Source organism: Astatotilapia calliptera, chromosome 13, assembly GCF_964374335.1.
Source record: "Astatotilapia calliptera chromosome 13, fAstCal68.1, whole genome shotgun sequence".
NCBI classification, from domain to species: domain Eukaryota; kingdom Metazoa; phylum Chordata; class Actinopteri; order Cichliformes; family Cichlidae; genus Astatotilapia; species Astatotilapia calliptera.
The window spans coordinates 6,366,622-6,496,573 of NC_137434.1; the positions used below are offsets into that span (position 1 = coordinate 6,366,622).

Sequence of the window (129,952 nt, forward strand, 5' to 3'; positions counted from 1 at the left end):
AATGAGTACTGCTAGTGACAAGCAGAGATAGGCAGTAAAGCGTTACTATAATCTTTCACGGGAACGTGAAATTCACAGAGAAAACCCCGTATCCCCCCACTGACATGACCGCTGTGGCACCGCGCCTCCAACAGCCTCACTCCTGCTACACAGGTGAAAAAAGACTTAGTGGGAAAGGACTTAGTGCAGAGAAAACCAGCAAGACTCTGCCACAAAATAATCCACTTGTGTATCATCAGCACAAGGCTAACTTGACTGATTAAATTCTCTTCTCTATTGAATTCATACAAAAACAGACACATATGGCGTTATAAACGACTATTTCTTGGTAGAAATTCTCTTTTGTACGAAAACTTCGGCAACGGAGTAGCAAAATAAGGTGTCTTAATTAATAAGCTTTAGAAATGCTGAAAAGATGATTTTGTAACCTTGGTACATGTGCAGGTTAGGTGTTTTTTATCTGCATGTGAGGAGAAAGCTAAGACTTCTTTTCTCTTTGCTAATTTCAGCTTTGGCTGAGCTGAATCTCAGTCAGTTACAATAAAATAGAGTCACATTTAAACCTCTGAGTATAATGTTCTTACAGTGAGAATATGTTTTTTCTCAAGGCTTAAATTTAGGACATTTATTAAACTAAAATGTAGAGTACTGGAATGTCTGATAAAGACACTCTTTAAACTAAAATGAGTGTACGCATTTACAGTTATTTTATGCTTCACTGTATGCTTCTGTAAGAATCAAATAAACTGACAGCCTGACATGGGAAAACAAAAGAACTCTGGTAGATGCTGTGTAGAAGAGACTAAATCAGCATCGACTGGTTATACTGTATAGGTGAGATTCTGAGAAAAGGCAATAACAGAACTGTAGTGAAGCTACTTAACTACAGTCAAGACTAAGCCACACTATCAGCCACTGTTTTCAGGCTCCGTTCTCAAATTCATCTACCCATTTATTTTCTTAATCACTCATCCAGTTTAGGGTTGTAGGGGTGCTGGAGCTTATCCCAGCTTTCACAGGGAGAAAGGCAGACTATACCCTGGACAGTTCACCAGTCTACTGCAGGGCCATCACATAGTGAAAGACAATCATTCACAATTTAAAATGACCAATTAAGCTAATATTCACGCCTTTGGACCGTGAGAGGCAGCCACAGCACCTGGAGTGAACAGCCGTTACATTTGATCCAGGACCTTTTCTTGTTATGATGTAACAATATTAGCCACTACACCACCCAATCTCACATTAATATGCAGGTTCTGTATGCCATTGCAAAGACGAGGCAAAGACATTAATGATACTTTGGTAGTTTGCAACTGCTGCAAAAAATAAACTAAAGCTAGATGTAGCACAGTAAAACCTGTAACACCCACCTGCACACTTCGGGTACCTCTGCTAGAAACAGCGGATCATTCTTTCAAACTTCTAAATTTATTTTATTTCCGTGGTCCCACAGGTACAGACATCAATCATAAAGAGGATAAATCACTGGAAGGTATCAACTCCCCAAGCACTAAAAGCTTTTATTTTTTGTTTGCTGTGAAGTAACATTTTTATTTTATAGAGTTGGGCACTACCATGAGTAGTAAAATCACTACTGAGACCAAAAATGTCTAAGTAAGTGACGGATCAACAATCTTTTTCTTAAATAAAGAAGCTTCAGTTAAGGATATCCAGATTATCACATGACAATCAAGTTGGGAAGGCCATAAAGAACGCAGTTGAAGGCAGATGGTGGGAGAGCCATTTCATGCTGATCATCACCTTCCTTTCTGTCTTGTGAGACAGCGAGGAGCTCTTGATCTACAGAGAAAGCAGTTAGCTGTAAGTTTTATTGAATTTTGCTCCTTTTGTGCAGTATTACCAGTTCTATATTTAGTTATGTAACAATTCTGCTCAATATAGATCAAACAGAATTTATAGACAGTGATTTTTTGTACTCAAAGAGAAACATAAGCATGCAAATTGAATGCATTAATAATAAATAGAATGCAAAAGTGAAGCTACATATATATATATATATATATTTATAGTACCATTTGATCCTTTGACCTTGTGAATACCTTGTGGTATCTCTGAACTGTCCCCTTTTCTGAGGGCATGTACGGCCTGGCCAGAGGTTTGTTGAATCCTTAGTATATCTGCAAGTGGTGACACACACACACACACACACACACACACACACACACACACACACACACACACACACACACACACACACACACACAGTGCTAATGTAACGTCTAATAATACCCACAGGTGCAAAGTAAATATTTACACATACTAATTTACAATCTCAGCTTGCAGTAATGTAACGTTTTAAATACACGCCCAGAACCTACTGTCTAAAATAGCGGTCACATTATGTGTGTTCTGTTGAAAGCTGCTGTGCCACTGATTCAGGACTATACAGCCAGCACCACTCAAACTGAGCAGCAGAGCAGTCTCCACGGGATTCTGCAGGGCAAACGTTCCTGCACTGGAGAGAAGCAAAGTAAAGACACAAAGGGAGTAAATGTTGTCTACAAACCTTTACCAAGCAAACAGTCAAAAATACTGCCAAGAAAACAAAAACTTGGAAAATGCTTTAGGAAGGCAAAACAGAAATGGAAAATTTAGTTAGTATTTCATTCATTCTAACTTCTTTGATACCTCCTTTGCCTGCCAAGTTTGGACTGACGGAGAACACTGGCCTTGTTGTGAACCTGGTCAAAGAGCAGAGCCATGTGGCACTCTAAGGAAAAAAACATTATTGCCATCATTAGTTGGCAACAGAACATTCAATACTTTGGGTAATTTTAAGAAAAGTCTCTTGCTAAACAAAAGGATAAGATATATGCTAAATGCATGGCATCTTTTTACTTTTATTTTAATTACGCTGTTAAGCACAATGAATGACCAAGGTTGTGCTTAAAATGTTTACATTTTTGAAATAAAGTTGAGGGGTGTATGATGTATTTGAGAGATAACTGATTAAAGCTGCTGTGAATAACAGAGGGACAGTGCGTGTTAATTAACTAAAACATGACATTTTAGCCTCGGACCCACATCTGACCAACTCTCAATCTGATTTACAAAAACAGAAACATGAGATGAAATATGGAAAAGTTATGACAGAAGGTTAGTTTAAGAGCCAAAGAGGCTTTTAGCAGGATTCTCCTGCACATGCTTGTTGGACACTCCATTTACGTAGAAGCACACAGGCACTCGACCTGTGGCTGTGAAAAACTGGTGCTTTTGTCTGCTACATTTACTCCAGCTGACAGAGACAGTAATGTTGGTTTCCAAACCCTTTGGCTTTGTAGCTGTTTCATTTTTAGTATGGCAGTAAATGCATTCAACTCTGAGGTTGTTGTCAAAGCAACATTAAAGTAGTTTTGTTCTTTAAAGAGTCTTATTTTGTATGAAGTACTGTTTTGTCAGGATGACTGCAGTCCAGGACATGTTGTTTCCGTGTGGAGTAAATTATATTTTGCCATATGAGCACACCTCCCTGACCTTTTCATAGGTAAAAATGGAAAGCCAAAGGTGGTGAGAGCAGAAGCAACCCTCATACAAAGGGTACACCCTCATAGATTTTATGGCAGCTTCTCAAGGCTGGCTCATTTAAGTTGGACATTCAAAATTGACAATTCTTTCTGAAAACCACGGATACAGTCACCACTGTATCAGCCTGTATCTGGTTTTAATCAGCATACAGTTCAAATGTCAGCATCCACATGCACACGGCACCTCCGCGAGGACCCCTCTTGATGCTCAGTTTTATGTAAAGCTACTGGAACAGCACACTGGGACTTCTAGAGAATGCCTTTTATAGAGAAGACCTTGCTTATTTAGATAGTAAATATTACAACAGCATAGCTCCGTGATTGCCAGTGATACCCCTCAGCCAGTGTTGGGAAGGTTACTTTTAAAATGTATTCCACTACAGATTACAGAATACATGCCCCAAAATGTATTTTGTAACGTATTCCGTTACGTTACTCAATGAGAGTAACGTATTCTGAATACTTTGGATTACTTAATATATTATCATGCTTTTTACAACTACATGAATGTACTATTGCTGTGTGATTTATTACTATTACTGAAGTTTATTCGACATAGCAATACCAACTAGATTTTTAAATCTTAATATAAAATGAGTAACAGTAGGGTGGACATTAGGTAAGGCAGCACTGTTTGCAACGATCTCGTATAGAAAACTATCCTGCGTGTATATAAAAAAGGTCTGCTGCTCTGAACCGTAGCAAAGGGACCTCTGGTTAATATGTCGGGTTCGTGTCGGGCTCGTAGCTGAAAACTAGCTTTACTTTGTGTCTGGGTGAACTTTGCTAGCGAGAGACAGAGAGAGGCGTTGAAAGGCTGCTCCAACGGAACTTATTGTTTCGGAGGAAAACATGAACACAGTGTACAGTCGAGTCTTAATAGCTTACTTACAACTGGGCTACACTGCCCATGAGGCTACATTCCTTAGGGCTATGCCTGTAACACTCTGCCTATTGCCCTCATATTAAATAATTTTTTGAACAACAATTTAAAAAAATATTTCGTCACATCATTATGCGCAAGTAGAGGTGAAATGGGCCACGAGATTGAGACCCAGAAATTAGAGCCTCTTAATGCGTTTTGTTTGGGTTTCCACCAGCGTGGAATGACCAAAAATAGAGAGGGGACAGCCTAACATACGAAACAGGAAAAGACCGCTGTGTAATCCATTTATTTTAACAAAGTAACTGTATTCTGAATACCACCTTTTTAAATGGTAACTGTAACGGAATGACCACACACACACACCGCCCGATAGAGTGATGAGAATACCCCGTCAGCCTTTTACAGCTGAGGGATAAAAACACACAAGCAGCAGATGGTGCTACATGTCCTCAATGACACCACTTTCCCCGAAAAACATAAATTGAACAAAACCTAATCACATCATGTTGGCCAGTTAAGCAGTAACAATCGACTGTGTTGTGAAGTAACAGCTGCAATTCAGACCACTGTGTCATTCACACTATAGTTAGCAGCACTAATGTCGGTCTAGTGGGTGCCACATATGTCTGGCCTGGGGCAGGACATATGAGGCACACTGCCAATCACATCTCAGATTACCTTTGCTTGCTGGTGAAGGAAATGAAAGGGGACGTGAAGGTGAAGCACAGTTGTTTTTAAGAAAATATCTTTTGAAAGTGTAAAAAGCATTTTTAGTGCCAGTTATCATTTATTTAAAAACTGCTGAAAGGGAGGAGTGAAGAAACTTTCTATAATCACTCAGAATGTCTCCTCACAGTAAACAGATTACGACAGGCAAAAGTTCCTGGGATTAGACTACCCTTCTTCTACAGTTTCAACTTCTGAAGAAGAAAGTGTAAATGACCCTTGTTAAATGTATTTTTACAAAACATTATTTCCATACAGTCAATTAACAGCAGCCTTCCCAGTGAGCATGACCCAGTATTAAAGTCAAAATCATTAATCCTCATTATGTTTTTGATATTACTTTATTTATTACAGGCACTCAGTGAAGTTGAGGAAATGTTATTCCAAGTATTAGCTAGTAAAACCTCATTGATTTCTCACTGCAGTGCAAGGATGTTTATATTTATACTCACTCAGGGAATGAAACATTGACAGAGTTAAGGAGATTAAGCCCACTGCTCCATTTACTGTTTACATAATCTACAAAGCTGCTTCAAATTTTAATCATTCATTCATTCGTTTGTTCATTCATTCCAGTATTTTGCCTGTTGTTTTCACCCCAGTCTAGCACCTAAAACACGTCAGGAAACTCAAAGCTTTGTGTGATTTCATGAACTGATACATATAAGAGAACAAATGACTGTTGTTTTCTGCCGTGTCTTTGTTGTTGGTATTCTCTTATTGCTCTCGAATCTCTTCCTCTTCCATGTGTCAGCTTCACTCCTCTGTTCCTTCTCGTTTCCCAAACCCGTCATTGGTGCCTTATTAACACAGTATTACCTTATCAAACATCTTCCAAGTATGCCAACCATGTCACAAATTATTTAGGTTATCATTTCATGTATATAATTAAAATACCATTTTTCTTTGCTTTGTCTGTACTAAGAACAACCTTATGAAGTTCATGTCAGTGTGACAATGACATTGGCTGGTTCTGTGTCATTCCACTCATTACAGTCTTCGTATTTTTTAATGCTCACATGCAGTAGTAGCCATAACAAAGTGATGAATGTACTGTGAGTTATTAAATTATGAGATGGAAGCAGTAAATGCATTGTCTTTACATTCCTTTATAAATACTACAATCACAGACGGGAAAATGAGTGTAAACGTACCAGACAAATTGAGGGATGCTAGTTTGTCAGGTGGCATGTTTTCCATGAAGTGTTCCACCCCCAGGTAAATAAAGCCACTGCATCTGCACAACATTTGCTCCATTTCTGACAGGCTTAACAAATATGAAGATATGTTAGCAAAGCAGAAGTGACTGGTCGTGTGTTGAATATAACAGATACAGTTGGCTGTTGCTGTGCTCAAAGAGCCAAGAGGGAAAAAATGGTGTATAACTTTGATTTGCTGCACTCTAAGACTCACCTGGGTGTCTGTTTGCTGCCCATGAAGCCCTCCCACAGATGAGTTACATGCTGGGTTTCCAAAATCTCCTTCATCTTCATGCTCAAACTGGTCCCTTCTGTGTGATATAATGTATATTATTCTAGACATCTTAAACACTTTATCTAACCTACAATGACCAGTTGCATGTCTTTGAATATATCCATCCATCCATCCATCCATCCATCCATCCATCCATCCATCCATCCATTCTCTTCCACTAATATTAACAAATTACTTACCAAAGTGGCCATCATTGTAAGGATCAACGAGATCTTTAAAAGGCATGTTAAGAAGTATAACGGACCTGAATTAAATGAACTGAATTAAATACCCAATCTTATATGTGAAATTACATATTTCTGTTTAACAAAAGTAATTCTGAAAACAAAAGATACATTTGAAGTTACGCATGTCCACTGGAAAGGTGTTAGAAGGCAGCACATGACTGGCAGGTACCTGGGTAAACAAATTTTAGTTTTTACAGCTCAAAGCAGCTAAAAATGTAAACAAAGTGGAAATAAATAAATGACATATCACATAAATGTGCAAACATGCAAATATTATTTTGTACACACTTATATGTGCCAACTAATGTATATCACGACTGAGAAAACAGAAGCAGAAAAGAGGGTTTGATGAAAAAACAGAAGTGATGCACAACAGGGGATAAATACCCAGAAGCTTGAACTAGGATCTTTATGAAAACATTATGTAATTGATTGAAAACCACACTTAAAAGAGACGCGGGGAGCAACTTAAATAATTGCCAGTGCTGACAGGAGGTAAAAGGAATATTGCTTTCTGTATCTGGCAGGCCCAGATTAATTTACTGAACTCACCGCTTTGATGACTTGGCTTTGATCTCCCCTCGTTTTAGTTCCCTTGCCACCTTTGGTCTCCTTTTTGTTGTCACTTTCAACTGCCACAAACAGGAAGCAGAATTAATACATACACTTGTCTGCAGGGCAGACTACACAGCTTTTGGACTGGTAAATAATTTTTATTTTTTTAAAACAACTTTCTCAGAGACAGCAAAGTCATTGGCACTTATTGGTGACAGAAGAACCAAAGGTTTCCTCCTGGCTGCAACGCCTTTGCAAAGGAAAACACTTGCTATTAGCATGTGTTATCATTTTCAGTGCATTACTCAAAACTGATGCTTTATACGTTATAAATAAGGTAGAAAACATTAAGTTTATTTTTATTATTCTGTTGTTCCATTTTTAGTGTCAGGCCATTAGCAGGCTGTAGAAGAAGGCTCCATCTGTTGGCTGACCAGTCCAACACTATTCCAAAGTGAAATCTGTTCAAATGTTGCAATGCAACAATTCAACTAATTTGGCATATCCCAAACTTCCATTTTATCTTTTAGGAAAAAACAATTTTAAGTAAAATAACAAAGAGAATAAAAAATAAAACCGTAACATCTCTTAAAACGAAAGTAGTTAAACTACCTATGAACATCCATTCTGATATACGCATTTTAATAACCCAACCGCCTTGATAACAAATGTCCTACTATAGCATGTACTCAAACATGTCATTAAAGTCAGATCTTTGCATAATGCACATCTCAGAAAAACGCAAAGTTACTTTTCATTTTTTTTAACGATTATAAACATGCATCCTCATCAGGTTACGCCCTTTAACCCGAACATCATTTACTAAAACTTATTTATTTAATCTATTCATAAATATCCAAAACTAGTTCATGCATTATAGTCCTTACAATCCTTTATTATCAGGCTAAGGCTCCATGAAGAGCCATCAGCTGAACCGAAAAGCCAAAATAAGAGTATTAAGAGAGACTAACAGAGAGACATATTTCTCCCATATCAGCTTGTCTCCAATCCTGAATGTAGAATTCTTCTTTTTACATACAATGTCCTGAATAATCAGGCTCTGTCGTCTCTTAAAGAACTCTTAATAGCTCATAATAATCATTCCGATAAGCTCTTGTGTCATTTATGGTCCCTTGAGTTTCCAAAAGTAGACAGTATTGGTTCCCCCTCATGTGGAACATGGACAGGATCTGCCGTTTAAAAGTTTGCTTCAAACTTTTCTTTTTGATAAACCTTGTACAGTGGTCCCTCGTTTATTGTGGGTGTTACATTCCAAAAATAACCCACGATAGGTGAAATCCACGAAGTAGCCAACTTTATTTTTTACAATTAATATAGATGTTTTAAGGCTGTAAACCCTTAACTTACACACTTTATACACTTTTCTCAGACAGGCATCAACATTTTCACACGTTTCTCTCTTGTTTAAACACTCTCAAAGTTCAAACCTTCGTGGAAAAATAAGTCCAGTATTATAGAACGAACCAAAGATCAAACCCTGTTTTCAGGTCCAGAACATGGGAATAGAGCAGCTGCCAGAGAATCAATGGTACAGACGTAGAGGAAGCAAGAAGAATGAGTAGAGTAAAGTTTGACTAATCTGACTGTTTGGTTTCACCTTCTAATCCTTTGACATTGACACTGTTATGCTTGTTGTCTTCTGCTAGCGAAGATCTATGTAGATTTGACAAGCTGAACGCATTCTGTACTGTACAGGAGGCACGACACGAGATTGATTGAAAATGGTCTACAGCTGATCAGGATGCAAACCACAATGTAAAAAAAACCAAACAAAAAAACCATGCAAAACTGCACCCCCCCCCCCCCCCCCCCAAAATATCCGCAAAATAGCGAGGCTGTGAAAAGTGAACCGTGATATAGTGAGGGACCACTGTAGTTAGGAATGAATAACATGATCCTGAACCTTAGTTATACTGTTGTGGGCTCTGGCGTGTTGGTCATTATGCACTGGAGAATTTTTAAGCACTCACTCTTTTCACTTTTGTATTTACAATCTATTGCATGTCATTACATTTTCTTTTCTCTTTCTATGGTTCATCGTTTCTTGGCCTTGTTGTTTGTTGTTGCCTCTCCTCTTTTCTCCCATTTCTTTATTCTCACCCTCCCAAGGATTGAAAGTAGATGTAGTAGCACTTTATCAACCCCACAATAGTAGTAGTAGCTGTCTCTCCCTGACCCTGGTTCTGCCCCAGGTCTTGTCCTGTTAGAAGGAAGTCCTTCCTTCCTAACATCACCAAGTACCTGCACATAGGAGACCATTGCCTTAACACAACTGCACCTCATCTTATAATTACTTCAGTATGATTGAATAAAAATGCCTTTACTCTGTTTCAAATGTTATGTTAATATTTTGACTGCATACCTTTCATATCAGGATGTTTTTAAAGATCACACAGCATCACTGACTACATGCTATCAGTATGTTCTACCTTAATCTAGACCACCCACCGCAGTTTGCTGTGACTCCCATAGTTAATTATAAATCTTTCTGGCAATAAAAAATAATTCTAATATAGAAAACTGCTTAGCACCATGGTTTTTTTCCTAAGTGAAAATTAAATGTAAAATCTGACTGTACAGTTAAAATCACACAACCTGATCACTCAGTAACACACACACAGTAAAATCTGAAGAAGCAGTAAGAACAGACACGCGTGCAAAAGCATGTGTTTACCCCCCTGAGGGCAATCTTTTTATAGTTTGTGCTAATTTGTCCTGTGTGTACTTCATGCAAAGCAGTGCACAGAATAACAAATAGCCCTTTCAAAAGTGGTTTCAGGCGCTACATCTTCTTGACACAATGGTAAACTGTAGATGTCAAAATTATGGTAATCATGGTCTGGGGGAAAAAAAGCAAACACTAATTTTTTCTGTGGTCTGATCGTCACCCGTGTGTTTGATCCAGACATCAAAAGATGTATTAAGAAAAGCTTGTTGTAATATTTTCCCATCTGTGGCATACAAGTCTCAAGGGATACACAGACACACACATACATAAATAGTAGTTTAACAGTAACCTTTGAACAGTGACTCAAACGATGCAAATGATTCAACCTTTAAAAAGGTACAGATGTCTGCAGGATCCCATTCAGTGCTCTTTTTACCTCCTTTCTATTCACCTATTCCTTTCCAAAATAGTAAAGCACTGAAACACCATCAACCCCCCAAAAAAGAGAAAGGAAACAACTGGACCGGGCACGATATGTGTAATAAAGTTGATTAAAATGATGCTCATTTGTTTCTGTTTTTACTGTATCAAAAATAAAAACACAATGTGAATACTGTCCTAGGCTTCATTTATTTGCCTTATAGCTTTGCAGCCATGTTGGTTGATTTATCTGAAACAAAAACCTATCCTTAATAAATGTGGATACAATTTCGAAGGGCGAAAGAGAAAAAAACGACAGTGTGTCAGTTTCGGTTAAGGTTCTTTCTTTTTTCTGCCTCTAAACCCTGCAATCAGTTCATCTTCTGGCACGCTGAGCAAGTCAAGACAGTAAGTGTGCAACAGTTTACGAAAAACTTGACGTGGTGCCTTTTTGCGGACCATTGTGGACCATTGACTGTGTCTGCTGATTACAAGCAGGAGACACAGTTAATGGACATCTATTTAAAAAAAGAAAAAAAAAAAGGTTGTAGTGTTCACTTCACAGACGTCTTCATGAAATTCTGCATGACAGCAAGATGTGAAATGACCTTTCTCTCCTGAACAGATTTCTATGGATGGCTGCTTGCAGTCTACATCCTGATGTCAAGATACCTCTGCAAATGTAAGCTATTTTTCACTCAGATAACGAGGAATTATGTGATGTGAGGCAAAGGTCCGATCGTACACCTATGTATGGGTGGGTTTAGGCAACCCAGAAAGGGCTTCCTTCATTTATAGACCTCCGCTTCAAATATATATGAATGTGTGTGTGCGTGAGTGTGTTTGAGTGTGTGTGTGGGGTGTTTGTGTCCTCGACTATAACAAAGTCAAACTTAGGACCTTTTTAATAGTCCATTAATTTAAATTAAGGTCCATGGTTTAGCAATGCCTCACAGTCACATTGAATGGCTGGAGTATTGCAAATATTTAGCTGTAGTCTATAAATGTCAGATATAAATTCTTTATTGGGCTACATATAAATACAATCAATTTTCACATGGCTACTGGTCTTAAAGTTGCAGGTCCCTTGGAAAGGGTAAGAGATTTAGTTCGTGCTTACAAATATTTTAGAGTATATACATGTGTGAATGTATTACCTTTTTCTTCTCTCTTTAGGCGACTGTAAAAAAGCTGAAGGGAAAAGTCCCGAGTCACAGAACTCAGGCTATCTTCTTTCAGGATAGACATGGATTCCAGAGGCAGCTCCAGCAACCTCTTGTCTGCCAGTACCACCACATACTCCCCTGGTTCAGTTGGCATTTTAACTGTATATATCATATACATAAAAGTACAAGTTTCACATGCATCACATATTTTGTGACAGTGTAAATGTCATAGAGCAATATACTCCCAACTGTACAGACATTATAAGGCATCAACTTGTACAGTTTTTAACCATATGTGCAGAACTAAAAGTATTTAAAAAGAAAACTGTAGATGGCTTGATAATTCCAACAATGTGCAGTAGAAAAATCCCACCAAATTTTGGAATAATGGTTCATATGATACAGAGGAATCATGCCTTCAACAAACAGCACAGTTTGCAGGCTGGCTAGTAAGGCTGCATTCCTCTTTCTTTCCTAATCATCGGGATTCCCATGAGTGTACTGCAACCTAGCCACATTAATAGCCTTAAACAATATGGATCTTTATGCTTTTAAAAAAGGCATAGGCTTCAGTCACTTTGCATACTCTGAATGTGCAGAGGAGGTAAAATTGGTGTCATGCTCTGAATATTCTTCCTATGACATGACTAAAGGTAATTACAACCCATTCAATCTGGATTTATGACAATTTAATGCTTTTTAAGATCCTTATTCGATGCAAAAATAACCATAACAACCTTAGGCTGTCAGAGACACAGGCAAGCGTATGTTCAACAGCTCACTGCTCCTTTACCTGAGCTCTCTTTCTCTTCTTTATCTTTGGTTTTGGCCATTTCAGGGGTTGGCAGAGATGCAGCATCTGGCCTGAAGATAAGACCAGGTGAGGATCAGCAAAACTACACTTATGTAGAGGCATTTAAAGTATAAACCATTCATATTATCAGAATTGGTCAGACATTTGTTCCATAACTAAAACCCTGTGTACATAAACCATGGCATAAACAATACAAAAGATTCACATACACTTGAATTGTACACCATTCAAACACTCCATTCAATAGCTCCTTTTATAATTGAGTTCAGATTTCTGAGCATTAAAAAAGTGTTAAAGCCTCCTTCCCTGGGTTAAAAAAAAACATGTAGGGAATATGTAGTTGTTAGGAATTAAAGTGTCTGACATATTCACCTTAAGCAAGAGAAGTCAAACTGTTTGAGGAGTGGATTTAAATATTCTTCCATGTCTTTTACAAGTTCTCTGAAACGACATGCTAACTCTCCTGATAGTTTCTGTATAGAGAAACAAGAGAGAAAGCAGGGTGAGGGGTTTTAGACCACTGATCAGTTTCACACGTACATTTCTTTCAGTTAGATGTTGCTTGGGAATAAAAGTTTTCCCAGTAAGTAAGAAATAGACATGACGTAAAATTAAGTGCAGCGTAGTGAGTGCATTCGTCGAGTAATAGAGTGAAAGGCAAGTCGTGGCTTTAACAGGACAGACATGGAGAAAAACCTGATACTCCTCAGAGGCCTCCAGCCTGTCCTCAACGCTGCGCAAAGAGTCTTTATTGAGGAGGGCATGTCTTGTCTCCTGGCAAAAAGCCCGAGTCTGTTCCCTCAGTGCCAGTAGAGCCTGCGGGCAGACTGAAACCTTGGCCATCCCAGAGCACGTCAAGCTACCTGGAACCACAGAATGACACACAATCAGACATGCATACTCACAGACGCTGAGTACTTACTGGCTTTGTAATTGGTCCCCGTGAGCATCTCCCACACCCTCCTCTTCTTGATCTTTTCATCTATCCTTTTCTTTTCCTCACTGCTTGTTGTTTAATGAATTTTCTCACATTCTCAGGCAGTGCATCCAGCCCTTTGCACCACTCTTACCACTTCTTATGTCAATCAAATCCCAGAAAAGGTCATGAGTAAAGTAAGTAAAGCTATATGCTAATATCATGACTTATGAACTTATTATGACTTATGAAAGCTGGTGTTTCATGCCCCCCCCACCACCACCACCACACACACACACACACACACACACACACACACACACACACACACACACACACACACACACACACACACACACTCTTCTTGATTTTATCCCCTCTTTTTGTTCTCATTAAATCTGAACTTTTCATTTGCCTTTCAGACAAATGTTACGTGGGAATATTAAATTCGCCTTGTTATGTATAAATGCAGACAACAATGATGCATGTGTGAGATAAAGACCACATTCCTCAGATGCAGATGCAAATCAGATGCAGTGTAAAGATACAGAGAAAAAGAAAGTACACATTCTTTCAATTCTAAGTTTTTATATATTAGGGTGTAATAAAATATCATCTGTTTCCCATAGCAGCTCATAAAATTTGGTTAATGCAACCTTAGGCCAACAACAACATATGAAATGTCACAAAAAAGTAAAGCAAAATGCAGAAGCAATGTGTGAAAAACTAAATACACCATTCTAGCTTCTAGAACCATGTAATTGCTTTCTGTATAATTATCATGCTCTCACATTATTGTGGAGAAAGTCTGAGGCTCTTCTTTGTGACATTCCTTCAGTTCATTGATGTTTGTGGGGATTCCTTTATGCACAACTGCCTTAAGGTCCCGCTACATCATTTTAGCCATGTCAAAATCTGAATTTGACAGAACCATTACAACACACTGGTTCTTTTCTTTTTCAGCCATCCTGTTGTAGATTTGCTGCTGTACTTGGGATCATGTCCTGTTGCTTGACCCAATGTGGGTCAAGCTCTGGTTCTCGAATAGATTGCCTCATATTTGACTCTAGAATCAACAGCATTTGATTAGCAGTACCTAGCTGTTACTTACCGTCTAAATTCATATGGAAGCAGTGAATGTATTTAAATTTGTTTTTTATACACTGCTTCTGCATTTTGGCTTAGTTTTTTGGCTTAGACACAGTGCCCACCTAAAGATCTATCTCAACAGTATTAGTTTAAAAATATGTATCACACCTGTAACTTGTGGTGTCCTTCCCTTCTGAGCTTTAGTTGCCTCATAGAAACCACCATAGAGTTGTGACCTAAAAAAAACAACACAAAAAGGAAAATAATTTCTACTCTTTAACTATAAACCCTTAAAATATGTGGTGCATCACCTTTACTTAGAACATACTTAATTGAAAAGAACATAGAATTCTCTAGTCACGTTAAATGCTACTCTCAACATGAATCATTGGGCTCATTCAGCTCCTCCAAACAGGACTACAACTAGTGTGACTTGTGACCTGTGATTATTCACTCAGTTGCTTTAATACTATTGAGATAGGGGACAAAAGTTACACAAAAGAGACAACAAAGATATAAAATGGAAAATGAAAAAACATAAAGTACCCATCTTCAGAGTGCTGAAGCAGCAAGATCTTAAGAGTGGGGGGGAGTTCTCCCAGAATGCTCGGGTGGTTGGGGATGATTGTCAGGTGGCTGAAGGTCTGCAAATCAGATAGTAAAGATCACAAATGTATATATAGTCATAGCAACTGCTTTTTGTTTCTCTCTCTCAAATGAAAGATCTTACTGAGCAAAATTCTCATTTGAATTCCACAACCCCAATCCCAAAAAAGTTGGAACACTGTAACATTTAAATATCAAAATGTCCAAACTGAGACATTTTAAGATTGTGTTAAAAATCATAGTTCATTTTGAATGTGATGACAGCAATACATCTGACAACTCGGGAGAGGGGCAACAAAAAGCTGCAAAAGTGAATGACACAAAAAAGAAACAGCTGGAGGCACATTTTATAAATAATTAGGTTAGAATTCTGAGATTAAAGTCAGAATTCTGAGAAAAAAATAATTCTGATGAAAAAGTCAGAATTCTGAGAAAAAAGTCAGAATTGTGACTTTAATCACAGAATTCTGACGTTTTTCTCAGAATTGTGACTTTAATCACAGAATTCTGACGTTTTTCTCAGAATTGTGACTTTATCTCAGAATTCCGACTTTAATCTCAGAATTTTGAAAAAGAAGAAAAAAAAAGACGTGCCCACTTTTTTTCCCCCAGTGGCCCTAATCCTCTTCCATACATTTAAAATGGATTAAGCTGTTTAAGCCTTTTTTGGAAAACATGAACGCCATGTGCTCTGGACTAAAGAATTGAGAACTTGTTTTCAGGTCTCTGTTTAAAAGCCTGCGTCTCTGATGGTATGGATGTACATCAGTGCCTTCCTTGGAATGGCAATGGTTGGGGAAGATGTAATAAAATGATAAAATACAAATAGAAATGCACAATGTATTGCCAACTGCTGCACCTGTAAGAAAAACAAACTTACAACACTGGGAACATAAACATTCGAAAATGCACAGGTACATAAATCAATCTTCTTGTGGTTTGAGTGTGAGAGAGAGAATGAGAGAGACCGTTGGGGCGCACATGGTCATCTGGGACTCTATTGGGTGGGAGTCCCAGATGACCAGGGGCGATGGGCAGCCAACCCCACTAGAGGCTGGTGCGAGCCGGGATCAGCATCCCAGGGCTCCAGGGACCCAAGAATAACCCAGTACCTGGGAGAGCCTTAATATCAAAATTGAGGGGCAGATAGCAGTGAAGGGGTGAATGGGGCCAATACAGCAGCCCCACTCACCAACTGCTGGTTAGCCCACCTGTCCCCCAAAGCCCTATGTGTTTGATGATGTTGTGAACCTTAATGACTATAGTGTAGAGGGGCAGGTCGCTGCGCAGTACAGCGAGCAGAGCCAGATGAATGGCTCTACCCGCTGTGACCTACAAGACCCACAACCCTCCATCAAGACTCTACCCTAGAGGCTACCCCTGGAAGGATACAGCCGGGAAACAACTGGTTCAGTAGGCAAATTGGTATGTTCTGAAAACAACATCTTTCTCTGACATTACAAATGACAGAAATTACAAATTCTCTCATTCCTATTACCGTTTCCTAAATATTCTTCTCGTCCATAAATGCTGATTTAAATATTCTCCTTTAATATTCTCCTTTATTCTCCTTTGTGTCAATGCCTGTCTATCATCAGTTTTTCAATGCATATGTTTAGGAGGTCTCAGCAGCAGTTTTCTAAAGCTATAAACAGCTGTTTAACTCTTTCATTTCATTTTATAGCCAATATCAAAACATTGAACTGTTTCTGATAAAATTTGTTGGCTGCCCAGAATGCTCACAGGGCTGCAAATACTACAAAGACGTCAGACACTGGACTTGCTGCTTTGACATAAAACCCTTTAAAGCCCCAAAAAATGTTTCCAGCTCCACTGCTCTGTGTGACTTTGGAACCCTACAGTGCAATTGAAGCAAAGGGCATAACAGCACCACTATTATGCTCCCCATCAAGGGAATTTACTGAGCTGGGTATGACAGAATCCATAAATCATGAGCATGGGTGTTTGGTGACCTGCTACCTTGGAGAGGCTGCTAAGGGAGTCCTCCACTTCCCTTATCATGCTGCTGGGTCTCTCCCCGAGAGAAAGAAGCAGATTCCTGCGGATGCTGAGCAGAGCTGAGAGCTGGGATGCACTGGTGTCGGCACAAGCAGAATTTAGGACCTCAGCCATCACAGCAACAGTGCGGCAGCTCTGGGAATAAAGGAGACGGGTGGACGAAAGAGCGGTTAATCTTAAGAAATTACCATAAGTGTTCTTAAAGAACATCATAAGCAAGCAAAGACAAAATCTGAGCACACACACATCATCTTTGCAAAACACAATAGGAATGTGTTTTGCATGTACCTGAAGCAGGGCAAGATATTGACCTGCCACTGCAGGGTCAGACTGGCCATGACACTCCAACATGTTCAGAGATGCACCGGCCAAGATGGAGGAGGATAAATTGTGTTGGAGACATAGGCTGATGGACTCAGCCAGTGCTTTGCTGGCTTGTGCCAACAGTTGCTGAGCTTTCTGGCTTTTCTGTAGCAGAATAAAGAAACATAAGAAGCACACATGTACACATCATGGTCATGCAGTTGTAAATATATGTTTACATGCGTGTTAAAATAGGACTTCTGGAGCCAAAGTAACAAAAATGTATACTTCTCTTTAATGAAAGTTACCCCTGCATATGGCTTAAAATCAAATTCTACAACTGTGATTGTATACATATGCAAATTAGTCTCTGCCTCACCCCTCTGTTGCTTGTCTACATAGCATCCCTGTAGTTGCTCTGTATCAGTGAACCCCATACACTCACAGTTAAGTTCTTGCTATATGGTGTGAGTGTTTTAGACGAGATATGAAAATCCAGTGAGTAATATGTAAATCTAAAGGTCCTGTCACACAGAGAAGGAGGCTGTTCCAGCACGTCAAGGGAGCGATAAAGTCACAGAAACAATGAAAAAATACACTGTGTCCAGAGCACACTGGAACATACCTATGTGCTAATAGTTAAAACTAAACACAACTGTCAAAGCTTTTTTGCACATGCAGTATTTAAGTTAGAGTAACTTAACATGTTGTTGTCAACTAAGGTAATGCAATCTTCACTGTACCTCACTTGTGTCTGCTCAAGTTCGCTTCATGTGTGTCTGTTTTCACCGTGAAAAACACACAACAGAGAACAGGAGGAGAACGAGGAGACGCACACACACCTGATGTTTTCAGCCAGCTAAAAATGATACACCAAGTTGCCAGCTCTGACAGCCTCACCCCACGTTACAAGTTTCTTGCCTTTGGAAACTTTTTTTGGCTTCACAGACAATATATGTTTTATGTAAAAAGGTATTTTCCTAGGGTTATAATGCTATATCACAGGTGTGTAGAAATGTGTAACTACATTGGCAACAGTGTAAGTGTGATTTGTTAAAGCGAGCACTTTTTCCAAAACAGTGGTTGTGGAGCAAAACGAGCTCAAGGCTTTTTACGTCAAGGGTTCGACCGCTTTTTTCCTTAGAACACAGACAGTGGAATGCAATTTGTCAGAAATTTCAAATCATAGTTTTTCCTGTCAGCATGTGGAGCATAATCCATTTGAATATGATGTGCAGGTATTTCTGTATTTATACTACATTGGAGGTGACGTTTATCAGGTAAACAGTTATCTAGATGCCAAAAATACTGTTGACATCTAAAGTAAAAAGCAAATCATTGCAGAGAATAAAGAGTTCAACATTTTTACAATAAGTGTAAACAGATTTGGTGTTAAATGTATTTTCTGCCCCCCAAGAACTCAGCAATATTAAGGGTTTAATTATGAATAATAATATTTAAGGATGCGCTTTAAAATCTGGTCTATAAAATAGTTTGCAAGTGGTTTCTCCGATGGCTCATTTTAAAGATATTATGTAAATAATAAATACTTTCTACATGCTTACATGCTCTTACATGTTCCAGTTTCACTGTACAAAGCATACGTACAGCAACAATAACAGCATCTTGATCTATCTTTACATAGGGTGTGGAGCATGTAGACCACGATGATCACTTCTGTGAACACTACTTATTTCATAAGGTTTCAGTTAATAGATAACAGTCCTAAATGGTGCTTTAATTCCTCATATTTCTTTAACTACAAGTGTTATTAAGTAAACTTAAGCAAGTCAAAAGAAGGAACAACAACAACAACAACAAAAAACCTCATCTTACCCCACCATGCTCTCTAACAGAGAATTAGCTTAACAGGCAAAGCACAGTCCCCAACCTCCCCAAATAAAACTGCATAATAGAGAAACTGGTTAAAGCTGTCTGTGCAGGTGATTATCTCATTTTGATAAAATTCAAATGGCGCCGGGATTTTAGGAATAATACATTTCGTGACAATATCATTAATCTCAAAGCAGACAGGCACGTCAAAACCGAATCTTACTTAACATTCCAAAATGTTGCCACATAAATAATACACTTCCTCCCTTTTTTCTTCTGCAAGTTTGATGTTTACAGGAGATCTTTCTGTGCTCACTTTCAATATGAGAACTATGCAGGATGCCTGGAAAGTTCCCTCCGAGGGATTTGAGAAGTGGGGAAAACCTTAATATAAAACCACAGATTAGAGATGAGTCTAGGGTGCAGGGATCACTTGTCAGAGGGTATGTACCTGCAGCTCAGAACTTTTGGCAGGGGTCGTTCGCAGCTTTTTTCTGCTCGATCCTCTGTCTTTCTGTGAATCCCCTTCCTCTGTGGAAACGGCTTTAGAACCGGCCCAGGCTTCCTTCTGCACAAAGTTGTTTCAAGATCATGATTAGTATAAAATCGCATCATGATCACAAACCTTGAAGTTCTAAGCTTCTCTGTCTTAAATTATGTAAAAGAATATCCATCTCTCTAATCACTATAAGCTTGTAACCCCGTGTTAGGTCATCTGTGCACCGGTGCATGCATGTGTGTATCTGGGCCTGCATCCAAAAAGGCCTGATTGTTCTCCAAGATTTCTGACTTCCACAGATAAAGAGAAATTATATGAATGATAAAGTTTCTACAGTTTTCCTTTCTATGGCCCATAGGGCTGCAGACATATACATTACCTGTAAAGCTATAGCTGAACTTTTGGGTTATGCACCTGCTTATGTGTGTCCCACAGAGAACACAGATAAATGGGATCCTCCTGCACAGCCAGCAGTCTCATGTACTTTCCCAATAGGCTCATGCAGTGAGCTCTGGTCTCCATACTGTCCAGGGACTGAGAGCTGACTGCAGCCAGCTGGCCTAGAGCAATCTGCCCCAAGGTTGTTCCCACACTCATCCATTCCTGGACAAGACACAACAAAATTAAGGTCAGATGAGGAGATGGATCACAAACAAAGTGCTTACTTGCACTGACAAACAACTAGCTGAATTCACAGACTCTAAATTTGATTGGATACATTCATTCATTGATGTTTGGGAGTTGGCTGTAGAGAAATTTGCTTTGGAAGCAAATGCAAGCCCAGGTTTGATCTGTTTTTAGCTGATCAAATTTGAGTTGATCTGCTTTTCTCTTGTAATGGGAAAAGATTTTATGAAAGCCGCTAAGAAGAGGCAGAATCGGCCTGTGTGGAGGCAACATGAAGTACTCTAGCTACAAAATGTGTGTATTTCTCAAAAAATAATTTCCTATATGTGGAGAAAGTGATGAAGAGAAAAGCAAAAGAAGATAAGACAGAAAGATCGGAAACAAAGAACTGGGATTTTACAAAAATAACACACACTGTCTGATAGAAGGGCAAAGGTTGATAGTATTTGTCATGCTAGTAGAACTGCGAGCTCTCAGACTCATAATTTAAATGATCGATATTAAATTAATAATTTCCACTTCAGACTTCTGGATGATGCAGTTGCTAACGTCTTATTGGACTTTCCAAGCATGCATCAACTGTCAGACAGGACACTGAGAATGGATACAACTCTAAAGTAGTTGTCAACAGAGTTGAGGCTAAGAGCAGCCTTTGTAAATGTGGATCTTAACAGAAGAAATACATGCTAGTACTGAGTGCAATATGAGGCTCTCTCTCACCTGAGGAGCATTCTACAGCAGAGAGGAGTAAGTGCATACCAGCCCATGAACGCTGGCAGCTATTCAAACATCTCTTGCACATTGCATTACTAGAAATCCCACAGACGACTCTCATAACAGTGCACACACGATGGCTCCTAGTACTTTGCATGTTAGCACCCCCAAGTGGCAGCTAACCTGCACACACCTCTGAACTACATTTTAAGGAAACATTAGGAAAAAATGGATCTTGGACATAATCAACTGTCTTAAAAACTGTACATAGGAAACATGACAAATGAACTAAGGGTTTATAGGAGGATGGGGTGTTTTTCATTTATTTAATAGCTGGTTTATTTTCTATCCTTAAAATATGTTTTAGATTGTAAGAGTATTTTCTTAGAAAAGATCATTTCAGCTAAACTGCAGTATGGTGGCAAAGTTTTAAGTCAAGCCTTGTTTTGTTGTGCTTTGTTACAGATACATGCAAACATACATGGAAATCCTGTAATGAGCTTGTGAATATTTGGTATGACCACCTTCATTTTTAAACTTAGCCTGAAATCTCTTTGGCAGCGTTCCTGTCATTTCTTTAAATAGTCTTAAGCAATAGTTCTCCAGGCTTCCTGAAGGACATTCAAAGCTCTTCTTTGGATGTTGTCTGCTTCTTGTTCTGTTCTCTGTCGAGATAATCCCACACTGCTTCAAAAATAATTTTGAAGTCTGGGCTCTGGGGAGGCCAATCAACTGACTGATAATGTTCCACTGGGCATGGAAAGTATTTGTGCCCAAATACTTTTAGATTAAATAACATTGAAAGAATACACATTGAAATAAATAAAAATCTACAGGAAATGTTTCCAGTTGTTATCTTTGTTAGTTTGTAAAAAAAAGTTTTAACATAACCATCCTGTAAAGGTTTATTATTATAACTGAGGCTAAGATTCCTACATGACTGTGAGTCTACTGTTTTGTATTATTATATTGTAAAAAAAAAAAAAAAAGAAGGAATAAAATAAAGCTATAATAATAATTCAAATGTGTAGAATGCAGAACGCCGGTGTATAGCAGAATCTAAAAATGTATCATATCAACTCATGTCAAATGAGGGGTCTGTGTTGTGCTAGGCATGATCGACTACATCTGAATCCAACAAAAAGATCTCACATTTGTACCACGATGTCAAAGTGTTTGCAGTCTAACCTCTTCTTTGGAGTTAGGCTCAGGTGTGCAGCGTGAATATTCCTCCAGTGCTATTTCAGCTAAGGTCATCTTCTCGCAGGCCAAAGCCTGCAGCGTCTCCTCGGCACAGCGCTCCTCTAGCATGGACAGGCAGAATTCAACCAGGGCCAGCCGCAGGCCAAGCAGCCTCCGCGCGGCTGCCAGTGACAGTCCATGTCTCTGGCAGGGATGAAAACAGCACCAGTGTAAATACACATGATACAAATACAAGAAGCAGATTATAACAGAACTCTAACATACACAAACATATTCTTTATATGTTGTTGTGTATGAGGCAGAACTCAAGAAATGTTATACTTCAAGAAAGTGTTATAGTAAGCGTAAGTGGGCAGTCTATGGTTTTTAAGATAAAACTCCAAACAACCTAGTGACATCACATGCTGTGTTCACACAAGAACACTAACTTCTTAAATCCAGCTTGACAGACAGTGTTAAATAGATGACAGCTTTTTAGAGAAGGGCTCCATGATGTAAATTAGCCTTAATGCAATTAGTGTTTCATTTCCACGTATCAGCTGACAAATATTCTCTCTGGTCTGTTTGGGTATACGAGTGGGCTGTGCTGATGAGTTCAGAGAAGATCCTAGATACAAAGTTGGATCAGATATTCTGAGATGTGGATATCAAGAAACTCGGGCAGCAGTTTGAAGGTGAAAACCCAGATTTAAATAGCACAGAATTAAAAAACGGGTGTACCCAGATTATAAATATGAATAAATGAGCATGACTTCAGAGGTTACAACTATTTTCAATGTAGGGTGGCAAAACTCATCCAGTATTGGGCAGCAGCACCACCTACTGAAAGCACAGTGCTACGGCATAGCTTTCAGCCTCCAACAGCTAAGTCAAACATCCATAGCAGATTTAATCAAAAAACGAATTGAACAAGGATTTGTGGCAGGTGTGGGAACTGTTGGATCGATCTCTCTTTTGTGATTCTATCAGAGCTGCATCCATCGTTATGCCAGTTCATCTCTGCCCCTGAAGCCCTCATATAACTTCATCTGTATGAGAGTGTGAGGGCTACACTGAGGCCCAGTAGCAGGTTAAAAAATGATTATGTTTAACTGTGAACTACTTAAGAAGATTTACATGAATGAATATGGAGGTATATAAAGAAAACATAGATACACTAATAATTAGCTATCATACAACAAGGAAGCCCAGAATATGACAGTGACACAGTAATACAAGCTTTATTGTGATTCGGTCAAGCAAAGAGCACAAACAAAGCCTGTTACTTAGATGTTCCAGAGTAAATTCCCTTCCTCATTCCAAATAAGCTCAAAACTTCTCTAAATAAAAACAAAAATTGAAAGAACTTCACCATCTGCACAACAATCTCAGCCAGAGTGCTTGGCTGTTAAACTCTGACTGTTATAACCAAACAAATGTACTATCACAGCTGCTCAAAGTCCTTTTTCAGCCTTATTTTCTGCTGCTTCAAACATGAGCAGACTTTCTATGACTGGCTGAAAGCACAGATAGGAAAAGAAGTTTCTAAGAACATGTAAGAGATTAAAAAGCTCACAATGTTTTTTGCAGAAAACATCATGACAATGACAGATGACAGATTTACCTCTTCCTGTGGGGGGAGCAGACTCTCAGCATTCTGTACTACATGTTCCTGCACCGTGACAGCAAGCTGCAGCTGAGAGAGCCCATTCATCAGGAAGCTCTGTTTCGACTCTCTTTCAGTAGTATGATTGGCTAGGATTCTGTAATAGTTGTAATAGGATAAAAAACGAATGATAGTAGAAGATAAAAAGCACACCAAGACAGAAAAAAAAGGTGTAATTCCAATCTGTCCCCTACATCCTCCCACTCGGTAATGAGTCTAACTCTGTGTGGGATCACACTTGCAGCTCCTGAAGGGCTTCTTAAATAAAACAAATTCGGGTGTATGCTTTTTTCAACATAAACTTTAACTACCAATCAGCAGCTGCAGCATTGTACACTCTAATGGATGGAAAATGCACCTACAGTTAGAGCATTTCATTTGTTGAATAAAGACAGTTTTTGTTTAGCCTCTGTTTGTTGGTTTGTATTTAATACTTGGATGAAAATACTTGGATGAAGTCAGTGACTGAAGTCTAGAACCCACAAGCATTACTTGAATTAAAGCTGAAAGTCCCCATTTCAATCACATCTTTGTAGTTTGATTTAAAATACACTGCAGCAGTGTACAGAGGCAAAACTACAAAAAATGGTCCAACAATAATGGGCCTCACGTGATTCCATTTTATGATACACTTCTTATGATTATTTTCTTCTTTATTGTTTGTTATTCTTATAACCTTCAAAACTATAAATATTTTTTATCAAAAATTTAAAACATTAAAGTCCATCCATCCACTTATCAGGGTCGTGGAGGGGGGGAGCTGGAGCCTATCCCAGTTATTACAGGGCAAGAGGTAAGGTACACCCTGGACAAGTCACCAGTCTGTCATAGGGCTGAAATTCACATAGGCAATTTTGAATCATCACTTAACCACATGTCTTTGGACATGTAGGAAGAAGCTAGAGTACCCAGAGAAAACATGCAAACTCCAAATCAGACCTGATGATGGAGCTGAACTCAGAACCTTCTTGATTGTTAGTCACAGTGCTAACGATTACACCACTGTACTGCATTGTCACCACCAAATTCTTTTCTTTTGTTTTGGATTTTTAGAAAGACAAAGTTTTGAACAGTACCCAAGTAGAAAACTATTTGAGTGTGCGCAGGGAGAGAGTGTACCAGCTGGATTTGGGCAAAAGTTTGTCTGTGTGAGAAAACAAGACTGAATGAAAACAAGCACGGGGAAACAGAGTTACACTTTAATTTGCTGTAGTGAAAACTGCACTTCCATACTGCACATAGCATGGTTTAAAACTGTTCCAATTTTAAATACTGTTCAATTTAGGCCTGGTGTAACTGTTGACTAACCTCAAACCATGCGCACATTCTCCATGTGCCTCTGCTGCCTGTTGTCTATAGCCGAGTTTAGTAAAGCCACTGGCGCTCTCTCTGAGTGTATCACAGGCAGTCATTAGCCTCTGGAAAGCCTCAGTGTGGAGTGTCTCCATAGGTTCCCCACTACCAATGGCACGTATACATTCCAAGGCTCCTCTGAAAAGCAACACATCACACTGAGTTAGATAAAGATTACATCAAATACATAATTGATGTAGACATTGCTACATAATCAGTGTTGTCAGTTTCTTTAAACATTTATAACATAATTTGAAACAGATGTTCAAATGAATTACACTGAATGCACATCATGTAAAGCAACTAGAATAGTTTCCAACATGCAAAGTAGATCTTATTTCTTAAAGTTTAAGCCAAAGTCTGTAGTGAAGGCACATTGCGACATTCTGTAAATGGCTTAAACAGTACTTAAAAATACAATATATATTATACAGCTAAATAAACCTTAGACTTAAAACAATACAATAGTTGTTTGGGACAAAGCATCAGTGTGTTCCAGATATATCTGCAAATGGTAGATAAATGGTAAATAAACTGTTAATTATATAGTGCTTTTCTACTCTGAGTACTCAAATCACTTCTTTAATGCTTAGCACTATTCAAAGCTGTATAAGATATTTATAAAAATATTCAACTGTGGTTAAATATAAAATTGATCTAAAATATTCATTGAGTGTGAGTGTTTCATTTTCACTTAAGATCAAAAGTAAAGTTCAGAAATGAAAACAAATCTTAAGAAAACAACAAACATTTATAATATAGTCAGCTTAACTAAGAAAAACCAAACACTATTAACATCTAAGTAGAAAGCTTCATGTTTACCTCATCTCTAATGAGGTGATCAAGAATGTGAGCGCTGGGGCTTGGTTTACCCGCTGCTCAAGTACTAGCTTCAGAGCTCTACAGCCTTGTTTTATAGTCTGATCAACCTATAAAAGAAAAAAAAAAGCCTTGAGGGAAAATTTCTACAAACACAACACTGTGCAAAGACTTATCAGAAGGTTGTAATTCGATACCTTTGTTTGAAAATCGTTGTCTCTCTGGCCTACCACAGCTGTGACTTTGGTAAGGGTAAGCTGGTACCAGAAGTCCTCATCCCCACCCAGGGTTTGGGCTTTGTCCAGCAGAGTCAGAGCCTGGGCATAGTTCTGCTCTTTACAAGCCAAACTGGCCAGATAGATCAAACTTCTTGATATAACACTTTGGTCTCCAAGCACCTCAACAGAAACAGTTTGAATCAGAAATTAAATCAATTATAGAAGAGTCAAAGCAACCAAATGCAATTTGGCTCTGAAGTAATTCTAGTCTAGACATCATCATAATTTTTGTAATTCAGTTTGTATAGTGTTAAAGACCACATATCATTTCCAAACTGTAATCAGAATACATCTTTCTGCAGCAAATTTCAGTAATCTTATTACGTGTTACACAATTAAGATGATACTTGAATTGCAACATAGCACAGGCTCCAGTGGCGCAATCGGTTAGCGCGCGGTACTTATATGACAGTACGCTGTAGAGCAATGCCGAGGTTGTGAGTTCGAGCCTCACCTGGAGCACCCTTTTAAATTCCTGTTGTCAACCATACAAAGCAACAGAGGGTGAAGTAGAGAGATGATAGCACCGGAAAAAAGAAGAAGTGAAAGATCCTAAGCCTTTAGTTAACATGCAGCGACCAGGCAAGGCGGAATTAGAAGATGATGGAGCCACCAGGGAAGAGGAAGGACGACATGCTGAGGGTTAGTGTGACAGACAAAGATGCCAGGGATAGGGTGAGATTGAGTCCACTGTAGTGACTCCTAAATTGAGCAACTCAAAGAAGTAGAACATTCACGTTGCCATCAGCTGCCTTCAGTTTCTGAGGCAAGAGGGGAAAAACAGTGAAGCAGTCTATAACTATAACTATGAGGGGACAAATATCTAATGATAAAGTTAGAAGCCCACTGCTTCTAACAAGGGATCGACTCTTTCAAAGACTAGAGGCAGCAGTGAAGAATCCCGGTCGATGTGATATTAGAGATAAATGTCAGGCAGCCAAAGGTAATGTACAACAGGCCATAACCAGGTGTTACAGTGGGATTTAGAAGGTTGGGGAAACCTAATGTCCAAACCTAAAATCACTTTGAAATAAAACTTGTGAAAATATGTATCGTGAGCTCCAGTAAATTTGTCTTCTTTGAGTTATCAGTTGATCTTTACTGCTGCTGCTCTAAACATTAGAGATGCAGCAGTTTTTTAACTGAATTTAACAAAATAAAAGGAGACAGAGCTGTTTAAACTGATGACTGCTACTCTTGATGTAACCCAACACTGACCATGAACACCACAGTCTGCCCTGCACTAGTCCAGCATAGTGCATTACTGTGAACTTCATCAGAAGATTGAAAACTATCCAGTTTAGCCTGCACTCATCTGCCAAGCATTCTTATGCAACCTCTAACTAATACAAACTATTATACTTTAATTGGGTTTTCAAGTCTTTCACAATGAGAAAAAACATAATCTGAAGATGAAAATCTGTGATCAGCGAATTTTTTAAACTTATATATAACTTATTATTAAAAGCTATTATTAAATGCTTCAGCATTGTTCCAGATTGCTGTGGCCCATGCTAACCCCTGGCAGTACAGCAGAATTGCTGCGTCAATATCATTTTTCTGTGAAGTGTTATTTAGCCTGGTTTCCAAAAACACTGCTATCAACTTCAATACTAAAAGAAAATCCTCTCTATGTCCTCCTTAGTAGTTTATGGATTTGTGCCAGCATGTTAGCATGTAGCCTGTAGTTTTATTGTTGTGCCAGTGCATATTAGGCTATGCTGCAGGGTAATGGGTAGTGAAATACTTTACTTAGAATATCCTGGATGTAAAGTAACTTCATAGCTTGAATACTGTGTCTCGTGTTAGTTGAGGGTATTTTCTTGTCATAGTTGAGTCTATTAGAATAAATGTTCTTTCTGATAGTGGCGACAAAGAGTAGATCAGCAATATGTTTGTTAGAATGATAAATAAAGCTTAGGGTAATATTTTCAAATATTTCCTTCCTAACCTTACCATAGACACCATGTGGGCCTCAGCCAGGAGTTGTCTGGCTGACTCATAGAGTCCCACACTGAGGCAAACCTCAGCTTTGTCCAGCCAAATGTCCGGCGCACTCTCACCCATCTCTCCTTTCTGCCAAAGTATTCACCAAAGTATAAGACGATAACGTTTTTTTAAATAAACTGAATCAAACTCTTTCTCAAGCTTTCAGTTGACAACATGTTGCATACACATGAGATATCAAGAAGAAAATTACACATTACACATAGCACATCAAGTGTATGTGTAATATTTAATGTGGATGTAACATTACGTAACTAAATGTATGTAACATGTAAAAATCATTACATGTCCTGCTGGGATCAGAGTCTTATAGTGTTTATCAGCTGTGATTACATAATCAACATTATTAACAAGCTGAGATTATAGAGAATAACAGAGTTGGAAGAATGGGAAAAAAGTGATAACTATTTATAATTCTAGCCACAAAAATCATCATCTTAAACATCCAATATTAATCTGCCATAACTCTGTGCTATATTATAAAAGTACTAATTTAAATACCACAACTACTGGGGCTGTTGTCAATCATCCTCTGAGAAGCAATACAATGAATGCTAATTAAAGTATAATTTCTTTAACATGTAAACCATAAGCACAGATGCATCTGTTTTGTGAGAAGAAGCTGACCTGGTTGCGAGCTTTGCGGAGGCTGCTCCTCTCCTGCGAAAGCACTACGGCTCTGCGGCACCTGCAGTCATGAATATGATATCATAGGTTATTAAAGATGCACAAACATTAAATCTTTATAGCCCAGTTCACGTACCCCATTTGTTCTCGTTCTGGGACTGCACTCAGAGGCAGAAGCTTCTTCTGATATGGTGAGTGTGCCTCCAAACCCAGCTCAACACAGGTTCTGGCAATTCTAATAAGGTGAAAACAGGAAGAGGAACATGACATTCAATGATGGAGTAACTTATGGGACCGCAGGCTGACGCTCCTCAGTCAGTCAGTTAAGTCAAGTAATTATTTTACTCTGGGACACAATTTAAATGAGATGAAACGTGTGCTGGAAACAGCCACACTTACTGTATACAAAACTGACATAATATTTATTAATATTTGGAAACAGTAAGTATTCACTGATTGAGCCACACACAATTTTATCACTGCGTATCTTCAAGCTATGATCCAAAAGTTTTGGGAACAAGCCTAATAGGTAAAATGAAAACGCTCACCGGATTTAAATTTATCCAGTTTTTCATTCAAGATCTCTCAGTAGAAGTCTGTCGTGAGTGAAGAAAAGTGGGGAAAGTGGAAAACTTGGCAAGCAGGAAATGAACAAAAAACTGTGTGTATTTGCTTTTTAAGAAGATGATAAAATTTATAAGAGAAACTGATATTTATTATATTGAATTTCTTTCTCACTGGAGAAACTGCTCCACAGTGATAGTGGTCAGAATGGGCCTTTTGAGAAGTCATCTGAAAACAAAAACTGCACTGGAAGCCTTTTCAACAAATCTCATCAGATTTTAGCAGGAGATTTATTGACCAGTTCCCTGAACTTTTCAATCACACCTTGTACCTTAACAGTGATACAAGTGGTTAGAGAAGGTGGCGTGCAGCGCTTTTAAACATAGATCAGGATAAAGTAAGCTCCCCTGTAGCTGAGTCCATCCTACATGTTCTGACCCAATCAATTCTGTTTCATGAGCCCTGAGACATCACACAGCGCCTCCTTTAGCCATAAAGCTTTATACAACTTTTTAAAAATATATAGCATTACCTGAATACCTGTAAACTGACAGAATGTTGAAAAATTGATAGGCACACTAAACATGATGTAAATCGTAGCTTTATAGATAAAGTCAAAGGTTTATTTATTCAAATATTTAATTATTAGGAAAAAATGCTTGGTGTAAACTTGCTCTATACCAATAAAGTAAATCTGATGTAACCCGATTCCAGTAAACTATCAATTTAATTTGAACAAATGAAATTTGATGTTTTACATTGCACTCATGTAGCAAAAATTCCACAGAAAATTTACATGTTATCCAGTGATTTAAAGTCAGCAATTTGGGCGTAAATATTTTTTGAGTGCAGCTTTTTTTTTTTTTTACCAAGAGAATATTATCTTGTATTTAGTGAATAAAGTTCATCACTGAGCAAGTTATCTGATTTTTGTACCACCCTCTGAACCTCAAACGCTTTAAACAACATTCTTCTCATATACAGTAGGACTACCTAAGACCTGAGTGTGAGGTGTAGGTCACCCTGGTTTTTACCTAAGCCTGTAGAGGTCAGAGAGGCTTGTCATATCCAAAAGCTCATGAGCAATGGTCTCAGCTAGATGCACTGCAGGAAGGGTCAGGTGGCCGAGTGACAGTGAGTTCAGTTCTCTTTCCAGCAGGTTGAGATAAAACAGGCTTTGTTTCTACAGCCAAACACAAAGAGAAACATAAAGGTTTAAAGACTTTCACTAACAAGTATACATCAAGACCTTTCAGTGTTTTATCAGAATAGAAAATGGCTCTTTGCTCCTTTTTCTAACCAATTAGATGAAGTCTTGTTACATATTGCCATCCCACTGAGGCTGTAGATCCATGAATGGATCACAGTACATGTTTCATTTAGAATACCAGGGCTTTATCGTCTTCTGACAGCTTAACTTGATCCCCAAAGATCAATAAGTGTGCTTTCTTGTCAACAAAACTTTGCAGCAACACTGACTTTAAGTTACCGCTTCGCTTTTATATAGCCAAGTCTTTGATTCTATATAGCTGGGAGATACAACCTCTGCTAAATAAAAAGTGAAGTCTGAGACAATACCACAGATGGTACACCTTATAATGCAGAGAGAAATGTATGAGAGAAGTTTGTAGTCTTGCCTGCTTTGTAATGCTGTGAGTGTTGATACAGTGGGGGTTGCTGCTGGTTCTGAATATCTGCCTGGCCTGGTCGGGACAGACAAAGGAGGCCCAGTCCCTCGTGGTGGAAGGAGGTGTCTGATCCAAGACAACAGCTTTAGGTCTTTCATCAGCAGATGTAGGCTGGTCAAACAGATGAGACACAGTACTGACTTTTGTTAGGTTTTGTATTGTTGATTGTCATTTATGCTTAGAAATATTTAACCATATATGCTTAGAGGTGTATAATCAATTGTGTAGTGATAGGATGTGTGATCTTTAGCAGGCTGCAAAGGCCTGCTAAAGATCAGGGCCCAAATCCCCCACTTCCCATCCTGGGAGCATGGGAAGTGGTCGTACCTTGTCTTATTGTCTTATGGTAGGATAAACGTATCTATATCTGTTTTAGGCTAAGTGCCTTTTGTTTAGATGAACTGTTGGACTTCCAGACCAGCAGGTTTAGGGAAGTCATTTATGGGGTCACACTCTGACCCCACACACACACACACACACACACACACACACACACACACACACACACACACACACACACACACACACACACACACACACACACACACACACACACACACACACACACACTCAGTATTCTTTGTTCACATGTATACCTATGTAAGATGTTATGTGTTAATGACCCTATGCATATTCATGTAACCACAATAAAAGGAGTGCTATGGGGAACCTGGCTGAGAGTCTGACGGAGGTCAAGTGGTGGAACGACACTTGACTCCAGGCAGGTCTCCCTTATGCATGAGTAACACGAAGAACTTTGCCTACTTGGTGTTCAATGCTTTTGCTGTGTAATTATATTGTCTTCAACGTTCCAGCGAATAGGTTCAAGCTACAAACCTATCAACTTTTTGTTTTTAACACCGGTGTGCAGTCAACACGTAACTTGTGAAACGTGAAATCAAACAGGCAGAGTGGATGAACATAACTGGCATAACTTTACATTAAGTCAAGTAACTGAGTTAAATTTCAAAGCAAGCAAAGGCACAAATATGAGAAACTTACCTGTTTGGCTTTTTTGTCTTTGCCCTTGTCTTTGCCTTTTTTGGATTCAGCAGAGGCAGGAGGTTGGAGTGCCTCACTCTTTGCCGTCTCCCTGGAAATCTCACACACTGCTGCCATAGAAACCTGTAGTGAAATACGGTGCACACGTCATGGCACATACTGCACTCAGCTTGAGCCCAATTTGCATCTGAAGCCGCTGTCAAAGTTGTCAAGAGCAGTGGAGTTGAAGATGCACTACCTGCCATATCTGGAGCACAAAAGTGTATGCTCTGAGCAGGTTAAGTTGGTGCTCAGGCGAAGTCTTGTCCTCCATGATGGCAAGCAGAGTGTGTGCTTGTATCAAGTAGTCCAGACGACGCACTTCCTTTAGACCGGACACATTTTGTGTAAATGACAACCCCTGGACTCCGAGCACGTACTCACTTTTCACAGGGCCCAAATCCCTCTCTACAGATTCATCCTCTGGAGAAAAAAGAGACATAAAAGATGTTAAATGAGAAACATATCTAGGATAATCTATCAGAATGACTGAAACACAGTTACAACTTAAGAGAATAATAAAGAGGTTTTATTGAAGAGGGCAGTTTATCTCTGAGGGAATATTAATGGTACTTGCAGCAGGAGGCTATAAAGACTTCTTACAACTCTCTTTAAAGCGGTGCTATCTTATTCTCAGTGGGTACCCACGTGGGATCTTGACAAATCTGTTTCCTCGAGTGGTCAGTTTGTTTTCCTCTGATCCAGTCTGGGGTTTTTTTTGTTTTGTTTGCACAGGGGAACACATGACTTTAATGTTGAAGCAATTACACATAAGCAGTGGCAATGCTCATTTTAGGATCAGACTGATCAGATGTTAACCTAACACAGCGTAAAACATCAGGGATGGTTAAAAAAAAAAGCATGCAGACACATGTGCTAATGTGTAATCGCACACATGCAGACTTAATCCAAGTGGAAAAGCACTCCTGAGATGTGAACCTCAGGGGAATTCTCAGAATGTGTTACCTTCCCCCCCAGAGATTTTCAGAGTGCACAGTAGCAGAACTGGCAAAACTAGTCAGTGACACTTGTTTGACATAATACAATGAGCGAGACGAGACAGGGAGTCCTACCTACTCCATCTGCCTTCCCAGGTTCCATGTGTAGAAGGATATCTATTACCCATTGAACCTGAAGTTTGGCATCCTCTTTGGGGAAGTTGTGATTGTACAGCCACTGTCCAAAACTTAACAGAATGCTGACTTTCTGCCATTTAGTCTCTGCGCTCTGTTCAGAGATGACATTAAAAACACAAAAGTTAAAAAAAAAATCATAAACATGAAAAATTCAAGCCCGATCATATGGAACTCTTCACACCATATAAAAAGGTATTTGAAGTGGGTTGTAATGGCACGTCAGCACCACATGATGGTACTAAAACCATTGCTACAAATATTGCACTACCTCCATGCACAGTCAAAACACAGGGACAGTTTTTTTTAATATGAAAAGTTTATAAATCATCCGCATGCATTATGTTTTCCATTTCGAGGTATATTACTGTGAGAGAGACGATGGCTTTCTGGTGGCAAGTCAGTTGTTTGGCTACCGTGTCAGCACACAGTGCCACCTGATGCCACATGAACGAATGGCACTGCTCCCCTTCATCTTCTAATTTCTGCATGTCTGGCAGTATGTTCTCTCCCAGCCGTGCTTTCACCAGCACACCATATTTGAGCAGAGACCTGGGTTAACACAACAAAGAGTCAAATGTCTATGTTTTTAAGCTCCTCTCATCTCTTCATGTTCATGATTTCACTCACAACCGGTGTCTACTGCGAGGCATGTCTCTCATAGCTTTGGCCAGCAGCTGCAGGGCGCTTTCAAAGTCTTCCTCATCGATGTAGATTTGGAGCAACAAACGGTAAATAGCTGCTCTCAGGGTTAGGACCTCTTCATCTTTCAAAGACGCAAATATACAGACACAGAAACATATAGAGTTTAAATGTTCGCCTCTAATGGAAAAGCAAACAAGTGTGTGTTCACCATTTTGTTATCAATTTGTTATCGGTAGCCAGCAAAAGCCACTAATGCTAACATAGCATGCATGTATTTAGACTGTGGGAGGAAAGCAAAGCATCCAGAAAAAAACACAGCCAAGCACAGGAAAACAGAGGTTTGAACCCAGAGCCAAACCATACCACCAATATACAAAACAGATACAGAATAAAACTCATTGCAGTTTTGGGAGAAAGTTCTATATGTGTTTCATTTAAATACATGGAGTGGACTGGTATTTATCTATTTATTAACACTGGATCTCAAAGCACTGTAAACTCAGCTGGACAGTAGGAAGAAGCCAAAGTACGGATGTACAGGGAGAAGATGCAAACTTCACACAGAAAGGCTCCAGCCAGGGTATGAACCTGAATCTGTGAGGCGAGACAGTAAACCACTGCACTACTGTGCATCACCGTCATGAGGACAACCAAGAGTAATTATGATTTATGATTTTATGACTTTCACTGCTTGGGAATTCACAGGTATGTTATTGTCCATCAAAAAGGAGCACATAGCTATACTGAGGTCAAATAATTAGCTGTAGGGTACATTTGTGTAGATTGTATCAAAGTATGTATTATATTTTGAGGCTCTTTTTGGTGCTTACTTGTTGCTCTGTGTTTTGATCTCCTTAGAGGCTGTGCTGCCAAGGTCAGCGGCCTTTTCACTTTGCTCTGCTGCTGAAATACAACAGGAAAAGGATTAATGCTTTATTTTAACTCTCTTGGGAAATCGAGCATTTGCCGTAGGTAGTCGGTCATAGTTAGAGCTCACTGATAACACATAGGAGCAAAGGCTGTGTGACCTTTCCTTATATATATCCCTGTCTCAATATCTGTAAATTCTCTTCCAGACTCACTGGTTAGCAATTTGGGAATACTATACAAAAAAAGTCCATCATCTGTATATAAGCTAGATCATGTTTACCCCCACTTACAACATGTTGATTAAGAACAGTGTTGAGAAGAGAAGAGCACGACAGATAAACATCATTCTGAATTCTCACATAAGTGCTCTTTAATTATAGATTTTGCAGTTGAACTGCTGTTTATCCCCGTGGCTGGATTGCTGTTCACAGGCAGAGATGGGCAGATGTTTTGCACAATTGCCACACCCACAAGCTTTTCCCCTTTAGGACCAAAAGAAAAAAAAAACTGCACTGATTTTCAGAGGATGTTAAGACACCTTAGTCACCTTGATAGCAACAAAAATCAAGCGTTCAAAAAGATATAATTAAAAAATGGCATGAAAGAAATAGAGATTTTTTTTATTTTTAATGCTTTGCTCATTAGTGGCTCTTTTTGTTGTTGACTTTTTAGGCTGACGTTTTGTCTTTTCGGCTGTTGATATAGCAGAAAATGTTATAAATGATCCGGGAGAGGCTGTCTGTCTGTGTCTAAACCATTTCCCATAACATGGAGGCTCAGTGTCTGTTTTCGTTACTGCTGAGCTCTGTGTTAGTGCTGTACCACTACATTGTTAAACATCACAGAAATCTAGCATTGTAGTTGTGGAAAAAAAGTCTTCCCACATATGTATTTTGGCCAGGTGCAGACAAAGAACAGTAGGGAATACCTGCAGTCTGGAGATTGTCTACATATGGGAAATACTTCTATGTTAAGATATTTAATTTATATGTGCAATGTATCTATTTCTACTAAAGCTGGATAACGAATTATTTTGATTTACGTAGATATGGAGGGTCATCTATGTAAAATTCTTGCTCTGAATCGTTGGATAAATTGATATGGATGAATATGAGAATAGCTCATTAAATAACAAACGATTTATACATTTTCTTGTTTAGTGGTATGAACCAGGGCATTCAGGATCATCTTTAGGTTCTCCCGGAGCTGCTGCCTTTCCTCAGTGCTCCCTGTCAGAGGTAGACAAGTATTCCAGTAATGCCCGGCAGCAGTGACACACAATGTTGGACTGACAGCTTTCTCTGCGAAACTATGGACGAGAGAAAGGAGAACTCTGATTTAAGGGCAGAAATTTAAAATGCCTGAAAGTGCAGACTTAGAGACTAAAAAAAAACAAAAACATTTTCAGCCTAAAGCATTAATCAATAAATCAGTTTACTCTAAACAGTACCTGACACTTGACAGGAGCACTTCCATTGCCTCCCTATAAGAGTGTAGATCTCCCCTGGACTCATGGACTAAGCTCAAACCTCTCAGGCAGGTTGCGATGCTCAGCATTTCATTCACTGCAGTTGGGCCATACCTACACATGTGAGATCATCTATCAGGCATTATCAATCAACAAACCAAACTGTAAAAGTGAAATATGTTAGCAACCTATGGGCTGAACATGTTTGCTAGGTTAATTGGTAATTCTAAATTGGCTGTCGGTGTTGAGTGTGAATGGTTGTCTGTCTTTAAGTGTTATTCCTGCGAGAGGTTGGAGACCTGTCAAGGGTGTGAAGTAGCTGTTAGGTGGACAGCATTTACCCGCTATTTGTGTGAATGTACCTGATCAGAAAGTGGCTGCACACAGTAAGCAGATTTGGTGTTGTAGCTTTAACGCTAGTGAATGCACTCACATAGACAGCCAAACAAGAACGCCTGGGTGAGTGAAGAGCACTGGAAAACTAAACTGACAAACATATCTCACAGTCTGTTAAACCTAATAACTTAGAGGAGAAATAAGAGAACATTTTGCAGTATCTGTCAGTCCTGAAGGCCTGAATTTCTATTGAAAAAAACAAAAATAAAACAAACAAACCCCAAGACATGTTTTTTTGACTTTTTATAACTTGCTATATTTGTGTATAGTTTTGATTCAAAAACGAACTAAATGCTGTGCAAAAAGACTTTTTTAGACTAATTTGTGTAACTGTAACTTTAAGATCTTCACAGTACAGAACTGCATCTCTACATGTAACAGATATTAGACATTTAAAAACCGTACTGTCTATTTGAATAACGAATCATTAAGGGTGGCAATCATAAGTGGTGCGCCCTCTGTTGGAATCAAACACTCATTTAAGTTAGTCACCTTAAGATTCATTAATACAGTTTTCTTTTTTTTTCAGAGGCAGGATTCACATGGTTCACAGGCTGGTTCTGGCCCTCAGGCCATACTCTGCCCATGTAAGCTCTAGGTGAAATACTGGTAACACAGAACAAAAATATATGAGAATATCTCAATCAAACGAGATCAAACTTGGCACCGGACTTACTCGGGACGAAAGCAATACATCTGCCAAATCTGAAGCGGACTGGCTGCATAGTTGTCAAAGCCAAACAGAGCAGGCAAATAGACAGGTAGCTTAATACGCATCGATTTCTTGAATTATCAGTGGGTTATGGACAAGATGTCAACTGAGCCTCAAAGTCTTAACTACTTTGCCTGAAATGCTTTCTATAAGGAATCCCCATTTTTAAAAATGACCCTGGTACTTATTTTACAGTTGAAATAAACCAACCACACTTACAAAACACACGGCATGGTGTTGAGACTTTTTGTGGCTGCTTCCTCCAGCAGCAGAGCCCTCTTGGTGCAGCTGCACACTAAGCTGTAGTCCTTGACATCGTGGCAGAAGGCAGCCAGCTGGCACCACACCTGCAACTCCACCACGGCGTCGGACCATCTGCATTCCGACGCCATGCTCACCAGCTTTAGGTGAAGAGTGAAGAGAGGGGAGGGAATGAAAATGATGGTGGTGGCAGTGGTGGTCAGGGAAGAGGAAATGATGAGAGGGTTGTGGGAATACAAGGAAGGAGGACTGGAATTTGGAAGGGAACAAAATTAAGGGAAGGTAGGGGCAGACAGGGGAGGGTTGGGGCAGGGCCAGAAAAGTGATTGAATGGAGGCAGAAAAAGAAAGGTGAGAAATAAGGAAAGGAGTGGTGAGTGAAAAGGCAAGAGGAGAAAGTGAATGCATGGGTGTAAAGGATGAAGCAGGAGGAAGAAAAAGAAGGACAAGGACCGAAAAGAATGAATGGACATATGCAGACAAGAAAAAAATGGCAGAAAAAGCAGGAGCGGGATCGTAAAAAGTGAATGGAAAAAGCAGAAACATTGAGGATCTGTCTTTACTGATAAAAGAATAAGAGGAAGAGTGAAAGCAGATAGAGGGGTGGAATAAAGCCAAACTGTCTAAATGAGCAATTTTCAACAGGAAACTAAAATAAAATAAATGCACACGTGCTAATCATATCAGAGGAGTGACAACCATAATCCTAGTAAAGCTGGATGATCAAGGTTGGCACAGTACTTTTTTCATTTACTGACACTACTGACAAATGATGAGATGCAGACAGGCTGCAAGGGCTCAATGGGTCATGTTGACATCTGTTGTTGCAATCTGGGCATCAGCTACTGTAGGAAAACAGAGAAATACATACTGTGGAGAGACTGGGAACAGAGAACTCCATATGCCTCGGGTTCCTATTGCACTGGAGCATCTCCACTCCAACCAGCACACACGCCATCACAGACATGTCCTCATTCTCACTCTGCAAACACAGTGGAAAACAACTCATACTCAGCTGAAATCTACTCAATATATACATACAGTTTAATTAACTGAAACTCATATACATATACATTTGTGTATAAATTACACATAAAGATGTAGTATAATTAAGATATCACATGTGTTCCAAATGCTGCGGAGATGCTCTTGTTGATAATGTATGACTTCCCATTGTGTGGAAAATGAGTCGATGAATGATTTATTGATTGCAATTAGAGATGAGCCGCTGTTATATTAACAGTGCAATTCCTAATTTGCATGACAAGAAGCGAACCTCATCTAGCTGTGAGTCAAAAACACATCAGGCCAAAGGAACTAATGTAGGGCAGGAGATTCTCGGCTGAGGAGATTACAGTGACTAATTGAACGGTCTGCTCGAATGACAAATCACACTTGTGTTTTCCCCGTGTTTTTGTCCCCCTCTGAAGCCGCACAATCATACGACACCTGGAGACAAACAAATACACTAGCAGATACAAAGCTTGAATATGAAAAGGGCGGATGCAACACCTACAGCATCACAGAGCATGTCAGCAGTCATCACAGTATCATAAGCACATTAATACTTTATAATAATGACATTATTATGTTATGACACTGAGCCACACAGATGACTCAGCAACAATCCATCCTATGTTACATTTGACGTATTTTGTCATGTAACAAGAGGCTTCCAAAATGACTGTTTTAGGCTTATCATAAACTATAGAAGGAGCATTAGTCTTAAAGTGACCCTCAAAGTGAAAATTAAAATAATGCATGCACAGGAGGGTAGAAAAATAGCTTTGTTCTTCTTAATCATTCTTGTCACATGAGGAAAATTGAATTGCTTGAGGGCTTACATCACTGAAGTTTACTTTTTTATTTCTTTATTTTTTTATCCACTTATGTCAACTCCATTGGAAAACTGCAAACGCAGCAATATAAAAAACACAACCTCCGAAGCATTAACCTAACCTAATTTGATTCTGTCAGGATTAATTTAGTCAAAACAGACTTGTTATTCCGTCCTGGCTCTGTTCTAGGACCAACCCTTCTGTACATATGTATATGCGCAAAGTCTAAAATGAGGAAAGCCTACATCTCTGTCCCCTTCATGTCTATACTTGAGAAGCCAGTGAGAACAGTGGCGGGAGCTGATTGAATCAGAAATAGCACGACATGGAAGCGCTGCAGGAGAGGTGGGTATGCAAGCAGCTTGCAGATGTAGAGAAAGGTCAAACATAAATGGACACAGAGCTGGTTTAAGTTATGTTGCCACAAACACTATTTATACCCAGTGACTCCTAGTTTAACAGTTGTTTGTCTGAACTTGTATTTGATATAGTGTTGTAATAAATCTTCGAGACTGTAAATTACACAAACTCTAAATTAACTCTAAAATGCTAACTAATTTTCAATGGTGATACTTGGTTTCGTGTGAATGATTAGGCCCTAGACATGAACTAGCACCCTTAAATGAACCTAAAGAGAACTGCTAAGAATAGTACCTCTTCTTTCAGCATATTCATCTTTGAACCCGTTTGCTGTTGCAAGAGCCCATGGATCTGCACCCATGTAGCCAACACCCGTTTTCTTGCTGAGATGGGGACAGTCTCCCCTGGGATGGTAGCATTTGATATGCGAAGGGCGTGCTCGCATAGCTAGGAGGAGAAGCAGAAAACAATAATGAGCTATCTGAGACACTTAACAGGTGTCAGTCAGTTATTATACATCATGATGCATAATTATACTTCCCTAATGCAAGCTACAAAGGAGTCAAAATTCAGTAAGACTTTGTTCAAGTTGGACACTGGATCTGACCCTGCTATACCATTAATAAAACATACACAGCAAAGGATAGTTTTTTCTTCTTTTCTTTAAAATGGAAATAGACACAATGAAATTTAGTGAATAATTCACTGATAACGTGTCTTTTATCTGAAGTTACAGCTGGATTTCATGGCTGACCATCAGAATACATCAGGAGAAAGGAAACAAGGTTTAATTGTCAGGCGAGAGAACAAAGAAATCAGTCTTCAACAAAGACGTAGTCTTGAAAGCAACATGTGATCGTGTCCGCACGTGTGTGCGTGCGAGTGTGTGTATAAATGGGTGGATGTGCAGAATAAGAAAATACATTTCCTGTTTTAAGAGTTGTGTGATGCTTCATCATATGTCATATATATCCAATAGAGAAAGATCTGATATTCCCCTGTTGGTGGTCACACTATCTGTGTTTGTCCAGTTATTGCCCTGAATTTTTTTGCATTCGGTGAGCAGTTGCAATTGTAATAGATGCAGTGACCGGCTGTTTCTTGAGCGGTTGAGCATGTAGTCCCTTTGTCCTGTAGGCGACTTGAAGTGACTGCAATCACTGTTAGACAGGGAAGGTTTACAAATAATTGCCACATAGTTAATAAATGCAGACAGAATGCCTTTATGCTGCAATAAATCTGAGTCAGTCTGCGCTGGTTAGGACAACTCATCTTTTTGCAATCAGGGACTTGACCCAAATGTGTTGCCAGCTCGTTTTTTCTCATTAAATTTGCCTATATAAGCAAGGCTGCCAAACACCTTATATCATTTTGCTGTTATGTTACTGTCCTGCAGCAACTACACTGCTATTTAGGGAGGTTCTGACTTGACTTTGAATGTGGATGGCAACAAATTTACAATTGTCACCAATTTATTTCAGCTAATTGCCAAACTATTACAAGCAGATATAATGGACAACTTGACCCCCGCCAATCACAAACTAATATCAGATTGACTCCATCTATGTCCCCTTTTATTGCTGTCTTGAACAACCAAAGGGCAAGTGACTGAGCAGTCACAGACCACTAAAAAAGCACCCATTTTAAAGCTGAGAAAGCTGAACTACAATTCAGTGCTCAGTGGCCAAATCAAGAGAGCATGAAGGCTGCTCTCTATACAAACAGACCATTGTTTGCATAAAGTAGAATCATATATACAGCTGGGGAGCATTTCAAAGGTTTCTAGTAAGTCCTGATGGTTTAGACTCTGATTTGGAAAGTGACAATTTAGATTTGAAAGTCTAAAACTTTTTTTCTTTTTAAAGATGTCAGTCTGTAAATGTTAAATTCACACTGTTAGCTGTGTAATATCTGCACAAAGAGATTAACGCTTGACTTTCTGAACACGTCTTGCAAACATTCAGCAAACTGCATTCAGAGATTGTACACACTGTGCGCTTAACTCTTTTCACAGATTCCAATCAGTTCTTAAGCTTTCAGCGCTGGGATTTTAGACATTGTTTTCATAGTGAAAAGATAAAAACTGAACAAAAACAAACTCAAAACACTCCAATCAGTCAGACACAAGGAAGATTCTGTGTTCTTCCACAACATCCATCCAAGAAGTTAGCAGGTTTCTAACTAAATATGCTTTGGTTAGTTAGAATGTACCATACATATACACCCTGTTAGTCATAATTACATGTTACATAACCTTTCTGAATACGTCCCTGTAGAGACAGTGGTCTAATTATATCTTATCGTCTCCACAAGTATCAGCCAAAATCAGCTCCAATCATCAGTGGCCCTGGAGATAGCTTTGCTTTAAAGAAATCCCAAGATAAACATATTTAATCTTGATGAAAATATCTCTATGACCTAACAAACTGCTTCAGAAAATCCTAGGTCAGGAAGTTTTAATATAACTTGTGTGATATAAAGAAAAGCACAGCCACATTAAGAGACTCACCTCTAATGCCTTGTGGACATCCTGGAGGCCAGCAGGATCTAAGAAACCCCCACAGGTGCTGGCAGCCTTTGCTATGCCCTTCTCAGCTCTTTTTTTGCCCTTGTCTTCTGCTGGAGCTGGCACAACGCTGTCTGGCCCAAACAGAGGCTGAATCAACCCTTGGGCCACAGCATCACACAGCAGCACAAAAAGAACACGGTTCCTGAGAAACACAAACAAATAATGTTCCCCTCACCACAGATTTGGCTACGAAAAAACTAAGTGTTCCTTGGGTCACATGTCACATGAGAATGCCAGTGTATTCTAACATTTGCACAATTATTGTTATGCCCAAGGAGAGTTTGGTCTGTTCTCATGAACGCTTCACTGCTTCTTTCTATAGCCAAAAATAAGAGCAGTGCTTAAATGGTCTCCTCTGCTGTCAGGAGCAACAAAAGAAATAAGCTTCAGATACGTTTCTGAGGATGAACGCACATTTTGTAAGTTTTACTTGAACTGAAGGACTTTGTATTCACTTTATTCCACAGAGAGTAGATAAAGAAATGTCTGGCCTGATGAAAGTCTTTCAGAACGCACAGAATAAGATAAAATGTGTGTGATCATCAGTCTAAAAACATTTTCATTTCTAAGAAATGCGGAACAATGTACTGATGAATAGAGACAGTGTATCACCAAAAACAAAGAAACACACACAAATGCAGAAAACTATTAATTAATTGTTGGTTAAGCAGCTCTAACATATAAAACAAATAAAAACAAGAAGCACTCCATCAAGGCAGCTCATTCTCTGGGCAGTATTTACTTTTAAGGGAAAGGTATTGTATGTTATAGACATACAATAGCTCCATAATCATATAGCTCTCTATGTATCAACCTATTGAGCTTGAATAAGTGGTCAGAGGTTTTAAATTGCTACATGTTATTTCCTATGTGTTGACAATACACACCACACATGTAAGAATCAGAGTTTATACGTTATAAGGCTTTTTTTTTTTTTTGCCAATTTTAGACCAATAAGTCGTTAAGCTGACCTTAGTGGATGTAAAACAAATTTTAATGGATTGTTAACAAGAACTGAATCTGCACCAAGTTTCATTCAAAATGTTTCAAGCTATTGTATTTACAGACAGAACAATACACATTCAAAGGCTACCAAAAAAACATAACCACCTTGGGGGAGGTAGAGAATAATCAAAATAAAATGTAAATAATAATGTAAATAAAATGGATGAAAACCAAAATGTGTTTTGTCATTTAGAGGTTGCTCTTATTTGCTCAACACACAATGTATTTACAAAACATATTTATGTGATTTCATCTAACTTTTTTAGTTACACCAGCAAGACATAATATCCTGTGTAATTTTCTCTGTTTCAGCTAAACTACAAAGTGCGAGGAGCTGCAGGTGTCATGCTGATGAGGAAAGATCCAAAGCAGACAGAAAACTAGCTTGGGCTTGCAGGGACTCAAAAGGCACTATAATAACCAACTAAAAAAAAGAGTGCTGCATAATGATAGCATTTCAAAAGGGTAAAAAATAAGAACACAGACTGGTATGAAATGAAAACAACCTGACACAGACAGAGACAAAGACACAGACTAAGAAGAAACATATGAACTTAATCAGAATCTAAGGGAGCATCGAATAACTCATTTTTGCAACCACTTATCCTTGACCTTAGTGGAAAATGTCATGAAGTCGAGGAAAGGTGAGAAGAAGAATTTATAAGACCACAGAAAATGCATTATGCTCTGAGAATCCAGCTGAACATAGAATATACTCACTATATTAACAATGTGATGTCTCCTGGATGTCTGCTGTGTTGAAACTACCAAATACATATCTTGGAGCCTATCCCAGCTGCCCTGAAGCAAAAACTAATTTAATGATAATCCTAAGTGCTGGCAAAAACAACAACGGGTATAACTAACGTAGCTCATGACCTTGATTTAGAGAAGTAATGAGTAAGAACTTAACAACTTGATAAGAGGCAGATTTCATCTAGAATGTCATGGATTTTGTTTCACAAGTTTTTCTGTGGTGCTTTTACAGTTCAGATTCTCAGGGTGTGTTTTAATTATCTTTATGTTAGATTAGTGAAGCTGTGACACCGCAGGTAAGGTATAATTTTCTAAAAAAAAAAGCCTACCCAGTGTACCCCGTCTTCTGGAGCATGTCCACAAGACTCTGGAAGGTGGGAAGCAGGCGTGTGTATTCCCTAGCTGCCAGCAAGTGGCTATTGTAATTCCACAGGTAAATGGCTGCATTAGCTACCACCCACGACTCTCCGATCTCTGCTCCGAGCTCCCCTGCCCGCAAGAAGTTGGAGGTGGTGTAGGCACATAGAGCCTGGATCCAGTCCCTGGGTGAGAGAAGCACAGAAATATAGAAGAGAGTGAAAAAAGGATAGAAAAAGTACTCTTTGTGCGTGTTTGTGTGCAGTACAATATTTTCAATTTCATCTTTAAACTTGTTTTAGCATGAACACGTTCATCTACTGAAGGAAAATTACTCAATCAAGTTTTTACAGAATTTGCAAATTCTACTTAAGAAGGTATTCATCTTATTTCACAGTAACAGCTCGCAGCCCTTGTAATTCTACAATATGCCAGAAATAGATTTCAGGCAGGTCTCAGGCACAGCACATCAGTACAGTGATTTCAATGGTGAATGCCATGTGTCAAGTCTTGTCAAGTCAATAAAGAAAATAGGCTGCTGTTTTATCTAATACAACGATGGCTGGAATCCAAGAAAGAAGACAAGATGGAAAACACTCTGGAAAAATAGAAAATAAAAAATATCAGATTCTGGATGCACATGTCCATTTATCCAGTTTGCCCATTTTCCAGTCCCAAAATATATTAAACAAATGATAAATAATAATATACTATAGTGACCCTGACCACCATAATGCTGATCTCACTATAACAAGCAATGAGGAGTATCTGATCCTTACCCTTTAACTACATTACACAAGATATCTGAACCCTTCTTCCATAACATCTGATTGCTTTAGAAATGTTCCCAGATCAGGTTTGAACTCTTAGTTTGACAAATAAGGAAATTAAGCTCATTTAATTAGTAGGTGCAAAGCAGAGTACTCGATTACTGTTTAATTGTAAGAGTTAATGTAACTGTTTAGTTTCAATTAATCAGGTATTTAGATGCTTTTTCAAAGAAGCAAACAATTTCTGGTAAATATGACGGTATTTCTCTGCTACTTTTATTTTGATGGAAGAAAAAGAACAAGACAAAAACTCATGACCTTCCCAATGTTTGTGTCTCCCCCCCAACTCTTTGGCACACAGATGTGTACAAGTGGAATGTACAGTGGGGCAAAAAAGTATTTAGTCAGCCACCGATTGTGCAAGTTCCCCCACCTAAAATGATGACAGAGGTCAGTAATTTGCACCAGAGGTACACTTCAACTGTGAGAGACAGAATGTGAAAAAAAATCCATGAATCCACATGGTAGGATTTGTAAAGAATTTATTCGTAAATCAGGGTGGAAAATAAGTATTTGGTCAATAACAAAAATACAACTCAATACTTTGTAACATAACCTTTGTTGGCAATAACAGAGGTCAAACGTTTACTATAGGTCTTTACCAGGTTTGCACACACAGTAGCTGGTATTTTGGCCCATTCCTCCATGCAGATCTTCTCGAGAGCAGTGATGTTTTGGGGCTGTCGCCGAGCAACACGGACTTTCAACTCCCGCCACAGATTTTCTATGGGGTTGAGGTCTGGAGACTGGCTAGGCCACTCCAGGACTTTCAAATGCTTCTTACGGAGCCACTCCTTTGTTGCCCGGGCGGTGTGTTTTGGATCATTGTCGTGTTGGAAGACCCAGCCTTGTTTCATCTTCAAAGTTCTCACTGATGGAAGGAGGTTTTGGCTCAAAATCTCACGATACATGCCCCCATTCATTCTGTCCTTAACACGGATCAGTCGTCCTGTCCCCTTGGCAGAAAAACAGCCCCATAGCATGATGTTTCCACCCCCATGCTTCACAGTAGGTATGGTGTTCTTGGGATGCAACTCAGTATTCTTCTTCCTCCAAACACGACGAGTTGAGTTTATACCAAAAAGTTCTACTTTGGTTTCATCTGACCACATGACATTCTCCCAATCCTCTGCTGTATCATCCATGTGCTCTCTGGCAAACTTCAGACGGGCCTGGACATGCACTGGCTTCAGCAGCGGAACACGTCTGGCACTGCGGGATTTGATTCCCTGCCGTTGTAGTGTGTTACTGATGGTGACCTTTGTTACTTTGGTCCCAGCTCTCTGCAGGTCATTCACCAGGTCCCCCCGTGTGGTTCTGGGATCTTTGCTCACCGTTCTCATGATCATTTTGACCCCACGGGATGAGATCTTGCGTGGAGCCCCAGATCGAGGGAGATTATCAGTGGTCTTGTATGTCTTCCATTTTCTGATGATTGCTCCCACAGTTGATTTTTTCACACCAAGCTGCTTGCCTATTGTAGATTCACTCTTCCCAGTCTGGTGCAGGTCTACAATACTTTTCCTAGTGTCCTTCGAAAGCTCTTTGGTCTTGGCCATGGCGGAGTTTGGAGTCTGACTGTTTGAGGCTGTGGACAGGTGTCTTTTATACAGATGATGAGTTCAAACAGGTGCCATTCATACAGGTAACGAGTGGGGGACAGAAAAGCTTCTTACAGAAGACGTTACAGGTCTGTGAGAGCCAGAGATTTTCCTTGTCTGAGGTGACCAAATACTTATTTTCCACCCTGATTTACGAATAAATTCTTTACAAATCCTACCATGTGGATTCATGGATTTTTTTTTTCACATTCTGTCTCTCACAGTTGAAGTGTACCTCTGGTGCAAATTACTGACCTCTGTCATCATTTTAAGTGGGGGAACTTGCACAATCGGTGGCTGACTAAATACTTTTTTGCCCCACTGTATCCAATACTAGGTCCATGCCAGTGCACATATTAACCTTGGGCTTCAGTCACACAGGCTTAGAGGCCGGTGAGTGGTGGCCTGGCAATCGCATTATAGAAGAAACTGGAACCCTTATTTTGTACCAGGGTCAACCAGGAAACTGAGGAATACTTCCTGGTTTCCTGGTTGTGAGAGGTTGCTGGAATGTGATGTGAAATCAACTCTTTAGCCACAGCCACAGCCCAAGAGCAGTCAGTGATCCCCTGATAACCAGCTAGGGAAAATGTTTATTCCCCAGCTGGTTGGTTAATGGTTGTGGAAGGCATGCTGTCACTAAGTGAAAGTGGTTATGAGGTATATTGTAAAACCTTGCCAATACTTTAGCCGCGAGCAGACTTCTGCAGTCTCTTCTAATTTGCATGGAAAATGCCAAGTAGTTACCAAACACTTTCCAACTGCTCACTAAGTATTTGTGAAACTGTGATGGAAACTGGAAAAGTTGCCCCTTTTGAAATGTGTTGGTTTTAGTGGAAAGTCACAACTTTTTCTTAGAATGCAAATGATCTATCATCTGTGTCTCCCTGTTGTGTAGCACTTTTTCGGCATAAATTTGCAGACAAGTCTTCCAAGCATGTCTCTAGACCTTAGCTAGCAAGATGGTGGATCGAATGGCTTACAATGTGGAAGTATACTTTGTGCCAGGATCACATTTTGAAGAAGCGCCTGCATGCTCAGTACAGCTCCACAACACCGCAACAGTGGTGAGCCCCACTGAAGTGGAGAACAATGTCGGTGCTGCAGCTATGCCATCGCTAACTTGTAATTTTAGCTAAAGTTGTCACTATGATGGAACTTAGTTCCACTGTTGCTACAGAATAGAGTGCACACCCTTGGGACAACATAACCACTGTGTGCAACCTAAATGCAAAGACTGCTTTTTCGGTACTCTAACCTTTGTTTTAAAAAAGTAAAAAATGTTGTTTCAAATTACTTTCATATTCAAGTTATAAAAAACAAGGTACAGTAAACAGCAAAGACACACAAAATCAAAATATCTGGTGTCCTGATACAGGTGTATATTGTGTTTTCACCTGTAAATAACCCACTGTGGATCCTCTTCTGACACGCAAAACTGTTTATCCTGTGGGGGGACAGCAGGGCTATTTAGCTGTACCCCCTCTTCAAGTAGCTTTTGGATAGTGGCCTGAACAAGAAAGAATACATTAATTTCACAAACTATAATATTAAAGATGACTTCCTGTTTTGACAACTTTATAATAAAAAAGAGAAAAACCTCCTGCTATGGGGATGACAGATTCTTTAAAGGTATTAAAGCTCAGATATACAGATCAAAGACAAAAAGAAATGACTGGTGAACATTTTATCCAGAGGTGGACAACTCGGTTAAGACAAGAGGAACCAGTCGTCATCATCAGACTGAGAAGAATGTAACTTTTGAATTAATGAAATCTAATCAAATTTTCAGAAAACATATCCCTGTGTCATAGAACAAAGGTATAAGAAAAGAGGCTACAGCGTGTGTCAGTTTTGGCAAGGTTGTGCCATGGGTGTGGATAGTTCTCTTCATTTTCTTTAAAGTGCTGTCAAGTTAACGTCTCTATAGACTTAATAAAGACTTGGACACATTTGATGGGAAGCACGTATGCAGAATAAGACAAACTCATGAGACAAGCACAGCAGTCTCTGACTCCAACCACTCACCAACAACTTCACAGGCTTGTTAAAACTCCCATAATGCACGTCAACTGCTGCAAGCAGTCTTTGTTTCTAATGGTGTATTTCAAAAGGATGGCGCAGCCTAAAAGAAACAGCTTGATCTAAGATCATCCACAAAATGAACATGAACACCTTATAACAAAAACATCTGAATTCAAATAAAGTTTCATTCAGAAGCTGGTGGCTAACAAACCAGGTATGGAGCCTTTAGAACCAGACAACTTTCAGTATGAAGAGTTTCTGTCTGATCTGCATAAGAACATATTCAATAATAAATCTACTGTCTTTAATTATCAAAAACAGAAGGAATATGAGCCCATTGATGTTACATCAGTCACTGTTCTGAATATACATTACAGTAGGAACATGAAAACCTTCAACTTCAGTTATTACTATATCATTCAAAATACTCTTTCAGATCATGCTGGAACATTACATTTTAAGAGAAACCAAGAAACCTCTCAGTGTGTTTACGATACTCATAAAAAAAAATAATATGGCACAGAACAGCTATCCTGCACTCACCAGACACTTGAGTAGTTACACCTTGCTAGTACCTGACTGAAGCCCCTTTGGCTTTCAAAACTGCCTTAATTAATTTTTAATTCTCAAGATGGTTGTTTGGGAAAATCCGAGCATATGAGCATTTCCTGAAATACTCAGAACACTGACACCATTACACATTCAAGTCACTTACATTACCGTTCTACCCCATTCTGTTGCTCAGTTTGGACCGGTCAAAATTTGCATTAAGCAGCAGTTGAACAGGTGTACCTAACAAAGTGGACAGTGCATTTCGCTGTGTTTGTTTAATCACAACATTCTTCAGTCTCCTCTCGTTCTGTTGACCATTGTGCAAGAAGCTTTTGCTCCACATTTTTTTTATAGTTCTATAATACTTGCCTGTAATGACTAATCAAAAGGGCCAACCTTATAATACTGGAGTTATAAGAAACCTGTTGGAGTGTGTTGGTTCCATCTGTAGGAACACAGGAGCTGAAGAGTGGCTGTGTGTATTAGTTAGTAAGAACAAACCTCAGCACTAATGAAGCGAATTTCAGCTAAAAGGCGCAGCAGGTGCACAAAGCTTTGACTTTCACTGGAACCGTGAAGACACTGTACACAGCTTTCCCCCTCTGAGTAGTTGCGCGCTGGAGAGAATTAGCAAAATATGTTATGTGAATAATCAGTGACAGATCTCCTGCTCTTTTTGTATTTAGCAATAGCACAAAAACCTAAACTATAGCCATAGGAGTATAAGCCTGACTTCTCATTACTATTCTGTATTCTGAAACTCAGTATTAGAAATATTTCTGTTATTTTAGTGTTACTCTTAAGATCATTCATCATCTTACTGTCAGTCTTCTTCCATCTCCCGTCATCATAAAGCAAACAGAATCCACAAGCAGCTCGGCACACATCCCAAACTTCATGCTTCCTGGCTGTCTTTGCTAATGTTGCCCACAGCCTCACTCTGAAACAGCCACGAAATAAAGATAAATTACAGATAAGTACTTTTTGAAAAGGTTAAGGTTGGGACAAGGGTACAGCTACGTGTTGTATATGATCGAATATTGTTTGTTTGCAGGGTCATGAATAATAAAAATCTGCTCTCAAGTTGTGATGGTTCTGCTGTCTCCTGAGCATTAAGTCTGCCATTAGTGACGTGCACATCTCTTTAACGGTAATGACAGGGGCAGACATGAGGAAATCAGCTATGCACTTTGAATAGGGATATTAAATGGAAGGGTGCAGAGTTATAGTTGCACAACAACTTTAACAGCAGAGAGGACCAATAGATCAAACATTCATTAGTATCTAATATTCGGTAAAAGCAAGAAGTAATAAATTCAACAAGCCATAAAAGTCTGATTATATAGGCAATTTTCCAACTGGGTTTCTGGGAGGTGTGACAACTAAAACTAACCGCTGAGAAAACTTTACACTGGTAGGATCATTTTGCTTACATTCATACATCAAAAGCACATGCGCAAAATTAATAGACTTGCATTTGCAAACACGCACATCTCTGTATGATCTGTATCGCTGCCCTGTTTGTCCAGGTGTCCTTCCACCCTCTGTATGGATGTAGAGTGATGCTGAGCCTTTGCAGCGAGCTGAGTCACTGGTCCAGATCCAAGACCGCCTGCGGGAACTAGACAAATGTTGAAACACTGCATAAGTCGAACCTGATTAATACCGGAAAAGCTTTTCTATCCCCCCCCCTTTTATTAGTAATGAAAATTATAGGTATGAATAAAAGGCATATTTATTCTAATGTACAAATTCTCAGGCTTACATGGCTTCAGAAGATCAGCATAGAAATTGTGACAAAGCTGCACAACTATCTGTTTTATGCAACATCCATGTAAGCAAAAGGAAACACAACTTAGGGCACTGAAGAGAAAACGGCCTATTTCCATTGCTAACTCTTTCAAACAGGAGCGCTGCTGAGCCCAATGTAATCAGATTAGATGGCAGCATATTCCAAATTTTTACTGAAAAGCATCTGCACCAACACAAATATGGGACTGAATTATGAATACACTGACTGTGTGTAGAGCGGCAAAATACGCAAGTGCCGGTGTGCTCACTTTGAAAGTTCAAACACACACACACACACACACACACACACACACACACACACACACACACACACACACACACACACACTTCTCACTGATGAACATCTTAGGAACTATAAAAAAAATTGTGGCACCATGGTGCACTTAATTAATTCTTGTAGTCCCAAGGGTTACTTTACGTGCTGGCTTTGAAGCTCACAACACAATGATTAAGTGGCTTCAACTAGGGCATGCTTAAGGTTCATGGACAAAAACAAGAGGTGCCTCTAGGGACCAAAGCTTTTAACCCGTGCCTGCAGTAGGAGCCCTTTGACAAGCTGTCAGTTTTTCCCCGGGTCATTAGGACTGCTGAATGTTCATTTGATGCTATGAAGCAAGGAGCCTTGAACAAGTGCGAGATCAAAGGCTCCCCCCAAGCTCTGGCCCTTCTGCTCCGTGATTCATCGCACACTGTCGATGTGGCTTTCACTGTTAGCAAAACTAGAACACACTCTCGAAGCAGTTTTTTTTCTGAGAAATTGCACACCACTGAGCAACAAAAGCTCAATGTGACCCCGGGAAGTATCTCTGAAGATTGTGGGTTAAATTTAAATGCAACACATCAGTGCACATCAGTGTAGGTCTGTGACATCCAATCAGCCTGCATGCAACAACTGCCAACTTTACTTATGACTAAACAATTGCGGCATGAGTTTGCATTCCAGGTGTGTTCTACAAATGTAGGAGGGCTCTGTCAGCACAAATCAGTGGGGTGTATCTAAGATCAAGTTGCTCACAAAGACATTCTGCTATGAAGCATTAGTACATATGTATGTTACAGTTCCAGATATGATTATACAATAATTTATATGGTCTCCTGGTCCTAGGCCATATGACTCACTAACAGAAGTAAGATTGCCACAGTGAACCCTTACCATGCATCCATGGCCAATTTAGAATCGCCCGCCCATGTTAAACCATGTTAAGTTTAATCTGGATGTTTTGAGAAATAGTACCTGACGCTCACACAGGCACAGGTAGAAAATGCAAACTCCACACAAAAAGCCTGGAGCCATCTTGCTGTGAGATGACATCACTAGCCACTGTCACCTTACTGTACATCACTGTCACATTTCTATGACAGAATAAATAGCAAAGATAGTAGCAGAACTGTAACTTCCAGGTGAAAAAGAAATACTGTCTAATTTCGGTTTCATTTATGCTCCAAAATAACTGTCCCAAAGGTATAGCTGAACAATATAACTTGCTTCTTCTTCTAGGCTAACCTGTCCTTCAAGCATGTATGCTGTCATTTTATGAAGTATTAACAACGTGCGTTATTCCTGGTGTAGATAAAAGAACTTCATTTCATTTGGACGTCTGTTTCAAGAGAACATCTTATTGCAAATCCAACATAAGAAAAAGTCTTAGTTTGGCTTTGTGAAAAGTGAAAGTAAGAAAGAGAATTCTGTACTTTTTGAAGTGTCATCTGCATCCAGGACCATCTGAAAATCATCAGGGGCCAAAAGAAGGCCCACAGCGACCAGGACGGGTCGAAAGTCTGTCTTATCTTGGGGCGGCATGTCTCTTGCCTGAGAAAGACATGGAAGAAGGGAATTAACTTGTAGACTAGACAGACTCTTAAAGCCCTTCAGCAACCACATTCAAGCAAAGCATATATTTTAAAAGTGAACTTATTTGAGCATATTATTAAAGCTCTAACACACCATACCCCGAAAGGTCAGGTATGTTTTAACTCAAAGTTCTTTAGCTTAACTAAAAACTCTTGTTTTCAGCAGCCTACTCTAAATGCGTTTTTGTTTGGTGTGTAATGTTACACAGTACAGATGGACAAGAAACCTGCTGCATAAGCATAGCAGCTTTATCCTCAATGCGGGAAGGGGTTTGGTAGAGGGTCTGCCTAAGCTGCAGGAGGCGGAAAGCTGAAGACAGGCGTTCTTGTTGTGTCCCATTGTCCAGCAGCATGGCTTTCTGAAAGTGAGTCAAAGAAGCCTCAAGGCGCCCCTCCTCCTCTTCAGTCACTGCCAGCTCTGAGTGGACTTGACAGCGCAGCTCCAACAACATACTGGAATAGTAACACACAATTAGTATGACTTAATACAGTCATGTAAAAAAGCAAAAGTAAACCCTTTCTAAATTCTGAGGTTCTACATATCAGAATGTAATAAAGTGGCTCTCAGCAGATTTTAAAATATGGAAAATACAGGTTCAGATGCACAACAACAACACATGATATGTTACATTGTGTCATTTTCTTTTAACACTAATGAATGAAGATAAAAATTAAGAAGCAGTTTGTAAAAAAACTCAGTACTGCCTTACTCTTTCCTTTCCAAGAATTAAGAGGGTGAGTAGCAGCTAGGTGCTGCTAATCAAATGCACTTGATTAATAAACCATCAGCAAGTGTGAGCACCTTACTAAAAGCAGAAGTTTTATCATTTTGTATGTCTGGAACATTCAGGTTTGTGCTAACAAAATGCCAAAGAGGAAAGGTATCAGGAATGATCTTAAAGCAGCAATTTTTCAGGGTGGGACGACTTATGAGGCCATTTCTAAACAACTCAAAGTCCATCATTCTACACGAAGCAGCTCACAGCAGCATGGTGATGAGAGGCCATGGGAAGTCCAATGAGAGTGCAGCATGCCAGTGAATGACTTTTGACAGGGTACTAAATATATTAGAGTTACCTAGGCAACTGTAGCCAGGAATTTCCACTAGTGATCAAATGGTAAATGACCTGTATTTATATAGCGCTTTACTAGTCCCTAAGGACCCCAAAGCACTTTACATATCCAATCATCCACCCATTCACACACTGGTGATGGCAAGCTACATTGTAGCCACAGCCACCCTGGGGCGCACTGACAGAGGCGAGGCTGCCGGACACTGGCGTCACCGGGCCCTCTTACCACCACCAGTAGGCAACGGGTGGAGTGTCTTGCCCAAGGACACAACGACCGAGACTGTCCAAGCTGGGGCTCGAACCGGCAACCTTCCGATTACAAAGCGAACTCCCAACTCTTGAGCCACGATCTCCCCATCAACCACCAGGTCACTAATGTTGTGCAACAGGTGAATTGCTTCCTGCGCGCACATAGCTTCAGCTCGAAGTTGATCTCACCAGAGATGTCTGGTGATTATGCACAGTGCCACAGCTGATGAAAATCAAACAGAGCATATCAGAGCAATCACCTCAAACCTCACAACCTTTAAGCACAGTGGAGGAGGGGTGACAATTTATGCTTCTTTTGTAGTCCCATAACCTGGGCACTTTGGAGTCCCTGAGTCTACCATGTAGAGGGAGGGTCAAATGTGACACCATCTGTCCAGTAACTAAAGCTTAGACCACACTAGGTCATGCAACAGGACAGTGATCCTAAGCACACCAACTACCCAACAGAATGACTGAAAAAGAAAAGAATAAAGGTGCTGCAACGACTCAGTCATGACCCAATTCCAGAGCTCAACCCAAATGAAATACTGTGGCAGGACCTTAAGAGAGGTGTGCATTTATTTGTAATTTAAGGCCTTTTTATTATTATGTAATCTTAGAACTGACGGATTATGTACTTTTTTATCACCAGTATATATTGTGGAAGTAAGGAAATGTATAGGTCTGTGTAAACTCTGTGTGATTATTATTCTGAGCAAATAATGACTTTCTCATATCAAATCATGGCTAGACTGGAAGTTTCTAAGAGGGCAACACTCAGCTAAACATATTCAGTGAAACATGAGTACAATAACGAAAAGCAGCCCGAAAAGCTCCAGGACATGCACACAAGGCCATGATGATTATGTAAAAAGATGAAAACCTTTGTGTCTCTTCCAGTGCCTGAGCGACCCTGAGCAGAGGTGTCTTGATGCATTTTCTGAGGTTGTGCTGCAAGAGGGGCAGGCACAAGTTCCACTGTGTAGCGCACACTGCCTGCACAGCCTGAGGGCCCCCCTCCCTCGCTGCAGTCTGCAGCCACTGATCCAGCTTGCCTATCTCTTTCAGCCGGGCCTGTGGGATAACAACTACAGATTGAGAATCTCTCCTGTCGCAACGACGGCACAACACTTCCATCACTTGGCAAGCAAATTTGGATTAAAGTGGGCTGAATATGTTGTATGTGCCAGTTCTTAAATGTGACAGTTTTCACAGTACTGTATAATGAGATTACATGATCCTACTTTCCAACATCGTTTTTTCTCATTACAGGGGAAAAAACTGCAGAACTTATATTAGGATGATTATAATTCAAAATCTTGACTTGTAGTTAGTCAGAGATACCTATTCAAGTCAGATCTCTGAATTTAATGACAATAAGCAAGCCATTTTACTGTAAAAAAAATTATTAAATGAAGCATCTGCTAATGGATCTGCTGCTTTCACTCTAACATGAGGGTAAAACATATGGATGATAATTCAAACATATGGCCAAGCACCTCTACACTAGCTTTGGAATAGTCATTCATCTTCATTTCTTTCTTCAGGAGGTTGATTTCACCTTGGACACATTCCATTACTAAGCGTTGGCTAACACTCTAGAAAGACAAAAATAACACATGTGAGGTCAGGAATCAGAGGATGGGCTGAAAAATGTACAAATTTGTATCACCAGATTTTATACGGCAGAAGATCCTCCATATGCAGCATCATTAATTATGTTGTCATTCCACATAATTCACTCATACATACAAAACATACAAAGCATAAAAAAGAGATTGTATAAGTGAAATGTAGGGTCTATAAAAAATCATCTGATTTCAAAAGGTTAGAATTTTTAAACTTAAAAAAAAATTATCATTTTGAATGAACACAGAAGCTTGTGGTAAATTCTAAAAGATATGGGTAAAGGTAAAGTTTCACATACAAAACTTGTACAGTGCTCACAAATGCTCAGTGTGTCTTACTTTTGCACGAATCTGCTCTTTCTGACAGTAGGAATCTCAGTCACTGCTGGTGAACGGCTGCGGATTTAAATACACCCTGATACACCCTGTATGTTCTATATTGCTCAAAGAAAAATGCAGCATCTCTGTAACTTTTATTAATAAGCCAGATATTCCCAAAGTCTGGGCGTGGCCTCCTGGTATATCAGAAAAAGTTTACAGCCTTGCGAACACGGGTTCAGATTTGGGCAAAAGAAAAAGTTCACATTTCTAAATAGGCAGTGACAGACTTACAGTAACTTTGAGAATGCTAAGTTACTGTAAGTCAAACGCAATTAATCTCACGTATTGTCAAGGGCCTGTTTTTATTATTAACCTTTACTAGAATAGCTTTGCATGATTCACAGCTCAAAATAATCCTTATTTATTCTGTGCTTTCCCATCAATTTGTCCACTGTCTGAAACAAACTGCTTTAGTTCCCATCCTCCCTTATTTCTTCTGATTGGCGGCTCCTTATAAACAGAAGGTTTAAACAGTTTGGGGGTACTGCTTCTGTGGTCACAAAAATTAGGGATATGTGCTCTCACTGACATCACAGGGAGCCAAGAGTAGAAACAGCAGAGCAGTGAGAGCAGTCTAAAGCCTGAGTCCCGGTTTAAAGTGATTAACTGTACGTATGCTAACCTCATTATTTAAACGTTACATAAGAGCACTCACCATTGTACCTATGACAAAAAATAAGGAAAGGCATAATAGGTCACAGTTAATGTCAAACCCATGCATAAATTTGCATATTTGTAAACTGTGTGCAGTTACATCTTCTGCCCCTACTGCCCGAGGTTTTAAGAGAATATCGGACACTCACAGCTTCTCCCGACGACTTTAGCTCTTTCAGACAGTCGGCAGCTACTTTCTGATGCTTCACTTGCAAGGCCAGCAGAGCCAACTCCAGGAGGAAGGCAACTCTGCAAATCCCAGATAAAACATAATTTATACAATTCACAATCCTTCAGTACAGTAATCTGAGACATGTACTGCCCCTGGGATAGCCATGTGTGGGTTTATGGTAGAGAGAGGTTTAGGAAGAGAACAGGGAGCAATAAAAGGTAATCTCGCAGGAGATTTGATCAGGACACTTTAGGTCACAGACCTGTCAGATGGCTGGATGGGTGTTGAGCTCTGAAGAGGACTGGAGTTCAGAGGTGTAGCAGGCTCTTTGCTACAGTCCACCAAGAGATGGAAAATCTCCTCAAGCCTAGTAGAATTCTCTTTTGTCAGCATGTCCTTGTTAAGTCCTCCCAACCTGCTACAACATCAGGAAAACTCTCTTTACATTAATGTACATGCATGTGAGCATCCAGAATTAAACTGATACTTTCATTTGCCCTTTAACAGACTCACACAAAACAGTGCATAAACCTTAGGCTAAATAACCTATATGGTGCTGACGACGGCCGAGTCTGACTTAGTCATGCTGTCACACTGAAATGAGGAGCCATAAGGAGCTGTGACATGTCGAGTACATGCCTGCAGAAATGGGCTGGGGGATGGGACTGTACAAGAATACGCCACACCAGCAGACATGGTACTGTACTACAAATGTGTTCAGGCCAGCAGAAAAACATGGCTGCCACAGGATGCGCTGAGAGCCAATGGATGATGGACCCGCTGACCTTTGTCTCCCAGTTTTTAAATGTATCTGGAGGCATAAAAATTTTAATATAAAAAAACCCCACAATAAAATCCTCACTCTAAGCGCTACATCTTAAGATAACATTGCAAAGAATAAAATAAAGACATACGCAGGTTAGAAACACGGAATACTAGATTTAAAATTTTTAGACCTTTAAACAAGATCATAACTGATCAGGTTTAGGACTCAACCTGCCTCTATTGTTAGAAGCATTGTAAAAACAATAAACATGCAGTCAATCAGAAAAGCCTGCTTTCAAACAGTTTAAGTTCCAAAGCAAGCATTTCTGGAGCAGATCAAGTGCTTCTTTTTGGTGACACCGTACATCTTGTTTTTCCTAGCGACAGATAAAAATGCAAACGACTTTCATCCTGACAGCACAAAAACGACACTTTCAGCAAAACAAACCCTCCAGCAAAAAAAAGCAAACATTTATATGAATGTAACTCAGAAACTTACTTTTTTAATTCCTGCATTTTGTAAATGACTGCTAACGTAGTGCATTCCCTGCTTGTTTCCAGGAGGACATCACTGTCTGACAGCTGGTGTCGCACCTAAGAAGAGTGAAGTCGGAAGTTATGCTTTATTATCAGGTTATGACAGGGTTGAATTTTATGATTAATGTCAAGATCAAGGAGTTTAGCGAGCTATTGTTATGCATGTAGTGCAAATAAGACTCCTGAAGACATCTGAATGGTGTATTTTCATATTATAAGACTTGTATAAAGATACAATTAAAGTTTAAATAGCATTCGTTCTGAGGTCTGATACATGGCAATCTTAATGCCCCCAAGGGTGAATCAGAAGCTCAACCATGAAACATGAGCCAATCATGTTGCTGTGTTGAGTAGGTATCAACACGCTTATTGTTTTTTTTGTGTTACTGCATCTATAATGTCTACTCTAATTAATGCTTTGTTAACTGCTCTGTCGGGACACAACACGTGTTGAATTGGACACGGACAGGAGAAGTACAGCTCTAAACTTTATTTGGGGCAATGTCACAAACCTTTAAGGTAGTTTTACAGAACTTTAATAAATTTATTAGACCACTTCTGTGTAGATATATCAATATCTACTTAAAAAGTATCCACCTAAAAAGTAGATATTGAGGATATATTTAGTTATTACTGAATGTATAAGCAACCAAAAACTGCCATGAAAGCAACATGCTGTGTTTACCAATAAAGTAAAGAGTCCTGGGTAAAGTTTTGGAGTATGCGACTTGATGAATTCTTCTGTAACTTTTGCAAAACTTGTTGCATCCTCAACCTTCTTTGAGTCCACAAGACATTTGATCAGGTGCCTGAGCAGAAACAGAGACAGAGAGCAAACATGTGGGCATGTGTCAGTGCTATTAGCCAAGTGCTCAGTTTTTCTATGCTACTGAACATTCAATGTAATTAATATGCCAACAATCAAATAACAGCCTTTCTTTTCTGAAGCTTGTCATGTTCACACTTGTGTGGCATGAGCTATCTGATATTACTGTGCTGGTGTTGTTACTACAACATAAGTCATGTTATTCAAGGACTATCTTAGGGGAAAAGACAGCAGTGGGTGAAGGTGCCTTTAGGGCGTTCTGGCAGAAAAGCTTTCTGACAAAAACACTCTAAAGTAGAAAGGCTTTCAGAAGTCAGGGCTACAAAGTTAATGTGAGGAGCAGGTTGGTGGTGGATGTATGGATCCGCTTCACCTGACAGACTGGGTAGTTTGTTCTGTGTAAAACCAAAAGTCAATGTTCACTTTTATTTTCTTGTACTCAGTTCAAGAATATTTCTATTATTTCAGTTTAAGTTTGGTTTGGTTTAGGAAAGGACTGTGGTCTGGGTTGAAACTGTGCTCGTCTGTGGATGCACACAAAACACTAGTCACAACTACAATGTGACATTGATTGTCCTGAGGCAACATATATAAATATATATATATGTATATATTTATCCCACCACAGGGATATCAGACAATGCTTGCCTCCATGGTCAATATGTAGCTTGGGTTTTAGACTTCCTGTCATACTAATACTAATACTAATATTAATGTACATAATATAGCAACATAATGAGCCAAATTTACTAAAGGGAGCAAAATAGCATGCAAGTGCAATCACCAAATAGGCCAAATTATGGGTGTGGTTAGTTTTATGGGTGATTTTTAAACACAGACACAGTCAGTTCATTTTTGAGAATTAAATTTTAGTGCAATTGTCAGTAAATTGTGTGGCAGACATTTGTCAATCAGTTTGCATGCTTGATTTAAATGTTCTTCTTCCTAATGTTTTACCTGAAGAAACAAATTTCCAAGAATACAAACTGTTATGGAAATGTTAACAATAACCTGCAACACACCCAGTGAGCTTGATTTGAAGTGGGTTTAATTAACACATTGCAATGTGGAGAGAGCATCCCAGTGAAACACCAGGATCATCTCTGAATTTTGGCCACCGCCCTTACATCTTATATGCAGAGACACAGACAAAGAACATTCCACAAATGTGGAGGGGGGCTATACCTTCTCCCTCACAGAGAGAATTATGACCTTGTTTTCTGCTTGGCCATCACCTAAGGATTTACATCCCTGATAAGCAGAAGGAGTCCCACTATCTGTTTAACGTCTCCCATCACAATGGCCTCACTGTGTTAACATTCTACATGCATGCAAACTAGTGACAGGGGTACTCTTAATATAGTAAAGTGAGAAAGTGATATTACTATAACTAATGTGATATGATTAAATATGTGATTAATACATGAGAGAAGAAATTTGCCTCCACAAAGCACAACAGGATTAGTTACAAAAATCTCTGAGTTCCCACCTCACACGCAGTCTGGTCATCATGCTCCCTTTGTAAGTGCCAACAGTACTTTTTTTCCACACCAAACCCCAGTTTGCACTGGTGCAACGCATTAGTAAATCTGGACTAATGAGTCTTTAACTTATACAAATCAACCCATATATGGGTAAATGCAATGCATACAGCTGTGATGGAACATTTCACAACCAATGGTAAACTGGACATATTTTTCGTATTCTTATAATAGATGTAATGTAGCACGCCATGCTAATCTCATTATATTTATCATTGGGGCGACCGTGGCTCAGGGGGTTGGGAAGCGCATCTGTAACCAGAAGGTCGCCGTTCGATCCCCGGGCTCTCTGTCCTGGTCGTTGTGTCCTTGGGCAAGACACTTTACCCTCCCGCCTACTGGTGTTGGCCAGAGGGGCCGATGGCGCGATATGGCAGCCTCGCTTCTGTCAGTCTGCCCCAGGGCAGCTGTGGCTACAACTGTAGCTTGCCTCCACCACTGTGTGAATGTGAGTGTGATTGAATAGTGGCATTGTAAAGCGCTTTGGGTGCCTTGAAAAGAGCTATATAAATCCAATCCATTATTATTATATCTGTCACTGACCCAACATTATATATATGAATGATACATTTTTGTCCTCTGATCAAAGATAAAACTAATATTTTTTTGAAAAATGATTAAATAGCTTGGAATAAAACAGATACTTGACTCTATAGAAGAAAAAAAGCAGCCCATTAACTGAGGCTAGATGAAGCTGTGGTCATAAATAAACTGCTGGTTAATAAGCTCAGTTCATTATCTCTATGAATTTTCAATGAGTATGAACCAAAATCACAACTGGACATATTAATGAGGTCTAAGTAAGAGAGCACTTGCATCATGAGTTCAGCCCTCCAGCTGTGGTCGTGGTCTGCCACCTCCTCCAGACTCTGCACCACCTGCCTGAGAGAGGGCACCAGGTGGAGGCTCCGCCCCGGCTGCAGAAGAGGTTGCACTGTCTGGAAGTACAGCACCGAGGCATTGAACACCATAAAGTGAAGTCTGTAAGGCACAAATCAAATGCAGAAGAAAGTAAACACCGAGCAATGAATTATTTATGTGATACACTTGCAAGCCATTTTATCTCTTAGCACGACTCAATTCAAACCAAGTGTCAGCTCTCTATGAGGAAGTCCTGTGAATTCCAAATGTGTGTGGATTAACAATCGACCAATGAGCCACAGGAGAGCGGCCCGCTGAATCTTTTCGATGTGAAATAAGTGGAATTTATGAATTTAAGCTACAGTTTTAAAGAAAACTCTGTGAAGAGACTGTTTGAGCGCTCCTAATTTATTCACCAGAGTGTGTGCTGTCCATTAGTGTGGGCTGCTTGAATTAGATATGTATTCCTTTGGTGTTAATTGGAATTCCTCATTGAGCCTTTTTATTGACAGGTTATGAGTTCATTAGCAAAGAAAACCAGTGCTCATTGCTTACAAAGGCTAACCGAGTACCTCCAAACGCATCCATCAAAGCAAATAACAAGGGAACGCATCTGTCACAATTTCTATTATTGCATCGATATGTGCATCACCCGTTTCACCCTGCTCACAGATGCATCCAGTCAGCTGTTAAAATTGAGATGAAAACACATTGAAAATGTTCCGCTTGTGAATAAGGGGTCGGGGTGAAGCATGAAAAATCGTGTTATATTTGATTCTTCTTCGTAGCATATTTCTGCGCATCAGACAGAGCCTAACCTATCACAGCTAAACAACATTCCCTGGTGAGAATGTCTGGCTTTCATTACGTGTTTTACCAGCGCACCTTACCGCTGTGGCAGCAACTGCCAAATAATATCAGAGATGATCAACTGTACGCAACAGAAAATGGTCATCCATCTTTCTCGACACTGTAACAACAAAGCCGAGCATACTCGAGGTTGCATACCTTGGTTCTTGCTTTGAAATCTCAATTGCTTTCAGAAAATACACCACAGCCTCCTCAAAGTCCTCCTAAAATAGAAAATGATGCAAAAAGGGGACATGAGAACCTGTCAGAACATAGAAGCATAAAAACAATGACAAACAGTTTAGCAAAAAAAAAAAATTTAAGCTGCACTCAAATGTAGCAAAGGCCAATATTTGTTTGAGACCGAAGAAGCATGGTAAAACCGCTGGAGTTTGTTTGCAAAGCTGCTGCATGTTTTTAGTGCAAATGAGTACAGTATGCCGCTACAGTAATTGCATGTGTATATATCTCTGGGGCGCAGAAACACACACACACACACACACACACAAAACGCCCTTGAGGGTATGTGTCCAATTTACTGTCCTCACCACACTCCCAGTGGCCGGCGGAGACTTCAGCTGGCCCTGGCAGAGGTAGGCTTGACACAGAAATTGATTAGCCGGCGGATTCCCTTCAAAGTACATCTTTAGACACGCTGTGCTTATCTCCAAACAGCCCATCTGAAAACACAGAGACAGAGCGGCACAAAGGCCAGAGAGAAAAAGAAAAAAAATTCAGCCTCATCTGCAGTTAGATCGTGTAACCGGCAATTTTCCCTGTATGATGCATTATTAAAAACTATTGCGAAAGGGCTTAATGTATGGGGAGGTGCACATTTATTTTTTGCACGACAAATTAATTCCATGCTGTTTTACAAACTGCCTCCTGTTAATTGTAAAATTAATTCAAACTCAGCAGCTTTATACTCAGTGATGTGCAGCACTATCGTGGAAGATGATCATGCAGCAGAAATTTTTGTTCTGCAAGCTTTTATATGTGTTGTGAAGAACAATAAGTCAGGCTGGAAGATCACTGAATAAGTAAAACCTGACAGTAATGAGCAATGGATTAGTATGTTAGCAAATGTCTTAATACAACAAGAATATTTATGCTTCTCTGGAAAATTGAAGAACGGAACTGTACTGCGGATGAAGACTAATTCAGCATTCACTGACACTTAAGTCTTCAGGCTAAGCTGCATTTTCACAGAAAACTTGCTGCGTGATATAAAGGAGAGAGAACAAATCACATTATGGAATATCCCAGTGTTTCATTATACAAATATGTTTCCCTTGCCTTAGGACAGCTCAGCCTGTATTAGTGAATATTCATTGCTATTCCCTACTGGGAAAATAGCTCGATTAGAAGAACTAAAGTTACTGCACGAAAACAGTGACATAATGAAACGAGTCCTCCAGCAGGGAGGTCCTGCCGGCTTTTTTATTACCTTGATTTTTCTATATCAATACCTGTAGATACCATCAGCAACAAAGCACTGATGTTAATCAACAAACAACCCATCCAAATGTCTAGGACCTGCTTTATTTTGAAGCTTTAATAATTCAGGAGCTTTCACAGATGTAGCAGGCATTTACTTATAAAATGTAAGCTCCACATCTTCACAGTCAGATGCCAACCTTTTGTTCTAGGAGGCTGCTTGAAGCACCATGTCTTATGCCACAACTCAGCAGTCAGGAGCTTCTCACATCATAAAAAACGCTTCTCACAGCAGTTGAAAAGCAAGGTTGCAGGCACCTTCAGAGAATGTGTGTTCTCATTATAGTCTTTCATACAAAGAAATTCAGCCTGTCTGATTCTGATGCTGACTGTAGGTTAATACGCACACATCTAAATTTGATGTATTCACTGATCTACCAACATAAACCTGGTGAGATTTTAAGTGATATGTGCGTGCGAACAACCTGACATAGTAGTGGTGGATAAGGCCGAATGATAGATGTGGCTATACCAGGTGATAGAAACATCAGGAAGAAATAAAATGAGAAGCTCAAGAGGGATGAGAGAAGCTAGAGAAGATGTGGAAGGTTAATGCACCAGTTGTCCTTGTGGCAATTGGCGCACTTGGTACAGTGACTCCCCCAAAACTGGGTGAGAGGCTCCAACAGATACCAGCAGCGAGAACTGAGATTTCTGTCCAGAAGAGTGCAGTCCTAGGAACAGCAAAGATAATGCACTGGACCTTCAAGCTATAAGACTCTGGTAGAGGACCTGTGCTTGAAGGATAGAAGACCATTATATATTAGTAGTAATAATAGTATTTTGTATTTTGATTCAACTTGATAACCCAAAATACTTTTTTTTATTTTGAGAGAGGAACAAGAATGGAAACACATACAATGGAAACAAACAACAATGGCACAAAACATTTTTTTGTTATGTTATGTGTTATGTTTTCATCACATTTAGAAGAAGTAATGGTAGTCTGCAAAGTCATTTTAAGGTAATTTTGCCCCCTCCTGTAGCTTTTAGCCTTTCATCCAAAAATACAGATGTGTGTGCAGAAAGTACAGGGATTCATAAATTAAAATAAATACACCTATCTACAATATACGCTACGAACAATAGCTACAAACATAGCTTGTTATGAGACATAATCTAATCAACTTGGTACTCTCTGATTCTCCAGTTACGAAATAAACAAGAAGAGTAATATAATTCAGACTAATTTAGCATACACTGAAGCATAAACATGTAATACTCAATACCTAATTGATAAAATAAGATTAGCACTGCAACCATTTTTTTTCTTTTGTTTATTTCCAACTCATCACCTCGACCCTGGTGGCAAAACGATCATCAAGCGAATTCTTCATCAACAGCTTCGACAGTAACTCCTCATCCTCTCTCACCTGTAGCCCAGCTTCGGCGCACAGGACGCACCACTCCGGATCAATGCGTGGAGTTCGTCCGCCGGTTTCAACTACTGCTGCCCCCTTGATTAAATCGTAGGCTGACTGCAGAGCTCCACAGTCTGCATGTACGAAATAAACACAGTAAGCTTGTTTTCACAACTCTTCATTTACTTAACTGACTGCGCGACAAACCTTTGTTCTCTTTAGCCTTGGCTAGATGCTGGCGAATATCTAAGTCCATTTCAAAGCGTTACTTAGCTAACGTTAAAGTAATGACAATTTACTTCTTTTTATTTCATGTCCCATTTAGCTGCTACTTTCTTGAATACAGAGCAACCCATCGAAAATAGCAAATACTTTCTTGAATTGTAGTAGCCAACAGTCAGTGCTTTTAGTTTGGGAGTGTTACTAAGCAACCGGGCTTGAACTACGGTGTACGGATAGGACAAAAAGGCTGGCTTTTGGTCGCGATCATTAACACGCCACCTCAGTTAGCAGCACTAACGTGACTTTCACTGGATTCTGTGAGTGAAATACAGAACTGGCAGCCTACAAAATATAAAGCAAACACTCTCAGTTAACTGGACTTCTCCACCAGTGGTATTGATGCTTTTTGAAGCACTTTAATGACATCACCTAATAAAAAGCCGAAGAATGTGCTGTAGTTTTAGTGACTACAACCCCCCCCCCCCCACCCTCTATGGATAGTTTAGGTCTCACCTTTGGTGACTGGAGCCAATGAAGATGTAACACAGTCTGTGCTGTTGGTGTTTTATGGAGCATTTGATGCAATTATCTGACTATTATATGGTACAACCCATTCACAATTCTTTTATTAATACTAAAGCATGTGCTTCAGTAATCTAGTATTTCACGAGTCTGTTATTTGGTACTAGTTATCACATATTTGTCTGTGTGCATTGTACTAGTGTAGCTTGTAGATGCAGTTTGGTAGGGGTAGCAACCTAGCACCTTATGCTTCCATCTAAAATGGTCATGTAGGACTCCAAAAATCCAAAATGTCAGTGGCCAAAATATCAGTATTGAAGCTTTAAAATAACTGCAAAACCAGTGGTGGATTTCATGATTACAGTGGTCCATCTTTTATACTGCCTATGGTTACAGCACGACTTCTATAGTACATTTTCTACTCTGACTGAGCACTTTTGTGTTTTGGCATGTTAGCCAAGCAACTCTAAAAAGAGAGCTTTTTAACCTGAATGAGATTTCTTTTTGGCTAATTCCTAAAATTATCTATATCTGTGCAGTGCACTTTGCTAACCAAGCTTGCTAACATTAGACAATTGTAATAAGTAAGACCTCCACATTCTTGTCCAAATATGGGTATTTATAGCTACAAAAAACCCCAACAAACAAAAGAAAAAAACTAAATATGTCACAATCCTTATATTACTAATATTATGGTAAAATATTATGATGAGTGTGAGCTCACGAACCAATGCCTATATCCATCTTTTATTTACAGTTTGGTAAAAACCTTAGCCTGTGGGCTTTACTGGCACGATGCATATTTTCACAATACATTTTTATTACTTCAAAAGGTATGAATAAAAATGAAAAGATGGTACATAACAAAAGCAAAATAACATCTCTCCCTCCCGCCGTTATGAACACACACACATACACACACACACACACAGGGGTACAAAAAGCCCTTCTTTACTTCAAAGTGCATCATTATAGAAATCAGGTTGCTTAGTGTGCAAATGTAATTTACTTGGTCAAACCACATACTGCAGCAGATGTGACAGGGGACAAAGTCGAGAGGGAAGGCAAACGGCTGTGGCTGTACTTTCAGTACATACTTAGGATTCCAGGTTTGAGGTTTAATTGACAGAAGTATGTATTACCTGCCAGCAGTTCAAAGCAGCGTAGATAGCTCCTTGGTGGCCCTCAAGCAAATTTGTTAAGCAGTTCATCGTGGGGATCTGTCTTAAAATACACACAAAGCTTCTGGAATGGCTTTAAGTGTGAAATATATAATTATTTTCTGGAAGAGATTTTTCCTCTGTCACTTGACCTACTTAATGGTTTGAGTTGGCACTTCTATTTGTTACTTAAAATTTCACAACTGTCATGCCACAATTCTGTTGCTTGTGACTTTATGTTTTATACTTTTGGTCTATGACTGAGTGGCAGAGAGAGAATTATCTATAGACTGGACACTTCAGAGGTGAAAATGGAGAAGAGATGAAAATCTCTGGGTCTCATGAAGACTTGGTACTTAAATGTAAGAATTTTTATGCAATAACTTTATATTACGTCACCAAATGCAAATATCAGTTAGACAACCATCATTTTTTTCATGACAGCTGTACTACAAGTAGGTTTTTAAAACTGAATTAAAAATGTATTACTAATTTTATACATTCCTTTATTTTACGTCATATACACACTGTTAAAGTGGTGGGTATTTATTTTCATCATGGTTAAAGTTTGAAACAATGAGGTCAGATTATGTACAGTAGAGGAAGAAATTATTTGATCCCCTGCAGTTTATTGTTAAGTTTAATGTTAAGTTTATTGTTATTTATAAGAAATTATTGGTAGTTTCATCTTATGGAGAGAGACACAATATAAGCCAAAATATATCCAGCTTGTAAATTAAGCAGGGGATCAAATAATTAGTTCTTCGACCGTAAAAGTCTGTAAACCAAAGTCTCAGGCTCCTGACTGCCCATTTGAAGCAATTTATTTCTATGCTTTCCACTGGAGGATGTCATTGAGTGCAGATAGCACAATCATTTTGTGCCGAAAACAGGAGGACACTTATTGTTCAGACAGCCAATCAGTAGAAGGTTTGTGTAAAAGGAAAGGAGCTTGTTCCAGAGGACTGTGTTAGAGGATGAACTGAGGGCTCTACCAAGAGTTGAACAATAAAAATATGAATTCAATTCAATTCAATTTTATTTATATAGCACCAAATTACAACATAAGTCACCTCAAGGCGCTTCATAGATACAGAGAAAAACCCAACAATCATATGACCCCTATGAGCAAGCACTTTGGCAACAGTGGGAAGGAAAAACTCCCTTTTAACAGGAAGAAACCTCCGGCAGAACCAGGCTCAGGGAGGGGCGACCATCTGCTGCGACCGGTTGGGGTGAGAGAAGGAAGACAGGATAAAAGACATGCTGTGGAAGAGAGACAGAGGTTAATAACAGATATGATTCAATGCAGAGAGGTCTGTTAACACATAGTGAGTGAGAAAGGTGACTGGAAAGGAAAAACTCAATGCATCATGGGAATCCCCCGGCAGCCTATGTCTATTGCAGCATAACCAAGGGAGGATTCAGGGTCACCTGGTCCAGCCCTAACTATATGCTTTAGCAAAAAGGAAAGTTTTAAGCCTAATCTTAAAAGTAGAGATAGTGTCTGTCTCCCGAATCCAAACTGGAAGCTGTTTCCACAGAAGAGGGGCCTGAAAACTGAAGGCTCTGCCTCCCATTCTACTTTTAAATACTCTAGGAACAACAAGTAGGCCTGCAGAGCGAGAGCGAAGTGCTCTAATAGGGTGATATGGTACTACAAGGTCATTAAGATAAGATGGGGCCTGATTATTTAAGACCTTGTATGTGAGGAGCAGGATTTTGAATTCAATTCTGGATTTAACAGGAAGCCAATGAAGGGAAGCCAAAACAGGAGAAATATGCTCTCTCTTTCTAGTCCCTGTCAGGACTCTTGCTGCAGCATTTTGGATTAGCTGAAGGCTTTTCAGTGAGTTTTTTGGACATCCTGATAATAATGAATTACAGTCGTCCAGCCTGGAAGTAATAAATGCATGAACTAGTTTTTCAGCGTCACTCTGAGACAGGATATTTCTAATTTTAGAGATGTTGCGCAAATGGAAGAACGCAGTCTTACATATTTGTTTAATATGTGCGTTGAAGGACATGTCTTGGTCAAAAATGACTCCAAGGTTCCTCACAGCGTTACTGGAGGCCAAGGTAATGCCATCCAGAGTAAGAATCTGGTTAGATACCATATTTCTAGGCTTTTCAGGGCCGAGTACAATAACCTCAGTTTTATCTGAATTAAGAAGCAGAAAGTTAGCGGCCATCCAGGTCTTTATGTCTTTAAGACATTCCTGCAGTTTAACTAATTGGTGTGTGTTATCTGGCTTCATGGACAGATAGAGCTGGGTGTCATCTGCATAGCAGTGTAAATGTATGCTATGTCTTCTAATGATGCTGCCTAAGGGAAGCATGTATAATGTAAACAGAATTGGTCCTAGCACTGAACCCTGTGGAACTCCATAATTAACCTCAGTGTGTGAAGAGGACTCTCCATTTACATGCACAAACTGGAGTCTATTAGATAGATATGATACAAACCACTGCAGTGCAGTACCTGTAATACCTACAGCATGTTCTAATCGCTCTAATAGGATATTATGGTCGACAGTATCGAATGCTGCACTAAGGTCTAGCAGGACAAGCACAGAGATGAGTCCACTGTCAGAGGCCATAAGAAGATCATTTGTAACCTTCACTAAAGCTGTTTCTGTGCTGTGATGAGCTCTGAAACCTGACTGAAACTCTTCAAATAAACCATTCCTCTGCAGATGATCTGTTAGCTGTTTGACAACTACTCTTTCAAGGATTTTTGATATGAAAGGAAGGTTGGAGATTGGCCTATAATTAGCTAAGACTGCTGGGTCTAGAGATGCTTTTTGAGTAAAGGTTTAACTACAGCTAGCTTGAAGGCCTGTGGTACATAGCCGATCATTAGAGATAGGTTGATCATATTTAAGATCGAAGAATTAATTAATTAATGAAGTTTTAAGTGGATATAGTAGGGCTGCCTTTAAAAGAATGCATTCGTTTTGTGTAAGTGATATTTTCAGTTCCTGTACACCGGCAGTAACAAGGCAATCTGGCCAACACAGTTGTTGCTTTATGGTGATGAATAGACTCAAATAATGCAAAATGTGTGAGCATTCAATCCACAATGCAGCTACAATACACCTGTCCTGCTGTACACATAGTTAACAAATACAAGATATTGTCGTTGTAATCATTTAACACTGAGCCAACATACGTCTGGGTGGGGGGAACCCCTAATAAAAGTCCAGAAACTTGGAACAAGGCCTCAGTATTTAATGTCATTGCAGAAAATGGAAATAACCTACCCCTAACCGACCCCCGAGAGCTTTTTAAAACAAGAGTAATATAACAGTTTAAAAAAATGAACGTGCCAATATTCTGGGGAAAAAAACAACCAGGGCATTTTCGCAGTGAACGCAATATCTGGCTTTAATTTACTGTCATTGAGGCTGCTTTAGGAATTGTTCATATTCACAAAGAACCATCTTGGACTACATAAAAAGAAAAGCCTGGACTTTTTTCTAAGCAAAATTTAATTTAAGCCATGGAAGAGCGAGTTGAAATCCAATCCAGCAAATAAACGAAAAGCTCCAGTCAGGGTTCAGTAGCTGATTTTACTTCCATTCAGCTTCTGTTTACACCCCATCATGAATATTATTTTGCCAAAGTACGGCATGTTTGCATCGCGGTCTCTTGTAAACTGAGAAAGGAAATTGAAATGCCATTAAGAGATGATCCACGAGTAGCGAGTTATCTTTGGACTGGTGCACAGACACCAGCCACATTTAATGAGGATATAACCACATGACACAATCTTGTCAGCTGCACTGATGCACACCAAGGTGGAGAACAAAGATAAACAATGAAGCACCAGTAGAGAAATTAATCGCCGGCATTTCTCAAACATGAATAGGAGGGGAAAAAAACAAACAAACCAACAGAAAAGGCTGTATCTCCTAGTTTTCACACCAGGAGGCTCATTGTAAGCATGAATTCAGATAAACAAGATGAGTCAAAAGTGATTTGTTAGCTGTTTATAATTTATTATTTCATTTTAAATGCTTGGAAGTTATAATGAGGAAAGCAAGGGGGGAAAAGAGCACACCAGTGAGGTCCATCCAGGTTCACAGCTGCTAGCTGATATCTCACACTCCAAAGAAAACTCTACTCTGCTCAGTGTTTTGACAGAATACATTTAGCTTGACATACTTTAATCAAAGCTTAAACCTCTAAGAGTGGGTGTGTTTTTATTAGCAAGCATTTACATATGAAATCTTCCATAAACACACCGGTTGCCATGAAGATGCACACAAGACACGTGCGGCTCATCTTGCTCATTCAAAATAAATCAAAGACATTGTGTGCAGTGCCCTTCTTTGCATTATGTAGACCCCCCCGGATGGGTTAACTTTGAATATCTCTGAAAATCTCCCACAACACTAGCATATCCTTAAGATGTTTAATCAGCGGGATCCAATAAAATATTGATCAAGTCTCAAATTATTATCAATAATTAAACATTCTGCACATGTGAAACCCACATGCGCAAGAGTAGTAGCAGCCACACAGCATTTACATCACGGCAAGTTATAGTGTACAGGCTGCATGTTTCTCCAAGTCCTGCTTTACTTTACTGTTTGGATTCATATAGAAGTTAAATAATGCCTTAGAATTAATGTAAGATGGTAAAAAGAGATGCTTCTAACTGCATGCTAAAGCAAGGCTGGAGCAAAGCATACTGCAATAGAGCGCAATACTTCCAAAAGATGTCTTTATTAAAAATATTTCACACAATCACACGAGAAACAACTTTGTTGTGAATTCCTTCAATATTTAATCAGCGAGATGTGTCTTTGATTTGTGTATTAAAATCATCTGCAACTTTTGCTAAAATTTATATTGGTTCCAACTGAAACTGTTGCCGTGGTCCGTGTACTGTTGCCCTGCAAAAAAACACTTGACAAATTCAAACCAGAGTTAAACACAACAGTGCTTCGAGCAAGACACAGTAATGACGACCACTGTTTATTATATTCAGCGTCGTGGTTCAGAGCGTTAGAATGTTGACATTTGCTAAATGCTGTTTATGGAACGATGTATGTACATAACCTTGGGAGCTACATTTCTACTGCTGTTATGTTGCAGCAGGGTTCTAGCTATCCGAAGTATTAGTGTTGTGCAGTTTGTGCGTGAACTGAGCAGCAGGGAAAAGCATTTCACAGGGAGGAAATGGTTTCTGAAACAGCAGTTCGGAGACAGGCTGGATGAAAACTGTCTTGTTGCTTTGCAAGGTTCTGAATGTGAGGTTAGTGAGAGAGTAGTAATAATGTTGAGCATGATTGGAGGAAAAGTGTTTTTTGATATCTAACAGGTGATGCTTTGGTTTTTATAAAAGGCACATTTTATTTGTCGAGGGTTGTGTTATGTTACAAAACTACAAAACTGGTTTATGTGAATGTGAAACTGGTTACAACTTTACACGGCTCAGAGAAACTCCGAATTGCAAAGCATGTCAAAATGGGGATTTTTGAACTTCAGCAGCTGTTCATTATTGCTTTTTGTTAAAAAATGAACTAAATGATGTAATGAAAGCAACTGTGTTAGGTTTTATTGTCTTACTGTTTCTATGGAAACTGAGCGATAGAGCGAGTATGTTGGTACAAAGGCCTGCAATCAATTTGAATCAATTCAATTTGAATTAAATTAATGTGTCCATTACCAGTTTTTTAAGCTTTGAATCAGACCTGTTTTAACATCCAGAAATGGATAAGGAGCATCACGGCAGCATATCTGGATCCGTAATAAGTGCACTTGGGCATTTATCTGCATGTTAGCATTTGTGATTAGTAGCGAGCATTAAGTGCTTCAGAGGCTGATGGGATTTATTTTAGATCTCTGTGGTCATTTATTTCATATCGGCTCATGCAGCTGGTTCAAAATTTTACTCACAAATGTGTTTCCATCTCTGTAGGAAACCTTGGGCATTATTCTCTCGAAAGTAGGCATATTGTTTAATGGGAATTCATCCAGTAGTTATCAAGATATTTTACTAAGAGCAAAAAAAGTTAACCTGCTGAGCACTCAGTCAGAGGATGATCAAAGTCAGCTGGCTTTATCTGTGGACAGCAAATATTTGTACTGAATTCATGACAGTCTAATACATGTTGGAATGAGTGAATGTTGACTAAAATGCTGGTTTTGACAAACCAACAGATTCTAATCTGGCTAAAACATACACAAGCCTTCATCCTGCACATGTATATCCACAGACTGATACCCACAAGTCTTTTCTGCTGCAGTGAGTTGTCTGCAAATAATCAGCAAGACCTCCTACATGTAAGATATAACTCAATGTGCACAGAATTTTAAGCAGACGTAGGTGTAATTTAAACGAATGCATCCAAAATTCTCTGTGTATTTGCTGAGCAAGCCCACAGTGATCTGGGTATAATTACTTTCTTATGCACCAAAGCCTTCTTTTTTTAATGCATACAGTAGGAAGAATCATAGATTGAATAATAACCCCCGGGATAATTTCTAAACACTTCTCAAGTGCCCATTTGAAAGCTGTTCTGGCGATTAATCAATTGGTTATTAATGTAAACTCAAGTGGTGTCCAAACAAAAATGTATTTAACGACTACATTATGTTCTTTTGATGTCTCGTGTCTTTCATACATCAGTGTATATTAGTGTTCATTTCACGTTCGCAGTGAGGTTTTCTATTAGACAGGGGTAATTAGCTGCGTGAATCATGCCGTGGAAGCATTCGCATCCATTTGTTACACCTCAGAGGAGTTTTGGCGCAGAATACGAGTCTGCTCCGGTAGTACTGAGTCACGATGAGCAATAAATCATTTACAGGTTCTTTGTTTTAACATTTGATCCCCTCAACAGATTAGTATTTTTTAGTATCTTCTCTAAATATATACGCAGGAGATTGTCTGTACTGTACTCTTCGAATGTCCTAGTTTATGCATAAAAGACATACACACTTTTAGGATGACTTCCCGATCTGCTAGCTTAAACAGTTTAACATTTGAAAATAATCTGGCCTGTCAGAGCCGGACTGTTTCTTATCTACATGAGCATGTGTTCTAACAGCTAATGAGGGTATTGACTCAGTGCTCACACTCTCATCGGAGATGACGGATGTCGCTGATTTGTTTAAACATCATCAGTGTGGGGATTGGATTTGATGGCACCCTGGATGCATGCTTGGCAGTAACTGACACGAAGCCCAATCCCTCATAACGTGTATTTGCTGATTTGGTAGCACTCCATAGAGGCATTTATATCTAGTTGAACAGACACAATTGGCATTGCTCTCCTGCATATATTTTGCACGTATGCTGTAAGTAGTATTTTAAGGCAGAATAAATACGTGCATTTACATTTGTGATACATGAAGTACATGCATTTTTGCAATTTGCTGATGTGCGTAGGATTCCATATTTCACAAAAGTATTGCAACATACTAATCTTACTGTTTATGATGCTGTTATTTTGTAGGTATTACAGAAATAAAAATGTTCTCTCTGACAAGGCATTCCTGAGGATTTTTAAATGTGTTTAATTTGATTGCAGTTGCTCAAGAGACTGATTAAAAAGCCCTAATGTAGCCTATCTGATGGAGGTTTGGGATCCATTGAGAAGTGATTAATCAGTGAAGTCCATGGAAGAAAAATTATACTGTTCATTCACCAGATATAATTTTAGTCACAGATGAGGTGTGATTCTCAGGATTGGTGGATGGCTGGTCTGTCAGTCTTATGAATTAGCTATCAATACTGGAAAAATATTACAGTTTTTCTCGATTGCTAAAACACATTTCTTGAAACTACGCCTCATATCCTCACAACAGTAAACACAAATCCATAACATCTCACTCAATTTCCCAAACATCCTATTTCCAGGTCAAAATGAAGCTCTACACCCAAAACTATTCACTCCTGCTGAAAAACCAAACTTTGCCCTCAGACATCAAACACAAGCCCTCAAAAACACATACACTACAACAGAGTTTTGCACACTGGTACAATTAATTCAAAACAATAGTTCCAAAACAATTAGGTTGCTTATGGTTCTCCCCTTCAAAACCCTTGTCACATGATAAACACAAAAGACGCAACCAATGTATGTACAGTGGCACATTGTCATTCATGTACTATACAGTACAACACACACCAGAAACATTATCCCACCTCAGCATCTTGTCTTTGGTCTGGGTCAGGCCAGAGAATCTCATCCACATCACAGGCTATATTGGCCCCAGCCAGGCAGCGGGGGTAAAATCCTCTTGCATGCCTGATCCACCCCTGTCATGCATCTAGTGATATGTCTAGGCAGGCATCTTCCATGGCCTGAAGGAGGTGAACACGGACATAAGGTTCTCGGTCATACACTTTCCACCGCCATGCCGAAAATAACTCCTCTATCGGGTTTAGAAAGGGAGAGTATGCAGGCAGAAAGATATTAGAAAACCTTGGGTAAACCAGTCACGAACCAGAGCAGCGCGATGGAAGCTGACGTTATCCCACACAACAACGTAGTGAGGCTGCTCTGGCTGTGCTGGTTCCCTGTAGTCCAGCTGGAACATATGTTGTCTTAAACCATCAAGAAAAGCAAGGAGAAGCATAGTGTTATAGGGTCCTAGTACAGCATGGCGGTGGAGTACCCCTCGTTGGCTGATGGCTGCGCACATAGTGACATTCCCCCCACGCTGACCAGGGACATTTACAATAGCCCGATGGCCAATTATGTTCCTCCCCCTTTTCCTTCTTTTGGTCAGGTTAAAACCTGCCTCATCCACAAAGATTATTTCATGGGGAACAGGCCGTCCTTCAATCTCAAAGATTCTCTGCAAAACACATAACACAGTAGAGTCTATCTGTACCCTGAACCACAGTTCAAGAGTGCTGAAATGGCAGCATAAACTGCCATGCTGTGATGGTACACAATACTTTATACAGTATCAAAACTCATACCTGAACATATTCCACACGTTGGTTTTTCACTCTGTCAGAGTTTCGTTCGAAAGGGACTCGGTATGCCTGTTTCATCCGGAATTGATTCTTTCGGAGGATGCGGTCAATTGTGGAGAGGCTGATGGCATTTATGCCTCGAAAAAGATGATCATCCTCAATCACTCTCCTTTGAATCTCTTGCAGGCGGATTACATTATTTGCAATTACCATGTTTACAAGTTCCCTCTCTTGCTCCTCCGACAAAAGCCTTAACCTGCCTCCACCAGGTGGTCGTCTCTGTGTCCTACAAAAATAGAAGCACTCATTACTGTAACTGTCACACATTCATTTTACAGGCAAATAATGGAAACATACTGAAACTCAAGACACATAAGTTCAGTAACTTAAACATTACTGTACAAAGCAGTCTTACTGCAAGTACACCTACCTGTTTTCCTCCCTGAAGGTTCTGATGATGGAGGCAAATTTGGTTGTACTCGTTGCCCAGCCTCCCTCATAGTCATCCCATGGACAAGGACATGGTCAACTAAAGTGGCTCGAATTTCATCCGAGACTGACTGTCTTCTTGCCCTTGCTCTTCCCCTTCCTTGTCGCCGTCGTTCTCCACCTCCACCTCCTTCACCACGTCCTCCTCCTCCTCCACCTCTCCCTCCTCCTCCACCACCTTCCTGTTGTCCTAGACCACCTCCTCCTCCTCTTCCACCACGTCCTCCTCTTTCACCACACCCTCCTCTTTCACCATGTCCTCTTCCTCCACCACGTCCTCCTCCTTCACCACGTCCTCCTCCTTCACCACGTCCTCTTTCTCCACCACGTCCTCTTCCTTTGCATCTCTTTGGATCCATTGTTTCAAACCTGAATGAGCTGACTTTGGCCCTTTTATCTATCCATCGCAGGTTCTGATTGGTGTGTGCTAAATTTTGACTCCTAGTGTTTCCACCTGGTTAATTGTGTGCTAATTGAGCTCAAGCTATGCTGACTTAAGTTAACATTATTGCATGCTAGTGCTTTCTAAATGACTACATGGTGTAAGCACTGTAAAATGTAGGGATTTGTGTGTAGAGTTTTGCAGTAACAGTTCACCAAATTTGAGTCATGTGTCAAAGCAGGGAATAGTGTTTATAGTTCAGGGAAATGGGTGAGCTTTTTGAACAATAGCGTTACGGTTTTGAAATTTTAGTTTAGAGGCCTGGTTATAGTGTTTAAGCAATCGAGAAAAACTGTAAATAGACTGTCACCAAATTTGGTTGATTCATAATCCCCCAAGGATGAATTGTACAAATTGAAAAAGGGCAGTCTAAATTTGCTTTTGATAATTGGAACATTCTGTCATCAATGACGCCATGGTAACTGTTAGGCCTGTTACCATTAAACGCTTAAGTCAACTATGTTTGCATTGAGTACGATAAGCACTGAGCTAATTGGAGAGAGAATCATCCCCATCTTGACTATACAGAAGGACAACTAATAGCCAATCAAAAAGGGCTATTTCTAAACTGCCTGCTATGGTGTAAAACTGACCAAATCACCCCCCCCCCCCCCCCCACCCCCATGTCTTTCAGAAATGTGATGTTTGCAGGTAGATTCAGCTTTCCTATCATTTTTCCTATATTAGCTCCTGTTATTTAAAATCAATAATCAGATTAAAAGTCCCTTTTACATTCTTGAATCGTCTTGAATAATCAGGCCCAATCTTGTCTGAAAGACCTCGTAGTGCCATTTCCCCCCAATATCACTTTGCTCTCACAGGCTCACAGGCAGTTCATAGGGTACTGAAAGGTAGAATGGGAAGCAAAGCCTTCAGCTTTCAGGCTCCAGCTTGCAGCTTGGGTTTTGTTACAGACGCCCTCTCTACTTATACTTAATAAAATGCTCTTTTTGATAAAGCATATAGTTAGGGCTGGATCAGGTGACCCTGAATCCTCCAGTAGTTACACTGCAATAAGCCTAGGCTGCTCCTGTTCGTCTTCCCCCACTTTTTTCACTCTCTGTATGGTTATACACCACTCTGCATTTAATCACTAGTTATTATCATTAGCTCTCTTCTACAAAATGTCTTTTGTCCTGTCTTCCTGCCACCTCTAACAGCTGCTTAGTTTTGCTGGAGGTTTCTTCCTGTTAAAAGGGAGTTTTTCTTTCCCACTGTTGCCTAGTGCATGCTCATAGGGGATTTTCTGATTGTTGGGGTTTTCTCTGTATAACTGTAGGCTCTTTACCTTAAAATATACAGCACCTTAAGGATTTTGTGTTATGTAATTAAAATTCAACTGTATTGAATTGATAGCTGTAAAGACAAAGAGCTACTGTTAGCAGTGTCACCTGAATGACACATCAGATTATTCCAGATACTGTTTCATGTTAGAATTTAATGTTGTCCCATTGAATGCTTTTAAATATTAATGACGATGAAAGCAGTGTCATTTGATAGTACATCTGTTACACTACTGTCTGGTGAAGTTAAAAAATAGGTAATCTTGGAGGGGGGAAGCGCATCCAGTATATAGTCAGTTGTGGTAATTTGTCCAGAGGGAGCGGTACTATCGTGTATTTGAGGGGGAAAAACCCAGTACTCAACGAAACCTTCAATGTATGACGATGATGACTTCTAGGCTGTCTATTGGCCATTGCCACGTGTTTAGAAAAGTCAATTTTTATGAAGTGCATCTAAGCACATAAAAATAAAACCATAATAACCACCACAGACTGGCTGTTACTTTAGGGGGGGAAATAAAAATGCTATTATAAATATAATAAAAAAAAGTCTTATAAAAATATTATAAACCTAACAAAAAATTCATATCTGACAGCTCTGAAGGAGCTTACACTCTGAAGACAGCCTTTGCCTATCAAATAACTTAAGTGTAAAACTGTGAGTGAATGACCACTCAGCTGTCTGAGGTGCTCCTGACTCTGTCACAGCAAATTGATAATTATGAATAATAAATGACATTATTGTTGTTTTGCCACCAGCGTAAATACGCGCAGCTCTACAATGCAAGTTTCCAACCCTGAGCACGCTGAATTATTCAAAACAAAACAAAAATGTTCTCTTATCTGCAGGTCCTGTGGCATCAAGCTTTTTAAAGTGCAAGATAGACTTAAAGGTTGTCTTTCATCTTGTAAGGTTAAAGGAAACCCTTGATGCTACAGTGTAGCACACCAGGATCCAATAGCAGGTAAGGAAAAATTGAATTTTTTGTAATGATGTGTTAATAATAAACTACTCGATCGACATCCAGTTGATAAAAGAGGTTTTGTCTTCTCGGACCTCGCACCCTTCCGTTCCTCTTGGCTTTAGGTGTCGCTGTTGAGGCATTAAAATCAAAACTTCAATATTAAATTCTTTCCAAAAACAAGAAAGGAAAACTATTTTATGAGCGATAAAGAGATTTGGTAATGATTTATTTCAAACAATTATTCTTTTTATTAAGAGGGTGGCTGTGCCTCAGGAGGTAGAGCAGATCATCTTCTAATTGGAAGGCTGGTGGTCTGATATTTTCCTGCTTGAGTCTAATCCTTGGGCAAGATACTGAACTCCGAGCTGCTCCTGGAGCATTTATCAGAGTGCTAATGTTAGGTCGAAAACACTTAGACACTTAAAAAAGTGCTTGTATGAATGGCTGAATGAGACATGTCATATGAAGGGCTTTCAGTGCTCAGGTAGAGTGGAAAAGTGCTAATCTCTTTCTTTCTAAATAAAATCTATAACAGTAGAGCAGCCTTCTCTGGTTCTATTGACCAGCCTCTTCTGTTTTTATATGATTCAAAGTGCCTTTATTTAAACTGGATGAACACGGCATGCTTTCATGTCACCTTTACATATTTAGTGGTGTCACTTCTGCTGGTATTCCAAGAGCGACAGATCCTTCTTGCTTACAAATTCCTCACAGTTGGAAATGTCAAACACATTCCTTGGTCTTTTTTTAAAGTATGGCAGGTAATGTTTTATATATTGTAAGCAACAAACGCATGTGGCTTTATGCACAGTGTGACATCTCCAAATTCCACAGATGTCTGCCATCAACTGGGATAAAATCTGACACCACCCCTTCAAGAAGAGATGAAAATAATACAGTTCATGAATATTTCAGGAGGAACTTGTCAATCGCAGAATAGCACATCTGCCTAATGAGAATCTGTATTTCGTCATCTATTCTATGTTAAGTGCTGTATCCGTTATATGTTAGTGAGTCTGCTCTGCTCTCAGGTGGCTCGTGTGTCTCTCCAGCCAGGTGTCAGTCCTGCCAGCATGTGGAGGAGGAACAGCCTGCGTCTGGAAGAGCTGGATCAAAAGCAAAAGGACCCTCAGTGATATTTAATACTTCTGCAACATTGCCAAGCTCAGGTACCATGGTAACCAGCCAGAACCTAACTCCATGTTATCTCCCTTTCCTCTGTTCCCATCCATTAAAAATTGGGGTTCTCTGTAAAGATGCATAAGCATAAGTAGCAGGTATATCATGCACATCACACTGAATTTACAGTGTACGCATTTACCACAGAACTGTTGACATGTTAGACTGATGACAAAGTTCACATCGCGGTCGCGCTATGAAAGCAATTTCTGCGGAAGCTCCTGCTCCCTCCCCTTCTTGCTCGTCACTCTTCCTCCCTCCTTTTTCTTTGATGATAAGCTAAAGTAACATGTGCTTGGAAAAAAAAGTCACACACACACACACACACACACTTCCATGCTGTCACAATAAGATAGAAAAAGAACTCAAATGTGTCACGAAAAAAAACAAACGATGAGCCTAATTTGGGTCACACACAAATTATAGATCCACGCTTTGCACGAGACTGTGGGGACATTTTTTATGCATTTTATTTTTCTAAATATGTAATTCTTAATATAACCCGCTGCTCTGTCTCTTCTCAGTTGCTCCTTGGCCACTTGCCCATCAGATTGCTCCCAGCCTCAGGGCACACACCAAAATAAAGCATCCCACTGGTCCTCATTTCATGGATTATTCAAAATAGAGCAACTCACAATTTAATAACAAGAAAACTGATGTAAGTCCTAATAAACGTAAGCCTCGCCACTATTCAGAGCTTTTTCTTTAAAATTCCCTTTTTATTCCTTAACTGAAGAGTGCACAGAGTCTTTCTGTGGTGCTAATTTAGCAAACACTGACTTCATGAGTTCTCTATAATGATTTTAGAAGCTGTTTCCAGGCTCTGCTAAAAGAGTAATTGGGCTGAACTTTTGCTCCAGTATGTTGCCAGATGACATTACGCTGCATAGGTCAGTCAAATACATGTCTATTTCGAGCTGGTGTCTAGTATTTTTTTAATCATTGAAATGCATAAATAATGCCAATAATAACTTTATTTTTATTGCATCTTACACTAGGACCAAAACTAAAGCATGCTAAAATTAATGTTTAAACATAACAGAGCAACGCAACAATGCAAAGTTAATATATAATATTAATAGAATAAAGCTACTGTAACCGTGGAAACAATACACAAGCCATAAGCAGATGACACAGTGGTTTACATGCTCTCGCTGTGCCTGCGTGGGTTTCCTCCAGCTTCCACATGTACAGTTAATTGGTGACTGTAGAGTGGTCGTAGGTGTGGATGTGAGTTAATCGAAGCGCTGCAGAATAAAGTGCTGCCTGAAAATGTGTAAGATATGTAAATGTGGCTTGTAGTGCAAAGTGCTTTGCGGGGTCAGTAAGACTAATGCTGTATAAATGCCAGGCTATTCAATTTCATTCCATAAGAGCAAACAGCAACACTGCGACCAGGAACCAAGTCAATGACATTCAGCTTCACACAAACACGGGCCAAATAATTGCTGGTGACACAAAGTGGGTGTGTTAAAAGTTATTTATAGTTATAGTTATACTTTTTTTTGAAGCAGGTCATAATTATGACAGGATCATAAATATGACCAACCATTACCCACAAAGCAAGTTGTGAGCAAAAGTCTTCCTGTGTTTTAAGAAGGGATTTGAAAGAAGTCATCTTGAAGTGATTCTTCAAGATAACACCGTGTTTCAAAGCGGAGTGTCTCATTAAAGAAGAAAAGCCACCTTCTGACCTAAATCTCGACTCTTCTGGACACAATGATCTAGGACTTTGAAATGCTCATAAGAGTTCAGCATTTCTGCTATGGGATCAAAAGTACCAGTGTAATCTCTGAACTCAGTCACTGGATTTGAAATTGGTTCATCTGTTATTCCAGCTGTTCTTTACCCCTAACATCTGATTATGTATTTTACATGATACAGGATATAAAGGATCTTGAGCTATTGGCGAAATAAGGCAAAACATCCTTTAGTCACGTCTTCAAATCTCCGTACAGGGAAGGAGGCACCGCTGTCATGTTTACCAACTGAGAATTTGGATGCCAACACTGGGGCAAGAAGTTGATGGTTAGAATTGATGTATTAATGATTTTCCTTTTCTTTTCTGAATCTTCCTACACTGAGTGATTTCTTTGTTATTTGGTTTTTAATTTTTACACTGAAACAGTAATGTCTTAATGAAAAGACTGCAAAGTCTTGGAATGTTTCCTACCTCTGTCATCTCTGTTGTCACAGGATCAAAAGCCCTGTAAGTGAAAGTCAGTTTTGTGATTTGACTGTTGTTTGTCCTGTAGACTGAAGATGCAGCGCTAATATCAGAATCATGATATTTTGAAATTTTCATCCCAAACCTGGGCAGGGCCATGCTGACCAGATGAGGGTAACCCCCAGCTAACCACATCCTGGAAACATGGATATAATTGTGTGGTTGTCTTGGAAGAACTGTGTGCAAATTCTTAGTTTTGGAGGAGAAAAAAAATCCATCATCATCATCAAAAAATCCTTCAACATAAGATATCCAAAACTCGGTAGACCTGCTGTGTGCATGTCTATCATGCACACAGCAGGTAGACAAGCAGAAGAGTGGGAAGGAAGGAGGCGTGATAACTCTCAGATGGTCCCAGCCATTTTTTTATGGTTAACTTAGCTTAACCGAATGGTGCAGATTGGGGCATTTCCCTCTGAATTCACAGTCCCACTAGAGGAAAACACCTTATGTAAGGGTACAGATGGGCTGTGATGCTAACGATGTGTGTGAGCCCTGTGAGCCAACACATCAAGTTCAAACTTATGCAGACAGTCTCCTCTCCTCTCTCCCCTGTTGTCTCTTGTTGTCTCTCTCACTCCCCTGTTGTCTCTTGTTGTCTCTCTCACTTCCACATTTGCTTCTTCCATAATTCGGTCCCTCATTTGACAGGCCTGTAGGGCATGAGTGTTCCTGTGCCCTATGAAAAAATCCTTATGTTCTTAAAGTACAACATAACGACCTCACTAGACAAGTGCTGTCTATTCCACATGTGAAGGTCAACCTGTCACCCTGTTGCTTCTTCATTCAGCGCTTGCTTGGATGAGGCTGCTCTTGCCAGGCTGTCATGGTACTGTCGTGCTGCCACAAAAAGTGCAGTCATGACCCAGGCACTCCCTTTTTGACATTAGTCAGAGCACACACAGGCTTGACAGCAAAATTAGGAGCTGATACAGAGGAGACGTACAGTAAGGGATATTATATCTGCAGCTCATATTCATATGAAAATTGTCCTGAACTGAAAACGCCGTTGAAAAGCATGCAAAGCATATATCTTTTTATCTGAGAGCTATTTCAGACTGATTCAGCATTTTCTTCCCTTTGAGATTAGGTTTCTATCAATTTCAGAGTGTGAAACATGCACCCAGAAATCACAGATCCCTCAGCTTGGATCCCAGCTTGATGTGTATGATGTTGTAGAAAGATAATGCAGACACCCCCTGTGAACAGACAGCCTCTCTGCTGCTTACAGCAGATGCAGAGACATCAAACTGGGAACACTCCTGGCTGTACAGTCAATTAAACTTACATTGTGTGCTTTTGTTTTTATGTTTTACTAGGTGCCATCACAGATGTTCTCCAAGTCAGCAACTGGGAAAAAAGTGCTTTTCTGCACAAATGCTGCTGTGAAACAAGATTACAGGGATATGCAGTTTTAAAGTTTTTAAATGGTACACTATATGCGTGTCCTTGCAACTTTGAGACCTTCGGTTAAACAGTATGTCTAGCACTGGGAAATTTGTCCTTGATAAGATGTGGTACCTGAAATAATGCAGCACTTCAACAAGGCCAACTGCCGTCTACTGTTTACACCGATAAATGCAAAAGCTTTGAAGCTTTGGTGAACACCTAATAGCTGAAATAATAGTGTGCACATTGTTGCCCTCTGCAGTGTCTCTGCACAGATGGTAGCGCTTCTGTGGAAAATTGTGAGGAGGGCTTGCATACAGTGAGGTCTGACATCACAAATGACGCTTAGTTCAGCGCAAGTTCAATTGGGAAGAAGCATGAAGGGATCCATATGCATCAGCTAACTGAAAGCTCCACTTGCAGCTGCTTTGACTGACAACTGAGCCGGGAACTGGAACGATGAGATCTGGCACATACGGTTATTGGAAGTGCCTTTTTAATGAGGTGCAGAAACTCATGTCTTCATGAGAGAGAAACATAAAAAGCTATTACGTCCAAAAAGCATGCTCCCTATTAAATCTTTCCTGGACCTTCTTGTTAGGGCTCTCACACTTTTCACACAGTCAGATTTTACCATAACCTCTTTGACTTAATCATCTCTCAGCTGCCAGACTTCAAATGAGCGCCTTTCTTTGCAAGAGTAGTTTTCAGGACTCATTCATTGTACGTATTTCTAGTTTTTATCTCTAGCAGCTGTCCAAATGGGCCTTCAGGTGAACACAGAGAATCCTGCTAATCACCTGACATCAGTCCAGTTGTTCCATGAAGTAGTTTTTAACAGCTGTCGAGATGTCATTTATTAACAGGAAGTTTAAAACACACAGGCCAAATTTCTCCTTTTATGTTTGAACAGCTTTTCAGTGTTTCAGAAGATGAATTCTCTCAGTCCCAACACAACAGTGCCAACAATTTGAATGTGTAGCTTAATTAGTGTTCTGCTGTCCGTCTGTTTGCATAGTGTGCTCCAAACTGTCACATTTTTTGCCAAAATATGGCAAAAATATGTAGCTCCAAGTGCTGGAGCTTAATGAAAAAGCCCATTTCAATTTGTGAAATTGCCTTCTTTAAATGCTGCAACATGCTACAGACAATTAAAGTGAGTCTATTTTGTTTTTTAAAATTTTGTACAAACTCTATGTCTCGCTTGGAAAATTAGAAATAGGGGCAGAGGAACATGTTGAATGAGAAATGGAAACCTAGTATATGAGGCAAAAACAGAGTATGAAGGACCAGCTTTAATCTTTAACACAACCTGAGCTCTTTGGATTCTTTGGATACTTTTATTCCATTTTCTGTCAAGATGCCCACATTCATTAATGTTGAGGTCTGGGCTCTGGGGAGGCCAATCCATGACTGATAGTGTTTCATTATGTATGGTTGTTTTTCTATGCAGGTATACTTTTATTGTTTGTTTGAGTTCATTGTCATGTTGAAAAATGAAGCAGATGCTTTCAAGATGGATCAAAATCTGCTGATACTTTTCTGCATTCCACAAATTTTGAGAAGTGCAGCGCCAAGCCATGTCGGGGGTTACAGACATTCATTGTTTTGTCTCTCCTAACATCCTCCATACATACTGACAACAATTTGAACCAAAAAAATAATGTGGAGTCATCACTCCTTTAGACCTGTTGCTACTGATTTTCAACCCAATTGTTGTGTAATCTGGCTTTTTACCTTCCTTAATAAATGCTTCTTGAGCCACCCTTCCACTGGGACCATTTTTAATGAGGCATCGGTCAACAGTAGATGGATCAACTGAAGGGCCAGATGCATCTCTCAGGTCCTGTGTCAGGTCTTTGCTGGATTTTTTCCTTTTTCTGAAAGACATGAGTTTCAGATGCTGTTCATATGTTACAGACACTTTTTTTTAGGCCTGCCACTTCTTATTTTGTCCTCAACTTCTCCAGTTTCCTCATTTTTAAGGACACACTGCACATCATGCTGATTTATGCCAAATTTTGGGCTAATAGCTTTGTCATGGTCTGGAGTCTGCGACTCCGTGTTTATGTTTAGTTTATTAGTATTCTGTGGATTTGGTTACCTTGGGTGTTTGTACTCTTCTGTTTCATGGTTCATGTTCCTATGTTCTGTGTCCCCCAGTCTGTGTTAAGTTGGTGTGTTATGTCATTGCGTGTATGTGTTTCCTGTTTTATTGTGAAGGTCTGCGTCTTATGTGAGTGTTTTCAGTTTGCCTCCCTAGTCTGGTCACGTTAATCACTCCCAGCTGTGTTCCCCACCTGTGTGTAATCTCCCTGTGTTCTCTGAGTGTATTTAAGTTGTGTCTTCTGTCATGGTAGTTGCTGATTCATCTGTGTTGTTTCCCCTCGTCTCCCCGTATGTATTTCCCGGACCTCCCTGCATCTTCGTTTCTGGTTTGTTTTGCTAGTTTTACGCAGTTTAGGTTTCCGGTTTCATGTTCACCCACCATTGCTGTTTGTACCCACTCCTGTAAATAAATACTCACCTGCACCAGAGCTGCCGCCTTTTGGGTCCTTTCTCCAACTCCACACGGCTTGCCCCGGCAAACCGTGACAAGCTTGTTGCGAATCACCTTGTCAGTGCAAAAACGTTATTTTATGCCTGTTAAACCGTGTTATTGTCATCTACTTCATCGATTCAAGAAAACAAATTGGAATAAATAGTGTGTTTTTGCAACAGGCTGCTGAAGGAAAGTGAAAAAGTAGCCATTCTCCAAAGAAAAACGATTGGTCAGTATCAAATTAAAAATGACAAGGTCTTCTGGCTCATTGAAAGCAAAATATAAAGAAGTAAGGGGTGGCTCAAGATTTTGCATAGCGCTGTAGTTTTAGGAGAAGATGCCTTACATGTTCTGAACCAGGCTTGAGTAACATGCCCTCTTCTCCTGTCCTCTCTCCGTTTTCGTGGCAGCTGCTATAGCAGACTGTCAGAATGAGTGTTGCCAACGTTCTCCACTTCGTTGAGTCATTTATAATATGGTGAGACATGATGTGTGACCCAAACATCAAGACAACACTGATGCACTAATTCTCAAGCCAAAGTTAGTTTAGAAGGACAAAGAGGGAGAACTTTGTGCCCTTCTTCAATGTCAACTTCCAGCTCGGAAGAGAAAAAACCCCAAACATTTATTGGATATATGTGTGAGGGTCAAAAAAAGGAGTCTAAGCTGCTTTTTCAACATACTGTATTGTGACACATTCTACATTTGGAGAGCAAGATGAATGCTACTTAAACAGCAGCAAATATTCCACCGGCCTGTATTTCTGTAAACATATCAGCAGAAAAATATTCCTCATGCACCCCTGAGCAAATTAGAATTCCTCGCTCTCATCCTCCACTTTCTCCACCCACTCTCTCTGTCCTCCTACCACATGCCTCCCAAAATGAGCAGTGAATCTCAGCTCCTGCCCATTAGGCTCACAATCACTCACACAGCGTTTTCTCCCTGCCTGCCTCTCTCCAACTCGCACACAAAAACGCACACAACTCTATAATGTAGTGTCGACATTCTCCTTTGCAATAGACCCATTTCACAGCAGCTATTTTAGTATGAAATGGTAAGTAAAGACAGGTGTTCCTGATTGCATTAAGAAACCTTCATGACTTTGACGTCAGTGTTGACCTACTCTCTTATGGAGAAACTGCTGCTATGAAATAGATGTGTGGAGATGTCGGGCTGTTTCAGAGTCTTCCTTCAGCATTTTCCTTGTAGGACATGTAGTAAATATGTTTTCACGCATTTACTTATTTACTCTTTAATCTCCTAGGACCTGGAGGTCCACATATGTGAACACCACATTTTGGGGATATTTAAACCAAAATACTCAATTTTGCTCTACAAGGGCCTGATATCCACTTACGAGGACATTATTCTGCTACTGTTCTATTAACATTTTAAACGAATATCCTCATATGTAGCTCTCATTTTCCTTAAAAACAAAAATAAGGTAAAAAAAACCCCTGGTAATTCTTTTTTACATTCATCGAGCCCCAATGTGACCAAATATCAAAGAGAAATTAAAAATGCATGCCGTGGAAGAGTTCGGGTCTTAGGAGGTTAAAGCTGCTCCTCGCGCAGAAGAATCGATGCATTAAATAAGATACCAAACTAAATCACTGCATTCAACCCTTCTGATTCGCCCCATCACACATCACGACTTTTTCTCCATGAACGATGTCCACTTTTTTTCCCACCTGCAGTCCGACGGCAGTTTCAGCAGAGCGAGATTTCAGCTGTTAAGAAAGTTTTTATTTTATTTAGTCAGCATTTCTATTTTTAACCTCATTTCAGCATCCCTCAGTTGAGCGTTTTTGTATCAGCACTACGGTATTCATTCTGCGCTCTGTTTGCTGTCAATCACACTCTGCAAACACGAGGAAATTGGAAAAAAGAAAAAAAACATCTCACACAAAACTATCAAAAACCTGTCACTGCTTTAATTGAAATATCTCTCTTGGGTGGGGACGGCATGCAATTTCAAGGTAGGCTTGAAACCGTAAAGTTTTTGCTGTCTTGTTCTTGTTGATGTTTCTTGTCTCCAGCCAGGTGGACTGTGAAGCACTAACATGCGATGTGCGGTAACAGTCAGCACTTGCTGACAGCTTTAAAAAATGCATTATTACATTTTGATGGTTAAATGGTAAATGGCCTGTATTTGTATAGCGCTTTTCTAGTCCCTAAGGACCCCAAAGCGCTTTACACAACCTTAAGGCTCCCGTTAAGGCCTCGTGAACAATTTCTGCGTTTGTGTTTTGTCCTCTTCTGCCTTGGTATACTTGGAGAATTACTTTCTGTAATGGACAGTTCTGCACTTTCTAATCAACATCCTGGCCCCACTTCTAATCCAGGATGAAACGGTGTGCTCAGAAGTAAGATCTGAAGACTTTGTGACATTTTGACGACTTGCAACAAGTGTTCTCGCTTTGCTAAATGCATTAAACTTGAAAAATGCTGTTTTGCATTGTTAAACAACCTGTACTTGTGGCAACTGCTGCTCTGCTGGACAGTGCAAATCTCCAGTCACCAGTGTTTTTGAATGAATCAGTGAAGTTCCTAACTCATGCGGCAGCTAACTCAGACATGAATAACAAGCTGCTCGAGTATTTACATTGGAAGTAACTATAAACCACTGAAGAGACCACTTTGAATTAGCAAAGGATTCATAATTTCCAAAACAAATTTCAGAGAAACCTAAATACATTTTACTATACCGCTCTCCTGTGGAAGCCATTTTTGCCCTGGAGGGCCTAAAGTGGCTTGGATGTTTTCTGATGCTTTATTTTGTACCGTCATGGTTTACATCCCTACTGTGGTCTTGGAGGGAATTTGGAAGATTAGCTACTTCTGTGGATGGTCACTGTTGTTCCAATCTGAGGTCTATTACTCTGGATATGTGAAGCTCACAGAACCTTAATAGTAGCTTTATAGTCCTTCCAAGACTCGATTTCTATCACCTTCCTTCTCATATTTTCTTACCAATGAGCTCTTTAAGTAGACTTTTTAAGATGGTTTATAGGAACAAACATATATAACAGGGTAATTGAGGCTCTTAAAGTTATATGGGACCAAACATTAGCGAGCTAGCCACCTGCCTGCTTAGCTCTGAGGCAGAAATGCATCCTGTACATGTCATGAGAATGACCTCGGGTGTCGACACTAAGTAAACAAGTATCTTGAGGGGACTGGTGTTATAATTTGGTGCTATATAAATAAAACTGAACTGAAATGACAAATAGTGGTTTTATTGGATAATACTAAGGAAGGAATCTGGACCTAGAAATGTCTAGTTTTGCTTCAAAACTATCGCTATACAAATGCAGGCCATTTACCATTTACCATTTCAATATTTAAAGCTGTTTGCCAGATTTTGCAGCTTACGGGGCATCCATATGTTTAACGATTAGCTTTGTCGCTGATGGTTGGTCATCAGTGAACCGTCTGAGCTCCGGTTGCCTAGGTAAATGTGCTGTAATTTGTCAATCAACTGTATCGTGTGTTCCCACTGGTACAGTGAGGGAAATATTCAATCGCCTGGTGAATTTGTAAGTTTGCTCACTTGGAAATGAGAAAGAAAGAAATGAACTCAAATTTTTATGGTAGTTTCACTTTAATGGAGAGAGACAGCCAGAACACTGAAGGTGCTACCAGCATGATAATGACCTGAAACACACTTCCAAGGCAACAAAGGAGCCCATTAAGGTCATGGAGTGGCCGAGCCAGTCTCCAGACCTCAGTCCCATAGAAAATCTGTGGATGAAGCTTTGAGTTGTTCAGCAGTAGCCAGGAAACCTAAAGGATTTAGAGTTTCTGTCCGTGGAGTGGGCTAAAATCCCTCCTGAGATGTGTGCGAACCTGGTGACCAACTACAAGAAACATCTTACTCCTGTGTTTGCCAGTAAGGGTTTCTCCACCAAGTCTTAAGCCATGTTTTGCTTGGGCAACACATGTTTCACTCAATGACATGCAAATCAATGTATAACTTTTATTTAATGTGTTTTTTTCTGGATTTTTCTGGTTGATATTCTGTCTCTCTCCAAAATAAAACACAATTTCTTTGTAAGTGAGCAAACTTTCAAATTCAGCAGGGGATCAAATAATTATTCCCCCCACTGCAGTTGTTTCGGTGGTTGAGAATGATGATAACTCGGGACTCGGTCACTTTGCGCTACCAGCTGTTATTTCACGTCGTTGCTGAATGCCTTGTACTTTCGAGCCTCTGGTGGCCACGGCGCTGTGAATTCTTTCATGTGTGGACACACCTTAAAGGTGCAAATGTTATTTTAAAGGCCCATTTGGTTTACATTCTGTCTGTAACTACCTATGATTATTAAAATTCAATGTCATGTAGCAGCTGTGCGCACATTAACGTGATTTTTCCTTAACCTAAATATTCAGTAGTTGCTGTGCACAGATACTGCTGAACGAGTTCTCTGAAAAAAAATAAATAAATAAAAAATAGAATATGTGAACATGGGAACATGTTTAGGATCTGGGAAAAAAACGTCGATCAAATACAATATTTCCACTTAGACAACTGACATCCATCCTCAGAAGTGAATGACAGTTGTTTGGGTTGTGCTTCTGTTTCGCCAAAGAGACAGGGCTGTCAAACCTGAACAATATGTGCTCACACAGTGGTGAAGCAAATGTCATTGTGCCCCAGTCATGAATTTATAACTGTGGCGTCTTTTCCAGCTTAATAGTTGCTTTGGTCACTTTTGAGCGAAACTCCAGGTTTTCAGACTCTATATTTATACTCAGTTTCCCAAAAAATCTGTGTTAATAAGATAACTGGCAACAGCAGAGCTAATGTTTACGAGGCGGTGATGTTTATTTGTCACAGGTAAGTGGGCTCTGTTTGGACTGAACACAAACCTCTGACACTGACTAAATCTAACTGTGACTAGCAGACATATGCTTTTCCCCCCAAAAATACTGATCTGTGTCAGTTTGGCTCTACAGTGGTTGTAGGACTCTGAGAACCAGCGAGCAGGTGGCTGTATTTGTACGAACTCTGTGTGTGGGTGATAGGGGAGAGTTATTATTTCTCAGTGTCCGCTGGCATTTTGCCGCCTTTTATTTTTTTCTCCCCTCCTCTGGCTCTGCTGTGTGTTCCTCCTGGTGGTAGGGACTACAGTCCTGCTTGCCAAATGGCCTAGACTGCCTGTGTAATTCTGGAGGCAATCTGCACTTATGGGCATGACACACATTCACATATGTACACCAACTAGGCTGATGGAAAAACTGGGTTTGCAGTGTAGTTTATTGTTCTGATCCAGCAGAGGATCTATTTATCTGACAATTTGTCTTTTTTTCCCTACCACCAATTATATGGGACATGTGCTGGATAGAGCTGGTCCAACTCCATAAAGTTCAGACATTTAAGGTGACAGGGTGGCTGTGGCTACAATGTAGCTTGCCATCACCAGTGTGTGAATGTGTGTGTGAATGGGTGGATGACTGGATATGTAAAGCGCTTTGGGGTCCTTAGGGACTAGTAAAACGCTATATAAATACAGGCCATTTACCATTTAAGGCCTACACTGAGCTGCACCAGGTTGTTTAGGATCAGTAATACAGGCTGTCATGTCTTTTACTGGGCACACAAAAATAAAGGAAAATGAGAAATACGTTGAAGCTTTAGCATTTGCAACAAATTGGAGCTGCAGTGGCTGAAAGAATGGAAAGAGGATAAGAGTTTTCGTTTTATTCCCCTTTGTAGTCATCTGCAATCAGTTTAAACAAAGAGGATGACGATAAACTCTGTCACAAAGGATGATGTTGATCTGTATAGGCTGTGAGACTAGGACATTGTTGTGTCGCCAGCTTTTTCAAAGTCACAGGCAAACATTCATGCTTGTGAGAAAAAAAAAATACAGTGAAAGGCAAATCTTTCTGGAAATTGCCAGATCTCCATATCCTATTTTTCTTTATCAAGTCTATTTTTTTCTGCATCTGTGACAGATTTCTAACTTGCTGGTACAGCAGGGTTGCAAACTGTCACGCTTCTGGCACGTGACACACACTTTCACCTTCAGTCCCACGCGCTCATGCTGCCCAAACAGATCTCCCGCCAAATAAAAGGAGCTTCAAAGCCCTTCCTTTATGAAACAAACAGTTATGCTAATTTATTTGTTTTTCAAACATAGAATTCATTAGAATGATTAGACCTTTCTTTGACTGGTCCATGACAGCTGGGATAGGCTCCAGCCATCCTGATACCCTGACAATAAATATCTCATAAATATCCAAAGGACACAGTTTAGATGCTTAGGGGCCAGAGGTACAGAAACAAGCAAGCACATCTGTCTCTGAGCTTAATATTGAGGATCTCCAACGATAAAGTCACTCTAGGAGTTGAAAATTGTATATAATATCTCTCCAAATCACAAGAAAAATTGCCTCAAGGCACTTTACATGTATGTTGTAAGGTAAAGACCCTACAATAATACAGAGGAAACCCCGACAATTACATGACCCCCATGAGCAAACACTTGGCAACAGTGGGAAGAAAAAACTCCCTTTTAACAGGAAGTAACCTCTGGCAGAACCAGACTCAGGGAAGGGCAGCTTCTACCGCGAATGATTAGAGGTGAGGTAGACAGCACGAGTGAGGCATTCTGGAAGAAAGCCAGAGATTAAGAGACGGTGGTCCAAAATCTAATGATTCTTTTTTGGATTTGTAATTCCATCAATATTGGCAAGAGCCACACACCACAGGCTGAAATGTAGCATCAAACCATGAAAGAGATTCCACTGTGTTTTAGAGCTGTAGACCCTTACTGTTTTACTTTTATGTGCTTTTGTGACAGACCTTTAGCAACAAAGTGCCAATTTGAAACGGATTCTTTCTTAAGTTATCTGTTCTGTGTAAATACAAGGCTGGTTAATGCCTGAAAAAGCAACCAATGGAGAACTATTGCTCAAAATCACATACAATTACAAGAAAGACCGTTTTACTGAAAGCTCAAGCCAGTTTACCCAAATTATTAAACTATCCACTCTCTCAATTAAAAGGAAAGAAAGATTTGACATGAAAATGGGCAGTTCTACTACTTTCAGCAGCTTAAATCCTTGGATTGCCTACATCTCAAACCTATATTCTGTTACATGCCAATTTTTCTAAGAATAGAAAAGTTGGAAATCCAGTCAGAGATGGCAGAGAGTGGATGGTGGAGTAGAGACTTTATGCCTTGTAAACTAGTTTGTTGTGAGGGAGGTGTAAGCCGTCCAAGTTGTTAAGCAGCTTTATCCAATTTCACAGCTCACCTCAACATTTGAAATTCCACTCAGGCCTCTGTTTGTCTCATGTCTTGTTGGGGCTGTGGATAGTAATGGAGGTTTAAACGAACCTCAATGCTTTGCTGCCAAGTGATTCTCTGCTTTTTCGGCAGATTCCCAGTAGCCCCGTGTTATCCTAATGCCTTCCCACAAAGCCTGAGAATGACAGCAGGAGAGGGAGGAATTTAGCTGTTGTGTTTATGGCCCTGTCATGAATGCAACTGAAACTGGCTAGCTGTTTAGTTGCTAAAAAGGTGGAAAACAATATAGTATGTTAGCCACCTTGCTAACTATAGTTTCCTAGTGTTGAAACTGACCAATGGAAGCCCTGTCACCTCACACCACACAAAAGATTGAAATAAAAAAGTAGAAAAGCTTTTGTATCATTATTTTTGGAGTGATAGCTGTAAACACATACTTTGAAAATTAGTTTAAAAAAATGTAACTAGTTTTATGTTAACTGATAAGTATATATTAAACATTTTCGGGCCACTTCATACATTGTCCAAAATAAACCCCCCAACATATCATATTGTTTTAAAAGTGCTTTAATCTTTTATTGTGCCACAACAACTAGGTCAGGGGTCGGCAACTTGCGGCTCCGGAGCCGCATGCGGCTCTTTAGTCCTTATAGTGCGGCTCCGCGTGGTTTGGGAAAATAAATTAGAAGTATTTAGCTGAAGTGTATTTTATTTATGTTAGTTCTTTTTTAACTTGTAGTTCTAAATTGTAAGATTATTGTAATATTGAAATATAAAAATAAAATTATATTCTATTATTTTTTCATCACTCAAAATAAGCGTCACACTCGCGGAAGCCAAAACGCCATGCATTTATCAAGACTTTCAACCCCAGGTAGGCCAATTATGGATCTTCGGATCGACATTATGTCAGCAGCTGTTCTCCACCGTGAACTATGTTAAAAACAAACACCGCTCACGCCTCACAGATGACAGCTTACAGTCCTGCGTAAAGATGAAAGTGACTTTGTACAGCCCCGATTTGCAGACGCTGTGCGCAGAGGTTCAGGAGCAGAAGTCCTATTGTAAACATACCACCGCAGACCCGACGATGTTTGCACGAACATGCTTTTCATCATTTCTTTATCGACCACTTTTCACACATGGCTGTACACATACAGCCAGCTGTAGCTTTTCAGCTCACAGCCCGACAACACAACAGCATAGATCGCACAGACGTTAAGGCGCGAGGCGTGATTGCGGGTCCCGCTCAGGTGCGTCCGCCTTCCCTGCAGCTGCGCTGCAGACCACGCCCCGCCACACACATTAACCAGGTAAAATACATATTTAGGCAGAATTTTGCAAATATCTATTTTTCATCTTTTAGCAGCATAGTGCTTGTTTTCCAATTATTTTTTAAAAGTCAGGTCAAGGCTCCAAAAGCCCAAAGGTGATATAAGGTTGGTGGCTCACAACAGTTTTTGTTTGCTACATGGATCATTTTAGTTCAGCTGGGTGTCTTTCCTTTTGTTATATTTCTTTAAGAGTTCAAAATGTGTTAATTACATAAATAAAATGTAATTTTCTCTGTAGCACTTCATGGATTTCATAAGCAACACACTTTAGTTGTTCACACAAAGAATAAAGGTAAAAAACAATATATACAGTGTTATCTTCGTTTTAGATGTCAAAAAGTATTTGCGGCTCCCAGTGTTTTCTTTTGCGTGGAAACCGGGTCCAAATGGCTCTTTGGGTGTTAAAGGTTGCTGACCCCTGAACTAGGTGTTAGAAAATCATATGTTTTACCCATCCTAACTCCCAGTTTATAGAAGCAGTGCGTCACTGGTATTACACAGAGCCATCGATCACCTAAAAATTGGTGTCTTTTCTTTATTGCAATCGGAATGCTGTTTACAATTGGCACACACACCTTATTGGGTACCACTTTACAATAAGGCTCCCCTTATAGATGCTAATAAATAGTTTATAGCTATATTATTAATTAATCTGTAAATGCTTTATAAACCATTATTAATGGTTTATTATGCATTTGTTAAGGGTGAGAAAGAGGAAAAAAACTGACCGGTTTCTTGCCAAATAGTGAGCCAAATGTGTTCACCTATATATTTCATCTAGAGTTGCTATATTAAACATTTCAGACTAAGTTACTATCCTGTAAGCACAATCAGCATTTGTAAACATATTTTTTATCATATAAAATTGTACTTCAGAAATGCATTATAAATATCCACAACTATCAATCGGAGCTTTGTTGTAAAGTGTAAAGCATAAAACCATTTATTAATGAATAATAAATATTTATAAATGCCAGATGGGAGCCTTATTGTAAAGTGTAAAGCATAAAACCATTTATTAAGGACTAATAAACATTTATAAATGCCAAATGGGAGCCTTATTGTAAAGTGTAAAGCATAACACCATTTATTAATGAATAATAAATATTTATAAATGCCACATGGGAGACTTATTGTAAAGTGTAAAGCATAAAACCATTTATTAATGAATAATAAATATTTATAAATACCAGATGGGAGCCTTATTGTAAAGTGTAAAGCATAAAACCATTTATTAAGGACTAATAAACATTTATAAATGCCAAATGGGAGCCTTATTGTAAAGTGTAAAGCATAACACCATTTATTAATGACTACTAAACATTATAAATGACAAACGATAGCTTTGTCGTAAAGTTTAAAACATGTCAACATTTATTAAGGACTAATAAACATTTATAAATGCCAAATGGGAGCCTTATTGTAAAGTGTAAAGCATAACACCATTTATTAATCACTAATAAACATTTATAATTGCCAAAAGTGAGTCTTAAATGTATAATGTCACCATTTATAACACTTAGACCTAAATTACAATCAGTGCTTGAAATAACATTTAACTACTGTCAAAAATGGCAATGTATTGTAAGAGTAACACATGTAACATTAAATGTGTTTTTTAAAACACCAAACAGTCACCCACTCCAAAAAAAGTTCATGCCAGACTGGTTCAAACTGGAAATATTTTTTGTATGTCCTTAAATAAGCGTCCCAGTGGTCCATCAGGGTGTCGCGAACCAAGCCAAGATGACCACTCAAGAACCATCAGGTGTTCCTCCAGCAACTTCTCAGTGCGATTTCCTCTTAGTCTACGGACATGTCCTTTGATGGTCATCCAAGCCCTTTCCATATGCTGTGTATGACTGCCAGATTGAGGATCTACAAACCACCTGCTGTGATTTACAGTGTAATGTCTGTACCCTATGTTTGTCAAAACATTCTTGTAGGCTCTCCACTCATCACTGATAATGGCACTACCCAACTTAACATGCTGTCTGATCAGAGGAACAAGGTGGCGCCTTGATCGTTTTTCAACAAGTTTTAACACGAGCCTTCGCCTTTTGTCTTTAATTCCCATCATTCCAAATACCCATTTCTTCCTTTTCCATGCATTTCCAAAGCGTCCACGTGCATACTGAAAACAAAAAGAATAAAATTAAACAGAATTAAAATTAAAAAGAATAAAATTAAATATCTACAAAGAAACTTTCAAAAAGATGGTTGCTTCTACTAATTTTTTTTACTTATGGTAAAGGTTTCCATGTTTAGAGGACACATTCAGATCTGCATTGATTCTAACAAACCTGTCTGAGAGTTTACCAACCTTTTGCTGATGACGGAGACAGCTTTCATCTATAACCACAAATTCTCTGTCACCACCAAGACGGTGTCCATTGTTTATTCTGTGTCTTTTAATTGCACGTATACAAACATGTCGAATGTGTCTTGCCATGCTACTTAGTGTTCTGGAGCTGCCAGCCACTTCATCATCGATCATATCTATTTGTCTGAGCCTGAGCCCTTGTGAAAATCTGTGATAGAAATTGAGGCAATTATTACTTACTGAGGCCCTAATTTTATTTCACAAGTCTCGTATTGGTGTTCAATTATGAAAGGTGCATTGGTATTAATGTCTACATCTACATATACCTGTAAATGAACTTCATCCAACTGAAAAGAGATGTTTTTGATTTCTCAAAGAGGGAGCTAGTTCTAATTGTTCTGGAAACTTTCCTATGACTTGCTCTTTTGTAGCACCTGAGAACATATCAATGAGTTAAGTAAAGAAATGGACCCTTAAACAAGAGCATTAATTGAAAAGATAATCACAACATTAAGTATGAAGAAAATAATAATGAAAAGAGGTTAATGCTCCCTCTTGCATTGATAACCGAAATATTTTGTTATATTTACTACATGCACTACATTATCATGCATTATACATACCACATATATTGGTCTTTCTTCACCACGGAAATCATTTTCATCTTATGGTGACAAACAGGACATCTAAGCTTCTTTTTTAGCAGGTGTTTCTTCTGCAGCCATTTAATGTGCCTTAGTGCCTTATATTTAGTTTGTTTTCCTTCTATTCTGGTGTGCAATCTCATTCCCAAAGACATTCTGGTGGAAAATAAATGAGTAATTTATTTTATTATCACCTCGAAACACCGTAAAATACTCTATGGGAGTCTAGTGCAAATCGGTTCAGAGTTAAAGAACTTCACATGCTATATAAAACAAGCCCTATAATCAAAAATAGTCCCACGCAAAAAAGAGGATTGTCTCACCTGTTATAATGTATCTCCGACTTTGTTATGTAGATCTAACCCACTGGATTCACGCTAAAAAAAAAATGTTCTGCTGCCAAAGGGAGGGAAAACAAATTTAATTTAAACGCAGAGGAGCTTATACAACCTTCCAATCACAGTTAACTTTATTAAGGAAAGCCCCTCCTCTCAGAGCGCGACAGGCAGTGGAGCGCTCTGGAAGGTCAAGCCAAAGGGGCACGAAAAGACACACTGAAGGCGCTCGTTCAAGTTCCTGCGCCATGGATGGAGCAGAAGATAAAAATTTGTGTGCGTCTGCGACTTACACAGTTAGCACACGTTCGAAGAGATACAAAAAGCAGAGACTGGATGATCTAGATTGCACTAAGCCAACGACGTCAGCAGTTAGACATGAAGGTGAGTATAATGCTAGCTAGCTAGCTACCGAGCCATTTGGCTGCTAGCTACAGTGGCTAACTAACATCACATAACATGTGAATAGCTCTATTACTATTGGTTATTCCAAACGATTGATATCACTTAGTTGTATATTTTTAATTTTGTTTATGTGCATCATTAAATTTATATTAAACACCCTGGTAAGGCAGTACACATAAGAATTATTTGCCTTGTTTTAGAAATGTCTGAACCACCACATGTGCACAGCAAATTCAAAAGTGTTAAATTTTTTGGTGTTAATAGTCTCCTTGCAAAAGTAGAGTTAATTTTACTCTAAGCAGAGTCACATTCTTTTAATGTAACTGAGGTGTAAAATGATAGTAGTTAAAATCGAGTGTTAAAAATGAGTGTTTCTCTGTCAAATCTGGAGGTGTTACAATGGAAACATTAACTCTTGACCTCTTAACTCTGAACTCCTAGACGGGCTATGACACCAATAGAGTAAATTCACAGACTCCGCCCCCAGCACGGCTCCAATCGAAGCTGAAGTGAAGCCGTTTCAGAACATTTTGCTCTACATATTTGAATTGTTTGCCATGCTTGGTAAGTCATTTTTTCAAAGATTGTTTCAATTATTATTATGAGCTTTTACTTCTGTGGCTCTTTGGAGTTGAGACAAAGCTGTGTGAAAGGCATTAGCCATGTTGCTCGCTGATAGCATAATATTCTGTTTTAGCTAGCTGAAAGGTATTGTTAGCAGGCAAATACCACAGCCTTGAAAAAAGCTTGCATGTGAATTTTCAGTCAAACTTTTGGTCAAACACACCTAAAACAATGTCTAGAATGTGAAATGTTGGTATAATGGTGCTACTTGAAGCCTGAAAACGATCGCCCATAAAAAAAACGAGCAAACAGCAGTAGCTGACGTCCTGACTGGATTCTACGTTAGCATAGATCCCTCCAGAGTTTTGTGCACACGGTTTAGGTAAAAATGAAAAAGGTTGAGGTTTTACATTTAGTTCAGTATTACCTGTTGCCTGTGTCGTTGTCTTTTGGGAAAATACTTTACACAAGTAATGGCTCAAAGAGGATTCCTTTTTTTTTTTTTTACTGTGCTGCAATTGTTTACTGGATTATTTGTGCCATTAATTAGTGTCAACTAATTTTTATTCAATCTCCGCACAGGATATGCTTGTGAAGATGGAATATGGGGGAGAGCAGAAGTGCGCTGAAGTTCCACAAAGTGATGAATGAAGGACATGCATATTGTATTGAAGAAATAAGTGATGAGAATGCTGTTATTTGCATTTACCATGTCAGACCTTTTGATAAACAAAATTCTAATGAAAGTGAGAACATGTATACTGTTACATCTTTCAGAAAATGTTTTGAAATTGTGGTGCACAGTTCAGAATAAATGTTTTTCAAAAACCATTGCATCTTTTTAGTAAATGTTTATTTCCAAAAGAAATTTCTAGAAGTTCAGAACAGTAAAATTCCTGCTTTTTAGAATGAATTAGAAGATAACTCTTACGTAGTTAAACTAAAATACTCTTTGAGAGTTAATATATAAACTCTTAACACCAAGTGTTAAATTATCAACTCCAGACAGATTTGGTGTTTAACACTAAATCAGAGTTAACGTACCAACTCTCCAAAAAGAGTTAAATTAACACTCTCTGGTGTGGACCTATATAGACACTTTAATAGTGTTGAAATCAAATCCGACAGTGTTAATTTGGACATGCTGGATTTGCTGTGTGTATATAACATAATTTTTACAAAGTGGCTTTTTATAAATTCAAGTTGTAACTGTTTTTAATCAATATTTTATTTGAGTTTCCCAAGTTTAGATTATAAATTATTTTAGTATTGTAATTTAATAATTGTTTGTTCTTTAGATTCTTCTTCTAATCCTGCCCCTACTGCAACTGCCCTTCTTAACAAGGAGCGAGAGAAACTGACTTTTCTTAAGCAGAAACTGGAGCGCGACACCCTGATGGACCACTGGGACGCTTATTTAAGGACATACAAAAAATATTTCCAGTTTGAACCAGTCTGGCATGAACTTTTTTTGGAGTGGGTGACTGTTTGGTGTTTTAAAAAACACATTTAATGTTACATGTGTTACTCTTACAATACATTGCCAGTACTATTTGACAGTAGTTAAATGTTATTTCAAGCACTGATTGTAATTTAGGTCTAAGTGTTATAAATGGTGACATTATACATTTAAGACTCACTTTTGGCAATTATAAATGTTTATTAGTGATTAATAAATGGTGTTATGCTTTACACTTTACAATAAGGCTCCCATTTGGCATTTATAAATGTTTATTAGTACTTAATAAATGTTGACATGTTTTAAACTTTACGACAAAGCTATCTTTTGTCATTTATAATGTTTAGTAGTCATTAATAAATGGTGTTATGCTTTACACTTTACAATAAGGCTCCCATTTGGCATTTATAAATGTTTATTAGTCATAAATAAATGGTGTCATGCTTTACACTTTACAATAAGGCTCCCATTTGGCATTTATAAATATTTATTATTCATTAATAAATGGTTTTATGCTTTACACTTTACAATAAGGCTCCCATTTGGCATTTATAAATATTTATTATTCATTAATAAATGGTTTTATGCTTTACACTTTACAACAAAGCTCCGATTGATAGTTGTGGATACGGTAAACGGTAAACGGCCTGTATTTATATAGCACTTTACTAGTCCCTAAGGACCCCAAAGCGCTTTATATATCCAGTCATCCACCCATTCACACACTGGTGATGGCAAGCTACATTGTAGCCACAGCCACCCTGGGGCGCACTGACAGAGGCGAGGATGCCGAACACTGGCGCCACCGGGCCCTCTGACCACCACCAGTAGGCAACGGGTGAAGTGTCTTGCCCAAGGACACAACGACCGAGACTGCCCAAGCCGGGGCTCGAACAGGCAACCTTCCGATTACAAGGTGAACTCCCAACTCTTGAACCACGATGGATATTTATAATGCATTTCTGAAGTACAATTTTATATGATAAAAAATATGTTTACAAATGCTGATTGTGCTTACAGGATAGTAACTTAGTCTGAAATGTTTAATATAGCAACTCTAGATGAAATATATAGGTGAACACATTTGGCTCACTATTTGGCAAGAAACCGGTCAGTTTTTTTCCTCTTTCTCACCCTTAACTAATGCATAATAAACCATTAATAATGGTTTATAAAGCATTTACAGATTAATTAATAATATAGCTATAAACTATTTATTAGCATCTATAAGGGGAGCCTTATTGTAAAGTGGTACCCAATAAGGTGTGTGTGCCAATTGTAAACAGCATTCCGATTGCAATAAAGAAAAGACACCAATTTTTAGGTGATCGATGGCTCTGTGTAATACCAGTGACGCACTGCTTCTATAAACTGGGAGTTAGGATGGGTAAAACATATGATTTTCTAACACCTAGTTCAGGGGTCAGCAACCTTTAACACCCAAAGAGCCATTTGGACCCGGTTTCCACGCAAAAGAAAACACTGGGAGCCGCAAATACTTTTTGACATCTAAAACGAAGATAACACTGTATATATTGTTTTTTACCTTTATTCTTTGTGTGAACAACTAAAGTGTGTTGCTTATGAAATCCATGAAGTGCTACAGAGAAAATTACATTTTATTTATGTAATTAACACATTTTGAACTCTTAAAGAAATATAACAAAAGGAAAGACACCCAGCTGAACTAAAATGATCCATGTAGCAAACAAAAACTGTTGTGAGCCACCAACCTTATATCACCTTTGGGCTTTTGGAGCCTTGACCTGACTTTTAAAAAATAATTGGAAAACAAGCACTATGCTGCTAAAAGATGAAAAATAGATATTTGCAAAATTCTGCCTAAATATGTATTTTACCTGGTTAATGTGTGTGGCGGGGCGTGGTCTGCAGCGCAGCTGCAGGGAAGGCGGACGCACCTGAGCGGGACCCGCAATCACGCCTCGCGCCTTAACGTCTGTGCGATCTATGCTGTTGTGTTGTCGGGCTGTGAGCTGAAAAGCTACAGCTGGCTGTATGTGTACAGCCATGTGTGAAAAGTGGTCGATAAAGAAATGATGAAAAGCATGTTCGTGCAAACATCGTCGGGTCTGCGGTGGTATGTTTACAATAGGACTTCTGCTCCTGAACCTCTGCGCACAGCGTCTGCAAATCGGGGCTGTACAAAGTCACTTTCATCTTTACGCAGGACTGTAAGCTGTCATCTGTGAGGCGTGAGCGGTGTTTGTTTTTAACATAGTTCACGGTGGAGAACAGCTGCTGACATAATGTCGATCCGAAGATCCATAATTGGCCTACCTGGGGTTGAAAGTCTTGATAAATGCATGGCGTTTTGGCTTCCGCGAGTGTGACGCTTATTTTGAGTGATGAAAAAATAATAGAATATAATTTTATTTTTATATTTCAATATTACAATAATCTTACAATTTAGAACTACAAGTTAAAAAAGAACTAACATAAATAAAATACACTTCAGCTAAATACTTCTAATTTATTTTCCCAAACCACGCGGAGCCGCACTATAAGGACTAAAGAGCCGCATGCGGCTCCGGAGCCGCAAGTTGCCGACCCCTGACCTAGTTGTTGTGGCACAATAAAAGATTAAAGCACTTTTAAAACAATATGATATGTTGGGGGGTTTATTTTGGACAATGTATGAAGTGGCCCGAAAATGTTTAATATAACATAAAACTAGTTACATTTTTTTTTACTAATTTTCAAAGTATGTGTTTACAGCTATCACTCCAAAAATAATGATACAAAAGCTTTTCTACTTTTTTATTTCAATCTTTTGTGTGGTGTGAGGTGACAGGGCTTCCATTGGTCAGTTTCAACACTAGGAAACTATAGTTAGCAAGGTGGCTAACATACTATATTGTTTTCCACCTTTTTAGCAACTAAACAGCTAGCCAGTTACAGTTGCATTCATGACAGGGCCATAAACACAACATAACATGACAAAAGCATTTCTCTTGAGCATTAAGTAAGAGTTCATACCCAAGCCTAACTCTAATTTAGCTATTGCTTTTGGTCTGCACTCTAAATTCTGTTGGATACCAATAGGTATCTTGAAGCCTCCACTTGCATGAGGCAGATGTAACTGCAACACTCTGAAAGGTGATACCAATACCAAATGCTCTCCACTACCGGATATAATACAAAATGCTATAGAAAACCTAAAAACCTGTTTGGTAGCTCAATTTATGTTCACATCTTATCAAAGACATCCAAATGGCACAACACTGGTAACCCCCAACCCCCCCAAAACACTGCAGAAATCCCATAGGTGAAGTGTTATCCAGTGTTTTACAGGTATGCAAACAAACCAGGGGAAGCAGGTGAAGACAGAACCCAGATTTTTACTAGACAATGAGACAACAAGACAACTGATGCACAGTGAAGTGCGGCTATAAATCCTGAGGGAGTTGATTAGGAAGTGCATGCATTGGAGCAGAGAGGCAGGTCAGGTGATAAACTAGCAGGAAACAGGGCAACTGGGAGCTTTTTTCATGTGGAAAACGAGACAAGAAGTTGAAATGAATGACACGAACAAAAACTGAGACACCAAAGCTGTTGTTTCTCTATCAAAACTCATGCAGGTACAAAGAGATTCAGATGGTTCTTTGTCGTCAGCTGCTGCACCCCTATTAATCAAGTCCAGGCAACTGTTTCGGAGCAGATTGTTCAGGGAGTTGCCAGTTTTTCCGCTATCATGGATGTTCATGATCTGAGAAGTAATCAGTCTTTCTGTTTGACGTGCTCTGTATCCCAATGCCACTTTCAAAGTGAAGTTATCCGATTTCACAGACAAGTTACCATACTTGACAGCGCCAATAAACACTGTATTTTGCAATATTGTAGTTGCTGTACTCTGTGACCTGAAGATATATTTGCAGAGAGATATATAATAAGTTGCCCTGGGTCTACCCCAAATTTTATTAGTGAAGCTCCTCACAGCTCTCAGTGAGTCTTCATTTCAAACATGTTTAGATTTATGCCAACAGCTTCCTGTTTGTCTAAGTAATTCATGTTTAATTGATGCTGACAACCCAAAACATTTATTAATCATCATTCAGAAAAGAAGAACAAATACGATACCTTCTGTGTACAAACAGCCAAACTTTGTTCAGTTATTTTCAGATTTCTCAGATTTCTTGACCTACTTAAAAAAAAAAAGATGCAAGAGGGAGAAATAATATAATTGGCTGCATAAAAGTGGGTCACCGATTGAGCTTTGAAGAGTCATTTTATGGTGTTTTTGAGTCGTGGCGTGCCTTTAACGTGAACTTTCCCGATGTTCTCCTGCTCAATCTTTGGCTTTGATTAGGCCTTGTTTTTAAAAGGAGTAAGCGTTTAGTGCATTTCATGGTGCTGAAGAAAGAAGAAGTGGACTCCCAGCAGGAGGGATGCGTGTTACCAGAGGAACATTGCGAGGATATGGTGTTACTCTCTTCAATGTGGGGAAACTCATTAGTCGCATAATTTGCCAACATGTACAGATGAAAAAATTATGCAGTGCTGCGGTAGTCTAAACTAAATCTGTCCTCTCCTCCCACAGGAAGGATTTGTCTGCTAACAGCTGCACCAGTTAGATGAGGCTGAGAGACATTTGACTCGGCACCATTTGTCGCCTGCTCATGATATTCCCCTTCCCTTCTAATGACTAGTCTTTTGTCATCTCTCTGGTCATGTAAGCTGTTATATATGGTCTTTTGCATTTATAACACCACTGCAGCTAAATCTGACTGTGGTTCTTCTTCTTCTTCTTTTTTGTGGCGTTACAGAAAAAACAGCTGCTGTGTCCTGCGGCAGAGTTTGTACTGAGAGATTATACAGTGCGCCTCTCTGGCACTTGACAGGGCTTTGTAGTCTCCCACACATTTCTGGATAATATGGCAGACTTGCTAATCTGACATGGTGTACACCCCTGTCACCTGATCACTGGCAGAATCCTGATATTAAAAAGACAGCATCCCAATGTGAGCGAGACAGACGGTGAAAGAGAGACACAATGCATTTGAGGAGGGAAGAAAAAAAATGGAATGAATTCCCAGACAGATGGTGCATGCATGATAGATGAGCAATACAAGGCAATACATTTTACACTTGGTGCAGGCTTAAACAGACTTAAATCTGCCCATTGCAATGAACTGATAACGTGAGTAACAAGCTCTTATAAACTTCACATACAGTAAATAACAGACTCCTCAAAATGCAGCAATATTCTACTTATAGGTTCCAGGCTCGAGGAGAATATGTGTGTAGATAGGAGCAGTACGCGACATTTATTTTTGATTTGTTTTGACAAACACTGAAACAGTACAATCTCCTATAGAAGACAATCATATGTCTGATTATGTGCTGAAAATTCACAGTAGAGATGTTTTTTTTCCTCAGACATACTTTTGTGTTACATTCAATACATCTTCAATCTCTTCTCATTCATCGTTAAAAAAAACTAAAGTCTGGGAGGTCGAGACCTACTACAGCCGGGAGGAACACCGCTTTCCCGGCACATCGTGCCTCGACCTCCCGGTCGGCTTCGAGCTGGCGGCTTCCGAAGAATGAGGCTAAAACCTTTGCGAGATCTCGCAAAACTTTTGCGAGATCCCGAGTTTGTTTTGCGAAATCTCACAAAAGTCCGTCTTAATTTTTTTCTTCTCCCATGTCCCCTGCGGGGCTCCGTACTGTTCCACTTGAACAACGTATTGTTGTTGCAGTTAGCAATTAGCCTATAGCCTATCGTTCACTCAAAAGGCGCGATGGGTGCTTTGACTTAAGAAAATTTTCGACTTACAAAAGACCCTCAGGAACGAATTAATTTCGTAAGTCGGGGTTCCACTGTATTTGGAGAAAAAATCCATTCATTCCCCGATATTGTTTTTTTCCTTTCAGACACATGAAACATCAGGAGATTTTCCTTAGTAGTTATGTGACCTTACTAAGAAACTATTACAATGCAGTTTAAAAATAATTTTGTTACATTGTCACAAGTTGTGGATTACTCGTTTACGCTCTGCCACACTCTGTTGTTGTGTTTGAGGTGTTCCAAGTACGTTGCTAACAGGAAAGCTGCAGTGTGTCCTGGGGTGGACAAACTATGGAACATAAACACTCGAATCATTGTTTCTCCCATTTCGTCTTTACTTGCAATAAAAATAAATAAATTTAAGAGCCTTTTTAAATGCTGATAAGATATCTTGGCATATAGCCGATATATCGGGTTTCATTAGCAATTCTTTGGACCTATAGCCAAAGCTACGGTATACTATGTTCTGATTTTGGATTTGGAATTTAATGTATATAAAGGCTAATTCTACTCACTTATACATTATCCTGTTTTGAATGTAGAAAATTGTTTTTTGTTGTAAAATCTAATATTCATGCAACAAAGTATAGTAACTTAGCAGCTAGTGTGAATTTGCTTAGGTAGCAGGTTGTATAAACAGACACTATGGGTTTAGCACAGGTATAAATATCTGCTAATCAGAGTTAACATGAACTGAAATATCATTAAGATAATTTAATGGGTTAACTTAAAGGGTGAATTAATACCTAAATTCGACCTGTCTATAGACCTGTTGATCATACTACAGTGCAAACATGCTTATATCTGCCCTAAATCTGTGCATTTTATTCCTTTAGTCTATAGAGCTGGCTATCTTCTGGAGCCAGTCTTAAGTGGCAATGCATTTCTTTTCAGCTCCAGAAGTTGCTCTCTGTTTCTCTGTCTATACTAACGACTGTGACTATGCTAACTGGCATAATAAGGATGGTGGCTAGGGTTTTAAGGAAGGCCAGAGCAGTCCCTAATGCTATGTCTTAAATGTAACATTGCTATGTCTTGTCTTTATAGTGCCAGAGTTGAGAGGAATACCTTATCTCTAATTCACAACAGCAAAACTATGTTGGTTTACTACACCTGCACATCATTTATAACAATAAAAATATAGGTGTGGTGCTGGTATCCTTAAAAACCAGCACCACAGCCTGAGCTATAATTATCATGGCCATAACTACAGCCGAAATCCCCTCATAATCACTGCTACAGCCACAGCCATTGCTTTCTAACCATACCCACAGCTGTTATAATCGTAGGCAGGGCAACGGCCAGCTGAACACAGAGCAGGAATCTAACTAGTCCCTGCCAGTCATCTTATTCGATTAGCCCTAATGATGCAGACTGAGCTTTATAGCATAGAGAGCCAAAGCAAATGCTATACCCACAGCAGCTGTAGCACCTTCTGGAAATATGGATCAAAGGGAATGCAGAAAGTGTTATCACATAACTCAAAAGTAGTCAGACAAAAAAGCACAATCACCATACACTCTAGTGTTCTGATTCAACTTGCCCCTAATCATGTTCAGAACCCATTCACTGGAACACTATATGCCCTTTTGAATTGAGGTGAAAATGTACAGCATGTCTTTTGAAGCACAAAGTACTGTACTTGATACACTGACACTACATAGCTATAGTAAGCTATTTTGTAAATCTGCCTATGATTACGATTATATGTGTGGTGGGCATTATGCATAATGTGTATAATAATCCATAGGTCAGAGTAAGGGCATGTACTGCTTCATCCTCCTTTAGAATCCAAATAGTTACAGATTTTTTCCCCTTTTGTATGCTCTTTGGTTCATTAAAAACTGTGAAGTGGTGTACTGAATGCAGAATATTTCTACATCTCAGTAAACAGCTGACACCAAGCCATACACTGTGTATGGAAATGCAGTTAGAGAGCTGTTTCAGAATTCGAACTCAGCAACTAGAGTTAAATATCTGACATCCCAGTACCTTTTTTGGCCCCAACAAATCAAGTTGTACAAAAAATTTGCTGTGTTGTTATTCTGTGCATATTACCACATATTGAAAACTCTAATGTAGACCTTTTTCATCATCCAAGACACAGTGAAAGCAATAGCAGCCAAAACTGTATGTCTCCATTTATGTAAAATGCTCTCAGATTTGCTAACTGACGTGTTCACTTTCTGTTAGCATAAACGCTGTTGTCTAGTAAGCTAAATGAAAAAATAAAGCAGAATGCTACTTCCTTTACTGATATGCCTCTGCTCCTAGTCCCTGATTTTTAAATACTTTAGTATCTACACAAGAAATGAACCCATGACTATATAATAATAGGTCCTCAGTTCAGTTTTGCCTTCAGTCTATCACTAATCAGTGATAATTGTCAGGGTCCTGGGTAGAGATGGCACGATACCACTTTTTTATGTCCGATACCGATACCGATATCATAAATTTGGATATCTGCCGATACCGATATGAATCCGATATAGTGTTTTTTAATCAACAAAACTGTTTTTTAAAATATCTTGCTGCATTTTGCAAGTCTGCAAGTTCATACTCAAGTTTAAAACAACAACTACACTAAAGCTATTCTGTTATACCTGTATACAAAAAAAATATTTCATAGTTCAGCAATACTGATCAATCTAATAAACTTAGACCTACACCATCCTCCCTATTCTGGTATTTTAAAGAGTACTTAGCGTAAATATTAAGCAACCTAACTAATAGGGTTCCAACTCCCAGCAACAACAAAAATAAATAAATAAAAAATAGGGAACCACCCCTCACGCTCCACCTCATGATGCTTAATCAATGTAATCAACCTTAATTTGATGCAGTGTGAAAAAAAATGCACAGAAATCAATTATTTTTCAAGAAATATTAAATAGATTCAACATCTTTCTTCAACAAAATTGCAGACTGCACAGATGGTACCTTCCCAAATGAAAAAGTACTATAGCTTACTAGGGTATATATATTAGACTTAATAGTCACTATATACAGTAATTGACTTCTATTCATTTTACATCAAATTAAAACTTTGGGTGTCAGATAATTATTTATTAAAAGCTAGACATTTTAAATGAGAATAAGAAAGAAAAGTATGTCTTTGTGCCCCCTTTTCCCTGTTAATGCCCTATCGGCCCCCCTGGCTAAACTTTGCTAGATCCGCCCCTGCACAGTTACCAGCCGTCAGCTACGTAGAAAAAGATCCTGGTGTAGAAAGTAATATTAAATAAATTGTAACAACAGCTGATCAAGCTTAAACGTGCTGCTGTTGTCCAGCCGCTGGTTAGCTCTTTCTGGCGCAAAGTGGACCAAAAACAAACAAGAGAGACTCACGACAGAAAAGCCGATCAGCTGATCATTAGCAGTTTCACGATTGAAGTAGCAGCCGGAGAGCGAGAGGCAGTCGCTCGTTAAGCTTAACGTGGGAATGCTTTACAAACATTCAGAGATGGACTTACACACGTGCTTTACTTTTCTCGGGGATAACTTTGTCGGAGATGAAATGCCAGGTTGCTAGCGAAGCTCCACATGCTATCCAGACCACCGACAGGTCCTGCATGCCACAGCTGCTCTATCACGTGATGCATACTGCTCCGACGTTCTGAGGCGAGTTACGGCGTGTTGCAAGTTTTGTGAGGTGCTTTCGTGATATTTAATGGATCGGATTACATTTTTTATTTTTCTCCGATATCCGATCCAGTAATTTAGGTCAGTATCGGACCGATACCGATACGTAATATCGGATCGGTCCATCTCTAGTCCTGGGTCTGAGCGACCCAGGATCCCTGAGCAGTTATGAATTATATTATTAGTATTATTATATGTATTTTGGTGTTGCTTCCCTTCTCTGTGCTTGTGTGCGTGTATATATATATATATATATATATATATATATATATATATATATATATATATGTGTGTGTGTGGCTGAGCACCTGTTTATAGGCGGCGTCAGGCCTGGAGGGTGTGGTCCTGCAAGGGGACTGGCCACACCCGAAGCCACACACCTGCTGCGGATCAGGCCTCGTCGGGGGAGCTACTTAAGAGAGTCTTGGAGCTCCCACCGACGCGGGATCATTCCATGAGACTCCACGTTAGTCTTCTGCTTAGTTAAAGTCTGAGTGTATGCCTACTGGAATTAAGTGTCTTGACGGCTGCCTCTGTCATTTTCCCCTCAGGAGGAGCGTGGAACATCGGAGGGCAGCAGGCACGGGGTGTGTGTGCACACACGAGAGTGGAGAACACGGAGCACGGACTTTTTGGGAAGACACGACACGGGAGTCACGGGAGAGCACGGGGATTTACTGTTATTGTTTCCATCACTGTAAATAAACGCGCCTGGGTCCTCCTTCCCCACTCCTTCCACGGTGTGCCATGCCGCACCGTGACAATAATTATGATTCAGGGTTCTCAAGTAGCCCTCTCATCTTAGCCATGGTAGGAGAATTTCTTTACATACTCTTCTCAACAAGACCTGCAAAAACTTTTATCCATCCAAAATATTAGAAGTTTTAATTAAAGCAAATGTATTAAAACAAACAGTGGTTTGGTTTATGACATAATACACACAAAACCTAATGACTCATAACATCAGCAACATTTTATGTTTTATGCTAATTAGCAAATGCTAGTTTGCTAACACGCTCAACCGAGGTTGTGTATTTTGTTATGGTTGGGACATGTCAGGACAGGATGTGATATTTTGGAATCCTATAAAATAAGCTACCGGCATGGCTATGACTTTGAGTTTGATTAAAGCATAACTTGCAGTTTGTGCCACTCATGGAGTCATGGAAAACTCTGAAAGACTCCAAATATCTTTTCTGTTAAATTGCATACACCTTCATAGAACAGTCTGTTGGAGTAATAAGTTTAAGTGAACTTAAATAAGGTTAATGTCATGATCCTGGGTCCTTTTGACCCAGCGTTTTGTGTTTTCTCTTCGCGATTTTGGTTCTGTTCTCTAATTGGTGTTTATCCTGTTCCCCCCCGTGTGTTCCTGTTTTATTGTGAAGGTCTGCGTCTTATGTGAGTGTTTTCAGTTTGCCTCCCTGGTCTCGTCATGTTAATCACTCCCAGCTGTGTCTCCCACCTGTGTGTAATCTCCCTGTGTTCTCTGAGTGTATTTAAGTTGTATTTTCTGTCTTGGTAATCGCTGGTTCGTCTGTGTTGTTTCCCCTCGCTCTCCCTGTATGTATTTCTCCGGACCTCCCTGCATCCTCATTCTGGTTTGTCCAACCCGTTCTCACTCCCAAAGCATAACATTTTACGCTAGGTGACAAATCGTCACCATATTACGTTTTTGGCTACCCACCACGTTCCTAAATGACGACCTCGGAAAAAGAGGAAATATGAGAACCGTCTGGACTGAACCTACACATGTTCGCTCTTTTTCTTCAAATCGCTTAGAAACACGCTATTTAACATCATTAAAGTCCTGGTTACGGTCAGGAATAAGGTTATGGTCAGGGCTAGGGATAAGGTTAGGTTTAGGGCTGGAATACAGGGCTGGAACGTCTATTACCGCGGGAGCGTCATTGCACTGGATTCCAGCCATAACCCGCCGCGTACCATAAGAACGCCGAAGGTCTCCTTTCGCGTTCCTCAGGAACGCCGCGGGACGTGACAAAACGTCGACATGTTACGCCTCGGGAGTGAGAACGCTCTGGTTTGTCTTATTAGTTTACCCAGTTTAGGTTTCCGGTTTCATGTTTTGTCGCCACCGCTGTTTGTACTCACACCCCTGTAAATAAACACTCATCTGCACCAGAGCTGCCGCATTTTGGGTCCTATTTCATATTCCACACGGCTTGCCCCGGCAAACCGTGACAGTACGAACCAGCCACCATGGACCCAGCGGCAGTGAATCCGTCCGAGGAGCTCCAGGACGACATTGCGTACAATGTGGAGATTCTCCTCGGGCTATGGCTGGAGAACCCTCCAGAGGAGCTTCGTCGTGCCGTGGAAAGTCGGCTACAACGGCTCTTTTCTGGCCTGCCATGGCTTCTGCAGTCGCTTCCTCCGACCATGCAGGCTTTTCTCCGGCTCACACCGCACCTTCTCTCAGCCACTCCTGCCTCGCTGCCCGACTCGCCGGATGTGATCTTGCCCGGCCCGTCGGAGCCGTCTGCGGGGAGGAAACGCCGATCGCGCCGCAAGCGCGCCACCCCACAGCCGGACGTTCGGGCTTCTAAATCACCGGCTGTGGTGAGTGAGGACTCTTTTTCATTTTCGGACTGCATGACTGTTCATTCAGGGGCTGCGTTTTGTGTGGCGGATGTCAACGCGAGCTGCTTATCGCCTGTGCAGCTACCGTCAGCTCGGTTAGCTCCCCCGCAGCCACTCTCAGCTCGGTTAGCTCCCCCGCAGCCACTCTCAGCTCGGTTTGCTCCCCCGCAGCCACTCTCAGCTCGGTTAGCTCCCCCGCAGCCACTCTCAGCTCGGTTAGCTCCCCCGCAGCCACTCTCAGGTCGGTTAGCTCCCCCGCAGCCACTCTCAGGTCGGTTAGCTCCCCCGCAGCCAGTGCTCCTCTCAGCTCAGTCTCCAGTGTCTCCTTCAGTTCAGTCTCCAGTGTCCCCTTCAGTTCAGTCTCCAGTGTCCCCTTCAGTTCAGTCTCCAGTGTCCCCTTCAGTTCAGTCTCCAGTGCCACCCTCAGTTCAGTCTCCAGTGCCACCCTCAGTTCAGTCTCCAGTGCCACCCTCAGTTCAGTCTCCAGTGCCACCCTCAGTTCAGTCTCCAGTGCCGCCTGTAGCGCAGGCCCCAGTAGCTCCAGTGCCGCCTGTAGCGCAGGCCCCAGTAGCTCCAGTGCCGCCTGTAGCGCAGGCCCCAGTAGCTCCAGTATCACCGGTTTCACTCATTCACTCCATGCAGGGAGAAAGTCTAATTTCACCTCAAGGTGCTTTTCATGGTTCAGCCGCCATTGGCACAGTTTGCCGCTCCAGGGCTTCCCCAGAGGCTAGGTCTCAGTCCCCGGCTGATTCTGGACCCCTGAAGTTTATGCAGCCACCTGAGAACTGCACCATGTCAGCGTTGCCTGGGCAGAGCCAGTGCTCAGTGCATCGCCAGTTGCCTTCGTGTTTGCCAGAGGACTCCATGACTGCTGGCTTAGTGGTGACTTCTGCTGGAGGGTCCGTAGGACCGCTCCGGCCTTCGTCTCTAGTCTCCGCTGGGGGGTCCGAGGGACCGCTCCGGCCTTCGTCTCCTGTCTTCGCTGGAGGGTCCGAGGGACCGCTCCGGCCTTCGTCTCCTGTCTCCGCTGGAGGGTCCGAGGGGCCCGTTCAGCCTCCTGCCTCCGCTGGAGGGTCCGAGGGGCCCGTTCAGCCCGTCCAGCCGCCTGCTGTAGCTCCATCATCATCCTCGCCTGGCCCAGCCTCCGTGTCTTCAGCCTCGCCTGGCCCAGCCTCCGTGTCTTCAGCCTCGCCTGGCCCGGCCTCCGTGTCTTCAGCCTCGCCTGGCCCGGCCTCAGAGCCTTCAGCCTCGCCTGGTCCAGCCTCAGAGCCTTCAGCCTCGCCTAGTCCGGCCTCTGCCTGTGCTTCGCCTGGTCCGGCCTCTGCCTGTGCTTCGCCTGGTCCGGCCTCTGCCTGCGCTTCGCCTGGTCCGGCTTCAGCCTGTGCTTCGCCTAGTCCGGCCTCTGCAGCCTCGCCTGGTCCGGATCGCTATCGCCTGAGTCGCCGCCGTTGCCTTCCGCGCGGTCGGCCCCCTGAACTGCTCCGTCGTCTCCCTCGTCGCCGCCGTTGCCTTCCGCACGGCCGGCCCCCGGACCCTCTTCGCCTGAGTGGCCGCCGTTGCCTTCCGCACGGCCGGCCCCCGGACCGCCATTGCCTGAGTGGCCGCCGTTGCCTTCCGCACGGCCGGCCCCCGGACCGCCATCGCCTGAGTGGCCGCCGTTGCCTTCCGCACGGCCGGCCCCCGGACCGCCATCGCCTGAGTGGCCGCCGTTGCCTTCCGCACGGCCGGCCCCCCGAACTGTGTCCACGTCGCCGCCGTTGCCGTCCGCACGGTTGGCCCCCTGAACTGTTTTGGACTCAGAATCAGAATCAGAAACTTTATTGTCATTGTCATGAGAACAACGAAATTAAGAATGGTCCCCGATCATTGCATCATCCCTAGCAATATCAAAATATAAATAAAACAATAAAATTCAATATGTCAATATGTCTTTTATGATGTTTTGGGCCTTTTTAAAACAGTGGGCGTTGTGTAGAAGTTCCAGTGTGGGGAGAGGGCAGCCAGTGATCTTTTGGGCGGTGTTAATGATCCCTTGGAGTGCTTTCCTCTGAGCCCCTGTGCAGCTAGTGTACCAGATGCATATGCAGTAAGTTAGAACACTCTCAATGGTGGCTCTGTAGAAGGACACCAGCAGTCTCTGTGTGATGTTATTCCTCCTGAGAATTCTCAGGAAGTACAGTCTCTGTTGGGCCTTTTTCAGCAGCTCGGAGGTGTTCACACTCCAGGAAAGGTTCTCCTCTATATTGACTCCCAGGAAGCGGAAGCTTGCCACCCTTTCTACACAGTCCCCATTTATGAATAGTGGTTGGATCTCTGCCTTTTTCCTTCTGAAGTCTATTATGAGTTCTTTGGTTTTTGAAGTGTTGAGGAGGAGGTTATTGGCCTTACACCATGACGTCAGCTGCTCCACCTCGTCTCTGTACGTAGACTCGTCTCCCTTGGAAATGAGCCCCACCACTGTGGTGTCATCTGCAAATTTCACAAAGATGTTGCTGTGGTGGCGAGGAGTGCAGTCGTGTGTGTAGAGAGAGTAGAGCAGTGGACTGAGCACACAGCCCTGGGGTGAGCCAGTGCTGAGACTCAGGGCTGAGGATGTGTGATGGCCAACTCTGACTCCTGTGCTGTCGGCCCCCTGAACTCTTCTGTTTTGGACTCTGTTTTTTCCTGTGTTCTGGTGTGCTTCGTTTCTTTTGGTTTTGGACTCGTTTTTTGTTTTTGTCTTTTGGCCTTCTGGTGCTCCGGTTTTGTTTTGCTTCGAGCCCTCCTTCCTGGGCCCCCGCCGCCCGCCCTGGTCGGGTTGTTTTCTGTTTTTTCTGGCTGTTTTGTTTCTTGTTGGGCTGTCTGGGGCCAGCCTTTGTGGGGGGGTAGGTGGGGTAGGTACTGTCATGATCCTGGGTCCTTTTGACCCAGCGTTTTGTGTTTTCTCTTCGCGATTTTGGTTCTGTTCTCTAATTGGTGTTTACCCTGTCCCCCCCCCCCCCCCCCCCCCCCCCCCCGTGTGTTCCTGTTTTATTGTGAAGGTCTGCGTCTTATGTGAGTGTTTTCAGTTTGCCTCCCTGGTCTCGTCATGTTAATCACTCCCAGCTGTGTCTCCCACCTGTGTGTAATCTCCCTGTGTTCTCTGAGTGTATTTAAGTTGTATTTTCTGTCTTGGTAATCGCTGGTTCGTCTGTGTTGTTTCCCCTCGCTCTCCCTGTATGTATTTCTCCGGACCTCCCTGCATCCTCATTCTGGTTTGTCTTATTAGTTTACCCAGTTTAGGTTTCCGGTTTCATGTTTTGTCGCCACCGCTGTTTGTACTCACACCCCTGTAAATAAACACTCATCTGCACCAGAGCTGCCGCATTTTGGGTCCTATTTCATATTCCACACGGCTTGCCCCGGCAAACCGTGACAGTTAATGTTAGTTAATTGTAATGTAATCGTATTTTAATTGCATTTGTACTAGGCAAACAACCAATTTAGCTCTTAAAATTGGGCATGAGCTGCATCACCAAAAAACAAAGAGGAAATGAGACTATTAATTGTTAGGAACAGTGATCTACTCAAGCTCACAACTTTGGTCCTTTTCCTTTTTGTATTATAGGAAAATATCCTACAAAGGCAATATCTGGCATATTTGGAACACTTAGAAAAAGAAGATTTTCTGTCCCTCAAAGTTGGTGTAGACATGAAAACTTTTATCTTTATAACAAAGTTAAGTTTCTTTCTTTCTTAAATCTAAATTTAGCTTCGAGAAATTAAACCATGACGGAGTTAAATTTATCATCTTTTTAATTGGATGTGTCATCTCCAACAGGCAGGAAAAGTGGAGGATCCATTAAGTGGGCTGCAATACAAAAGAGTCATTGATTCATTTGTCTTCCTTCATCACTTTGAAGACCCTTTGTTCGTTTACTTGAAAAGGTCAACAGATATTATTTTAATACTGTATTCTAATACAGCTTAGCTAATCACAGTCACTACCTGTAAAATTCTACTGAAATGTTCATGCCTGTCAGTAACCGAGCGCTATTAATTTGAATGGTTTTGTCTCCTTAAATCTCGTGATTAAATAGTGTCTTTCATAGTATGTGAAGCTTTTGGCAGTGCTTGTTATACTTGCTGTATAATTATCAGCAAAGTCACAAAGATGCACTCAACAAAGAGTCTTGTCCCCTCATTCCATAAACATGTGGGGTATTAATCACACTTCACAGACATGTAAACAATTACTTTTTTGAAAGGCTTCCCGACCCTTTTTGGCTTTAAATCTCTACACATACGCAGAGAAGCACACATGCACAGAGACCATGCTACATTATTAAAGCTATAGGCTCTACTATGAGACTTTAATTGTTCACATTTGCTTTGAGCATATTTATACTCTCTCAAACTATTTTGGGCAACTTTGAACATTTTTAGCCACTTTGAAAAGCAGCTTCAAATGCATGGTGCAAAATCTCTTAGACTTTGTCTGGTGTGCTTTGGAGAAGGAATCCATGCTGTGGGTCTCGAGGTTATTAGATATTTATTAGCGGTGCACTATGCAAAGCTCAATGAGCAGGGGCGGACTGAAATAATAACTCAAGCTGGGAATACTCTATCTAAGGCCACCCTATTCGTGCAAACCAACCAGCTCTGAATTCTGTAGGCTAAACCTTTGTGTTGATGTGAAGGGTACAAGAGCTGTTCAGCGATCTGGTGTCTAGTTAAAACAATTCAATTTTATTTATACAGGGGCAAATCACAACAACAGTCGCCTCAAGGCTCTTTATATTGTAAGATTGACCCTACAATAATCCATACAGAGAAAAACCCAACAATCATATGACCCCATATGAGCAAGCGCTTTGGCGACAGTGGGAAAAACTCCCCTTTAACAGGAAGAAACCTCCAGCAGAACCAGGCTCAGGGAGGGGCGGGGCCATCTGCTTTAAACAGCTGGGGTGAAAGAAGGAAGACAGGATAAAAGACATGCTGTGACATAACACATAACACACAAACATAACACATTAACCTGCTTGAATGATCAATTTAAAAGTTATGCTATGGCTATTGGTGGAATGGCCAAGTGGTACAAGGAATGGGAAAGTGATAAAGACCAAAAAAAGCAGGGAAGACACATAAATAAATTAATTATACACACATAAAGAAAACGAACAGATATTGAGTTATAAAGGGTTAAATTTGTGTTTGTTTTGACTGACATGCATGCATGTTGCAAGGGTGTGTGTTTGTTTTTAAATTCACTGCCCATATTCTCTTTTTTTGTTTTTTTCCTTTTGGACAGGACAGTAGTCTAGACAGGAAAGGGGAGAGGGAGATAGTAATATATGGCCCAGGGCAAACTCAGACCTGGGCATCTGCAGTATCCTGTCAGCATATGGTTTGTCTGCTCAACCAGTGAGCTACAACAATGTCAGCCAAGAGAGTTTCTCTTTTTAATTGTCTCCCTCTCCTCACCACCTTTCCTTCCATTTCATTGGCTGTCTCATCTCTCTGGCTATCTGCGCCTGTCAATAAGTCTCATTTCACTTATTTTTAAACATGCACATGTACATTCTGAAATGTATTACTGTAGTCGATTTACTATATTTGGCATGCTTGTATCCCAAATGTATGGGATTATCTGCATTGGGAGACTTTTCTATGGTTTTTTGGCTGTCCCTTCCCTCCTTTTCTCTCCCTGATGTGGTTGTGTTGACAGCATAGTGACAGAGACAGAATGATGGATCCTCCCTTATGGTGACACTTTATGCAAAACCGTGTCCTAATTACAGCCATAAAAATGTAGAGCAGAAATTCCCCCAACACAGTTGAAGCAGACTGTGGAGAGGTGTGTAAATAATTCGGGTTTAGCTGCAACATCCATCATCAGCCATCACTCAAGGATTAACCAGTCGTCCATTATGCCCAGATCCTTTCATTCTGTTTGTGCCAATACTATTGCATTCTGTAATTTCCTCAGTGTCTCAGCCATCTATTTATTTCCTTTAGTGGCTTACTGCTATTAAGACTGTCTCACAGCACTCTGGACAGCTCACCTGTCTATCACAGCACCAGTTCAGACAGACGTGCACTCATACTTGTGTCACCTCTCAGCTGTGGGACAAATTTGTTTTTATAACTTTGGAACTCTTGTTATCCAGAATATGTTTATAATGACTACAAGTGACAGTTTGGGAATAATGTGAAGATTTATAAAGTAAGAACACTTTCTTAGTTATTTGCATTATAGCACTAGATTGGCTACAATGGCCAATTTAAGTCACCAATCATACCAAACAAACTACAAGGAGCTTGAACCTTTTTTATGAGTTCATAAATGGCCAATTTTAGATTGTTGGTCATATTCCAGCACTGACCACAAGGCGCAAAAGAACAATAACCATTTATGGTGCAATTTATAAGATGTAGTGTAAGGCAGAGAATTTATAGAGTCAAATTTTGAATTATGGCTTTTGCTGGATAATTACTGCTTCCTCTGAATAAAGGTGGATGTGGAATTGGCACCAGGGGTGGTGAAATCATGTACTGAATGTCATCTATGTCTGACAGCACTTTTCCAAAAGACTCTCACTGCGAGGCACTCAGGCAAGTGATGTAAAAGCCTCACAAAATTCAAATTGACCATTTAGAATAAGGCCTTGTTTTTAAAAAAAGCACACACGCCTGCACCCGATTTATGATAAAATTTCAAAGTTGCCTCACTCGGAAATGTATAACCATCCATGTGCTTCGAGATGTTCACTGTGTCATAAAAAATATTATCTTGTTTTTAAATATTTTTAAGCAAACTAATGATGTGACTGTTTTTCATTATTTTGGTTGAGAAATTGTTCACAAGATTGATTGATGAGAGGTGTAGGACATGGCCCGCCCTTAATGTATGAGGTGTATTGAGGTGGATGGAGATTCGAGTATATTGAACAGGTGTTAATTACACCTCTACATGACCTTAGGCTGAATATTTCAACAAGCAAGAGTACATTACTCCATAATGCAATTCAAAACAATAACTTTTATTAGTCCTAAAACTTTCTGGGTGGCTGATGTTGACATGGTTGCTTTCTGTTGAGGTTGTGGCTTCTGTTTTTCTACAACATTTAAGCTGCCAAAACAAATCTCAGCACACCAGAGTCCTGTTTTTCTGACCCGATCTGAACTTTTTTCATTTTTCAAAAACACAATGTGCAGCCGAGATGTATGTGTGTTTGTGGCTGACCCTGTAGCTGACCACTGGTTAAACATGTCTCTCGGTGCCCCCTTACTGTTTATCTTACAGAAAACCAGTATGCCTGCAAGAAAATTTCCTGCTGTATGTGCCAGAAACCCATCAGAAAAGTTGTGCCCCCCTCCTCCCCCAGTCCCCTCCTAAGAGAATAGAAATGCACCGAACTTTTCTGTGCCAACTAACTGTGAGGTCTTTGCTTCCATGTATTCAATTCAGCCGCAACGTTCAGTCACTAAGAATAGAGTTATTTACACTTAAGCCCTGGACAGGCTTTGTTAGGCTGAAATATTTATTTTCAGCTGGAGAAATGTTTGACTTCCTTACAGATGCAGAATGAGATGACTGGAGGTTTTTTTTGTTTTTTTTCTTTAATATATTTTTATTGTTTGGCAGCTTATTATTTACTTGCTGGGGCTTTAACTTCAAGTTGAGTAGCTGGAGGCATGTGGTTGACTTGCAGCCTGTCTGAATAATGTATGCACCTGTGAGCCTGTGGTCCTGGAATCTTTGTTTCCTGTAGTCTTTCAATTTTTAAAGAAAAAACTGGCCTAGAGAGAGAAAGTGTGTGCGTAAATATACAAAGAGGTGGAAAACAGTTCCAGTCTGTCACACAGATGTTACCGAGGTGCGCACTGGCCCCGTGGAGCTGGCGGTGGCTCTTACTGCAGCAATGCTGCGATGCTCTTTGCTAATGGTGTTTGGAGTGTCTGAACAAACTCTGGGCTGTTTAAGATCAGAGCGAGGTTTTAAAGCATCTTCACATCCTCTTTATCGAAATCCCCGTAGACATCAGAATATTCTGAATGTTGCCATGGCAACGAAACATATCCTACATCGACCGACAGTAAATTGTACTTTTGCCTTGGTTTATTATAGTATTTAATTGTCCTGTTTGTCAAGTAAAAGACGCACACTGGCAGTAATATTGTTCCAGTAAACAGTTTGATTTCACCGTGAGCTCATTGTGCTTCATTTATTGGTGTATAAACAGCAGTTTTTTCATGTTTTTGATGTGATATTGAGAAAATTACCAAATTATGTTGTTTTTACTTCTGCTGACAGAAACATTAACCACCAACACAACAGAGTACTTCAGTGGTAAATGTAAAGGTAAATGTATTGGCTCTTGAGATATGAGATTTTCAAATGTGCAAACTATGACTGTGCTTGAACTGTCCACTCATTAATTTCCCTAATCCACAGTAGTGTTTACTCACTAGAGTACACTTACTAGGGCAGCGGTCCCCAACTCCCGGGCCTCGGACCGGTACCGGTCCGTGAGTCGTTTGGTACCGGGCCGCGAGAGTTGAGGCTCAGGTGTGAAATGTATGGTTTTCAGGGTTTTTATCGGTTTTCAGCGTTATTTTGTTATCGTTGTTATCGTTTACTCGGTTTTCCTGGGTCTTTTCACGTGTGTTATGAATAAATTTTCTTTTTTTCGGTACCGGTACTAGTTTTATTTTGTTGTATTTATCCGCGACACCTTAAAGGTCGATGAAAATATTGTTGGGCATGAACCGGTCCGTGGCGCAAAAAAGGTTGGGGACCGCTGTACTAGGGAATACAGACAGCTATTCATACCACTCAGTCACTCCATGGACGTGCTGCTTCTACCGACTTATCTGTTGGATATTCCTAATTATCTCTGTGAATGTGCATTTGCGCCACATTTCAAGCTGTAGACATCGAACCGCGTCTATTTTTGGGTAAGTGAGATGGATCTGTCCACAACATTTAAATTAAATATTAGAACACAAAGCGTGGTTTACTGTATTTACAACATGAAGTACTGTGTGGAACTCCTGAGCCACTCCTCATTGTTTTTTTATTCTGTCATGAAAGTGGGAAATAGCTGCAGCAGTTTATGTTTATGTTTATGTTTATGTATGTTTTAACATACAAACAGTGTGTAAGGCAAAAACACAGTTTGTACAATTGATGAGCTTTAAAGTCAATATTTGACCATCTTTATTCTTCATGAGCCTGGACTCATATAGGCAAGCTTTCTTGTGATTTCTTGAAGTCATCTTCAGGAATAATTCTCCAGGTCGAAGCTTTTCTTGGGATTTTATCTGCCAGTTGCTCCATTCACTGTCAGGATGATCTCACACTGTTTCAACAATGTTGAGATCCAACTTTGGGGAGGCCAATCAATGACCGATAGTGTTTCACTAGGCAAGTATTCATTTACTGTGTTACAGGTGTGTTTGGGATCATTACCAGACTGGAAAATAAAGCCCTTAGCAAAATCTTTAAGGTCTCCAACATCACTAGCTCAAATACCTAAATCATGACAGAGCCTCCACTGTGTTTTGCAGAAGGCTGTAGAAACTTACTGTTATACCTCCTCTGTACATACTGAACATTGATCGATCGCTCTATAAGACCTGCTGCCACTAATTTTAGTCCAGTTATTGTGTCATTTTGTACCAGTTTCCCATCTTTAAGAGTGACAGTCAACCTTCCAGTGAGACCATTTCTGATCAGACTCCAATAAACAGTAAAAGGATCAACTGAAGGGATAAATTTCTCAGGTCCTGTCTCAAGTCTTCACTTCATTTTCCCCCTTTTCTTAAGGTCATGACTTTCCATTACTGTTGATTTGCTATAGATATTTTTTCAGGATTGCATTTTTTTGTCCTCAGCCAGTTTCCTCAATTTTTATAGAGACACACTCCACAACATGTCGGGATATGCCAAGTTTTTGAATCATGGCCCTTTAACAACCACCTTGTTGGTGTAAAATACTTATTTTATTCCTGTCAAGCTTTGTTCTTTGAGATGTTACGTATATTCAACTAGCGGGAACAAATGGCAGGCTGCTCTTAACAACTGTATCTACCTAGAAAAGATCCGCAGTACGCCCCTCTAAGTTCCCCCTTCTGCTCAGTCAGAAGAGGAGATCAGCTCTATGGTGGTGAAACATCTGAGGAGCATCTCACCCGGTAATCTGAGTAGGTAAGAAAATCATATTAGCTCTTTTTTGTCTGACAACAAAAAGACAGGATGTAACGCAGGATGGCTGATGGATCTAATCTTCTGTACATTAATTTATGTTATGTGATGTAGTCCATGATACAGGTGAGATTTTGAATGGTTACAAAACATACTGTTGGTGAATGATTGCACTTTACACAGCACAGTGCATGAACACTGATCGTAGTTCAGTACCTGGGTAAAGATGCAAATTTTCTTTGTTGCCAAGAGTAAGATGAGAAAATTGATATCACTCTTATTTCTGTATGCTAAGTATAGAACTCAAGCCAAGAGGCAGTTGGCCTAGTTTGGCTTGAGGAGACCATCAGCAAGGGGAACACTTCCAAATTTAAAAATACACCCGACCTCTCTAAATCTACCAAGAAACTAAATGTGCAGAAAGGAAAAAATGTAACGCTTAAACCTCTGTGATGAGAAGTGACTGTGAATCCTGCTCTATCAACCTACGTGTCTTTTGGCTGTTGAAAGATATTCTCCTTGTCTTGTGTAGCCCAGCTAGAAAAAAAGAGCAGTGGAAAGTAGTTTTTTTTTCGTGTATAATGTAAACAATTTAGTCATTTCTTTTTTTCTTTTATGTTTAAAGGAAGATGTGGACATATAAGATTTTCTGTTGTCATTTAACTTGGCCAATCAGCAATGAGCTCCCAGTGACCCTTGCTGTTGACCTTGATCACATGATTTCCTGTGTTGCCATTTTGTTCCTGTTCATACAATGGCATGTGCCAGAGAAACTAATGTTCCCGAAGTCGAATCGCTAGGAGTTAAAAGAAAGTTTGCTGCAGTTGTTTTTGGTTGTTCGGAGTTTCACCCTGTCAACGGTCAGGTTTTTTTGTTATCTGGTAAAAGGATGACTCGACAGACGGACCCAGTCTGAAGCAAGCCCCATCGAGGAGCAGTGATTCCCAGTTCCAGTTAACTGGATGGTGAGCCAACCCAAAATTGAATAGGATTTGCCAAGGTTTTATTGAAGCCAAAGTTTCGTTCCCATTGAAGCTTCAGATACCTGCAGGACTACGAACTTTCTTCCTTCATCGGAGTGTGGTAGGACAAACATTAAACAAACTGAACGGGCCCCAACGAGCCATCAGTTACCAGACATTATCCACTCATACAATTGACTCAGAGAAAGCTGTATGCGCGCACTTTTATTTAGTTTGTTATTTTGGGGGAAATATTTTGTATTTTATTTTATTGCTTTCATTACATTGTTGCAGCAGCTGTGTGTCAAATATAACAAATTTGTGAACAGTCTATTGTGGTGTGGTCTCTCCTTATTGGTGTTTATACCTTGGGCTCCTGCCAATCCTAGCTCTTCTGATACTGGCTAGTGGGAGTTCGGTCATTCTTAATGATAATTCGTAAGTTTGGTTACACTTGGATATAAGGGGACAAATAAAAAAGAAGGTGACACATTCTGACACTTGGTCAGTACATATGTTTCAGGTAGAGGTTAGTGCTATCTTATCAGCTTAGGCCTTGGGTTTTTCCCTTTTCCCTGAAGATCTAAAGCTTCACTCTGCAGGAGTGAGAGTATCTGGTGGTGATGTTATACAGTGGGGAGCATTCTGATGGCATAATGAATGAAACTGAACCTGATGGGAATGATCTCTTCCAAGGTAACATTATTAACATAATATCAAATGAGGGAGTATATTGGGTTCTGTTTAAGTGCCACAGACAACATTAAAGTGAAAAACAGAGTGTAAAGTGTAATTACTTTAGAAAACAGTAAAAACATATGATGTTGGCCATTTTCATGATGGTTGTCTACAAAGGCAAGATTTATTTATTAATTTTTCAAATAAACCAGACTTGCCTTTTTGAATGGTCTTAGTGTAAAGTCATCCTTGTTTGACCATTGTGGTAATCGTCTTTAGAAGACTGAAACTACTCTTTCCCCCTTCTTTTAAATAATAAAGTATTTTCAAACAGGTGTTTGGGGTGTAGTAGGACAGGTAAAGCTCTTTTAAGTCACATTTCTGGGATGGACCCCTTACCCTCCTCACTGGCTACCGAAGTCTGACCTTGGCCCTCCAAAATCCTGTTCAGAATTTAGAGTGGGTTGTTATTGGATTCAGAGGGTTGATGGTTGGATTCCCAGATTATATATGCCTAAGGAGACTTTGTGTTATGACAAAGTCTCCTTAGGCAAGATAGTAATCCCTAAGAACCCGCTGATGTATGCATGCATGAGCTTTAAAAATGTATCTGTGAATGCAGCTTGCAGTGTATCAAAGTGCTTTAAGTGCAAGGCGAGGATCAAAAAGTGCAGTCTGCAAAATTGCAGTCCATTTACCATAGACTAAGCTAGGAGCGGGTAGACTACAGAAAACATAAATGTAATAAAGTTAGTTACATAAATCAGCCGGCATAACAAATTGAATCTGTGCAAAGATCTGGTTGGAGCGATGGTAAACGTCTCTCTGTGTTAACTTGTTAAAAAATAAGCGGTTAAAAATTGATGACAGGGTGTTCCAGCCTGAGAGAGCACAGAATTCATTAAATTATTTGACTCTCAATGGAGGAATGTTACATTGAATGCTAACATGTCTGAACATAGTTGTATGCATCCAATTGCTATAAAAGGGGGATAGCCAAAAGCATTAAAAATCAGGAGTAAAACCTCTGCAACTGGTCCAGTGGTTAAAATTCTGCAGCGAAACAGTGGTGAAGATGTGAAGATAAAACACTGAAATTTTGAAAATCAAATGGCAAATCTTTTGAAGGAATTTGTTCAGACTGACAAACATGCAAATCCTGGCAGCTGCTGCACTATTTCTCCAGTAGAGATCCAGACATATGGCTTCTCAATCAAAAATAAAGTCATTTTGGTGGCAATGTGGGAGCCAAGTCTTTAACATTTTATCATTAATTTTTCTTTAAATTGTCACCTTTTTTTATCTCACGTATTCAATCTGTGCAAAAATGATAAAGTTCACCTTAAAGGGGATTTTTTAAAATTATCTCTAGCACTTTAATTACGAACACCACTTTATTAATTTGCACAGAACTTCCTGCACAGTGTCTCCCAGGTTTCCTGGCACTCTTGCTGTGAATGACAAGATTCTGGGAAGTCATTGCAGCGGCTGTTGTTTGCCAAGAAACACTTACAGCAGGTTACTCCCCTGCCTTTAGTATTTATGCTAAGCTATGCTTCATCACCCCCTGGCTCTATCTGTGTTCTAGCACAGACATGAAAGTGCTTCTGATCTCCTCATCTAACTCTTGGCATGGAAGCGACTAAATGTTGAGCTATTTCTTAAATGGAACTCTGCAGAATTTGGCCACGGATCGGATTCCTTTTGGCATCTGAAAGCAAACATTTCAAGAGAACTCGGGTGCTGCTGGTTTGCGGCGAACAGACGGCACAAAACGGCAGCATTGTTAATCGGATTTGATGTGGAGTAGGTCGTAGTTTACTGTAAGCTTAGAAGGCTGATGTGAGAAAAATGAGATGTGGTTAGGACATGGAAGATGTTGTCCATTTATTTTCAATGCCCTCATAACTGGCGTGACCACCAGAGAAGACCATAATCCTCCACTGGAATTACATTTGCTCTGGCATGTCAGCAGTTCCAAAATCTCTTATCCAGAAGGACAAGTCGCCCACTCCACTACTTGCAAGACCTTGTGACTTTTTTTTAAAACTTACTTTGGTAAAGTAGTTCTAGTTTACAACAGTTTGGAGCACAGAAAAACACACTGAAGGTGTGAGTACTCAAAGTGGGATGGTCTCCAGTGGACGAAAATGACTCATGGAGGCACATTTGAGTACAGTAATTCAACATGATAGCACTGTAGGTGTAATGTTCGCCTCTCTCTCTTTTTTTTTGTCTTTTTGTTTACCACAGTCTGCACAGTGTTAAATATTGTTCACATTTTTCTATTATCACACACTGATGGATTTTATAGTTTTGACAGTTTAGGTTTGAAGATAAAATCCAGTCCATCAAATGAACAAACTGTCAGGCTGACAGATGATGCACCCTCGAGGCTATTTTGACAGGAAATTGGATAAAAATGAATGTTACTTTTAAAAGATAAAAGAGAGACTGTTTCTTTTTCCCTTTCCACTCTACATCGATGCATCTATTAGTAGCAAACCCTTACATTTGATTCTTGCCGAGTCTGAATGTGCCTGGATTTGCTTTCTGCCTGATAAGCAATGCCAAGCTTTTCCTGGCTATGTGTGGGCACACGTCTGCAAGTAAAACAAAGGCAGAGGAAGAAATAGAGGGAAAGACAAAGATAGGCAGCGGGTTTGAGCTAGGGATCAAATGGCAAAAATATTTACAGAGAGGAGTGAGCGATAAAGGATGTCACAGGGAAGGGGAAGAAAGTGGGAGAAAGTGTTGTGGGAACCAATTATGGATGGTGTGCTTCTACCTGCTCTAACAACATTTAAATGTGCTGCGTCTTTGAATAACTTTTACAGAAGCATTCTCCTTCTTCACACCCTGTTTAAAGTTCCTTTCTTGAAAGAAATAAAAAAAAAGGAACAAATATAACACTTGGTGCACATAGTTTTAATGACCCAAGATCCCTTCTAGCTATACAAAACAAATGACAGGCAGGCTAATATTACTTAGCCACAAATTGACACAGTTTTTTTTTTCAAAGCCATAATTAATTTCTCTGCTAATGACGCATCATTGCAACAAGCACATTTTGAGTTATTCATTAACCTAGAAATGCTGTTTTATGACAGAACATCACACACGGGGGGTCTTCGCAGAGCCAGCGTCAGGAAACAGGGCACACGAAAACAATTTAATATGAGCACACCAGACGAATGAAAAGGATGGAAACCTCAGGTGGAATGACAAGACCGTCTCGCTCCCTCCGACATCTGTTCCTGTGAAAGGAAAGCAGGGACGCCACTAACACTTTACCCCAGATACCACAGTCCCCCCTGGCAAACAGCATCTGTCTAATGAGGGTGTGCGGTAGCTCCTGTGAAGCCAGACATAACAGCGCTTTGATAGTATGAGCTTTCTTCAAGAACCCGCTGCGTAATGAGTGTAAAAGCTCGTATGATAAAAATGAAAGGCACTGGATGAGGAGCTGTCCAATAATCCCAGTCTACTAATATGCATCAGGATGCATCATGTCTTGTAAAATTTATAGCAGTGTGAGAGAGAACATCTTCACTGCATGCTTCCTGTCAGCATTCCTTGACTCCCACCCATGTGCAAGGCCCCAATGGGCAACCAATGAATGGGATACTGTTAGGGTTTCATTATGTGGTTTACAATATGTGTGTGATTGACAGCTGAAGTCAAAATGTGGTCTTAGTCCTGTAGGAAAAAACCCCAATATTGTACAACTGTAAAATAAGTATATCACAGGGGAAACTCCCGCCCTCTAAAGCAGGCAGAAAAGCCCATGGGCCGACCCAAACGTCACTCTAATCAAATACAAGAGAAGGTAATGCTGCCCAGAAGCATTAGACCCCTTACAGCCGACTTTCTACACAGCACCCAATTTTCAGAGGTTCAAAAGTAACTGGACAAAGTAACATAAGTTTGAATAAAGATTTTTAATACTTGGATGAAAATCCACACGGCATTTCCACAGAATCATGTCTCGTGTTTCAAAGCTCTGTAATGAAGAATTTGTTATTGCTACATTTATGTGATTTATGCTTTTGTTCAGTGTAATTCAACACTGTAACCTTTGGAGCTTTAATACCTGTTGTAAAGAAATGTTTATCTTTAAGTTCTTAAGTATTAAGAATATATCAATTTAGAATTACAAATTGCTTTAATGTTAGAGAAATTGTTGCCATATAGATATGTTTCTTCACCTGTCAAAGACAAAGGGTAGGTCTCACGGCTGAATACATGGGACTTGCTCTGCAAAGCCTACACTCCTGAGACTCCTGTGCAATAACTTGTGAATGAGATGTTTCTAAGGTTTTCTACCAAAAAGCATCTCCCTACTGGGAATATCAAGGTCACCTTACAACTGATTGAAACTTTTTTTTAAATAGATAAAATGTTTAAACATTGAGCTTATACTTAATAAAATGTTGCACAATGCATGCTTAAAACCCAGCGACAAATTACAGTGTTTACTGGTATGGTGGTTGAAAACAACATGAATGCCAAGATAAAGAGACTGCTGTCAACCACCATGCTTTTGGAGGGAAAACAAAACTCATGCATATCAGATGTACAAAGTGCATACAGTATATCAGATGTGCATGTA

The 129,952-nt window shown here is 40.0% G+C and overlaps 1 protein-coding gene, 1 long non-coding RNA gene and 1 other non-coding gene across 4 annotated transcripts; 1 reads left to right on the plus strand and 2 right to left on the minus strand.

Annotated features, from left to right (window-relative positions):
• Positions 1–1,415: 1,415 nt before the first annotated feature.
• cfap46 (cilia and flagella associated protein 46) lies at positions 1,416–66,221 on the minus strand. Of its 2 annotated transcripts, XM_026190827.2 has the most exons (59): positions 65,998–66,221; positions 65,803–65,924; positions 63,481–63,612; positions 63,092–63,156; positions 62,039–62,203; positions 59,541–59,664; positions 58,818–58,912; positions 57,816–57,971; positions 57,531–57,630; positions 56,218–56,316; positions 55,602–55,792; positions 53,624–53,849; positions 53,238–53,355; positions 51,225–51,354; positions 50,555–50,673; positions 50,235–50,350; positions 48,554–48,666; positions 44,698–44,910; positions 42,548–42,749; positions 40,333–40,485; positions 38,712–38,822; positions 37,800–37,981; positions 36,455–36,586; positions 36,151–36,313; positions 34,965–35,037; positions 34,120–34,255; positions 33,858–34,041; positions 33,430–33,583; positions 32,556–32,779; positions 32,318–32,440; positions 31,265–31,426; positions 30,662–30,810; positions 29,200–29,298; positions 29,064–29,124; positions 28,386–28,505; positions 26,349–26,549; positions 26,155–26,261; positions 25,288–25,470; positions 23,938–24,076; positions 22,320–22,517; positions 20,205–20,393; positions 19,743–19,859; positions 17,444–17,623; positions 17,117–17,290; positions 15,077–15,174; positions 14,699–14,766; positions 13,222–13,388; positions 12,898–12,998; positions 12,505–12,575; positions 11,703–11,870; positions 7,434–7,513; positions 6,990–7,050; positions 6,834–6,866; positions 6,574–6,670; positions 6,315–6,427; positions 2,653–2,734; positions 2,343–2,479; positions 2,064–2,141; positions 1,416–1,803 (listed from the first exon to the last, which is right to left on the minus strand). In XM_026190827.2, the coding sequence occupies exons 1-59, from the start codon at positions 66,044–66,046 to the stop codon at positions 1,682–1,684; spliced, it is 7,725 nt and encodes a 2,574-aa protein (XP_026046612.2). In that variant the 5' UTR covers positions 66,047–66,221; the 3' UTR covers positions 1,416–1,681. The 2 variants fall into 2 exon arrangements, with proteins under 2 accessions (XP_026046612.2, XP_026046613.2); XM_026190828.2 differs by lacking the exons at positions 62,039–62,203; positions 63,092–63,156; positions 63,481–63,612; positions 65,803–65,924; positions 65,998–66,221 and having other exon boundaries at positions 34,965–35,034; positions 59,541–59,743.
• trnai-uau (transfer RNA isoleucine (anticodon UAU)) lies at positions 26,798–26,891 on the plus strand. Its single transcript has 2 exons — positions 26,798–26,835; positions 26,856–26,891. It is a non-coding gene; the product is annotated as a tRNA-Ile (tRNA).
• Positions 66,222–97,170: 30,949 nt separating the features above from the next.
• LOC113035267 (uncharacterized) lies at positions 97,171–98,192 on the minus strand. The gene is made up of 2 exons (XR_013901087.1): positions 98,071–98,192; positions 97,171–97,881 (listed from the first exon to the last, which is right to left on the minus strand). It is a non-coding gene; the product is annotated as an uncharacterized LOC113035267 (long non-coding RNA).
• Between the last annotated feature and the right edge of the window lie 31,760 nt (positions 98,193–129,952).

Bases quoted from the DNA above. Each gene is read 5' to 3' on its own strand.
- cfap46 (XM_026190827.2), bottom strand. From the start codon at position 66,046: ATGGACTTAGATATTCGCCAGCATCTAGCCAAGGCTAAAGAGAACAAA. The intron at 26,262-26,348 runs GTATCGAATTAC...TTTCTTTTATAG, and splicing joins ACAACGATTTTCAAACAAAG to GTTGATCAGACTATAAAACA. The intron at 14,767-15,076 runs GTACTTTATGTT...TGTTTTTTTTAG, and splicing joins CTTCAGCACTCTGAAGATGG to GTCACAACTCTATGGTGGTT.